This window comes from Rattus norvegicus, chromosome 18, assembly GCF_036323735.1.
Source record: "Rattus norvegicus strain BN/NHsdMcwi chromosome 18, GRCr8, whole genome shotgun sequence".
Lineage (NCBI taxonomy): Eukaryota > Metazoa > Chordata > Mammalia > Rodentia > Muridae > Rattus > Rattus norvegicus.
Window position 1 is genome coordinate 40,988,558 of NC_086036.1, and position 144,179 is coordinate 41,132,736.

At 41.8% G+C, this 144,179-nt stretch overlaps 2 protein-coding genes, 1 long non-coding RNA gene and 2 pseudogenes across 9 annotated transcripts; 4 read left to right on the top strand and 1 right to left on the bottom strand.

Annotated features, from left to right (window-relative positions):
• Positions 27,373-27,922, top strand: Rps27a-ps13 (ribosomal protein S27a, pseudogene 13; annotated as a pseudogene).
• On the top strand, positions 40,040-40,179 carry LOC120098392 (small nucleolar RNA SNORA17; annotated as a pseudogene).
• Positions 40,180-59,099: 18,920 nt separating this feature from the next.
• Positions 59,100-110,940, bottom strand: Trim36 (tripartite motif-containing 36). Of its 7 annotated transcripts, none has more exons than NM_001106147.1 (10): positions 110,841-110,940; positions 95,485-95,719; positions 87,273-87,598; positions 84,840-84,986; positions 77,338-77,433; positions 73,043-73,296; positions 72,720-72,844; positions 71,317-71,607; positions 61,250-61,547; positions 59,100-59,854 (listed from the first exon to the last, which is right to left on the bottom strand). In NM_001106147.1, the coding sequence occupies exons 1-10, from the start codon at positions 110,901-110,903 to the stop codon at positions 59,500-59,502; spliced, it is 2,190 nt and encodes a 729-aa protein (NP_001099617.1). In that variant the 5' UTR covers positions 110,904-110,940; the 3' UTR covers positions 59,100-59,499. The 7 variants fall into 7 exon arrangements, with proteins under 7 accessions (NP_001099617.1, XP_006254748.1, XP_038952628.1 ...); XM_006254686.5 differs by lacking the exon at positions 110,841-110,940 and adding an exon at positions 99,666-100,009 and having other exon boundaries at positions 59,396-59,854; XM_039096700.2 differs by lacking the exon at positions 110,841-110,940 and adding an exon at positions 99,666-100,002 and having other exon boundaries at positions 59,396-59,854; positions 61,368-61,547.
• On the top strand, positions 64,326-64,749 carry Rpl31l16 (ribosomal protein L31 like 16). The gene has a single exon (XM_039097414.2). The coding sequence runs from the start codon at positions 64,341-64,343 to the stop codon at positions 64,716-64,718; it is 378 nt and encodes a 125-aa protein (XP_038953342.2). The 5' UTR covers positions 64,326-64,340; the 3' UTR covers positions 64,719-64,749.
• On the top strand, positions 100,041-100,934 carry LOC120098337 (uncharacterized). Its single transcript, XR_005496529.2, has 2 exons — positions 100,041-100,447; positions 100,601-100,934. It is a non-coding gene; the product is annotated as an uncharacterized LOC120098337 (long non-coding RNA).
• Positions 110,941-144,179: the final 33,239 nt, after the last annotated feature.

Here is a 144,179-nt window from a genome sequence, read left to right on the forward strand (position 1 = left end):
TGAAGCGGCTTGAGACCCCATATGAACAACCATGACGAGCAACCAGAGCTTCCAGGGACTAAGCCACTACCCAAAGGCTATGCATGGACTGATCCTGGTCTCTGACCTCTTAGGTAGCAATGAATAGCCTAGTAAGAGCACCAGTGGAAGGGGAAGCCCTTGGTCCTGAACCTCCAGTGAATGTGACTGTTGGGGGGAGGGCGGTAATGGGGGAGGATGGGGAGGGGAACACCCAGAAAGAAGGGAAGGGGGAAGGCTTAGGGGGGTGTTGGCCCGGAAACTGGGAAAGAGATTAACATTCTAAATGTAAATGAGAAATACTCAAGTTATTAAAATATATATATATGTATGTATATATATATAGAGAGAAAGCTATTATATTAAAAATGGCATACTGTGCTTTGAATAAATGTAGAAAAAAAAAAGAAGCTCCAGTTGGGGTATAGGCTCAATTCCTGTGAATGAGCACAACACAAAATAATGACAGAAACCAAATCAATTCCCCTCAGACTCAGTGCTTACTGTTGACCTCACCATGTCCATTATTCTCCTTAGGGCTAGGATTAAGTCAGAGCATCTTTCCTCTAAGTATCCACCTACCTATAACAATATGACAAGCTTTTGGAATTTGGTCTCCACTTGTATGGCCATGACACACTGAATGAGCTTGATCTTGCTGAATTTAGCATCCATTTAGCCTCCTTTGTTTTCATCTCTTCCCTCTGTTCCCACTGCCTCTCATACTAGGGCATGGATTATTTACCTCTTAGCCCACTGCAATAACTTCTTTGACCCAAATGCAGGCTACACAGTGAATAGGCCATGAATTTCCTAAAGTACAGCTCCAATGACATTGCTTACCATCTCAGAAAGCTCCACCAAAGAACACAGTGGAGAACAGCAGTCAAAGTACATGATATCCTCAACTTCATTATCACCCTGTCTTCACAATGCTCAGTATGATTTCAGAATTGCTATGGCCTAGCATCACTATAGGTCTGCCACACTGCTCTTTTCCAAACAGAAGTATAAAATGCCTCCCCACCAGTATACATGACTGTGGTGGTTTGAATATGCTTGGTCCAGGTTAGTTAGTGGCACTTTTAGAAGGTGTGGCCTTGTTGGAGAAAGTATGTCACTGTGGGGGTGGGTTTTGAGACCCTCCTCCTAGCTGCCTGAGGACTGTTTGTTCCAACTTCCTTTGGATGAAGATGTAGAATTCTCAGCTCCTACAATACCATGCCTGCCTGGGCACTGCTGTGCTTCCTACCATGATGATAATGGACTGAAACTCTAAACTGTATGCCAGCCCAAATTAAATGTTGTCCTTTATAAGAGTTGTGTTGGTCATGGTGTCTAACTAAGACAATGGCAAAAGACAATTAGTATCTTGTCCCTTTAATCTATGGGTACAAGATTCTATTTGAACTAATGTAAATCTTCTGGAGATCTTGGAACTTTGGGATGGATAGAATGACTGGATTGGCCTTTAAATTGCCTCTTTTAAGGTAACACTGAGATTAGTGTAAGAGCAGATAGAGCAGAGACCATTTCACTGTGTCAGTCAAATCTCATCTCAAGTCCTTTTCCCTGACCTACACGGTAGAAGGACCAGTGACATTTGTCAACATCCCTTTAATATGGTTGGGACATTATGACTAGGTTCTAGAAAATAGGAAGTTTGTGGTAAATTAGGCATTTCCAACTCTCTCTTTTTAAAACATATTGCACAATTCTCAATTCCCCCTATCCCAGCTTCAGCCAAAAAAGTCACAAAATCATAGGCAGGCCCTCCAATCCTTGTACTAAATGGCTATAGAAATTCCCTTATTCATTTACTTTATTAAATACCCCTCCCTTCCCACCTTTTACTCTTGTTTGATGTATACAGCATTCATTTTATGTTAACTTGACACAAGCTAGAGTCATTTGGAAAGAGAGAAAGAAAATGCCTCAATTGAGATTGTCTATAGGTATAAACTATAAGATATTTTCTTGATTAATGATTGATGTAGGTAGACCCAGACCAGTGTGGTACAAAGTTGTATAAGAAAGCAAGATGTCTAAGTGTCTTGACCAAGCCCCTTCCCTCAAGCTCAGGAACCTGTGTAGAAGGGACAAAAAGATTATAAAAACCAGAAGTGGTAGATGACTCCAAGAAAAAAAATATCTTGCAGACACAACAGGGCTGATGCACATATGAACTCAAGGAACGTGAAGGTGCAAGGCTTGAACAGTTTTAAGCCAGATAAAATCTCAGAATAGAGAAGAAAACCTAGGCACAAAGCCCCATCCCTAACTAGGAAGCTATTTACCATGGATGTCTTATGAGAGAGGGGAAATAAGTTTTCTCAGTGGAGTGACACTGAGCATATTAACCATGCTCCAGGGCAGGCCCCATGATCAGGTGTAATTGTGTCCCATACTCTGTGCAGCCTGTGTTGCCTAGTTCACAGTGATCATAGCTGGAGACCTCATGAAGTATAAATTTCATGGGGTTTGTGTTGTTTTTGCTTTGATTTGTCAATTTTTTAACATTGGGATATTTGTTTCAATTTGTTTGGGTTGTTGTTGTTGTTGAAAGAAAGAAAGAAAGAATATGAGGTGGGCAGAGATGGGGAGGATCTGAGAAGCGTTAGGGAGGGGAAAGAATATGACCAAAATATATAAAAATTTTTCTGCTGATAAGAAATTAAAAAGAAGAAGAAACAAACAAAAGGAATAAAGCAGGCTGAGCAAGTCATGAGGCCCAAGACAGTAAACCAACACTCCTCTATAGTCTCTGCTTCAGTTCCTGCCCTGGATTCCTTTGATGATGAGCTGTGATGTGGAAGTGTAGGCAAAATAAACCCTTTCCTTCTCACATTGCATGTGGTCATGGCGTTTCTTCGCAGCAATTGAAACTCTGAGACACATATCATGCTTGAGAAATTCAACTTTGGATATCTGATATCAATTGGCATCCCAAAGTGTGTGTAACCTGGGCTGACTAGTTCACACTGAATGTAGCTGGAGACCTCACAAAGTATACTTCAAGCAAAAGGGAAAATGAGAAAAGGAAAAGTGAGAGGGGGGAAGAAGGAGGGATGGAGGATCGGCAGGTCCCCCACGGTCCAGACACCACCCGGAACTGAAGGGACTGATCAACAGTTCTATGCACCCAAATCCCTTGGTGGGGAGAGCTAAACCTTCAGAGGGGCAGACATGCCTGGGAAGCCAGAAGAGATTACACTCTGCCCACATTTCTGACTCCAGAGGAAAACACCTAATGCCATCTAGGACCAAGGTGCACGGGGGCTCCGGGAAAAGGCGGCGCAGGGCCTCCTGGTTGCCGCCCTCACAGAGAGTTAAAAAGCAGCCCCTCATAAGCAACTTGAGCCGTGGGACCACAGGTAAGACCAAGTTTTCTGCTCCAAGCAACCTGCCTGATGGACTCAGGACACAGGCCCACTGGAACAGCAGAAGACCAGTAGACAGGAAAGACTACATGCCTGAAAGCAGAACACTCTGCTCCCATAACTGGCTGAAAGAAAACAGAAAAACAGGTCTACAGCACTCCTGACACACAGGCCTAAAAGACCGTCTAGTCTACATGAGAAATAGAACAAAGTAACACCAGAGACAACCTAATGGCAAGAGGCAAGCGCAAGAACCCAAGCAACAGAAACCAAGACTACATGGCATCATTGGAGCCCAATTCTCCCACCAAAGCAAACACTGAATATCCAAAAACACCAGAAAAGCAAGAGCTAGATTTTAAATCACATTTGATCATGATGCTGGAGGACATCAAGAAAGACATGAAGAACGCCCTTAGAGAAACGCAGGAAAACATAAATAAACAAGTAGAAGCCTATAGAGAGGAATCACAAAAACCCTGAAAGAATTCCAGGAAAACACAATCTAACAGGTGAAGGAATTAAAAATGGAAATAGAAGCAATAAAGAAAGCACTAAGGGAAACAACCCTGGACATAGAAAACCAAAGGAAGAGACAAGGAGCCATAGATGCAAGCATCACCAACAGAATACAAGAGATAGAAGACAGAATCTCGGGAGGAGAAGATTCCATAGAAATCATCGACACAATGGTCAAAGATAATGTAAAATGGAAAAGGCTACTGGCCGAAAACATACAGGAAATGCAGGACTCAATGAGAAGATCAAACCTAAGGATAATAGGTATAGAAGAGAGTGAAGGCTCCCAGCTCAAAGGACCAGTAAATATCTTCAACAAAATCATGGAAGAAAACATCCCTAACCTAAAAAAGAGATGCCCATAAACATACAAGAAGCCTACAGAACTACAAATAGATTGGACCAGAAAAGAAACTCCTCACACCACATAATAGTCAAAACACCAAATGCACAAAATAAAGAAAGAATATTAAAAGCAGTAAGGGAAAAAGGTCAAGTAACATATAAAGGCAGACCTATCAGAATCACACCAGACTTCTCACCAGAGACGATGAAAGCCAGAAGATCCTGGACAAATGTCATACAGACCCTAAGAGAACACAAATGCCAGCCCAGGTTACTGTATCCAGGAAATCTCTCAATTAACATAGATGGAGAAACCAAGATATTCTATGAAAAAACCAAATTTACACAATATCTTTCTACAAATCCAGCGCTACAAAGGATAATAAACAGTAAAGCCCAACATAAGGAGACAAGCTACACCCTAGAAAAAGAAAGAAACTAATCGTCTTGACAACAAAACAAAAGAGAAGAAAAGCACACAAACATAATTTCACATCCAAATATGAATGTAACAGGAAGCAATAATCACTATTCTTAAATATCTCTCAACATCAATGGATTCAACTCCCCAATAAAAAGACATAGATTAACAAACTGGATATGCAATGAGGACCCTGCATTCTGCTACCTACAGGAAACACAACTCAGAGACAAAGACAGACACTACCTCAGAGTGAAAGACTGGAAAACAACATTCCAAGCAAATGGTCTGAAGAAGCAAGCTGGAGTAGCCATTCTAATATCGAATAAAATCGACTTTCAACTAAAAGTCATCAAAAAATATAAGGAAAGACACTTCATATTCATCAAAGGAAAAATCCACCAAGATGAACTCTCACCCCTAAATATCTATGCTCCAAATACAAGGGCACCTACATACATAAAAGAAACCTTACTAAAGCTCAAAGCACACACTGCACCTCGCACAATAATAGTAGGAGATTTCAACACCCCACTCTCATCAATGGACAGATCTTGGAAACAGAAATTAAACAGAGATACAGACAAATTAAGAGAAGTCATGAACCAAATGGACTTAACAGATATTTATAGAACATTCTATCCTAAAACAAAAGGATATACCTTCTTCTCACTACCTCATGGTACTTTCTCCAAAATTGACCATATAATCAGTCATAAAACAGGCCTCAACAGATACAGAAAGATAGAAATAATCGCATGCATCCTATCAGATCACCAAGGGCTAAAGCTGGTCTTCAATAACAATAAGGGAAGACTGGTACAACCGTTCTGGAAATCAGTCTGGAGGTTCCTCAGAAAATTGGACATTGAACTACCTGAGGACCCAGCTATACCTCTCTTGGGCATATACCCAAAAGATTCCCCAACATATAACAAAGACACATGCTCCACTATGTTCATAGCAGCCTTATGGATAATAGCCAGAAGCTGGAAAGAACCCAGCTGCCCTTCAACAGAGGAATGGATACAGAATATGTGGTACATCTATAAATGGAATATTACTCAGCTACCAAAAACAATTATTTTATGAAATTCATAGGCAAATGGATAGAACTGGAAAATATCATCCTGAGTGAAAAACACACATGGTATGCACTCATTGATAAGTGGCTATTAGCCCAAATGCTTGAATTATACTAGATGCACAGAACACATGAAACTCAAGAAGGATGACCAAAATGTGAATACTTCACTCCTTTAAAAGGGGAACAAGAATACCCTTGGCAGGGAATAGGGAAGCAAAGTTTAGAACACAAGCAGAAGGAACACCCATTCAGATCCTACCCCACATGTGGCCCATACATATACAGCCAGCAAACTAGATAAGATGGATGAAGCAAAGAAGTGCAGGTCAACAGGAACTGGATGTAGATCTCTCCTGAGAGACACAGCCAGAATACAGCAAATACATAGGCAATGCCAGCAGCAAACCACTGTACTGAGAATGGGACCCCCATTAAAGGAATCAGAGAAAGGACTGGAAGAGCTTGAAGGGGCTCGAGACCCCATATGAACAACAATGCCAACCAACCAGAGCTTCCAGGGACTAAGCCACTACCCAAAGACTATACATGGACTGACCCTGGGCTCCAACCTCATAAGTAACATTGAATAGCCTAGTAAGAGCACCAGTGGAAGGGGAAGCCCTTGGTCCTGCCAAGACTGAACACCCAGTGAACGTGATTGTTGCGGGGACTGTGGTAATGGGGGGAAGTTGGCCAGGGGAAGCCTATATAGAAGTGGAGGGAGAAGGTTTAGGGGTATGTTGGCCCAGAAACCGGGAAGGGGAATAACAATAGAAATGTAAATAAGAAATACTCAAGTTAATAAAGATAAAAAAAGAAAAAGAAAAAATAGGAGCAAGGAAGGAAAATAATGGGAGCAGAGAGAGTTTAGATAATGCAACTATGAAATACGCTGTGTGGTTTTAAAGTTCCTCTTAAAATTAAAAGCTCACGTTCACAAAACCAGCATAATTTACCTTAATCAAGAACAAAAAAAACCTAACCATTCTTGGCCAAAAATATGAAATTCCACCAAATATGAAAAGAAAGAGAAACATTTTTTCCTCCTAAGTATCTGAGAAGTAGGTATTTTGTTGACAATTTAAAGAGCAGGTGAAGCTGCTATTTTTAAGCAATTCAGATTTTGAAACTCCAAGGTTACAACTCAAAATTAAAAGACTCATTCATATACAACACTGTCTTGGATTTTTTGGTTCAAAGCTTAAAGTAATAAACCGCAGCTGGTTTGCTGTGATGAAGATTAAACTCAGGACCGCTGAGTTGTAAAACATCCAATCCGATCATGAAAGGTAGGAAATCTTATTAACCCCAAAGATGGATGCAACTCGAATCATCGCATCAATTTGTCCTCACAGAAAGGACATCATTAAACACCTTCAGGTAAACCCTGAAAGCGATGGAAGCACTATCTACTCTAGCTGAGATTGAAAATACACTGGACTAAATCTGAGTGGGTAGCTGTAATTGATGACAACATAAAACCCCTGTGCTTACACATGGATCGTGAAGATGTAGGTAAGGTGTTTGTTGTTGTTGCTGGGAATTGCAGCCCCATGGTGTGATGGTTTGTATATGCTTGGACCAGGGAGTGACACTGTAGGTGTGTCACTGTGGGTGTGAGCTATAAGACCCTCACCCTAGCTGCCTGGAAGCTAGTCTTCAACTAGAAGCCTTCACATGAAGATGTAGAACTCTCAGTTTTGCCTGCACCATGCCCTGCCTAGATGCTGCCCTGCTCCCACCTTGATGATGATGGACTGAAAATCTGAACCTGTAAGCCAGCCCCAATTAAATGTTGTCCTTATAAGAGATGCCTTGGTCATAGTGTCTGCTCACATCAGTAAAGACTGAAGACACATGAACTCCCAGAATTGTACAACTATTATTATCCATCAGTGAAGTTTTTCAGACTTTCAAGTGGCCAGACTTCACATAGGCAAAGACTGATCAAAACAATTACCATAGGGAACATGAAAGAAGCTAAGCAGGAAGAAAAAGGCATGCTAAAAAGGTAGAAACAGGGAGGGGGATTTCCCATGGTCATCAAGCAAACTGTTACCAACATCCCTCCAGGTAAACCTGGAAAAGAAGCAATAAAGTACTAAGGAAGGCCATGTGGAACCAGATGGATCTTAATTTCACCCAAGTCTACCATGCTATGAAATGTTACCACTTTGGGCTTTTGTACTACAAAGTCTGTGAGTAGGAAGACCTTAAACCCTGCCCATCCCTGTCTAATGCAAGATGCTTCATCAATTTTCCTGAAATGCTGAAATGTTTTCCTCCCAAGCTAGAAAGTGGCCATGGCAACACTATTAAGTTGGTGACATTTCATAGGAGTCAGGGTAAGATTGATGAAACCAGCTGAGTGGGTCTTGCTTTTCCCTCTGCTTTGTTTTGGTGGTTAGGGGAGCATGATTCTGAGATAACAAGTCAGTAAATACCAGGTAGGTCCATTTCCAGTGAGCTTCTCCACAGTATGATGGACCTTCACATTTCAAAGTAGACACTGGGCATGCTCATAAAGAGAGGATTCCAAGGTATGGTGCTAAACTCCTTTAATCCCATTACTCAGGAGCCAGAAGCAAGTAGAGAGCTGCAAATCCAAGGCCAGACTGAACTACATAGTCAGGGCTATGTAGTGAGCCCTTGACTCAGAAAAATAAATAAGTAAAATTTACATTTTCAAAAGGAGGATCACTAAAAAGAAGTGGGAAATTTCAGAACAAAATTCACTGGAAAGTGAACGTGCAAGATTGTCTCTAATAGAAGATTAGGAGAAAGGTGCTATCTTCATAGAAAAATACCAACAAGTTCTAGCTGCTAGTGATTCCCTGGGGTAACTCTTGTCCACTCATTGCCTCTTCTCACCCCACACACTCTCTACTAATACTCAGGTAACTCTCCTCCTTGCTTTGGGAAGGTTCAGCCCTTGTTAGTAGCAATGAGCCATTGGGAGATTCCAACTGTCTCTGTCTTACATCAGCTGAGGAGGGAACTTATTCCATCAGGGGGATTTTGAACACTCACCAGAGAGAAAGACATGGCAACACAGCTAAAAATGCTAACTTTACTTCCCTGGTGTCACATCAGCAAGAGACAGAGCAGTACAAAGTTCTAAGAAGGAAAGATGCATCCCCTACCCTTTATTTCCTACCACAAGGCTATCACTCCACCCACCCACCCACCCACCCACCCACTCACCCCTGTGGCCTTAGTCTGTCTGCTCCTCCTAACTCTTCTAAGGTCTACTTTAGACCCTTCTCTAAGATGATGCCTTGAAGCTTACCTTCCCTAATTAGTGTTTACTTCGTTTTGCTGGCTCGTTGCAATTATAATCCCTTGCTGACAGTAAGGGATCTCTAACCCTGATATCCAGGAGCACAGTATGTGTCTTTCACTCTATAATAAGGTCTCTGATCTACCTGGCCCTACCTTACTTATCTTGCCCTTGGGGTCATAAGAATACAAATATTATTCATTCAGGTTCCTATTCATTATCTTGATAAACTGAGCATCTCAATATAACTTTTTGTAATTCCAGGTAATAGGTAATTACTGTCCTACCTTTTATCACACCTCTTACAAAGTACTAAATAGTAACATTTGTAGAAACATGGTGTGCTATTGTTTCTCTTCTAATACAACCTTCTCTGTCATTACCATGGACAACCTCACCCAAGCACATTTCCCTATTATCTTTAGATGGGTGACTTCCAAGACTCTAGCACAGATATTTCCTCTTAATGCCAGCCCATATTTTCAGTTATTTATTTGACATGCCCCTGAGACACTCCCCTTCCCTCAGATTCCATAGGAACTACTCAGATGTCCGTTAGGTCAAGTAGATTATCAGGGGTGTTCTGGATAGTTAGGACCTATGAAGAAGTGAAGGTTGCAAAATGGAGATAAGAGAGAAGGGTGACCCTTCACACCGTCCCATTGAAGCAGTAGGGGACGCTTGACCCCCTAGATTCCCATACTTTGACTGTCAGCTGCTCCCAGGAGATATATCCTTAAAGGAGACAGCAGCCATTAGCTTAGAGCAATTCCTGTACTGTGACAGTTATCTTCCCCAGAAGGAGAGGTAAGTAGTAGTCTTACCTTCTTCTGATCAGAGGCCATCACCCTGCTAAGATGGTGACTGAATTCAACCAATGTTGGTTAAAGGAGGCTTTAGGCATAGCCATTGCTAGTATAATATGTACTTTTTTGGGGGGTTCCTGGTAGAGGGATGCTTTTATGAGAACAAGAGCTTCCAAACCTAAAGAGTGCAGCATTACAGAAATCAAAAGCGCACATTGCCCAAGAGGATCACTAGAAGTGATAATAGAACCACCTTCTGCTTCTACCCTTTGGTGGAAGGTTCTTATATTTTTCCTCCTGGAGACATGACGACCATTGATTTAGCCTGAAAGGGGATCCCCACCTGGCAAGATATAATCTCCAAGCTGGAGACATATATGCACTATTGAAAAGTCTCTCTCTTGCTATATTTGTCTATAGCTTCTAGGTGGCATGTTATATTAGATTTAGAAGTTTGGCACATGACTCCCCTGGTCATTAGCCTACTGTGACTTTGGGAGCTGTAAAATAGCTCTGGATGACAGAAACCTCAGAGCAATACATTCAAACTGGAATCACCATCATTTCCCCTCCTCATCCTTCTACTTGACAACTAGATTTTTCTATTTTGTATTAGGTATCCTAATGTGCTGTTCAAATGAGATGTTCCTAGAAAGACAGTGTCACCACCTATGGCTGCCCTGAAACTGCACCCTTCCTAGTACCTGGTTCTGATACCTCATAATATGCTACAGCATCCAGAAGTAACAATGTTATCCCCAGTTTCTCACACACACCCCACCACTACATATTTTAATTTGAATATCTGACCCTCTCCTATCCCCTCCAGTACTTCATACTTCCCTCTTATTTCCTCCCCCTTCTCTCTCTCCCCCAGGTCCTCCTCTCCCTCCGTCTCCCTCAATAATACTGTTGCCCCCTCAAGGCAAGTCTGAAGTATCCACACCCTAGTCTTCCTTCTTCCTAAGCTTCATATAGTCTGTGGGTTGAATCATGGGCTAATATCCACTTATCAGTGAGTAGATCCCATGTGTGTTCTTTTGTAACTGGGTCACCTCACTCAGGATGATCCACCCATTTGCCTGTGAATTTCGTGAAATCATTGTTTTTAATTGCTTAGCAATACTCCATTGTGTAAATGTACCACATTTTCTGTATCCATTCTTCTGTTGAGGGATATCTGGGTTGTTTCCAGCTTCTGGCTAATATAAATAAGACTGCTATGAACATAATGGAGCATGTGTCCTTGTTATATGTTGGAACATTTTTGGATATACACCCAGTAATAATATAACTGGGTCTTTAGATAGAACTATTTCCAATTTTCTAAGAAACAGCCAGATTGAAGGGTCCCAGACACCAAGAAAAAGAGAGGCTCCCAGGACCCAGCAAGGATGACTTTAGCCAAAATTTTCAGAGAAGGGAGAGATAGAACCTGTAGAGACTACCTCCAGCAGATAGGCACAGTCCGCAGTTAAGGAATGGGAGCACCCACTCATCTCAAAGTTTTTAACTCAGAAATGTTCCTTGTCCAAAGGAAGAAAAGGTACAAAAGTGGAGCAGAGACTGAAGGAAGGACCATCCAGAGACTGCCCTAGGGATCCATCTTGTCTGCAGACACCAAACGCTCACACTGTTGCTGTGGTCAAGAGGCACTTGCTGACAAGAACCTAGTGTAGCTGCCCCCTGGGAGGTCCAGCCTGCAACTAACCAATGCAGATGTGGCTGCTTGGAACCAACTATGAGACTGAGCTCAGGGATCCTGTTTTGGACAGATGCAGAAGGACTAGAGGAGCTGAGGGGGATTGCAACCCCATAGGAAGAACAACATTGGCTGACTGAACTACCCAGTGCTCCCAGAGACTAGATCATCAACCAAGGAGTGTACAGGGAGGGATCCATGACTCCAGATACATATTTAGCAGAGGATGGTCTTGTCTGACAGCAATGGGAAGGGAGGCCTTGGACCTGTGGAGGTTTGATGCCCCAGCAAAGGGTAGGTAGGTGGGGGAGCACCCTCAAGGAAGCAAAGGAGAGGGGAGAGAGGGTGGATATGGGATGTGGGGTTTGTGGAGGGGTAACCTGGAAGTGGTATATCATTTGAGATGTAAAGGAATGAAATGATTAACAAAACAAACAAAGCAAAAAACAATTCTACCTCAGAATGCATAGGCTCCAATACCCATTTAGAGGTAGCAAGTACATTTTGTAGATCAAGAAATGCAACACATTTTAAAAATAAACAAATGTTTCAAAACAAATGCAGCATGTATAACACTAGTGTGGACAAAATACCCAGAATCCCAAGGGAAGACATGAACTGTCCTTTGTATTCTGAATTCAGTTGGTAGAACTTTGGTAGGAAAATGAGCAATGAAGAAGTCTGGAGTTCAGAAGACTAGATGAAGCATTTTTTTTTGCTCCTGATATTTAACAACCCATATGTCTGTCTCATCATTCCAACACCTCATCTTGGATGTCTGAAAGATATCTTGAGACCAACTAGTCCTTAACCCCTCCTTGATCTTATCCCACAATCTAGTCCTTTTGAAAATTTTCTCAACCATGAAAATAGCATTCCTGCCTACTCAGTTGCTTTAGCCAAGAAATTGTCTTTGATTCTTATAAACCCACAAGCAAGTTCTTCTGATTTTCCTGTCTAGACACTCTAGAATTTATCCATCATTGTCCATTCCCAGTCACACCTCTGCCCATCCAATTCTCCTGTGACTCTGGGCATTTAGCCAGACAGCCAGAAAGAAACAACTACACACACACACACACACACACACACACACACACACACACACACACCCCTATCTATTTTCTCCCTAAATAGCCAGAGTAACCTTTTTAGAAAGATATCCCCACCTTGTCACTTTCTGTTTAACACAAGGCTAATCTGGTCTACAGAGAGAGTTCAAGGACAACCAGAATACACAGAAAAACCCTGTCTCAAGAAAAAGCAAAAGGAAGCATAATTCATACTCTGCTCCCATTGTGGAATCAGAGGGTGAACAAGTTCCTGAAGTGACTTTGGCCCACATCTTCCTATCAACCCTCCCAGGACTGCTTCCTTAATAAATAAATCTCTTGCACACAGATTCCTGTCTCAGGGACTGCTTCTGGGAACTGCAGTCCAGGACATAATCTCACCTTCCTGGGTAAAAGGAGGGAGAACTGGTATCTTGTTCAATGCCCCCAAAGAAGAAAGAGTTAATAAGATGTTGGTCCTTGGGTTTAGGATCTGGATTTAGGACATGGATTCTTCACCACATCTCATCCAGAGATTAAATAGATCTGGGATAAAAGAAGTCATCCTATCAGAAATTTTAAAAATATTTGCTCTTACTTTTTCTACTCAAGTGTCCTGAGCCACAGCTCATGCATTTGTGAAGCTTTCAAACTAACAAGTCTCGTGAGGCATTCATGGGGAAGCCTATGAGAGTATCTTAGCCATAAGATTTTGAAATTAGACTACTTTTTCTCTAAAACATAATCATCCTGGGATTTGTCAATCGTTATAAAACCATGGCAAAATAAATAAATAAATAAATCCTGACCACCACTAAGGTGACCACAGTACAGAGGCAGCTATACCATGAGAGCGAGTCAAGTGGGTGGCATGTCTCTACAATCATAGAGTCTCCACCATCATAGCACTACCACTGTTCCTTCCTCCTCCTGACCTATTAAAATTCAGAATGTGCTTATTGAACACATTCTGTCTCCCTCCCCTCCCCCTCTCTCTCTCCTCTCCCCTCTTCTTCTCTTCTCTTCTCTTCTCTGCCCAACCCCCATGGTAAGAACTGACACAGTCTTTGGCTTCATGTAATTACAGACACAAATAATCGAATAACAGAATAATCATCAACCACTCAATATGTCAAGAAGAAAAATGTACTTGATACTAGGGCATGAAAAAGGTGATCTTCCCTGTGGTGGATAGAATGAAGGAAGGCACCCCAGCAAGAACTACCAGAAGAAAGGCAGAAAGAAAGAGATGTGGTAAAAGAATGTGGCTGAAAGAACCATGGGAAGATGGTGATGCATTTGAAAGAGTAGAAACACCAGAAATAAAAGAAAGGTGAAAAGGCTGGATGAGAAAGCCACATGACTGGGTTACAGGTCTCCCAGGGCCAAAGACCACCAAGTGCTGCCTCTGCCCCTACATCCTGTTGAACTGGACCTTGCCGCTATAGAGGAGCATGGCTCACCCTTCCCTAGCAGGGCAGCTGGAGCTCTAAACTTATATCTCTCCTTCTGGATTTACCTTGGGCCCACTGGCCTCCACTGTGGTATCTTCTCACTCTTTCCTGTTATAACCAACACACAATAAGGGGTTCGGTGCTCTGTTGACAGAAATGATGGGAGTGAAGGGGGTGTACAGAGAGTCACATAATAAATGGTCAAACTGGACCCACTGTCTGGTCATAGCAATGAGTGGTCTACACCTAGAATCTGGGGACCATACCTCCTCCTCTCCTAGACTAATCACATAAACAGTTCCAAAAGGCACTTCTGCTCTGCAGGCAGATTTAGATTAGACTGCTTGCCAGAGATTTCCAAGCACTTGATTTCTATTTTATCTTAAACGCTCAAGTAGCATTTAGAGCAAGGCTGAATAACTGCTGCTTTGCCAATGATAATCCAAGTAAATGTGAAGGACCCTCGTTGCATGAGTGATGAGTACAAGGCTGAGGAAAAGTCAAGGGGAAGCTTCCAGATCATCCTCAGATATGAAAGAGACTTTGGGAGAAGAGAGGGCCTTGACTCTGAGCTCCCAGGAGTAATGTTATCTCTTCCTCTTTAGTCAGTTTGAAATCTTAATTGTGTTCCAGGGACAGAAATACTAAGGACTCCAGGGAAGCACATTACAGGAGTTACAGGAGTGGGAGCTGTGTGGCCTTTAGGTCCAGGGTCACATTCTCCCTGTCTCCAGGGAGGGCTTCATGGAAAGCTGGCTCTGGAAAGGAGCCCTCATTCTGCTGAATCCCACCAGCAAAGAGAGTTGACCCCAGACCACTGGGGGTGAAGGGCCAGGCCAATGAAGTCTGCTGGTTTACAGAAGTCTATACCTTCTCAAGAAGTGAAGGTCACAAAATGCACAAAACAGTCCACATCAAGATGTCACTTTGTCAAATTCTTTAGAAATTTAAAAGCAAAGCAAAATAAACTAAGAGAAGGCAGAAAGCTGTTGAGTGCCCAAATGAAAGGCTGAAGAGACTCCTTGTATATTCTTAAGAATTTTACAACAAGGTCGCTCTTTTTTTTCTATCAATAAAACAATTTCATAAAAGGGGATGGACTTGAAGTACCCTTACCTGCTGGAATGTTTACTGAGGCTTGCTCAAGACAGAACACGTACACTGCAGCTCACCCTTAGCCTTTAGTTGAGATAACTCAGCTTAGGGGTTTCCCAGAACTTGGGCAATGCAGCTTATTCTCTAAAGCAAGGGACAAACCATGGAAGAGAAAAGTCATTTTCCAAATCACTACTTCCAGAAGGCTCTGCTTGACAACTAGATTGGAATTTGCATTCTCCCAGACAGAATGCTCTCTTGAAGTACAGTGGACTCTGAGGAAAGTACCTATGTAAAACTATAGAACAGCGTCTTTGGAGGTTTAAGTAAATCAGGCCATGAAACAAAAATAAATTATATATGTTCTCTTCCCCATACTGCTTGAGCTTAACCAAAGACATGCTCTCAGGAGAGGGAAACCGGAATGCATTTATATTTTCTTGTCTTGACAATAAGGGATATTATGGAAGAGGAGAAGCAATGGTCAGGGAGCAATGACCAGATAAAGGTATCAGAACAAACTTAGAGGAGGAAAAGGAACCCTGCTTACCTTATGCAAGGCTTCCAAGCTTGGACTAGACATTGTGGGGGTTCAACAGTAGCATGAAAAGCCAGGCTCTGGTTTGTCACATTAACAGTGCATTTCTCAAGCTCTTCTTCATATACCAGGTATTAGTTAAAGCATGTTATCTTCATGTTGTCATCCAGTTCTTCCAGTGACCTTACAGGACCTGTCATTCACTTCTCCCAGTGACCTTACAGGACCCTTTCATTAGTCTCATGATGCAACTGAGGAAACAGCACCGAAACGGTCAATTACATTGCCAAGGTCATACGGGTATAAAGAGCAGAACTCCAAACTCAAAATGACCAGCCACCAGATATAATGCCTTTTGTCTCTGTTCACCAGGTCATCAAGGACTTGGATCATCTCTTGTTCATCTCTCCTGTCTAGTCATCCCAGCAGAAGGTCACTAAACATCCTGATCTGGAAAGACGCTACTTGATTCGCTCAGATTCATATCTAGTTTATAGTTCTCATGAGAACACATGCTTTCTCTATCAGAAGAGCAGGCAGACCCAGGTCAAATGGTCCCAGATTGTTTGATGGGAAATAAAGAAAAGAATCACCAGGTAGGATTATTTTTAGCTACCAAAGTCACCAGGAGGTAGCACTTTTAAAGGCCAAGGCAAAGGCTGAAGCACCTTAAAACTTAGGGGGATAGGGAATTGGTGTTATTTACCCTCATGGCAGGACTGTCTAAATCAAGAAAGGCACCTGAAAAAAAACATGGCCAATTACTGCCAGCACTGTGTCCTTCAGGTAAATGAATGAGTCAGAAGCACAAAGAGCCTGAAGATTAGGGGAGACACAACAGTGCTATGGTAGTAGAGGGCCCAGCCTAGCAAGGGTCCAACATGCACTGCATGAAAGAGTTATGGAATAAGCAGGCTCTGGATGCATCATGCTCAAACCAACTCCATTGTTGCCTATTTGAATTCTTTTGATCATACATCAGGAATTCCAACTGAGTTTCTAAATGGGGATTGGGCCCTAAAAAAATACTTTTAGAAAAAAAAAAGAGAAAGACTAAAGTATGACCCAAACTTCAGGCCTTTGAGAAAAACATGGTGTGGAGGCCATTCTTGAGAAACTTTCCCCCAAACCCCCCACTTTCCTACACTCTCCACATTTGCCTAAGATAGTTCCGACTGACATATTTGTTCTAAAATATGGATGTGTGACCCTCTTTCTGCACCTCCTGATCCCAGGCATCCAGGGACCTGGGCATGTTCCTTTTTTATCAAGTATCATGGGTCCTTTAAGGAAGAGCTAAAGAAACACAACTATACCACAGGCCTGTCTCACAATGTCCACTTTAACACAAGACACAATGACATGATAACTTTAAAAAAAAATGGTTTAATGGTTTCAGGGTTTTTTTAAGTTAAGATAAAATAGAGGAAAAACAATCTTCAAGAGACTAGATTAAATTAATAGAGACCACTTAGCAGTTATTTTCAAAAGCCAAATGACTTTAAATAAAACAACCAGCGCAGCAGATGCTAAAGGTTTGTTCCCTTGAGGCAAGCATGCTAATAAATGTGCTGATAGACAAGACACATTTGGAATTCAAATAAAGGTAAAAGGGCAACCTCTCTAGAGACCTGGCTCTATTCTTAAGAGAGTGCTCTCTTAGGAACTCAGCAGCTAAAATTAGGAAGAGTTGCTTTGCCCTCTAAGAGCATCCTCAAAAAAGATCTTAAGTCCAGTCTACCTTGCCAGGCTCTCACTAGATGGAAGCTAAGAGACTCTTGGTGTTTATTGGCTGGCCTGCAGGAGGCTGGATGGGGCAAGTGTGAGAGTGTGGACTTTAATGGAGCTGTCCAAAGCCACTAATTCTGTTGCCTTTAAACTCGGCCTGATTTCATCATCTATAAAGCAGGTACTGATGAGATCCCACTCTCAAGGTTGTCTTATGCTGAGGATAAACACAGCACACCTCTGCACATAGTCAGTGCCCATAAGATGTAAACTGTCTGAGCTAAAATCACTACAGTCAGGGGTAGGGTTGGGGGACTGTGAGGAGAGCCTGAGCTACATATCGAGCTCATGGCCAATCTGACCTAAACAATAAGACATAATCTTAACAAAAAATATGTGTGTGTGTCCCTTAAGATAGGGAGCATGGATTTCCTATGTTTTACTTATGCTGAAATGCTAAATATTTAGAATTATATGTGATGTATTTCCTGTGACTGTGTTCTACAGTCTCTGTCAGCCAGCTCCATTTCCCTTTGGTTAACCAATATCAGGTCTTTCTTCCCTGGACCCAGCAAATAGAAGTATCACTACCATATTCAGCACTCACTGACTTACTCACCAATGATATTTCAAATCCCATCCAGTCACCTTGGTCTGGTACTCTCCTCCAGAGTGTGTTTTCACAACACCACAGTTTCCTCTCCACACTAAATTGCAACATTGTAACTTTATTGCCCTCAGAGGATGCTCTGAATTCTTTCCTCACTCAGTACCCGCGGTAGTGCTTTTCCACCCTGCAGGTGGGCAGCCTTCTTTCTGGGAAAGAAGACTAGATTCCTAACCCACTGACCTAGTTTGCTAGTGTCTCAGGATCAAGTTACCTACTCCTTGCTCTCCCAGGACTTTAAGACTTAAGACAATTTAAATTGATGTGTGTCTCCTACCTTATTTGTACCACCCAGGGCCCGAGAATCTCCATGGAGGTCGGCCTTCCCCTGAGCAAAAAGCTCAAAAAACTGAACCCTTTCATAATGGTTTTTGAATTTTCCCTGTGAAGCTGGGGTTGATTATGTGGGGGTGGGGTTGTTTCCTTGTTTCACATAGGGTCTTGCTTTTACTGACTTGGAATTTGCTGAACAGGCTGCCAAACACCAGCTTTGTCACCAGAAGGTAAACTGAGGCAGGCAGTCACTGGGGGAATCAATGCTTAGAGACATTAACAGGGGTGGATCCAGATTCCTACAGGGGCTGCTGCCAATGGCAGGCAGCGATTAGAGAAGTTAACCAGCAGACTTTTCTCTGGGGGACAAAGTTTTCATCTACTTCTTAGATTAAGAAGGTTGTGAGGGCACACATCTCTGACGCCAAAGGAAAACACCAACGCCATCTGGAACCCTGGTGCACAGAGGCTCCCGGAAAGGGCAGAGCAGATCTTCCTGGTTGCTGCCGCCTCGGAGAGCTCGTAGGCAGCACGCCACGAGCAAACTTGAGCCTCGGGACCATAGGTAAGACCAACTTTTCTGCTGCAAGTGACCTGCCTGGTGAACACCAGACACAGGCCCACAGGAACAGCTGAAGGCCTGTAGATAGGAAAAACTACACGCCCGAAAGCAGAACACTCTGTCCCCATAACTGGCTGAAAGAAAACAGGAAAACAGGTCTACAGCACTCCTGACACACATGCTTATAGGACAGTCTAGCCACTGTCAGAAATAGCAGAACAAAGTAACAACAGAGACAATCTGATGGCGAGAGGCAAATGCAGCAACCCAAGCAACAGAAACCAAGACTGGTTTGGTGGCATCATCGGAGCTCAATTCTCCCACCAAGGCAAACACTGAATGTCCAAACACACCAGAAAAGCAAGATCTAGATTTAAAATCACATTTGATCATGATGCTGGAGGACATCAAGAAAGACATGAAGAACTCCCTTAGAGAAATACAGGAAAACGTAAATAAACAAGTAGAAGCCAATAGACAGGACTCACAAAAATCACTCAAAGAATTGCAGGAAAATACAGTCAAACAGGTAAAGGAATTAAAAATGGAAATAGAAGCAATAAAGAAAGCACAAAGGGAAAAAACCCTGGACATAGAAAACCAAAGGAAGAGACAAGGAGACGCAGATACAAGCATCATCAACAGAATACAAGAGATAGAAGAGAGAATCTCAGGAGCAGAAGATTCCATCAAAATCATCAACACAACAGTCAAAGATAATGTAAAATGGGAAAAACTACTGGTCCAAAACATACAAGAAATCCAGGACTCAATGAGATGATCAAACCTAAGGATAATAGGTATAGAAGAGAGTGAAGTCTCCAAGCTCAAAGGACCAGTAAATATCTTCAAAAAAACATAAGAGAAAACTACCCTAACCTAAAGAAAGAAATGACCATAAACATACAAGAAGCCTACAGAACTCCAAAGAGATTGGACCAGAAAAGAAACTCCTCCTGTCGCATAATAGTCAAAACACCAAGTGCACAAAACAAAGAAAGAATATTAAAAGCAGTAAGGGAAAAAGGTCAAGTAATATATAAAGGCAGACCTATCAGAATCACACCAGATTTCTCACCAGAGACTATAAAATCCAGAAGATCCTGGACAGATATCATACAGACACTAAGAGAACACAAATGCCAGCCAAAGTTACTGTATCCAGGAAATCTCTCGATTAACATAGATATTCCATGACGAAACCAAATTTACACAATATCTTTCTACAAATCCAGCACTACAAAGGATAATAAATGGTAAAGCCCAACATAAGGAGGCAAGCTACACCCTAGAAAAAGAAAGAAACTAATTGTCTTGGCAACAAAACAAAGAGAAGAAAAGCACACAAACATAGCCTCACATCCAAATATAACAGGAAGCAATAATCACTATTCCTTAATATCTCTCAACATCAATTTTCTCAACTCCCCAATAAAAAGACATAGTTTAACAAACTGGATATGCAATGAGAACCCTGCATTCTGCTGCCTACAGGATACACACCTCAGAGACAAAGACAGACACTACCTTAGAGTGAAAGGCTGGAAAAAAACTTTCCAAGGAAATGGTCTGAAGAAGCAAGCTGGAGTAGCCATTCTAATATCTAATAAAATTGATTTTCAACTAAAAGTCATCAGAAAAGATAAGGAAGGACACTTCACATTCATCAAAGGAAAAATCCACCAAGATGAACTCTCAATCCTAAATATCTTTGCTCCAAATACAAGGGCACCTACATACATAAAAGAAACCTTATTAAAGCTCAAAGCACACATTGCACCTCACACAATAATGGTAGGAGATTTCAACACCACACTCTCATCAATGGACAGATCATGGAAACAGAAATTAAACAGAGACATAGACAGACTAAGAAAAATCATGAACCAAATGGACTTAACAGATATTTATAGAACATTCTATCCTAAAACAAAAGGATGTAACTTCTTCTCACCACCTCATGGTACTTTCTCCAAAACTGACCATAAAATTGGTCATAAAACAGGCCTCAACAGATACAGAAAGATAGAAATAATCCCATGTGTCCTATCAGACCACCACGGGCTAAAGCTGGTCTTAAACAACAAGGGGAGAATGCCCACATATACAAAGAAGTTAAATAATGCTCTACTCAATGATAACCTGGTCAAGGAAGAAATAAAGAAAGAAATTAAAGACTTCTTAGAATTTAAAGAAAATAAAGGTACAATATACCCAAACTTATGGGACACAATGAAAGCTGTGCTAAGAGGAAAACTCATAGCTCTAAGTGCCTACAGAAAGAAACAGGAGAGAGCATATGTCACCAGCTTGACAGCACACCTAAAAGCTCTAGACAAAAAGAAGCAAATACACACAGGAGGAGTAGAAGGAAGGAAATAATCAAACTCAGAGCTGGAATCAACCAAGTAGAAACAAAAAGGACCATAGAAAGAGTCAACAGAACCAAAAGTTGGTTCTTTCAGAAAATCAAAAAGACCGATAAACCCTTAGCAAGACTAGTGAGAGGACACAGAGAGTGTGTCCAAATTGACAAAATCAGAAATGAAAAGGGAGACATGGGGTTGGGGATTTAGCTCAGTGGTAGAGCGCTTACCTAGGAAGCGCAAGGCCCTGGGTTCAGTCCCCAGCTCCGAAAAAAAGAACCAAAAAAAAAAAAAAAGAAAAAAGAAAAAGAAAAGGGAGACATAACTACAGAATCAGAGGAAATTCAAAAAATCATCAGATCCTACTACAAAAGGCTATATTCAACAAAACTTGAAAATCTGCAGGAAATGGACAATTTCTTAGAGAGATACCAGGTACCAAAGTTAAATCAGGAAAAGATAAATAATTTAAACAATCCCATAACTCCTAACGAAATAGAAGCAGTCATTAAAGATCTCCCAACAAAAAAGAGCCCAGGTCCAGATGGGTTCAGTGCAGAATTCTATCATACCTTTGTAGAAGACCTCATACCAATACTATCCAAAAAATTCCACAAAATTGAAACAGACAGAGCACTACCGAATTCCTTCTATGAAGCCACAATTACTCTTATACCTAAACCACACAAAGACCTAACAAAGAAAGATAACTTCAGACCAATTTCCCTCATGAATATAGACACAAAAAAACTCAAGAAAATTCTGGCAATCCGAATCCAAGAGCACATCAAAACAATCAGCCACCATGATCAAGTAGGGTTCATCCCAGGCTTGCAGGGATGGTTTAATATACGGAAAACCATCAACGTGATCCATTATATAAATAAACTGAAAGAACAAAACCATATGATCATTTTATTAGATGCTGAGAAAGCATTTGACAAAATTCAACACCCCTTCATGATAAAAGTCATGGAAAGAATAGGAATTCAAGGCACATAACCAAACATAGTAAAAGCCATATAGAGCAAACCAGTAGATAATATTAAATTAAATGGACACAAACTTAAAGCAATCCCACTAAAATAAGGGACTAGACAAGGCTGACCACCCTACTTATTCAATATAGTTCTTGAAGTTCTAGCCAGAGCAATCAGACAACAAAAGGAGATCAAAGGGATACAGATCGGAAAAGAAGAAGTCAAAATATCATTATTTGCAGATGATATGAAAGTATATTTAAGCAATCGGAAAAGTTTCACCAGAGAACTACTAAAGCGGATAAACAACTTCAGCAAAGTGGCTGGGTATAAAATTAACTCAAATAAATCAGTAGCCTTCCTCTACACAAAAGAGAAACAAGCCAAGAAAGAAATTAGGGAAACGACATCCTTCATAATAGCCCCCAATAATATAAAATACCTCGGTGTGACTTTAACCAAGCAAGTAAAAGATCTGTACAATAAGAACTTCAAGACTCTGAAGAAAGAAACTGAAGAAGACCTCAGAAGATGGAAAGATCTCCCATGCTCATGGATTGGCAGGATTAACATAGTAAAAATGGACATTTTACCAAAAGCGATCTACAGATTCAATACAATCCCCATCAAAATACCAATCCAATTCTTCAGAGAGTTAGACAGAACAATTTGCAAATTCATCTGGAATAACAAAAAACCCAGGATAGCTAAAACTATCCTCAACAATAAAAGGACTTCTGGGTGAATCACTCTCCCTGAACTCAAGCAGTATTCCAGAGCAATAGTGATAAAAAACTGCATGGTATTGGTACAGAGACAGACACATAGACCAGTGGAATAGAATTGAAGACCCAGAAATGAACCCACATACCTATGGGCACTTGATTTTTGACGAAGGAGCCAAAACCATCCAATGGAAAAAAGATAACCTTTTCAACAAATGGTGCTGGTTCAACTGGAGGTCAGCATGTAGAAGAATGCAGATCGATCCATGCTTATCACCCTGTACAAAGCTTAACTCCAAGTGGATCAAGGACCTCCACATCAAACCAGATACAATCAAACTAATAGAAGAAATGGTGGGGAAGCATCTTAAACTCATGGGCAGTGGAGAAAATGTCCTGAACAAAACACAAATGTCTTATGCTCTAAGATCAAGAATCGACAAATGGGATCTCATAAAACTGCAAAGCTTCTGTAAGACAAAGGACACTGTGGTTAGGACAAAACGGCAACCAACAGATTGGGAAAAGATCTTTACCAATCCTACAACTGACAGAGGGCTCGTATCCAAAATATACAAAGAACTCAATAAGTTAGACTGCAGGGAGACAAATAACCCTATTTAAAAATGGGGTTCAGAGCTAAACAAAGAATTCACAGCTGAGGAATGCCTAATGGCTGAGAAACACCTAAAGAAATGTTCAACATCTTTAGTCATAAGGGAAATGCAAATGAAAACAACCCTGAGATTTCACCTCACACCAGTGAGAATGGCTAAGATCAAAAACTCAGGTGACAGGAAATGCTGGCGAGGATGTGGAGAAAGAGGAAAACTCCTCCATTGTTGGTGGGATTGCAGACTGCTACAACCATTCTGGAAATCAGTCTGGAGGTTCCTCAGAAAATTGGACATTGAACTACCTGAGGACCCAGCTATACCTCTTCTGGGGCATATACCCAAAAGATGCCCCAACATATGACAAAGACACATGCTCCACTATGTTCATAGCAGCCTTATTTATAAGAGCCAGAAGCTGGAAAGAACCCAGATGCCTTTCAACAGAGGAATGGTTACAGAAAATGTGGTACATCTACACAGTGGAATATTACTCAGCTATCAAAAACAACGACTTTATGAAATTCGTAGGCAAATGGCTGGAACTGGAAAATATCATCCTGAGTGAGCTAACCCAATCACAGAAAGACATACATGGTATGCACTTATTGATAAGTGGCTATTAGCCCAAATGCTTGAATTACACTAGATGCACAGAACACATGAAACCCAGAAGGATGACTAAAATGTGAATGCTTCACTCCTTCTTTAAAAGGGGAACAAGAAAACCCTCGGCAGGGAATAGGGAGGCAAAGTTTAGAACCCAGGCAGAAGGAACACCCATTCAGAGCCTACCCCACATGTGGCCGATACATATACAGCCACCCAATTAGATAAGATGGATGAAGCAAAGAAGTGCAGGCCAACAGGAACTGGATGTAGATCTCTCCTGAGAGACAAAGCCAGAATACAGCAAATACATAGGCAGATGCCAGCAGCAAACCACTGTACTGAGAATGGTACCCCCGTTGAAGGAATCTTAGAAAGGACTGAAAGAGCTTGAAGGGGCTTGAGACCCCATATGAATAACAATGCCAACCAACCAGAGCTTGGAGGCCTAAGCCACTACCCAAAGACTATACATGGACTGACCCTGAGCTCCAACCTCATAAGTAGCAATGAATAGCCTAGTAAGAGCACCGGTGGAAGGGGAAGCCCTTGGTCCTGCCAAGACTGAACCCCCAGTGAACGTGATTGTTGGAGGGAGGGCAGTAATGGGGGAGGATGGGGAGGGGAACACCCATTGAGAAGGGGATGGGGAAGGGTTAGGGGGATGTTGGCCCGGAAACCGGGAAGGGGAATAACAATCAAAATGTAAATAAGAAATACTCAAGTTAATAAAGATGGAAAAAAAAAAGAAAGAAAGATACGTGAACCCTCTTCTCTATGCGGCTCTCAGGTCAAGCATCCTTTTCTCTCACTTTTTCTCCCCATGCCCTGCAACTCTCTTGCCCCATCAAAAGACACATCTTGTGTCATTTCTATCCACAAAGGATGCAGAGTCCCTGAGAACAGAAGGATGTTCATGAGGAAGAAGAATAAACTGTCCTATGTGAATGTCGACAGCCACAAACTTCAGTTTTCCAGGCTGCAGAATCATATAATTTTAATTCTACCCTGATCAGGACAGAAAGTACAAGATGAACACAGCTAAAATCAAAGAACCATTTCAGTCCAAACGAGAAATTCCATGAGTGTTCAGAATCAGACAGCATTCAATGTGGCTTTTCTGACCCTCTGTCTGAAGAGGAAATAAAATCTGTCAGGGGAAGTGAGATTGAATCAGCCCTCCCTGAGAGAAAAGAGACAGTTACAGACTAATGCATACCTTCAATGCCAGAGCATAGTAGAACTGGAAAGCAATTGCCAAATGTTTGTATACAGATAAGGAAGAAAGCCCAAAGCCAAACACAAGTTACACCACTGCTTTCAGAAGCTTTCTTGGGAAAATAACATTAGACAGAAATCTCACAGCCACCTAAGGAAGGATGCAGGCAGTTCTGACAATCCACTTCCTGCTGCTGGGCTTTGGTTGGCTTCATTATGCTGATGTGACTGTCATGCTCTGGTGTCTGCAAAGAAGGCAGACCCTGGTGCTTATTGCAAATGCCCTTCCTGCTCTCTTTAGAAATAAAAATTAAAAAACAAAAACTAAGCTCAGAAACAAAACACCTCTCCTCTCCATACCTTGAGAGTGCCTCACACACAGGACCGGGTTCCACCTCTTCTAAAGAGGAAGAATGGAGTTATAGTTACCTGCTTCTGCCTCACAGAATTGTTACAAGATATTTGATTAACACATGTAAAACAACTCAATCTAACATCTGGCATGTAGAAAATCCTCAATAATATTACCAACAATTATTGTTTTAAATAAATGGATAACAAGGCTTATGGTCGAAATTCTAGATTCTTTTTGAGATAGCATACCACACTGTGTAGCCCATTCTACTCACTAAGCAGCTCTAATATGGCCTTGAACTCATAATCATCACTCCAGCCTCAGCCCAAGGTTCATAGATGTGTGCCACCATGTCCAGAGTCTAGAAACTTTGACATTTTCATGGAAAGTATAAGGTTTCCTAAAATTGTCTGTCCAAAAAATGTTCAGAATCATTGAACTTACAAGCTCTTGATTTATGGTCATATATCCAACGTGCTAATTTGGCAACTGGGGTTCTTATTAATATATTTATTATTAGATACTGTAGGCTATTACAAATGGAGTTGTCAGGGAAGGAAGGACTTAGAGAATACAGGATCCCACACTGAGGGTGCTATACTCCTTGCTGAAGAAGTTCTCACTTCTGTATGCCAAAAATCTTAATAGACATTCTGTCAGTCACACAGCCTCAAAGATGCCAAAATATACTCGTCTCACTGGATGAGTATAAGCTGGCGTTATTTTTCCTGAGTAGATCCATATTTGGCCAAAGACATCTAAATACATAGGAAATGAAATAAGTATTTTTATAAAGTTTTCCATTGCAGTCATGGTGACAGAGGGTAAGAAAGGGTAGTCAGAGACAGAAAACACCAGAGCCACAGACAAAGTCCTCTTAGACTGCAGGGAAATCTATGCCAGAGGTCAGAACAGTCAGTCAGGAATGATCTAGTTCATCAAAAATTTGACATTTGGGTTTTTGATCCAAAGAACAAAGGAAATGTTGCCCTCATAAATCCTATCTAGCTTTCACTTACATCAAACCAGCAGTTGCTTGCTTGCTTTCCAAACCATGAACTTGATGTGAAGTGACATTTTCAGGGAAGCGGTTCAATATGGTCACTTTTTGTAAGTAAATAGGCAATGTAAAAATATGTATCTTTAACTGAGAGAGCTGGCCTTTGTATAAACAAATAACACCACTGACATATATTGAATGATATGGTTTTAAGAATTGTTGTTCAGGCCTTTTTTTAATCCCAGCGTTCTAGAGGCAGAGGCAGGCAGATCTCTGTGAGTTAGAGGCCAGCCTGAACTACACAGAGAGAGTTCTGGGAGAGGCCAGTGCTACAGAGTGAGAGACCCTGTCTCAGGAAAACAAAGAAACAAATAGACAAGAACAACAAAAAGAATTACTGTTCAAGAGTTGGCTGTGGTGGTACGTGCCTATAATCCTTGTACTTGGGAGGTAGAGGCAGGAGGATAGGCAGATCAGGAGTTCAAGTCCATCCACAGCCATGTAGAAAGTTAAAGACTCCCTTGAAATGCATAAAATTTTGTCAAAAATTCAAAAACAAAGATTCCTGTTTAAGAAAACTTGGATCCCTTTTTTCCCCTGATCCACCATTATGGGTAGCACCACCACGATGCAGATTTTTGTGAAGACCCTTATGGGGAAGACCATCATGCTCGAGATTGAGCCCTCGGACACTATAGAAAATGTAAAAGCCAAGATCCAGAATGAGGAAGGAATTCCTCCTGATCAGCAGAGGTTGGACTTTTATGGTAAGCAGCTGGAAGATGGCCATACTTTGTCTGATTACAGCATTCAAAAGGAGTCCACGCTCCATCTCGTGCTGAGACATCGTGGTGGTGCTAAGAAAAGGAAGAAGTCTTATACCACCCTCAAGAAGAGTAAACATAGGAGGAAGAAGGTTAAGTTGGCTGTGCTGAAACACTATAAGGTAGATGAAAATGGCAAAATCAGCTGACTTCATCGGGAATGTCCTTCTAATGAATGTGGTGCTGGGGTTTTCATGGGTAGCCACTTTGACGGGCATTACTGTGGCAAGCGTTATCTGACTTACTGCTTCAACAAACCGGAAGACAAATAATTGTGTATGAGTTAATAAGAAGAAGGAACTGAAAAAAAAAAGGAAACTTGGATTCACCTTCATATTTTTATGTTTGTGCATCCCTAGTGTCAAAGCTCATAATGACGCCAGGAGGACCTTGCAGCTGTAATGATGGTCTCTTCTGTGGAGCAGTGCTGAGGGTAAAACATGCCATCTCAGCCTCACATGTTATTTTATCATAATATTCTATCAGCAAAGTTCCAACACAAGATTTAGAGGGGGAAACAAGGGTCCCCCATCATTTGTACCCTTAACCAGCTGATCGTCATTGTCTGCTCCTAGTCGAAAGGTATCAATAAGTTGAAGCAAAAGAATCTCATTAAAGGAATGAGATTTTTATAAAAGCAGAATTTCTATATGTAATGGCCTAAGGGTTGGCCATGACACAAAAGGAATTCTGTCCCCTGGGCCATGACAGCTTTCCACAGCTCATACTGGTATGTGGGCAGGAGAGGTGACACTATGCTTCTCTAAATGGAAGGTATGGGAAGAAAGCCAAGAAGAGAGTACTGTCTCTTTTCCTTGTATCTGATCTCCCTGATGCAGCTTTCTTGTTTGATTTTAAAGCATATCTAGAAATGATTTGAATGTATTTCTCGGTTTTCTTCCTAAATAAAGCTAGATGTACCTGGGATAGGACACATATTGCAACTATTGGAATGGAAATAAAATAGCAATTATCAAAGGATGTACACACACAACTGTACACAGTAAGCCATGTACTTCCCTTGTCACCTTTAAGCTATTCTGCCCTTGGGACATTTGTATTCATCCATTTTGACTATGTACCTGCCTGCCATGTCCCCAAAATGGACTCGGAATATTTCCACCTACCACAAACAAAAATGCATCCTGCTGTATTTGTGTTGCAAGCACTTACCCCCTTAAGATAAGCAAGACACTCTGAGTATTATTTTTCTATATGTCCCTATAGATTAAACTATAACTCTAGATGTACCTATAGCTACCTGTCCCATTATCATTATGAGATGCCTCCTAAGTATAATATTTATTCATGAAGATTATTTCTTTTGTGACCAAAGATAATGTCTGTGAGATGTCTTTCTATGACGGTTTGAATAGGAATGCCCCCGACAGACTCATGCGTTTGAATGCCTGGCCCATAGGTAGTGGCACTATTAGAAGGTGTAGCCTTATTGGAGGAAAAATACAGGCAGACTTGGAGGTCTTATACACTGAAGGTACTTCCAGTTTAACATATACAGTCTTCTGCTGTCTATGGATCAGTGAATTGAGTTATAGAACTCTCAGCTCCTCCAGAACCATGTATGCCTGCCCATGGTCATGACTCCTGCCATGACAACATGGACTAAGCCTTTGAAACTGTAAGCCAGCCCCAATTAAATGTTTTTATTTATAAGAGTAGCTGTGATTGGTGTCTTCACAGCAATAAAATCCTAAGATACTTTCTTTTGTATTTTCCCTCATCGTTAACTGAGTAGTTTCCTAGCAGTTATATTTGGCAAGCAACTATTTGATTACAGGGACAAGAGTTCTTTTTATTTAATGTTGACACCACTCCTTGGTCTAAATGTGATAGCCACAATTGGAAGATGAGCATCCAAGGCTCAGAAGTGTTTGTGTTGAGATCACAGTTCTTAGAGGTGCCAGGGTTGAATCTCAAACCTAAATGTCTGCCTCCAAAGTCTACACCCATAGGCTCGTCAATACACAGAGATGCCAAGCACAGACTTACAGGTCCAAGGCTGAGCAGGTTGTCTAGCAGCTGGTTCCTGTGACAACATGAGGTGCACTCTGCTTCTCAGATGTATCTCTGTGACTGATTACCTACTTTTATTGGTGTCCTGAGCTAACTTTGATCTCTTTGCTTCTAACCTTAACTGCTACTTGCTGTTTGTCAGTAGTGCTGATGTATCCTAAATCCTGGCTTCTTACTGGGGTTCACTCAACCTTTCCATGGTTAAGTGCTGGTTACTATGAAACCTCTGCCATGCCAGAAGAGCTAATGAATTTTCATAGTTAAGGAATGTGATTGTGTCTGTGTCATACATAGATAAATACACTTTGCCACTTTTAAAAGGAAAGAAAACTAACTCAAAATAACTCTTCATTTAGCCTGAGGCAAGTCTACAGGGAAAGTCTTTGCTTTCATCAAAGACTTCCTTGAAGCCTCACCTCTCTTAGGGGATGCAGCCCTACCAGATATAAACTGACTTCCTTAATCCTCAGAGTTGGTCATGATATTTTTCCCAGGCCTCTCTTGCCACCTACTGGCAAAACATGGGAGCAAGAATCCAGGATTAGGGCACAGGAAAAGAGTAAGAGTACTGAAGCAAGGCCACTGTCCACTGCTAACTGTTAAGGTCCAAAGCTCAGGTAGACCACACATTGCAGAAAGGCTGAGAGTGGGCAGAGGAACAGGCTCTTGTGTCTAAGCCACCAACAGCTTCTATGTCTCCTTAAAAATATATGAACAAGGTAGCCTTCATGCCTGAGACTGACAGAAGAGCTTCAACTATAGGGAGAATACTCTCTGGAAACCTGATATGCAGCATGGTGGCTATGGTTGGTGACACCATATAGGTCTACTCAGAACATGCTAAGAACAGATTCCATGTGTCCACAACATGGGTAGATTGATTTTCTTGTTGCTGTGATAAGCAATTCAAGGGGGACAGGCTGAGTTTAACTTGTAGTCAGAGGGTACAGTCCATCGTGGCAGAGAAGTTACAACACCAGGAACCTGAGCCAATCGATGGTTACATTAATTTGTAGTTAAAAAACAAAGAGTGGTGACACCAGTGATACACATCTACCTTTCGTGTGTGTGTGTGTGTGTGTGTGTGTGTGTGTGTGTGTGTGTGTGTGTGTGCAGTCCAGACTCCTAGGCCTTGGGACAGTACCACCCACACTGAGAGCAAGCCATCCTCAATCAACTGAATCTAGATAACAACTCCTGGGCATGCCCAGAGGTTTGTCTTCTAGGAGACTCTGGATTCTATGAAATTGACAGTCAAGGCTAGCCAATACAGTGACTGTGCCAATTATTCAATTCTAGTAATTTTTTTCCAAAATCTATCAAGACATCACACTATGCACTTCACTCAATATTTTTTTCCCTAATCACAACAATAACACTGGAGAAAACATAAGTCTGGGTTTAGAGCTGGAGAGGTGGCTCAAGTGAGTTAAAAGCACCAGTTGTTCTTCCAAAGGACTCATGTTTGATTAACAGCACTTGCATGGAGGCTCACAACTGTCTATCTAACTCTACTCCCATGAAATCTGATGCCTTCTTCTAGCCCCCACAGGCACCCAGCACTTACAAAGTGTACAGATATATATGTAGGCAAATCACCCATATACATAAACAAAATGCTTAAATGAACCTGGTGTGGTACAGTGTGTAAATCTAACCTTCAGGAGACTGAGGCAGGAGGCTCACAAGTTTGAGACCTGCCTGGTCGACTCAATAAGACCTTGTCAAAGGGGAAAGAAATGAAAGGTGAGAGCAGAGGAAAAAGGAGAAAAGGGAAAAAGAGTTAAAAACCTAGAATGCATTAAAGGAAAGAAACTGCACAGGAAATAATATCAAAGAAACCACAAAAATGTTACCTCCCCCACCCCGCCAAAAGAAAACAAAAAAAAAAAAAAAAAAAAAACTTCCTAAAGGCACCAAGGAAGAATGTCGCTGTCACCACAAATGCAAGAAGATCTGAGACCCAGCCCCAGGGGTAGAGCACTTGTGTAGCATGAGGAAAGCCTGGTATTAATTCCCAGCAGTTGGAGGAAAATCTTAAAGTTAAGAATCTACAGTGCCACCACTGTAACTGTGGACAAGGGCCACAGTGCTCCAGCTTCCCACTCCTTCCCAGAAACTCTGTGAGTCCAACTGAATGAGTGCCAGCAGCACACTGATGCAGTCACTAAGCCCTACTGACAGTAAGACTGAAACATTTTCCTAAAAACCGTGGTGCCCTAATTGACAGGCATGCAGCTATGCTTTCAATGTCATCTTACCTCCTGTCTCCGTGAGGGTTTCTGTTGCTGCAGTAAAACATCATGAACACAAAAGCAAACAGGGGAGGAAAAGGTTTATTCATTCGGTTTATGCTTCCACCTCACAGTCCCTGACCAAAGGAAGTCAGGACAGGAACTCAAGCAAAGCTGGAACCTGGAGGCAGGAGCTGATGCAGAGGTCATGGAGGGGTGCTGCTTAGTGGCTTGTTCCTCTATGGCTTGCTCGGCCTGCTTTCTTATAGAACTCAGGACCACCAGTCCAGGGATGGCACCACCCACAATGGGCTGGACCCTTCCCCGTCAATCACAAAGAATGCCCTACAGGCTTGTCTGCAGCCTGATCTTCTGGAGGCCTTTTCTTAACTGAGGTACCTTCCTCTCAGATGACTTTACCTTCTCTCAAGTTGACATAAAACTATCTAACACAATTGATCCCTTGTCAATTTAGCACACCAACACATCACCATGAAGCTGCAACTTTTCCTTCCCTACTTATTCCCAAAATCTCACATTAAAAATATAAATAACCACCGGCGGATCCCGGACCACAGCAGCTCTCTGCTCCCAAACCCCGTGGGAGAGAGACCTCACCGCCTGATCAAGTGGGCACTCCTGAGGCTGCAGAGCGGAGGAGACCACCAACACTGCCCACCCCTGCCCACATCCCTGGCCCAAGAGGCAACTGTATAAGGCCTCTGGGTTCCCATAGGGGAGGGCCCGGGAGCGGCAGGACCCCTGCGTCTGAGACACTGCCGGAACCTGAAGGAAACAGACCGGATAAACAGTTCTCTGCACCCAAATCCCATGGGAGGGAGAGCTGAACCTTCAGACAGGCAGACACGCCTGGGAAACAAGAAGAGACTGCACTCTGTGCACATCCAGGCGCCAGAGGAAAACACCAAACGCCATCTGGAACCCTGGTGCACGGAGGCTCCTGGAAAGAGCGGCGCAGATCTTCCCGGTTGCTGCCACAGCGGAGAGGACTTAGGCAGTACCCCACGAGCAAACTTGAGCCTTGGAACCACAGGTAGGACCAACTTTTACCCTGCAAGAAACCTGCCTGGTGAACTCAAGACACAGGCCCACAGGAACAGCTGAAGACTTGTAGAGAGGAAAAACTACACGCCCGAAAGCAGAACACTCTGTCCCCATAACTGGCTGAAAGAAAACAGGAAAACAGGTCTACAGCACTCCTGACACACAGGTTATAGGACAGTCTAGCCACTGTCAGAAATAGCAGAACAAAGTAACACTAGAGATAATCTGATGGCGAGAGGCAAGCGCAGGAACCCAAGCAACAGAAACCAAGACTACATGGCATCATTGGAGCCCAATTCTCCCACCAAAGCAAACACGGAATATCCAAACACACCAGAAAAGCAAGACCTAGTTTCAAAATCATATTTGATCATGATGCTGGAGGACTTCAAGAAAGACATAAAGAACTCCCTTAGAGAACAAGTAGAAGCCTACAGAGAGGAATCGCAAAAATCCCTGAAAGAATTCCAGGAAAACACAATCAAACAGTTGAAGGAATTAAAAATGGAAATAGAAGCAATCAAGAAAGAACACATGGAAACAACCCTGGACATAGAAAATCAAAAGAAAAGACAAGGAGCTGTAGATACAAGCTTCACCAACAGAATTCAAGAGATGGAAGAGAGAATCTCAGGAGCAGAAGATTCCATAGAAATCATTGACTCAACTGTCAAAGATAATGTAAAGCAGAAAAAGCTACTGGTCCAAAACATACAGGAAATCCAGGACTCAATGAGAAGATCAAACCTAAGGATAATAGGTATTGAAGAGAGTGAAGACTCCCAGCTCAAAGGACCAGTAAATATCTTCAACAAAATCATAGAAGAAAACTTCCCTAACCTAAAAAAAGAGATACCCATAGGCATACAAGAAGCCTACAGAACTCCAAATAGATTGGACCAGAAAAGAAACACCTCCCGTCACATAATTGTCAAAACACCAAATGCACAAAATAAAGAAAGAATATTAAAAGCAGTAAGGGAAAAAGGTCAAGTAACATATAAAGGCAGACCTATCAGAATCACACCAGACTTTTCGCCAGAAACTATGAAGGCCAGAAGATCCTGGACAGATGTCATACAGACCCTAAGAGAACACAAATGCCAGCCCAGGTTACTGTATCCTGCAAAACTCTCAATTAACATAGATGGAGAAACCAAGATATTCCATGACAAAACCAAATTTACACAATATCTTTCTACAAGTCCAGCACTACAAAGGATAATAAAGGGTAAAGCCCAACATAAGGAGGCAAGCTATACCCTAGAAGCAAGAAACTAATCATCTTGGCAACAAAACAAAGAGAATGAAAGCACACAAACATAACCTCACTTCCAAATATGAATATAACGGGAAGCAATAATCACTATTCCTTAATATCTCTCAATATCAATGGCCTCAACTCCCCAATAAAAAGACATAGATTAACAAACTGGATACGCAACGAGGACCCTGCATTCTGCTGCCTACAGGAAACACACCTCAGAGACAAAGACAGACATTACCTCAGAGTGAAAGGCTGGAAAACAATTTTCCAAGCAAATGGTCAGAAGAAGCAAGCTGGAGTAGCCATTCTAATATCAAATAAAATCAATTTTCAACTAAAAGTCATCAAAAAAGATAAGGAAGGACACTTCATATTCATCAAAGGAAAAATCCACCAAGATGAACTCTCAATCCTAAATATCTATGCCCCAAATAAAAGGGCACCTACATATGTAAAAGAAACCTTACTAAAGCTCAAAACACACATTGCACCTCACACAATAATAGTGGGAGATTTCAACACCCCACTCTCATCAATGGACAGATCATGGAAACAGAAATTAAACAGAGATGTAGACAGACTAAGAGAAGTCATGAGCCAAATGGACTTAACGGATATTTATAGAACATTCTATCCTAAAGCAAAAGGATATACCTTCTTCTCAGCTCCTCATGGTACTTTCTCCAAAATTGACCATATAATTGGTCAAAAAACGGGCCTCAACAGGTACAGAAAGATAGAAATAATCCCATGCGTGCTATCGGACCACCACGGCCTAAAACTGGTCTTCAATAACAATAAGGGAAGAATGCCCACATATACGTGGAAATTGAACAATGCTCTACTCAATGATAACCTGGTCAAGGAAGAAATAAAGAAAGAAATTAAAAACTTTTTAGAATTTAATGAAAATGAAGGTACAACATACCCAAACTTATGGGACACAATGAAAGCTGTGCTAAGAGGAAAACTCATAGCGCTGAGTGCCTGCAGAAAGAAACAGGAAAGAGCATATGTCAGCAGCTTGACAGCACACCTAAAAGCTCTAGAACAAAAAGAAGCAAATACACCCAGGAGGAGTAGAAGGCAAGAAATAATCAAACTCAGAGCTGAAATCAACCAAGTAGAAACAAAAAGGACCATAGAAAGAATCAACAGAACCAAAAGTTGGTTCTTTGAGAAAATCAACAAGATAGATAAACCCTTAGCCAGACTAACGAGAGGACACAGAGAGTGCGTCCAAATTAACAAAATCAGAAATGAAAAGGGAGACATAACTACAGATTCAGAGGAAATTCAAAAAATCATCAGATCTTACTATAAAAACCTATATTCAACAAAACTTGAAAATCTTCAGGAAATGGACAATTTCCTAGACAGATACCAGGTATCGAAGTTAAATCAGGAACAGATAAACCAGTTAAACAACCCCATAACTCCTAAGGAAATAGAAGCAGTCATTAAAGGTCTCCCAACCAAAAAGAGCCCAGGTCCAGACGGGTTTAGTGCAGAATTCTATCAAACCTTCATAGAAGACCTTATACCAATATTATCCAAACTATTCCACAAAATTGAAACAGATGGAGCCCTACCGAATTCCTTCTATGAAGCCACAATTACTCTTATACCTAAACCACACAAAGACCCAACAAAGAAAGAGAACTTCAGACCAATTTCCCTTATGAATATCGACGCAAAAATACTCAATAAAATTCTGGCAAACCGAATTCAAGAGCACATCAAAACAATCATCCACCATGATCAAGTAGGCTTCATCCCAGGCATGCAGGGATGGTTTAATATAAGGAAAACCATCAACGTGATCCATCATATAAACAAACTGAAAGAACAGAACCACATGATCATTTCATTAGATGCTGAGAAAGCATTTGACAAAATTCAACACCCCTTCATGATAAAAGTCCTGGAAAGAATAGGTATTCAAGGCCCATACCTAAACATAGTAAAAGCCATATACAGCAAACCAGTTGCTAACATTAAACTAAATGGAGAGAAACTTGAAGCAATCCCACTAAAATCAGGGACTAGACAAGGCTGCCCACTCTCTCCCTACTTATTCAATATAGTTCTTGAAGTTCTAGCCAGAGCAATCAGACAACAAAAGGAGATCAAGGGGATACAGATCGGAAAAGAAGAGGTCAAAATATCACTATTTGCAGACGACATGATAGTATATTTAAGTGATCCCAAAAGTTCCACCAGAGAACTACTAAAGCTGATAAACAACTTCAGCAAAGTGGCTGGGTATAAAATTAACTCAAATAAATCAGTTGCCTTCCTCTATACAAAAGAGAAACAAGCCGAGAAAGAAATTAGGGAAACGACACCCTTCATAATAGACCCAAATAATATAAAGTACCTCGGTGTGACTTTAACCAAGCAAGTAAAAGATCTGTACAATAAGAACTTCAAGACACTGAGGAATGAAATTGAAGAAGACCTCAGAAGATGGAAAGATCTCCCATGCTCATGGATTGGCAGGATTAATTTAGTAAAAATGGACATTTTACCAAAAGCAATCTACAGATTCAATGCAATCCCCATCAAAATACCAATCCAATTCTTCAAAGAGTTAGACAGAACAATTTGCAAATTCATCTGGAATAACAAAAAACCCAGGATAGCTAAAGCTATCCTCAACAATAAGAGGACTTCAGGGGGAATCACTATCCCTGAACTCAAGCAGTATTACAGAGCAATAGTGATAAAAACTGCATGGTATTGGTACAGAGACAGACAGATAGACCAATGGAATAGAATTGAAGACCCAGAAATGAACCCACACACCTATGGTCACTTGATTTTTGACAAAGGAGCCAAAACCATCCAATGGAAAAAAGATAGCATTTTCAGCAAATGGTTCTGGTTCAACTGGAGGGCAACATGTAGAAGAATGCAGATCGATCCATGCTTATCACCCTGTACAAAGCTTAAGTCCAAGTGGATCAAGGACCTCCACATCAAACCAGACACACTCAAACTAATAGAAGAAAAACTAGGGAAGCATCTGGAACACATGGGCACTGGAAAAAATTTCCTGAACAAAACACCAATGGCTTATGCTCTAAGATCAAGAATCGACAAATGGGATCTCATAAAACTGCAAAGCTTCTGTAAGGCAAAGGACACTGTGGTTAGGACAAAACGACAACCAACAGATTGGGAAAAGATCTTTACCAATCCTATAACAGATAGAGGCCTTATATCCAAAATATACAAAGAACTCAAGAAGTTAGACCGCAGGGAAACAAATAACCCTATTAAAAAATGGGGTTCAGAGCTGAACAAAGAATTCACAGCTGAGGAATGCCGAATGGCTGAGAAACACCTAAAGAAATGTTCAACATCTTTAGTCATAAGGGAAATGCAAATCAAAACAACCCTGAGATTTCACCTCACACCAGTGAGAATGGCTAAGATCAAAAACTCAGGTGACAGCAGATGCTGGCGAGGATGTGGAGAAAGAGGAACACTCCTCCATTTTTGGTGGGATTGCAGACTGGTAAAACCATTCTGGAAATCAGTCTGGAGGTTCCTCAGAAAATTGGACATTGAACTACCTGAGGATCCAGCCATACCTCTCTTGGGCATATACCCAAAAGATGCCTCAACATATAAAAGAGACACGTGCTCCACTATGTTCATCGCAGCCTTATTTATAATAGCCAGAAACTGGAAAGAACCCAGATGCCCTTCAACAGAGGAATGGATACAGAAAATGTGGTACATCTACACAATGGAATATTACTCAGCTATCAAAAACAACGAGTTTATGAAATTCGTAGGCAAATGGTTGGAACTGGAAAATATCATCCTGAGTGAGCTAACCCACTCACAGAAAGACATACATGGTATGCACTCATTGATAAGTGGCTATTAGCCCAAATGCTTGAATTACCCTAGATCCCTAGAACAAAGGAAACTCAAGACGGATGATCAAAATGTGAATGCTTCACTCCTTCTTTAAATGAGGAAAAAGAATACCCTTGGCAGGGAAGGGAGAGGCAAAGATTAAAACAGAGACTGAAGGAACACCCATTCAGAGCCTGCCCCACAGGTGGCCCATACATATACAGCCACCCAATTAGACAAGATGGATGAAGCAAAGAAGTGCAGACCGACAGGAGCCGGATGTAGATCGCTCCTGAGAGACACAGCCAGAATACAGCAAATACAGAGGCGAATGTCAGCAGCAAACCACTGAACTGAGAATAGGTCCCCCGTTGAAGGAATCAGAGAAAGAACTGGAAGAGCTTGAAGGTGCTCGAGACCCCAAAAGTACAACAATGTCAAGCAACCAGAGCTTCCAGGGACTAAGCCACTACCTAAAGACTATACATGGACTGACCCTGGACTCTGTCCCCATAGGTAGCAATGAATATCCTAGTAAGAGCACCAGTGGAAGGGGAAGCCCTGGGTCCTGCTAAGACTGAACCCCCAGTGAACTAGACTATGGGGGGAGGGTGGCAATGGGGGGAGGTTTGGGAGGGGAACACCCACAAGGAAGGGGAGGGGGGAGGGTGATGTCTGTTCGGAAACCGGGAAAGGGAATAACACTTGAAATGTATATAAGAAATACTCAAGATAATAAAAAAAAATAAATAAAATAAAAAAAATATATATATAAATAACCTTTAAAACACCACCGTCTTATAAATTAAACCATTTTATGATACCCAATCTCTTTAAAACTCCAAAATCTTTTTTAAAAGTTCAAAGTCTTTCAGTAGTGGGCTCCTATAAAAATCAAAATAAACAAATACTTTCTTCAAAAGGGAAGAACCAGGGCACAGTCACAATATAAACAGAATTTATCCAAACTCCATCAATGTAAATAACTAAGTGTCCAGGTATCTGAGATTTACTCCCCATCTCCTGTGCTCCTAAAAGAGCCTTGGGTCACTTCTCCAGCTTCATCTTCTGCAACACACAGCTGATCTTCTAAGCTCAAGCTGGCTCCCTGGGGGTCATCGCATAGTTCTGGCATCTCCAAAATGCTGGGGTCTCTGCTGAAACTAGACTGCACTCTCACCAATAGCCTGTCTTCAATTTCTCTGCATGATCCCTTCAATCCAGAGCCTTCAACTGCTACTGGCCTGCACCTTCATCCATGGCCTCTCCTGGCCTCTTACCTTATTAAGCCCCAGCTGTTCTCCATGACCTTCAAAACTAGTATCACCTGGGTGACTCTTAAACTACCAAGTTCAGCTACCAGTGTGAGGGACAACCTTGGCCATCTCTGGAACACAGCTTCTGTGTACTCTCAGAAAACTCTTCTCAGAAGATTTCACTTCAATGGTATTGGTCCCTTCTTTTTTTATTGGATATTTTATTTATTTACATTTCAAATGTTATCCCCTTTCCGTTTCCCCTCCACAAACCCCATATCCCATCCCCCTCCCTCTACTTCTATGAGGGTGCTCCCTTAATCACCACTAATTTCTTAGCTCCAGCTAACCAACAACAACGGCTTCTATAACACAAAGATTCCACATCAATAGTGCTGGTCTCTTGTTAATTATGGCTGACTCTTCAGTCCCAGCTAACCAGACTCTGGGATATCAACAGCACAAGAAGTCCCAAAGAGGCACAAGAGAAAAGTAAACAAAGAGGCTTAATAGCAAACCCTTTACTTGCTCCCAGAACACCAGCAGCCAGGCTTACACAGAACTATGAGCTCAAACAGCCTAGTAACCACTCACCATCATTGCTGTTGTGACTATAGGGTAAGCATAGAGAGCATAGAGAGGATGCTGGGAAGTAGGAAGACAGGGAAAGACAAGCTTTATCCTCAAGTTTTATTGCAGAAGTCTGAAGATAAGTTGCAGATGTGGCTGCTGTATCACACATGAGTCAGTAGGTGGCAGAGAGAAAAGAGGTTATGTCTACACTCAGTGTTCTGACCTGAGAACATCTATCTGAATGTAGTAGCCTGACATTTCCTGAAAAAAGTGACCCTGAGACCACCACCAGTCAGACACCAAGCAGGCCCAGATGGGCTCCAGGACAGGGAGCAAGCCAGAAGAGACTAGAAAACCCCTCTTGGGGGTTGGGGATTTAGCTCAGTGGTAGAGCGCTTGCCTAGCAAGCTCAAGGCCCTGGGGTTCAGGCCCCAGCTCCGAAAAAAAAAGAAAAAAAGAAGAAAAGAAAAGAAAACCCCTCCTGGCACCTTGGCCCAGGCAGTAGAGAGCCTAAGACAACCACCCTGGCATAGGGCTACTCAGGCAGACCTGTCAAGGAGCTAGCCTGAGACGACCACCAGACCAGCACCACGGAGCCTGGACAGTGGGCTAGCCTGAGATGAACACCAGTTGGGTGCTGGGCAGGCCTAGTGGGGCAGACTATGCCCAAGATGACCCCTGAGTGATGCCATCATGCATGAGTAGGGCATAGCACTCCTGAGATGACCCCAGACTCTCAGAGACCCTAGGTGCCACTCAGAGGAGCAAATGCAAGTTAGTAGTGGAGAAACAGAAGAGAAAGAAACAGAGGAATATGGGTACAATGAAGAGAGGTAGAACTGAAGACTCAAGGGTAGTGAGGAATAGCCTAATGTGATGCCACCAGGGACCATGGTGGGGTCATGGCCTCTGCTGCCACTGGGGGCCATGTCTGAGTCCATGACCATGTAGCAGCAAGCGAGTGAGGGAGGGGCCTCTGTGCATAAGCGTTCTCCTTTCTCTGCTTTCTGGGCAGCAAGAGGGACCATCCCTTCCACACCATGATGGGCTGTACGCCTCTGAACTATGAGCCAGAATAAGCCTTAGATTGTCCATTATCAGGTATTTGGGTAGAAAAGGAATAAATTCAAAGAAAATTCTAAGGCATGGCCTAGGCTGATCTTTCAAGGGATCTCACCAAGACAAAACCCAGCCGCCCCTAGAAGAAACCCATCAACAATAGCCTGGACATGCCACTTCCCTGTCTCCATTTCTACTCTTTCCCAGCACTTTCTGGAATCGCCTTCCATGTTAACTTCTTTTAATTAAAACCTTGACTAAAGTCTCTGTTAGAAGGAACCTGAGCTAAGATAAACAGATTCTATTAGGTCCTGCACCAAGGGTTCAGCTAAGGTGAGTGACATTTACATGCTTTAAGTTCTCACTTTTATACCCAGCATGGCTCCCCTTTCAGCAGCTTCAAACTCTGCTAGTGCCAAAGTAAGAGTCTTGGGTACTGCCCGGCTCCCAAAGAAAAGGATGGGACAACCCAGATGATTCCACAGAGAATGTACAGCTTTCAGGCTGGAGAAGACAGGCCTGTTTGTGCAGGCCTCACAAAGTTGGAGGAAAGGCTTGAGTTATACATGTCAGGTTGCTTGGCATCAAAAGTCATTCCGCTGGGAATCACATGGCCTCCATCACAGGAAGTGCTCCTTTTCAGTTGGGGAAAACTATGTAGGGTACGTCAGAGGCAAAGTCATATGTGAACAAAATTACTGAATTCACCACATAGAAACTTAGCACAGTTGAGGTATAAAATATATCCTAAACAGGAAATCAAAAGTTAAGCAATAAGCTGGAAAAAATTGCAATATATGTGGCAAGGGTTAAAGAACTTAGTGAATCAGGGCAGGAGGCAGATGCCAAATAATCTTTATTCATAACCTTCATCAGCAGAGCTGCTGTGAAAGGAGTTGTCAGCTCACAGCAGATATTTGAAACTGTGCTGACTAAAGAGGAAAATTTAAATGCTCTGCTTGTAACGAGAAGTCAGCATTTATCAATGGCTGTGCAACTAGTGGAGATTATAGAGAAATCCAGGAAGACCTGCCCTCCCACCTCCACCCTCTTCACCTCCCACACTTGCCCCTGTAGGCATGGTTTCTCACTGAATGAAGAGAAGGAAGGGAAATGTCAGTGAGGCTGAGTTAGCAAGTATAAGCTATAAAACAACTTTCAGCCAGTCACCTGGGCCTTCCTAAAAGTTAACAAAGACCCAGCAAGCTACAGAGAAAACAGGATAATCGTTCAATAGTAGTCCTAGTTCAATAAGGTTAATTCTTACGATTCCAGGCAGAAGTGGGCTTCAGTTCTTTGGTTAGTGCCCTCCCCCTGGCTTTCTTTTGGGTGGGTTGCTTAGATGTAAAAACAAAAGGAAATCTGAAATAACTTTTGATACATTAAAAAGCACAAATTATGTACCTTTTACCAAGAACAAAGGAAGTCTTGTACAGACAGGCCTCAACTGAAACTCTGCCTTTAGTTTACTCAGACCTCAAAGGCCTTTGGTCTCTTTTTCCTATCTCTAGACCTCTTTTTAATATTATTAAATTTATTTATTTATTCATTTTACATCCCAATATCAGCCCCCACTCCTACCAGTACCCCGTCATGAAGCTTCACCCTCCATTTCTCCCTCCCCTTCTCCTTTGCAAAGGAGGAACCACCCCAGTATCAACCCACATACTATCCCCCCCCCCCTCTCCCTACCTCACTCAGGCACATCAAGTCACTGAGAAACTACACGCATCCTCTCCTACTGAGGCTAAACAAGGCAGCCCCGTTAGGGGAATGGTATCCTCAGGCAGGCAGGCGACAAATTCAGGGACAGTCCCGGCTTCTGTTGTTGTAGGACTCAAATGAAGACCAGGCTGCACCTCTTCTATACATGTGCAGCGGGCCTAGGTCTAGCCTATGCTCACTCCTTAGTTGGTGGTCAGTCTCTGGGAGCCCCCAAGTGTTCAGGTTAGTTGATTCTGTTAAAGTCAGTTATCCTCTTTGGGTGTCTCAATCGTTCCCCCCAACTCTTCCGTAAGACTCCACAAGCTCCATCTAATGCCTGGCTGTGGGTCTCTGTATCTTTCTCCATCTGCTATTGGGTGGAGCCTCTCAGGGAACAGTTATGCTAGGCTACTGTCTGCAAACATAACAGAGTATCATTAATAGTGTCTGAGATTGGTTCTTGCCCGTGGAATGGCTCTCAATTTGGGGCAGTCATTGGTTGGCCATTTCCTCCATCTCTGCTCTGTCTTTGTCCCTGCAGATCTTGTATGCAGGACACATTTTGGGTTGAAGGTTTTGTGGGTGGGTTGCTGTCTTTTTCCCTCCACTGGGAGTTCTTCCTGGCTATAAGAAATGCCACTTCAGGATCCATATCTCCTGTTAGGAGTCTCAGCTACAGTTACCCCGATAGACACTCTGTAGCCTTCCCCCATCCTAGTTCTCTGGAACTTCCTAGAGATTGCCCCTTAAATTTATGGGACACTATGAAAGCAGTCGCTAAGGTCTTTGGTTTCTAAAACAAACAGAAGCAAGAATTTCTTTCCAAGTTTTTTAGAGCTATTCCTACCAGGCAGGATGTGTTTGGAGCCCCAACAAGATGAATTGAGACTAGCGTGGGGACCCTAAAAGGAGCCAATAGGTGGAGGGGCCACATAGCATTTCTATCCTTTCAAGTGGCATCAAATCAGTGGCTCCTCTGCTCCCAACCCCGTGGATGTGTGAACAGCTGAGGAGAACTCAGTCTGCCTTCTAGAGTAGGTGGTGTTGCTCCTGGCCTGGAAGAAAGACACCTGAGGAGTCTGGCTGAGAACGGACAGTCACAGAGATTTCCTCCCACTCACTGCCCCAGCCTTCAGACCTTTTGCAAAATTTTACAACAAAGACACTTCCCACAACGTTGTTCTACTACTACAGAAGAAGAGGAAGAGGAGGAGGAGGGAAGGAGGGGAGGAGGGGAGGAAGAGAAACAGGCATGCCAGCCCCACCATACTTCCCACCCAACTGGTCTTCCAGATTCACCACAGGTAGCCTGTACCCCTTTCTATATTCCACCTCAGCAATAGACATACACATTTTTCTGAGGAAAATAATTTTATTATTAGGTAAAACCCTAAGTGTTTAGCACCTTGGGAAGGAAAGAGCTTCAAACAAAGCTCTGAGCACAGCCTAGATGTCCATCAACAGATAATGAGGAAAATGTGGAGCATAGATACAATGGAAATTTATTCAGACATAAGGAACAGAGAAATTATGGCATTTGTAGGTTCCAGTGACCCAGACTCAGAAAGACAAATACGATGTTTCTCATATGAACCTCTACTGCATTCTCATTTTATATATGTGGGTGTTGGATCGTGGAGTGAAAGGGGTGGCCATGAGAAGTTCGGAAGTAGTAGTAGGTGGAGCACATGCGACATGAAAGCAGAACAGAGACTCCTGGGGGGCTGGGGGGAACAGATGGGAGGTGCAGGAGGGAGGAGGGGAGAGTTGTCTGGAGAATTTCCACCCTGATAGTGGCACTTCACAGCCTTTTCCACACCCCTCAAGAGGTCACAGTGACAAGCCAAGCTTCACTCTGAAGACCCAGAGAGTGTATTTAGGATCGCTAACCAAGCATAGATCTGGCAGGAACATAGGTGATCCCCAGACAGCCCCATTGACAGTCTGCACCCAGCCTGTAGACTCCATGTTTTCAAAAACATGATGCAAACATGGCAAAATGGTGTACATATCGACTGACTGGAGTGACTGGTTACTCCCTCAAGAACCAGTGACCCTCCAGCCCCCTTCCTCTGTGAAGAGCATCAGGAAACAGCAAGAAATGCTGCAGTGATGTTCAGCAAGGAGGCAGGCACTGCTACACTCATGAATATGGGGACTCTTTGGTTCCTGGGGATAGCACTACACAATGAGAATCCACAGGGACAAAAAGAAGTGAGATCATGAAATCCATTATGTTGTGTGCTGATTTAAAAATAAAACAACTAAAAATTATGAAAAAGGTGCATGAGGTAAGAAAGTAGACTGTGCAAAACTCATAATTCTGACCAGAGTATTTCATGTTCATCAACACAGTCATGATTGAAGGCCTCGCATGTCAAGAATATACTTGACAGATAAGTGAAAGCTGTTATGCCTACCTTCTCTTTCTATAGAAGTCAAGTTAGATCACATTGGCCAATATTTTTTTTCTTTTTAGAAGCAGTTAATAAGGTTGTCTTTGTTTAAATGTTTATATCATATGTGTGTCAACCATCAGTGATTAAAAATAAAATTTGATAACCTATGCTAGGAGGTAGATTACTTTGTCTTTGTATGTTTTTATGTGATTATACTATAGAATCTTTATTATACAAAGAAAGAAAGGTCACGTAGTCCAGAGGTGGAAGGGAAAAGTTGTATGTCAGACATTCAATTAAAAAATACTTTTCTAGACACAGCCAGAATACAGCAAATACAGAGGCGAATGCCAGCAGCAAACCACTGAACTGAGAATAGGTCCCCTATTGAAGGAATCAGAGAAAGAACTGGAAGAGCTTGAAGGGGCTCGAGACCCCAAAAGTACAACAATGCCAAGCAATCAGAGCTTCCAGGGACTAAGCCACTACCTAAAGACTATACATGGACTGACCCTGGACTCTGACCCCATAGGTAGCAATGAATATCCTAGTAAGAGCACCAGTGGAAGGGGAAGCCCTGGGTCCTGCTAAGACTGAACCCCCAGTGAACTAGTCTATGGGGGGAGGGCGGCAATGGGGGGAGGGTTGGGAGGGGAACACCCATAAGGAAGGGGAGGGGGGAGGGGGATGTTTGCCCGGAAACCGGGAAAGGGAATAACACTCGAAATGTATATAAGAAATACTCAAGTTAATAAAAAAAAAATAAAAAAAAATACTTTTCTAATTTTATAGTATAATAATACAAGTAATTGGTTATAACTTGTTTTCTTGGACATATATATTAAAACTTAAACTCTAACTAAAACAGCCTCCCTACTTTCAATATGGTTGTACTGTAACAGAGGTCTAAAACAAGTGTCTATCGGGGTTGGGGATTTAGCTCAGTGGTAGAGCGCTTGCTTAGCAAGCGCAAGGCCCTGGGTTCGGTCCCCAGCTCCGAAAAAAAGAAAAAAAAAGAAAAAAACAAGTGTCTATCTCTGAGTGAAGAAAGTAGTCAGAATTGCACATGTTCAAGAAATGGTAGGAGAACAGGAAATAGAAACAAATAGGCAGAACTCCTCAAGGGTGTAATCCAGGAGTGAGAAGTAGAAGGGGATTAAAGAAGAAAATATGGGCTGGAGAGATGACTCCGCAGTTAGGAACACTGACTGCTCTTCCAAAGGTCCTGAGTTCAATTCCCAGCAACCACAAGGTGGCTCACAACCATCTGTAATGGGACCTGATGCTCTCTTGTCTCTGAAGACAGTGACAGTGTACTCATATACATAAACTAAATAAATCTTAGAAAATAAAAAGAAAATATAAGGCAAAGGAGTAATGGATGGGGAAAGGTTATCAGAATGATGCAGGGAAACTCTCAGGGTCCTTGGCTATCATCGCTTCCAGAGATTTCCACAAAGCATGTATATGAGTTGGGACTTAGAGAAAAGGAGAAAAACATTCTGATAGACGTGTAACTCCAGACTCCTCCAGAACCAGCTTCCCTTATACTTGATCTCATGTAAGAGAGAGAGAGAAAGAGAGAGAGAGAGAGAGAGAGAGAGAGAGAGAGAGAGAGAGATTGACCAAGCCTGTGCTTTAATCAGCACCACTGGATTTTACTTGTTACCACTGTCTTTGCAATTGGTGTCTAGTGTGTTTGCTTGTTTTTTTAATAAAAATCTTTCAGAACTGCCCAGTGATGTTAGACATTAAGTCCAACTATGTTTGATTCGTATTGCAGCCTCAGCAACAAGTACCTATGGGTGACTGTGCCTCAGCTGGTACATAGAGGTGAGGAGGGAGTCCATTACCAGAACACCTAAGACCCAAATAGATTCCTCAAAACAGACATTTCTGATACTTAACAGTAGGAAATATATCTGCTATTTATAGACTCTCAAGCCCAAATGTACTATTGTTGGACTCAAAGGCAACTTTTGTTTTTTCTCTTGATAACTGGAATGACACACTTAGTCATAGTGTATAGACTATGCACTATGCATAGAATATATTTAAGAAGAGAAAGAAGTGCATAGAATAGATTTAAGAAGGGGTTGGGGATTTAGCTCAGTGGTAGAGCACTTGCCTAGGAAGCGCAAGGCCCTGGGTTCGGTCCCCAGCTCCGAAAAAAAGAACAAAAAAAAAAAAAAAAGAAAAAAAGATTTAAGAAGAGAAAGAAGAGGGAGGGGTTTCTTCTGGTGTTCACCTTCCCAAGCCTCCTGACTACTCAGTTCCCACAGCTCTTGGCTTACACCAGAAGTGGACAGCAATGGGTGGCTGCTGTCTCCAGGAGCATCCTGTGGATGGTGCTCTGCCCCAAAGGCAGAGCAATTCACTCTGCGTTCTTTCTCCATCTCTGAGTAGGCTGGGCTGGGCACCCTCCAGGAGAGTTGACTTTCAGTGAAGAGACCTGCCTGGTTGGGAGAGTGGGTTAGTGGGCATTTCTTTGAAAGTTGCTCCTTCCTTGCTCTTTCTTCCTCTTTCTCACTCTTCCCCCACTCCCCCAAACCCCCCCCCCCGGGCAGTGATTGTTCTTTCAAATGCTGTTCCTTAAAGTTGTCTTTACCTCCTAGTAACCAGACCTCTGCTACTTCCTGGTAATAGTTAACACTTTAACCTTTCCTTTCCAGCTGACTGCTCTTTACTTCCTGGTTGGACGAATGAGTACTTCAGAGAGGCAATTTGAACACACTTTCTCTCCCTGATAACAAAACCTTAAAAAGCCTTTGACCTGGCATTAAGGACAGATGTGTGAATTTGCTAAATTTAAAAGCCAAGATTAGGATCCACGAAAGACAATAGGCTTTACCTCCTAGTGGCAAAACCCACAAAATAAAATCAACAGCCATTTACTCCACAAAAGAAACCTCTGTGGGCTTCTCTGAGAGACCTGTCACTCAGAAGTTGCCGCACTTCCACTTCATAGGTAAAGTCACAGTCCAACGCTGTAGTCAAAAAGGTAATTGGTTATTTGTGGCCATGATTTTATCTAACATTCGAGTAATCTCACGGGCTCATTTTAGAACCCACAAGTCAGTCAGGGCAAAAGGCGGGGTCTTTGGTACCAATATTAAAAACCCAATCTTACTCAGTTTTGATTTTGAGTTGCTCTCAGCTAGACCACGTTTCAGCACTAGGGGGCAATATCCTCATTCAGATCGTACTCTCCACTGACAGAAGTAGTTCTTACTCGCAATTCTTCCCAATGAGAAGATTAACCCAGTAAAAGGAAGAAATTATATATCATCCAGAATTCACTTAGGAGCTGGAGAGGAATACTCTCCACTGGTTTTCATTTTTATTTTTGAAGTTGCAATGTGAACGATTCTTTAAAGAAAGCCCAAGCCTCCCACCAGTCTCTCTTGTCTTCCCCTTGTCAACTAGTCACCAGAAAACTCTCCACTTTTTTGTTCAAGAGTGGGTTTCAGATTTAGGAAGTAGTTTATGGGTACAGTGAAGCATGCCTTCTAGTCCCAGCACAGAAAGGGAAAAACTGGAAAGAAAAAAGCAAATGAATTTTATCCCAACATTGTAAATTGCCAAGTGAGGAGCCCTATCCCTGGTAGTTCTGCACATGGTCGATCACAGACTGGTTCTATAGCATGAAGGAAAAATGTCCTAATTCACTTTCTGCTGCCTTGGAACAAGAGCAGTTTCGGAGAGGATATGGCTTACTTGGCTTTCAGATTGCAGTCGATCATGGAGGGGAAAGTAAGAACAGGAAGTTAAGGCAGGATTGAAACAAAGACCATGAGGATCACTTCTTACTGTTCTGCTCTGTGGCCTATGCTCAGAGACCTTTCAAAATACAGCCCAGGCCCAGCAGCTAGGAATGGCATCACCCACAATGGGCTGGGCATTCCCATATTAATTAGCAATAAAATACTCCAGTGACCTGCCAATCTGATGCAGGCAATTCTTCAGTTGAGACTTCCTCACGTTAATAACCAAGCTTAGTTATCACAAAGAGAGGGCTTGGCTAGTTAAACTTCAGTGGAGAACAAAATCCTGGTTTGCCAGTGTTAGGTAATATATGATCTCATTTTATCAGAGTAGTCTGGTCAATACAGGTCAGAACATGTTGTGCTCTTAGTTGGAAAAAAAATTCAGAGTCCTCAGCTCACCCATCAGGATACCCTGCCCCAGCACACCTGTTTGCTAACCCTCAATGTATATAACTCTCAATGTATATAAACCAAAGATACAGTTTTGAAGACGGAGAACCTGACCATAGAATGGTACTTACATCCAGCAGTAATTATATCCAGAAATGAAGATTCCTCAACACATTGCTTTATCGCATGAGTTTGTAATAAAGCAGAATAATACGAAAAGTTAGAGTTCTCCAACAGAATGAACTGAGGCTCTATTTGCGCCTAAGTCCCTGAGCTGATTGCCAGCATACAGTCTGTCTTCTGAGTGCTGGATTCCATATCACAGCAGTAACACTTGTCACTTGCCAACACCAAGGCTCGGCACTTGATTTACTACACAGCAGCAGCAGCAGCTCTGTACAGTGACATGAGTCCATCTCTCTCTCAGTGCTATCTGTCCAGTCAGTCTCTGGTAGGAGGAAGGTGGTTTTTTTTTTTCAACATATAAATTTTTTATTGTCCCCAAAGAGCCCAAATTGTCCTTGTGACCAGGATCTTGTTTCTGGAGCCAGGAAACTGAGGTCTCACTCATCAGCCTGCTGCACAGTTTCCTTCTCAGACACATAGATGCCCTCCAAAAACTTTCTGATATCCTTGTTTTTAATCATTGTGGTTTGCTGAGTCAGAGCCACTGAATTTGAAACAAGTTCAATATCATTTCCTTCAAGGATTAATTCATCCTTTTGGGCTTGAGAGATAGAACAAGCAACACCTGTCCTCATCCGAATCCTGCGAATGTATTTACCACCCTAAGAAATTTTGAATTTCAACCAAAGACCCATTCTCCTGAATAATGACGTTGATAGGGAAGGGAGCATACACAGACTTCATCTTGTAATGGAAGCCCAGTGATCATATCACCCTTGATCATATTCTGAATATGACTGCAGATGGTTCTAACAGTGGCCAGTTCCTTTCTGTTACCCCACCATTTGTCAACACAGAGCCTTTTCTTTTTCTTTCCAAGAAAACTCAGCTCCACACTAATGTGATTGAAGTCCCTCCGCAGAGTTCCCCTGGGACCCTTCACTATGACTGTGGGCCCCTTTAGAGTGAGTGATGTTGACATTTTCTGTAATGTCAACAGTCTGATTGCTGAGAATGGTCTTCATTCTTGAAGTAGATGGTGCCAGAAGGTGTCTTTTACCATTCACACAAATGCACCCAAAGTATGCTGTCAGGAAAAAAATCCCCTATAACAGCATATCTTATTTAGTCACTGCATCTGTCTGAGGTGACTCCTATGGGTCTCATTCTACAGTTCTGCTCCCTGTGCTACACAGTGTATGTGAGAAAGGGGGAAGCTATACCCACAGCTCTGTTCACAGCCAATACCAAGAGATCCTGACACAAACCTGCTAAAAGCTCTGAGGTCAATGCTTCAGTTTCCTTTCCTGTTGCTGTGATAAAATACTCCAGCAAAAGCAACTTAGTGGAGAATGGATCTGTTTGGCTGGCAATCGCAGGTCATGGCCCATCCTAGCTAGGAAGTCATGGAAGAGGATCAAGAGAAACAAGCACATTACACCCACAATCAAGGGCAGAGAGCAATTGATTATTGTGCAGTCTGCTTACTGTTCAGCTTCCCCTTCCTTTACACAGTCCAGAAGCTCTGCCCAGGGAATGGTCCCACCCACAATTAAGGCTGATCTTCACACACCAGTAACATAATCAAGACAATACCTCCCAGACCCTCTCAGAAGCTAACCTCAATCTAGGTAATCCCACACAGGTGGGCCCAAAGGCTAACCTCCTGGTGACAATCAACTCCCACCACCCAGTGACCAGTATATCACAAGGAGTTGCCATGTCACTTTTCCAAAGTCCCCACATGTGCCTTCCTCTCCAAAGTAAGTGTATAAAAGGAGACATGCAAGTAGAAGTCTACTGCACTGGCTATTGTATGGTGCAAAATAACAGCCACATAAAAGCACATAAGTATATACCGCCAAGGATAAAGTGAAGACTCTTACCTTGTCCACCCAGTTTAGCTACCCTTACCCCAGAAGACAGGCCACCTCACCCATAGGGCCTGCACAGCTACATCTTCCTCACTCTTCTGAGAGGTAACCCTGTCCTGAATTTTATGCTAATACTCTTTAAAAATATTTGTATTCTCACATATAATTGCGGTTCATTGCCCCCTATACATAAGTATTTCTTGGCTTCCTTCTTTATTCTAGGCCTGATGGACTCTATGTTATCTCTCAGTTGGGACCATGAACTTTCTAATACAAGGATTCAGAGTTATGAAAGCATGAAATTTCCTGAAATAGCACCTATGGGGAGAATTACTGGGTCATTAGCTATGCTAATTTTCAAATTACTAAATTACAGACTATTTTCCCAAAATGGTTGTAGTAATTCACACTGCTGAGGTGGAGTTGCTTCTTCTGACTGGTACAGACATTTTATTTAGCTTCTATCAAAGTTGTAAACATAAGATGCCCTATGGAATAAGAAATACATAATCCACATTTCCATTATCAAATATGAGTTCCCATATTTGGGACCATTTTGTTTCTAAATACATTTTGTTCAAATTACATCCTTGCAAATTCTTAGCAACCTCAGACCTCATTGTTGTTATATCTTCTCTGCCTGTCTCTCTGTCTCTCTCTGTCTTTGTCTATCTTCTCTCTGAACTTGTGTTGGTATTTGAAATTTTCTTCTGTGATATTGCCTATTGTGAATGTTCCTATTCATTTTTAAGGTGTGCAAGATATATTTCATAATGTTCCTATTCCTTACACCTCAGCAGTGACATAGTTCTTGTACTCATCCACTTAAATGTGCTAGCAGGGCTCAAAGGCTCTGAGTACCGATATGAGAAGCGGTTCTTTGTAGTCCTTTCAAGAATGTGTTGAAATGTATGGGACTTCATGTGTTGACTCGTAGTCCCCAAAAATATGTCATTCTAACCTCCAGAGATGGTGACATATTTGGGAATCCAAGAAAAAAGTTCATGGGGCTCTAATCACTGACAGCTGTCCACACGGAAGGGGGCACTTGAACACAAGAACACACAAAGAACACAATGAAGACACCTGAAGAAAATGCCCACTCGGACACAACTACGGAACACCTGGGTCTGCCAGAGGGTAGTGGTGCAAGGAACTGTTTTTCCCTACAGATTTCAGAGCATGAGAACCTGCTGCTCAAGGGATTTCTATTGTTCTAAGTCATTGAGTTTGTTAATCACAACCACCCTGGGAAAGTAAGATAGGAATCTGAAACTTTAGGAAGGATGAGGAAGGAAGCAATTGCTGGCAGAGTTGGGAGGAGATGGGTATGAATGCACCTCTACCGTCCCCTTCCTTGGACACAGTGATGACAATTCTGAAACCAGGCAGCAAAACATGGCAAAAGTTGGAGAGAGAGGTCCACTCTAGCTGCACGAGCCATGTGCACCACAGTGTTGGTACAATCTAGAAGGATTTTTACCAGGAACCACTGCAAGAAAGGTTGAGGAAAGTAGAGGAAGCAGACAAGCAAACCCGACCCCAAGGACAGATCAGACGTTTCAGTGACCAGTTCAAGACACAGAGTTACTATAATTTGTTTATAAATGTTGTGTCACTGTCCTGGTATTTGCTGAGCACCTACATATGTTAACTTTAATGGCAGACAAGCTACCGAGAAAATGTACCTCAAAAGGCAGCTCTGGGGTCACTGTCACTAAAAGCAAGGCAATAATCAAGGACTGATCTTTTCTCATCCAAGAAAATGGTGTGGCTCCAAAATAAAACTGTTAAGAGTCAAGGAGTACAGTTCCACATGCACAGGGTGACTTCAGTCTCCCATACCAAACCAAACAAACCAAACATGTTCAATTACCAGGAAAAAAATGCTTTTTTTTTTTAACCTCAAGCATATTCTGCATTAACACAACTCTTAACCACCAGAAGACAAAAGGAAAAACAAGTACTTCCTCAATCTAACGAGATCAAAGGAGATGCTCAGGTTTCAGGGGACCAGGGATTAAATTCCATCTGGTGAGAGAAATACAAACTCCAGGGCTTCTAAAGAAACTTCTAGGCTGAAGGTATAACTCAGTAGTGTGTCATTTGAGAAGCCCTGGCTTTATGCCAGGCACTGCAGAAACCACCTGTGATAGATGACCCATACCATATGGGAGCTAGAGGCAGCAGGATCAGGGGCTGAGTCTTCCTTGACTACACAACAAGGCTGAGATCAGACTGGAATACTGGAGACTTTGTCCCTAGCTAGGGCCTGAAACATTGAGTGATGGTTCGTATATGCTCAACCCAGGGAGTGGCACTATTAGAAGATATGGCCCTGTTGGAGTGGGTGTGTCACTGTAGTTCTTAGCTTTAAGACTCTCATTCTAGCTACCTAGAAGTCAGTATTCTGTTAGCAGCCTCAGCTCCTCCTGCACCATGCCTTCCTGGACACTGCCATGCTCCTGCCTTGATGATAATGACAGAACCTCAGAACCTGTAAGTCAACCCTAACTAAATGTTGTCGTTATATAGTTGCCTTGGTCGTGTTATCTGTTTACAGCAGTAAAATCCTAACTAAGACACACTGGTAACTTTGTGAAATGTATTTCCATTTTTTGAAGGTGGGAAGAGTCAAGATTTATTACGAACTCATATTTCTCTCAGATTACTTTATATAATCCACAAGAACTCTGCAAGTTGATGGGGTTTTTTTATTCCATTTTACAGATGCAAAAAAGGGGTGTTCTGAGAGGATTCACAGCTTCCAGGAAGTTACTCCTTAGTGAAGAACAAAGGTATAGTTTGAGCACAAATGTCTCCACACTGTTCTTTCCACATACAGGCATCTGTAGGCAATGGACCTCAAAGCATGCCAAATAAGAACCCAGCTAGCACTGAGCCAATAATGCAAATGACATTGACAAGAGAACTCACCATTAAAGCCATGATTCTTCATGTCTTATCACACTTTCAGAAAGGAAATGGCAGACTGTTGACAGATTGCTGGCACAATTTGATGAGCCACGGAAGATACAGAAAGGAGGCTCTATCGATATCTCTTCAGCCATTGGTCCTACTTTTTAAGATTTTTAATAGCTCTTCTTTCTCAATGAATTGCCTGGTTGAGAAGGGCAAAGATCTAGAACCTGGAACCCAGATGTTTCATTTTAAGTTGCTCTGAAGACATTCAAAAGGTGTGGGGTTCAGAAAGGTCAGTGCAGCAGACAGTAAACTGTAGAATCACTGGCATATAAGTGCTTACATGAAGTCATGGGCAAAGAGGGCCTGCAAGGTTAGGATGTGATATGAGAGGTAGGGCTCAATAATATTAACAGCATTAGTCAATTAATACTCAGACTCCTCAATAAACTCCCAAAGCAAACCCAGATGGTCTAAGATGACTCAGACATCTCTCCTACAAGGTCATCTGAGAAAAAGATGATAATCTATACTCTCCAGTCTTTCTCATCTGTTTAAGAGAGACTTGTTCATAATCTCTTGGTAAAGGACTGCTAGGCTAGCTTCACTTCAGGGGATGTGAGAATATTCACCATGCTTTGTTACAATGCTCCCACTCCTCTGCTAGTGCTAATTAGATCCCTCAGATGTTTAACCCTAGTCAACAATCAACCCAATGCCAGTTAGCCTCATGTCTTTATTTACAGGGAATCCAGATAGGAAAGACAGAAATGTTACTGGGAAAAACACACACACACACACACACACACACACACACACACACAGGGACATAAAAACATGAGAAAAATTGAGAGAATTGGCCCAAAGAATCACTAAATGTGAACCTCATTAGTTTTCATATCTCACAATAACAAAAATCATTAACTGGATCTAGATAAGTGTATTTCACTTCTAACATAGAATGAGATAATTGAACTTTACCATTTATCTCTATTAACCATACTCTTTGGACTATGTTCAAGGTAATGTTTTTCTTTCATTTCATTTCATTTTGTAGACAGGGTTTCTCTGTGTAGCCCTGCCTATCCTAGAACTCCCTCTGCAGACCAGGCTGACCTCAAACTCAGAGATCTCCCTGCCTGGACTTAACAGCATGCACCACCACACCTGCTTCTCAAGGTAAATTTACACCACCCCAAATAAGACTATATAGCGGGAAAATGGAGATATGAAAGTAAGTTTGGGAAAGGGGGAGGAAGAGGAGACATGTACAGGAATGGGAGCTAGCCAAGCAGAGCTTGCCTGTCCGGGTTGGTGTGCTGCTGCTGTGTACTCAAATGCTCTATACTGGCCCCCAGGATCTCGTAGCCCCCAGTGAGGAGCATCTCATCCCTGAAGTCATCCAAGAAAAAAATACCATTATCTACACTCTCTAGTCTTCCTTATCTGTTTAAAAAAGACTTGATCGTTAAATAAAGCATCCTCATGTACTAGCTTGTATCTTTTAAACCTTGCTTCCCAAGTTAGCCCTGATTGGTTAATAAAGATGTCTAAATCCTGGTCTGGGCAGAAGAGAGGGAGTAGAGTGAGGTTCCCAAGCTTGGGGTCTCAGGCAGGAACATAAGAAAGGGAGAGGAGGAAGAGAAAGAAGTTGCCCTCCTTATCAGGCCAGTTGGAGACACTACCAAATCCTGTATGCAGTCTACGACTTTAACTGGACACCTACTTCAGCAGCTTGTAATTTCAGCCAGGTGACCAGACCAGGTGGGCATTTTTCCTGATCTAATTCATACCTGGTTGGTGTCAGTAATAAGTGGCTATTGAGAATTTCTGTCTCCTGTGATAGGTAGAAACTCAACCAAGGCAGCATTCCCTGCCTTGAAGACTTCATTGAAGTCTGTTGTCAGGGCTGGGGAGAGAAGAAAGTCCATATATCCTATCTTGGAGACTTTTCTAGTTCCATAAAGGGTCTTTGAAAGCATAAAACAACTTTAGTTCTCAAGCTGCATATCAACCAAGCTTTGAAGGATGTGCCTAAGGATTCTGGTGATTGTGGTCTGGGTTGAATTAAAAACTAGTAATATAAGAAAATTATTGGAGGAATTACAGAAATGAAAGATAATGAAGACTCTACACACATTTGAAAATTCTGAGCTGGAGATATTGCTCAGTGGTAGTGTGCTTGTCTGGCTTGTGTAAGTTCATGGCTTCAATGCCCAGCACCATGATGTGGGGTAGAAGGGTGGGTGTGGGGGTAGTGTGCGGGTGGCTTTAAGGAGTTTATAATTTAGGGTAAAGGAAGAGTACAATAATAAGCCAACAATAAAGTCAGATCTGGGGACACTGCCACAAGTGTACATGCATCTCCAGGAATGACGAAAGCGCTACAGGGATTAATTCTGCATATTGAAGACAATGGAATTCCTTGCTCAGATCTAACAATCCCATCCATTTGAGAACTGTTCATCTAGACGGAATACACTGAGTAGCTGTGTTTTGGAGAAGAGAATGACTCCTCTGTGCAGGTATAGAAGAGAGGCTGCCAGCATGGATTAGGCTTCAGCGAAAATGTTTTAGGCTTCAGTGAAAACTTAGGAAATGCAACTGAAAGGAGGGTTTCCTTCAAGTTGACCTCATGATATTTACAAGGAAGGCTGAAATTAGCTCGGCAAGTCGTGTTGAGTTGCCGTGGGCTTTGAGCAAAGATTTGATTTCCCCCCCAGTGCATCTAATACATGAGAGAGTTGGGACTTCCCAAATTCAATGCAGGGACTACAGGGCACCTTGCTGTTTAAAACAAGGGCTCAGCTCAGGTCTCCCACTACAGGTGTTTGCTTGGCTTTGCCTCTTCCCCACAAACTAGAGTTAGTTATTTACAAAATATATCTACAATCGGCTAAAAGATTTGTTGGGTGAGATTAATAATTTCAAACGCTTATCTGCAGAGTGCACATTCTAGGCTTTATGCTAATTTAGAGATCTAAGTTTGAAATCCAGATTTTTATACTGTGAAAGAAGAGAACCTACTCTCCATGGCTTGTCCTCTGACTTATACACACAGATACACACACACACACACACACACACACACACACACACTCACACACACGTAAGCACTCCTGGTAAAATGTAATGTACTGTGGACCAGAAATGACAATATAAGAAGACAATTGAAATTGATTAGTTTCATCATACGAGAATTAAACAAATGCTCAAAATAATTATGCATTAAATTAACATATGAGGTTAAGGGTGAGTACCACTCCCCCAGGAATCTCTGGATCCATACCACACATGCTGGGTAGCTCATAACTGCCTCTAACTCTGGCTCCAAGGCATCTGATACTTCGGTCTCCGTAGCCATTCACATTCATGTGTATGTACACAGTCATATATATGTAACTAAAATTAAGCCTTTTCTAATTAAAAAAATTAGCATGTGCCATGAAACAGTGTTTTCTTTCAGTTTTCCACAAAGCAGAGTAAAAATCCCTGGAGTGCAGATTTGAATGACTACACTTAGCTTCCCTTTATTTATTTTTTTATTTTAAAAAAGTGGAATTCCACTAAGCAATTTCTATACAGTGATACAGTGTTCGAACAGCTCGCTTCTCTGACTCCAGTTAAAGCTTTATATTTTAAAATGTCTACAGGACATGTGCTTACATGAATATTGAGTGTCACACTAACCCACACGTGCGGCGACTTTAGCAGCATTATTGCACAATGACCCCAGGTAACACTGCACATTCTCTCTGTTTCCTATGTCATAAAGTGCTAGATATAAGTGGGAGAGGAAGGGCAATCACTAAACACAAATCCTCCAGATATTTCTACACAAGCGTAGGGATGCGTACCAGTCAGTGCTGGGTCAGATGCAGTGTGATTAGCCCAACAGGCTTCCATTAAAAAGAATCAATCAAATAAACAGCTTTGGTTATTCTACCAAAATGCTACCATTCCATTGCATGATCAGTGCTGAACACATGTAAGTCTTAGTGTCTGGACATTTTAACTTTTAAAAAGGCAATTCAAATAATTGGAAAGTAACCTTGCAGAAATTAACATCTAGTGTAGAAAAGGTGTAAAAACTGACTAGACACATCCTTGTGATGTTTAGCTATTATGTCTAAGGAATTTTGTATTTTACTGATTCACACTACAAATGCTTATGACCACACAATGAGCCCACAAACAGTGCCATCCAAGTGGACAGTAGTAACATGTAACATGTCTGGCATTCAACAACGCTGAAAATGGACAGCAAACTTCTCAAATCTGTAAACAAAAGCCAGAAAACCCTGATGTATAACATATGTACCAAAATCATAAAGTTCACAAGACACAAAAAGATAGGTGTTCACTATCAGTCCATCTTCCCTAGTATTTCTGAAAAATAATTCTTTGCTATAAATGAGTATTTTCTAAAATAAGAAAATTTGAAAATAAAATTTCCTGAAAAAGAATTCTATTGTAGTGGAAAGTCGCATGGGTTCAAGAACCCTGTGTTTCTTATATGAAACGATGCTTGCTACATGTACAGGACAATGGGCACTACAGCAAAGACACTCTTAGAGATATTCTTACCAATACAGTCTGTGGTCTATAGAGGGAAAAAGCAGTATTCGTTTGCCAGGCAATATACACTCAGTAGTTACACACTTTAAAATACATAATTTTCTACTTAAATATACTACCATTTTATGGCCTTCATCATTTTACCTATCTGTAAATTTATTTTCCTATTAACATCAAATGCAAGACACATGGCTTAGTACTAATTTCTATCGATAAACATTTAAAAATATCTTCTCTTTGGACATGAACATGATACACAATGAAAAGGAAAGAAGAAAACAAGCACAAAGAACTTTGTAAATACTTTGTATCCCACTGCAACCCCCAAACAAAGGGACAGGAATAATACCACCATCAGCTGACTTACATCAATTAGAGTCCTTGTCCCCAAAGAGAAGGACTTCCATTGTAGAGTTATCTATCCTGGACCAGTTAAGACAAGTCTCTACTCCCACCATTTGTAAAAGGTAAGACCATTATGACATGAAAAAAGTTGTGAATCATACACTAGCTGGGTATGGTGGTGCCTGCCTATAATCCCAGCCCCTAAGGAGGCTATAACAGAACAGAGTTTGAAGCTGGCCTGGACTACACACTGAGACTGTGTGTGTCAAAGCAGAACAAAACAAAACAAAGAATCACACAGTACAAACAGGTGTGGTGACAGAGACGTAAATGATATGTAATTAGTTACGAAGACTCTAACACCACGGCATGGCTTTGTTCACAGTTCTGATCCTCGTCCTGTGGGGTGTCCAAGCTACACATCCTCTTCATATTCCAGATACTTCGCGGTGATGGTTTCCTCAAGCTGGATCCCGCCACTGCCCATTAACGCAAAAGCGGGGTACATTGTGTGTGAACAGTCCACCTGGCGCTCATATAGGCATTTCATGTGGTCCATATCATAGAAGCTCACTTTGCCTTTATCACAGTCAAGGAAAATCCCTATACTTGTTGGCATGGGGAGAACTCTGTTTTCGGGTTCATTAGAAGAAGTAGGTGACTTGGGTATAAAAAATTTCTTCATGCCTATAGTAACTAATGTAAACGGTTGTGAAGAATCAAAATAGGCGTCCTCACTTCCGCTGTCATGCCCACTGTCTTGCTCATATCTACAATACAATAAACACAGCAACTTATCTCCAAGCCACAGTCTCATAGGGTCTTCAACACACTCAAAAAATAGTGCACACTGATCTATTGTTAACGTACACACAAATGTTCCATGAACACACCTAAAGCATAAACTATACATTGTCATTTAGAGTTGTCCTATGTGCACAATGTCAAATGTCTCATAGTAGCATCCATGCTTACCTAAATTTAGATACAAATAGGAACTTAAAAATTTATTTCCATTGGGAAAAAATCAGAGCAGAGGATGGTGAGGGGCTTAATTTGAGATTAAATATGTATGGTACACAATGCTATGTCATAAACTACAAAGAACTACGTTCTTATCCATGGAAGTAACAGGCCAAGGTAAATAACCAGGCACTCAAAAGAGCACGAGATAAGAGCGTGGTTCATTCTCCTCTGGAAAACCCTATTTCCTGATTGTGATTCCCACATCAAGAAAGAATAGTGAAAATGTTTTTCCTTTTGTGACACATGAAAAGTCACAGAAAAATCTGATACACAAGCCTTCCCCATATATACCTTGCCTTTTTATATACCTTGTCTTTTTATATATCTTGAATCGTAGTACATCAATAATTTTAATCTTCTTTTTAGCTTCTCCTATTTCTCATGCTGTCAACTTTTATATGTCAACACAAATATTTTATTGAAGGCATACCACTGTTTTACCACTGGTCAAACATTTACCATTTACAGTATTTACACTAAGCATGCCATTGTGTTTAATTAGTCCCTTACCTAGGATAGGTCATTATATGTCATCACTAATCTGCAAAAAAAGTCCATCCTATCATCCATGGCCTCTCACCACATGTTACACATTCATGTTTGTCCATTCAGATTGAATGCTAAAAAAACCCACCTATTCATCTTATCCCCATTTAAGAGAAACTAAACTACACAATCTGCATTATTCAATATCTTAAGAAATTTACCTGCTAAAGAAACAGGTCTAACAAGAAGGCCTGGTGGGAAAGTTTAGAGAAGCTGTGTAAATAAACTAGATAATAACCATGAAACGGGCAGTTAACAGTGTTTCACTGGAGGGGGGTTTTGACATACACTTTAGGAACTATGGGGAACTTTCAAAATTTAAGCTGTGAAGCTGTGTCATAAGCAAGAGGGACTCAAAACAGACTAGCTTCCTCATAGCAGCAAAACTAAATGTTAATTATTCTGTGAATAAATACAAGACACCCTGACTCCTTTCCAAAGACAGGCACACGACAGAGCCAATCACCCAGATCTAAGAAGCGTGTGTTCCAAATGTAATGAACAGTCCTGGCCTGTGTTCAGAGTGATCTTGGGCAAAGCTGATATTTACTTTTAAAGTAGTTGTCAAGTTCTCCATCAAGGGAAAAACATACCTTGGACTAGCTGCGTCCCGGGGAGAGCGCAGCCACTCTTGCAGTTTGTCACTGGAAGCAACTCCCACTTTCACCAGGTATGAATACGGTTCCACACGGCAGGCCCAGAAGTGTTTACCTTTCGTGATTCCGACATCCCCGATGATGTAGTCTAAGCTTGTGTAATGGCCCACTTGGATGCGTTCCGCAGCGAGGAGGACATTAAATCCAGCTCTGCTTTCTACCCGGTCTCTCTTCAGGTTCAGCAAGAGATGCTCAGTATTGTAGCCACACTTTTCATCAAACAGGAAACTGAAAACTGAACGGAGGCCAAGATTATTCTTAATGCAATCTGAATGGCGCCTACCGGAATTTCCATACTTTAAGGCTGAATCTTATAGTTTAGATGCAGGGATGCTGTCATACTATGCCAGACAGCTAAGACAATCAAAAAGGACAACTCCGATGAGGTAGTACATTCTAGAATGTTCTCTATACCTGAAGATCTTCAGAAATAACCAAAGCAGTAGAAAATGTTCTATATATCATGAATATTTATGAGTATTTACCTTGGGGTCAGCAGTGTTAACTACTATATAGAGAGCATACTTGGCTAATCATTCATTTCTTTTTTTTATTTGTAATATTTTTATTTGTATTACTTTTTTTTTCCTCCATCGTTATTAAATTGGGTATTTCTTATTTACATTTCAATTGTTATTCCCTTTCCCAGTTTCCAGGCCAACAACCCCCTAACCCCTCCCACTCCCCTTCTATATGGGTGTTCCCCTCCCCACCCTCCCCCCATTACCGCCCTCCCCCAAAGGTAGATTATTTTATTATTTTTAATTATTGGAGGGGGAATGTGCACATGCATGCAGGTACCCAGGAGGTCAGGAACTTTGGATCCCCAGGAGATTAAGAGGAGGTATAGATTTATAAATATTCTGGTTTCTTCATTTGAAAATTGGTAAGCTTTTTCCCTTATCATCACAACATACTGTGAAAACACTATGGGTTTCTAGTTTGGAGAGGTTTACATCCAGCACAAATACTAACAGAGGATTAATCTCTACATTTCCTCATTTACAGGATGGAGCTAACTCAACTATTTCAAACACAACACTTGTAGCCAGCGCATGCACAGCAAAAATATCCACCAACAAAATAACCGATAAAGTATGGGAGCCATACAGGGAGGTGTTACCAAACCTTAGGAAAGGAAATCCTGACACATAGCACAACACAGACAACACAAAATAGGCCATATGCAAAATGATAGCTACTGCAAACTCCACTCTTGTAAGGTACCCAGATAGTCTAATCCTCAGAAAGAAAGAAGAGAGACTCTACCAGTGTCTATGGGGAGAGGGCTGAAGGGTTGTTAATTGGATACAGACATTTCAGGTGAGATTTATATTTTTTTCCCTGAAGATGTGAATAGTTCCAGCTTTACATTCGCTGTCCAATCTTTCCATCACTAAACTGTATGCCTACAATGATACGTCTACCTTTATTACATGACATTTAAAAAAAATAGCTGCCAGCAAGCTAAACCCGGCCCCATATACAGCAGATCCTTCTTGTTGGTGGTGGCTAGTGTCCTGGCATAGTTATTCTTGATTCATTTCCATCTCTAGTACCTCCTACTTTGAACAGTAAGTTTAAATGGGCCCACTACTAAAATGGCTTCTTTCAGAGAGGAAGATAAAACTCTTAGCATGCCTTCTCCTCCCCATATAACTGCTGCTAAAATCAGCAGCCTTGTTCAGAACTGTCTTTCTGCTTTCAGAGACCAGAAATTTAAAAACAGCATATGGCATTAAATGTCTACTGGATACTTGAAAATTCACCCTCTTTATTGGTGTGAATAAAGCTCAAAAGAAATAATTCCAGCCAACCCTACATATCTGTGGTAGTTTAATAGATTTGCCCCCCATAGACTCCTGTGTTTGAATGCTTGGCCCATAAGGAGTAGTACTATTAGGTGTGGTCTTACTGCTGAAGGATGTGTGTCTCTGTGAATGTGGGCTTTGAGGTGTTATGTTTAAGTTACACCCTGTGTGGTACACAGTCTCTCATTACTGCCTTTAGAACAAAATGTAGAACTCTCAGCTCTATCTCCAGCACCATGTCTGTCTGGATGCTGCCATGCTTCCCACCATGATGATAATGGACTGAATCTCTGAACCAGTAAGCCAACCCCAACCAATTCAATGTTGTCCTTTATAAGGGTGGTAATGCCTCCCTGCACCCAAATCCCGTGGGAGGGAGAGCTAAACCTTCAGAGGGTCAGACACACCTGGAAAGCCAGAAGTGACTACACTCTACCCACATTTCCGACTCCAGAGAAAAACACCTAACGCCATCTGGGACCCCTGTGCACAGAGGCCCGGGGAAAAGGCGGGACAAGCCCTTCTGATTGCCACCCTAAACAGAGAGCTCAAGAGCAGCCCCCCCACCCACCCAGGAGCAACTTCAGCCCCGGAAACAGAGGTAAGAACAACTTTTCTGCTCCAAGTGACCTGCCTGATGGACTCAGGATACACGCCCACAGGAACAGCTAAAGACCAGTAGACAGGAAGGACTACCCGCCAGAAAGCAGAACACTCTGTTCCCATAACTGGCTGAAAGAAAACAGGAAAACAGGTCTACAGCACTCCTAACACACAGGCCTATAAGACGGTCTATTCACTATCAGAAAGAGCAGAACAAGGTAACACCAGAGACAATCTGATGGCTAGAGGCAAGCGCAGGAACCCAAGCAACAGAAACCAAGACTACATGGCATCATCGGAGCCCAATTCTCCCACCAAAGCAAACACTAAATATCCAAACACACCAGAAAAACAAGATCTTGATTTTTAAATCACTTTTGTTCATGATGCTGGAGGACTTCAAGAAAGACATGAAGAACTCCCTAAGAGAAACACAGGAAAACATAAATAAACAAGTAGAAGCCTATAGAGAGGAATCACAAAAATCCCTGAAAGAATTCCAGGGAAACACAATCAAACAGTTGAAGGAATTAAAAATGGAAATAGAGTACGGCTACTCGACTTTCCATCCCACAATCCCTCGAGCCCTTCCTTTCCAACTTGGACCCGGCAAAATGGCTCCCGCAAAGAAGGGTGGCAAGAAGAAGAAGGGCCATTCTGCCATCAACGAGTTGGTGACCCGAGAATACACCATCAACATTCACAAGCGCATCCATGGAGTGGCCTTCAGGAAGCGTGATCCTTGGGCAGTCAAAGAAATTCAGAAATTTGCCATGAAGGAGATGGGGACTCCAGATGTGCACACAGACAACAAGCTCAATAAAGCCGTCTGGGCCAAAGGAATAAGGAATGTTCCCTACCGAATCCGAGTACGTTTGTCCAAAAAGCGTAATGAGGATGAAGATTCACCAAACAAGCTCTACACACTGGTAACATACGTGCCTGTTACCACATTCAAAAATCTACAGACGGTCAATGTGGATGAGAACTAACTGCTGAATGTCAAATAAAGTTACAGAACTGCCAAAATATAAAAAATAAAATAAATAAAATAAATAAAAATGGAAATAGAAGCAATGAAGAAAGAATACAGGGAAACAACCCTGGATATAGAAACCAAAGGAAGAGACAAGGAGCCGTAGATACAAGCATCACCAACAGAATAAAAGAGATAGAAGAGAGAATCTCAGGAGCATAAGATTCCATAGAAATCATCGACACAACTGTCAAAGATAATGTAAAGCGGAAAAAGCTATTGGTCCAAAACATACAGGAAATCCAGGACTCAATGAGAAGATCAAACCTAAGGATAATAGATATAGAAGAGAGTGAAGACACCCAGCTCAAAGGACCAGTAAATATCTTCAAAAAACCATAGAAGAAAACTTCCCTAACCTAAAGAAAGAGATGCCCATAAACATACAAGAAACCTACAGAACTCCAAATAGATTGGACCAGAAAAGAAACTCCTCCCATCACATAATAGTCAAAACACCAAATGCACAAAATAAAGAAAGAATATTAAAAGCAGTAAGGGAAAAAGGTCAAGTAACATATAAAGGCAGACCTAGCAGAATCACACCAGACTTCTCGCCAGAGACTATGAAAGCCAGAAGATCCTGCACAGATGTCATACAGACCCTAAGAGAACATAAATGCCAGCCCAGGATACTGTTTCCTGTAAAATTCTCAATTAACATAAATGGAGAAACCAAGATATTCCATGATAAAACTAAATTTACACAATACCTTTCTACAAATCCGGCAATACAAAGGATAATAAATGGTAAAGCCCAACAAAAGGAGGCAAGCTATACCCTAGAAAAAGCAAGAAACTAATCGTCTTGGCAACAAAACAAAGAGAAGAAAAGCACACAAACATAACCTCACATCCAAATATGAATACAACAGGAAGCAATAATCACTATTCCTTAATATCTCTCAACATCAATGGTCTCAACTCCCCAATAAAAAAACATAGATTAACAAACTGGATATGCAATGAGGACCCTGCATTCTGCTGCCTACAAGAAACACACCTCAGAGACAAAGACAGACACTACCTCAGAGTGAAAGGCTGGAAAACAATTTTCCAAGAAAATGGTCTGAAGAAGCAAGCTGGAGTAGCCATTCTAATACTGAATAAAATCAAGTTTCAACTAAAAGTCATCAAAAAAAATAAAGCAGGACACTTCATATTCATTAAAGGAAAAACCCACCAAGATGAACTCTCAATCCTAAATATCTATGCTCCAAATACAAGGGCACCTACATACATAAAAGAAACCTTACTAAAGCTCAAAATATGCATTGCACCTCACACAATAATAGGAGATTTCAACACAACACTCTCATCAATGGACAGATCATGGAAACAGAAAATAAACAGAGACGTAGACAGATTAACAGAAGTCATGAACCAAATGGACTTAACAATATTTATAAAACATTCTATCCTAAAGCAAAAGGATATACATTCTTCTCAGCACCTCATGGTACTTTCTCCAAAATTGACCATATAATTGGTCAAAAAACAGGCCTCAACAGATACAGAAAGATAGAAATAATCCTATGCATCCTATCAGACCACCACGGGCTAAAGCTGGTCTTCAAATAACAATAAGGGAAGAATGCCCACATATACATGGATGTTGAACAATGCTCTACTCCATGATAACCTGGTCAAAGAAGAAATAAAGAAAGAAATTAAAGACTTCTTAGAACTTAAGGAAAATAAAGGTACAACATACCCAAAATTATGGGACACAATGAAAGCTGTGCTAAGAGAAAAACTCATAGCTCTAAGCGCCTGCAGAAAGAAACAGGAGAGAGCATATGTCACCGGCTTGACAGCACACCTAAAAGCTCTAGACAAAAAGAAGTAAATACACCCAGGAGGAGTAGAAGGAAGGAAATAATCAAACTCAGAGCTGAAATCAACCAAGTAGGAACAAAAAGGACCATAGAAAGAGTCAACAAAACCAAAAGTGGGTTCTTTCAGAAAATCAAAAAGACAGATAAACCCTTAGCAAGAGAATGAGAGGACACAGAGAGTGTGTCCAAGTTAACAAAATCAGAAATGAAAAGGGAGATATAACTACAGATTCAGAGGAAATTCAAAAAATCATCAGATCCTACTACAAAAGTCTATATTCAACAAAACTTGAAAATCTGCAGGAAATGGACAATTTCTTCGACAGATACCAGGTACCAAAGTTAAATCAGAAACAGATAAGCCATTTAAACAACCCCATAACTCCTAATGAAATAGAAGCAGTCATTAAAGGTCTCCCAACCAAAAAGAGCCCAGGTCTAGATGGGTTCAGAGCAGAATTCTATCAGACCTCCATAGAAGACCTCATACCAATATTATCCAAACTATTCCACAAAATTGAAACAGATGGAGCGCTACCGAATTCCTTTATGAAGCCACAATTACTCTTAAACCTAAACCACACAAAGACGAACAAAGAAAAAGAACTTCAGACCAATTTTCCTCATGAATATCGACACAAAAATACTCAATAAAATTCTGGCAAACCGAACCCAAGAGCACATCAAACCAATCATCCACCATGGTCAAGTAGGCTTCTTCCCAGGCATGCAGGGATGGTTTAATATACGGAAAACCATCAACGTGATCCATTATATAAACAAACTGAAAGAACAAAACCACATGATCATTTCATTAGATGCTGAGAAAGCATTTGACAAAATTCAACACCCCTTCATGATAAAAGTCCTGGAAAGAATAGGAATTCAAGGCCCATACCTAAACATAGTAAAAGCCATATACAGCAAACCAGTTGCTAACATTAAACTAAATGGAGAGAAACTTGAAGCAATCCCACTAAAATCAGGGACTAGACAAGGCTGCCCACTCTCTCCCTACTTATTCAATACAGTTCTTGAAGTTCTATCCAGAGCAATCAGACAACAAAAGGAGATCAAGGGGATACAGATTGGAAAAGAAGAAGCCAAAATATCACTATTTGCAGATGATATGATAGTATATTTAAGTGATCTCAAGAGTTCCACCAGAGAAGTACTAAAGCTGATAAACAACTTCAGCAAAGTGGCTGGGTATAAAATTAACTCAAATAAATCAGTAGCCTTCCTCTACACAAAAGAGAAACAAGCCGAGAAAGAAATTAGGGAAATGACACCCTTCATAATAGACCCAAATAATATAAAGTACCTCGGTGTGACTTTAACCAAGCAAGTAAAAGATCTGTACAATAAGAACTTCAAGACTCTGAAGAAATTGAAGAAGACCTCAGAAGATGGAAAGATCTCCCATGCTCAGGGATTGGCAGGATTAATATAGTAAAAATGGCCATTTTACCAAAAGAGATCTACAGATTCAATGCAATCCCCATCAAAATGCCAATCCAATTCTTCAGAGAGTTAGACAGAACAATTTGCAAATTCATCTGGAATAACAAAAAACCCAGGATAGCTAAAACTATCCTCAACAATAAAAGGACTTCAGGGGGTATCACCATCCCTGAACTCAAGCAGTATTACAGAGCAATAGTGATAAAAACTACATGGTATTGGTACAAAGACAGACAGATAGACAAATGGAATAGGATTGAAGACCCAGAAACGAACCCACATACCTATGGTCACTTGATTTTTGACAAAGGAGCCAAAACCATCCAATGGAAAAAAGATAGCATTTTGAGCAAATGGTGCTGGTTCAACTGGAGGTCAACATGTAGAAGAATGAAAATCGATCCATGCTTATCACCCTGTACAAAGCTTAAGTCCAAGTGGATCAAGGACCTCCACATCAAACCAGATACACTCAAATTAACAGAAGAAAAAGTGGAGAACCATCTCGAACACATGGGCACTGGAGAAAATTTCCTGAACAAAACACCAATGGCTTATGCTCTAAGATCAAGAATCGACAAATGGAATCTCATAAAACTCCAAAGTTTCTGTAAGGCAAAGGACACTGTTGTTAGGACAAAACGACAACCAACAGATTGGGAAAAGATCTTTACCAATCCTACAACTGATAGAGGCCTTATATCCAAAATATACAAAGAACTCAAAAAGTTAGACCACAGGGAGACAAATAACCCTATTTAAAAATGGGATTCAGAGCTAAACAATGAATTCACAGCTGAAGAATGTCGAATAGCTGAGAAACATCTAAAGAAATGTTCAACACCTTTAGTCATAAGGGAAATGCAAATCAAAACAAACCTGAGATTTCACCTCACACCAGTGAGAATGGCTAAGATCAAAAACTCAGGTGACAGCAAATGCTAGCGAGGATGTGGAGAAAGAGGAACACTCCTCCATTGTTGGTGGGATTGCAGACTGGTACAACCATTCTGGAAATCAGTCTGGAGGTTCCTCAGAAAATTGGACATTGAACTACCTGAGCTATTCCTCTCTTGGGCATATACCCAAAAGATGCCCCAACATATAAAAAAGACACGTGCTCCACTATGTTCATAGCAGCCTTATTTATAAGAGCCAGAAGCTGGAAAGAACCTAGATACCCTTCAACAGAGGAATAGATGCAGAAAATGTGGTACATCTACACAATGGAATATTACTCAGCTCTCAAAAACAATGACTTTATGAAATTCATAGGCAAATGCATGGAACTGGAAAACATCATCCTGAGTGAGCTAACCCAATCACAGAAAGACATACATGGTATGCACTCATTGATAAGTGGCTATTACCCCAAATGCTTGAATTACCCTAGATGCACAGAACACATGAAACTCAAGACGGATGATCAAAATGCAAATGCCTCATTCCTTCTTAAAAGGGGAACAAGAATACCCTTGGGAGGAAATAGGAAGGCAATGTTTAGAACAGAGGCAGAAGGAACACCCACTCGGAGCCTGCCCCATATGTGGCCCATACATATACAGCCACCAAACTAGATAAGATGGATGAAGCAAAGAAGTGCAGACTGAGAGGAACCGGATGTAGATCTCTCCTGAGAGACACAGCCAGAATACAGCAAATACATAGGCAAATGCCATCATTAAACCACTGAACTAAGAACTGGACCCCCACTGAAGGAATTAGAGAAAGGACTGAAAGAGCTTGAAGGGGCTTGAGACCTCATATGAACAACAATGCCAAGCAACCAGAGCTTCCAGGGACTAAGCCACTACCCACAGACTATACATGGACTGACCCTGAGCTCCAACCTCATTAGTAACAATGAATAGCATAGTAAGAACACCAGTGGAAGGGGAAGCCCTTGGTCCTGCCAAGGCTAAACCCCCAGTGAAAGTGATTGTTGGGGGGAGGGCAGTAATGGGGGAGAATGGGGAGGAGAACATCCATAGAGAAGGGTAGGGGGAGAGGTTAGGGGGATGTTGGCCCAGAAACTGGGAAAGGGAATAACAATCAAAATGTAAATAAGAAACAAGCAAGTTAATAAAGAGAAAAAGAAGAAAGAGTTGGTAATGGTCATGGTGTCTCTTCACAGCAATGAAACTGTTAAGATAATATCTGTTATAAAATATTTTAGGCCACAATATTCCTGAGAAGCACACACACAAGTTCATACATACATACATACATACATACATACATACATACATGCATACATACACACACACACGCACGCACACACACACACCATTTTTAAGTATTTGGACAAAAAGGGAAATACCGAATTCATAAAATATGGGTACATAAGACAAAAAAACAGGGGAGATGCCTAAAAAACCAAATGAGTTTGTCTGAGGCAGTGATGGGCAGGGCAAAATGCTTCCCACTACCATAAGTCAGGACAACTTTAGCTCTAAGCATCCCCCTTCTATAAAGATACTGCAATAGACACCAACTAACCTGTATGTCCTTCCTATCCAGTAAAGTTCTTCAACCTAATAAATAATAAGTAATGTCAGCATAACCTGGAAAGAGAGTAATATGGTAATATGGAACAAGAAGCTATCTGTGTAGAGGAAAGCTTGCAGTGTGGTACTAAAACATGCTTTCTACCCTTGTGTGCAATGAAGCACACTGGGAGAGAGAACCTAGGCAAATCAGACAAATCATGCCAATGAATTTAAAAAGTAACTATCAAGATCCTGTACTTTAGACATTACCATCAACTGACTTTTAAAAACATCCTAGAACCATGCTATCATTGTATTGTCTTGGTTCTTTGTGCTGAGATATGATTGCCTTATGATTTTTCCCTTGGATGGCGTAGTACACTCAACATGTATGCATACCAGGCTGGTCTCCAATTCAGAGATCTGCCTGCCCCAGTCTCCTAAGTGCGGGTATTAAAGGCATGTTCCCCAAAGTTCATCCAGTCATACTATCCTAATCATTTAAAATAGCATTCATGTCATTCTGATGCCAATTTAGCCCCAGTCATTAACATGTCTTTTTTTTTTTTTGGTCTGATATCAAATTCTAATAGTCTATGAGGTGATATTTGTTGACTCAAGCCATTTCTAAATCTCACCCAAGTGTGGAATCTACTTGTCTAGACTCTTTCAAAAGCAAAAGGCTGGTTTTAATGTAGGTCTACTTATGGAGATACTCTACACTTCCGGGCCTCTTCCACTCCAGTTCCTGTATTCCCAGTACCTGGAGCTGGAGGAGTATGCAGAACCAGTTCTCGACTGCAGGGACTGCAGATAGAACCCCTGTAAGCTCTCACTCGGAACGCATAGGGACTGTTGCTTTCAAGATTGGAGACAACTTTACTTGTGCCATGAACTTCTATCTCATTCCAGGATATCATTTCTTCGTCTCTATTAATCTTGCGGTATTCGAGAACATAGCTGTCGGCTTTGTCCTTTTCTGGATGGTGCCAGTCTATCAGGGCATTATTATACACTTTACTCTGTTCCTCGTTGATCTCAGGAATGTCTATGCCTGAGAGAATTATGACAGAGAACACGATATTCAGACAGTATTGCCTTCAGCGAAAATAAAGTACTAGCAGTTTCTATAATGTCCAAGAAATTCTGAATTTATAATATGTATAAGAAGATAGTAAATCTCATGCATAAGATAAGGTAAATCTGTAATTATAACTGAACTGGAAAAAACTAAGTGGTATAATTATTAATTAATAATTAATTAATTAATTCTGAAACACTGGAAATTCTTTTTTTTAAAGATTTATTTATATTATTTATACAAGGTACACTATAGCTGTCTTCAGACATATCAGAAGAGGGCATTGGATGCCATTAAAAATGCTTATGAGTCACCAGGTGGTTGCTGGGAACTGAACTCAGGACCCCTGGAAGAGCAGCCAGGGTCCTTAACCACTAAGCCATATCTCCAGTCCAAATGCATCTTTTTTTATATAGGTTTTTAAAATCTTATGTTTGGGGGTTAAGTATGTGAAGGTGAGTACAGGTACCCTCCTAGACCAGAAGATATCAGAGCCCCTGGAGCTGGCACTATGGTGGTTGTGATGCACCTGATATGGGAGCTGGGACTCAAACTCTGGTCCTCAGCAAGAGTTAACCACTGAGCATCTGTCTAGCATCAGTCTGTGCTGCTTCAACTTCACATGAAGAGAAACCTGAGCAAGGCAAATGTATTAAGACGTAAGAGTGGAAAGAAGCCCTCCTTGTGATGTGGTAGCCTGTGAGGGTGTTTTCAAAAGGCATCTGTTGAAATCAGGACCCTCCTGATTGTGACAGCAGTCCTCAGAAGACTAATTTAATTCCCTTCTGGAAACTCTGTCTTCAGAAAGGAATTAAATTAAGCTGAGACCTCACAGCAGACCCTAATTCAATATGGCTGGAAATCAGAATATACTTTAAACCAGATTCCATGTACTAACAGTATCATAAGCTCATAATTTAAAAATAATAAGTGATGCTGTGTATGCAATGTTTCAAAAGCCAGGAGTACCATTTTGTATATAAAAATGCAGGTGTAAAAACCAGTCTAAAGTTCCAGGATAAATGATCGTGAGCGATTTATGCACACACACAGCCAGAGATGGAAGCATGGCCTTCACTACTTACCACTAGAGAAAAAGGACAATTCTCCAAGCACCTCTGTTTGTTTCGAAATGTTAACAACATAGTCTTCAAAAGAAGCCTGGGCTGCAGGTCTAAAGCTCTTCAGGGATTCTGTAGCTTTCTGTATTCTGTGGGCAGACATATGTCAGATAAAAGTCATTCTTTGAAAAGGCAGGTCACGCTAAACACTGGCAATGTGGCTGTCCAAAGAAATGGACACTGCATTTGGAACCCAGGATGCAACAGAGCCAGACTGCTCCTTCACCCACCACCAGGAACTACTCAGCAGGTTGAGGTTTTCTAAAGCTAAGGAGCCAAGCAAGTACCTGAGATGGAGCTGCTTTGCTGTCTGCACAAAGCAAGACTGATCCGTCTCCTTCAGCACTTCCTGAGCATATCCCACAAGCCCGTTATTCTCTAGAAGGCCTTGGTACTCTTCCATTTGAGTGTGAAATTTATCTAGTCTTAGTTTCTTAGAGGCATCTATGGCTTTCAGAACAGACGACTTCCTGTCTTCCAGGATTTCAAAGAGCTTCTCAAAATGTGCCAGCGCTTCTTCCTTCGCCCTCTCTCCATTGCACTAGTGTAAACCACACAAGCGTTACCTCTCCATTGCATGAGTATAGAACACAAGCATTATCTTAGCTATAAACCCATTCAAAGGCTTCTCATGACACCCTACATAATATCAACAAAACAAGGTCAGATGTTGTAAAGAAAAATTTTCATCTGCTCCCAAAAATCTTCAAAGCAGTATCTTGGGGTGAGGAACTTAAAAAAAAAAAAAACACAACTGTTCGATTCTGTTTCTATTTGCTTTGTGAGGTCAGAACTTTGTACTGTTAAAGTCCGGCAATAGGCAAATGATTCGATCAAATGAGAAGCAATTTTCAGTGATAAAATTAGTTAAGGGCAGAACTGAACTGATTTAACCACAAATACAGCAAAAGCCCAATTCTTGAGAGTTTGCAACTCATCTCAAATTCAGGAATATTTCTAAATACAGGAAGCTATTCTAAAGTTAAATTATACCATAGAACTTTTAAAAGCAACACTCTCAATATTCTATATTAAGGTCTTTAAAATAAATTTTCTTTAATCCTTACCCAGCCACATGCTTGTAGGAAAAGCTGAAACTGAGCCTGAGCTCAGGGTTCAGTGCCAACCACTCTCCCACTCCCACGCAAAATACATGGATAACAGAAATTATTCAGATTTTTACGAGGATGACTAAAGATTATGTACATGAAAAGCACAACACTGTGTCACACTCTAAACACTCTTATCACTGCATATTTATTTCTTCTGTTTCACAAAGCAACCAATCTGCAATCTATACCATAAACATGATGATTTGGGGTTTTGTTTGCATAACCCTGGTGGCCTCAATCTCAATCCTGCTGCCTCACCCTCCCTAGTGCTGGGATTTCACATATGTGTCACATTTGTTATAAAATCAGAGCTCAGACTGACTTCGAAAGAATCCAGTGAGTTCTCAGAGTGCTCACCACAACACAAGTAATAGCAAAGTCTTCAGGAATAGGCACTGCTAGGACACTGCTGGACACTGCAGAATTTCCAGCAGCCTCTGGGAAAGGATCGCTGTTCAGATTACTTTCTCCATTGCTAACCACATCAGTTCAAGTTTTCAGTTTGGTGGATTATTTTAATGTAACATGTATTATTGGGTTTTATTATGATATTTTTGTATTTACTAATATACTTTGTTCTAGTTCAGTTTTTAAAGGAAAAGGTCAGAGAACAGGAAGATTCAAAGATTTTCCACAGTAAACTAGAAATTCGCATAGATTAAAATTATAATTGCAGATACAGAAAGTGTCTCATCATCACTGAGGAAGTGTTAAGGATGGAGACAAACATGGCATTAATTTCCTTTGGGGTATGGGGGCTGTTAAGACAGGGTTCTCTGTGTAGCCTATAGACCAGGCTGTTCTTGAACTCAGAGATTCTCCTGCCTCTGCCTCCCAATTGCTAAGATTAAAGGCATGTGCCACCTCCCAGCTTAATTTGCATTTTTCTTTCTTCCTTTCTTTTCACTGTTTCTTCAACAGTGACGGTGATACAGACCAAAATCAAGACCTACATGTCCTGTACATGTCATGTAAATTTTCTACCACTAAGAAACATCCTCTGCCCCCTGTTCCTTAACCATCTCACTTCCTACTGGGAAAAAATATTTCAAGAAATAACAATCTTGAGCTAGCCTAGATCTTTTATTTTAATTATAAGTTTAAAAGTGATCAAGAGGAAAAGAAAAAAGAAAACAAAAACTCCATTCCACATATCAAAGTCTATGAAAGGTACTTAAACTGTCAAATAACCCAACCTTACTCTTACTGTATTTTTAAAATGCTATTTTTTATTATTAAATTATTTGTTTTTATTAATTTTTTATATTTTATTTACTGTATTTGTATATACACACACACACACATACTCATCTGAGAATTGATTCTTTCCCTTGATCCCTTGACTATATAGGCTCCAGAGATTACCCTTAGGTAAATCAAGTTTAGCAGCAAGTCCCTTTACCTTATAGGTCATCCAGCCTGTACCCACCCCTTTTTTAGAGAGTCTTATGTAATCCTTTAATTTCTATGTTGCCAAGGCTGGCCTTGAACTTGTATAACCTTTTTGTTTCTATCTCCCAAGGGCTAGAATGACAGGTATAAACCACCATGCCAGTTTAATTTCTGCATAGTATTATTCTGTAGGGAATAATACTATGGTTTCTGCCCCTAGAATAGAGCCAGCAGGATATGGGCCTCCATGAGTATTGATGGTTGCTATGAGCATAAAGCTTATTTGTATAATAGTATATACATTTTCATGTTCCTCCCTCAAGGAATGTCCTCTCTGCCAAGGTTAATGACACCATGATAATCAGAGTCAGCATGAATTTGGGAGGTATGAGCATATCTGTGTCTCAAAAAAAAAAAATGGTAGAACACTGTGACCTCTGGGATAGCCCTTTAGGCTGTGGGAAAGAACATTGAAAACATGAGTTCAAAAATACTAATTTCTCAACTGTGCAAAATATAAGGATGCAATATGAATTGTATAAGGAGCTTCACAGATCTAAAGGAACAGAGGCAGCTGCACTATGAACCAGCTTATCAGAAAGATACAAATCCAAGCAGATACAAAAGCAGACAGATTCCTGAGTTCGAGGTCAGCCTGGGACAGAGGGAGTTTAGGTCCAGGTAATTTCAGGGCATGGTCACCCAGCTATCTTATTTTCTGTGCTTGTGTTTGCTGTCACTTTCTAAGAATCAAGGGGCTGAGGTCACGGGATGCTGATTCATGGGATAATCAAAAGGGAACCCGGGGAATGACTGAGTTTATATATAAATAAAAGAATTGGCTTTTTATCTGAAAGAGATGAGCTATCCAGAGAGTTTTTAGAATTAAAAAGCATGTCTTGAGCAGAGAGCTGTCTGGAGATCTCTAGAGAGATCAGAACAGAAAGAGAGCAATCTGAAACAGAACGAGCAGAAAATGGGCTATCAGTTTGTAATCAGATTTGACTTCAAGTCATTTGTTTCACCACTCCTAGACATCTCTTCCTCAAAACCCCTCTCCAAGCTTAGGCTGGTCCTTGGCAATTTTCTCTACTTTAATTGAAGTAGAAAATACAAAGAGAAAAATGTGTATGTAAGCATAAAGGCAGGGACTCTATACATACTGACTAGCAGAACATTCAGATAAAAGCACATTAGTGTATACCAGCAGTCACCCTCATAACCTCTGCAGTGCTGATTCTCCCTCCTCAAGGACAACTTTATGAAATTTTTAAATATAATCTAATCTCATTGCTTGACTACTTAAAAAGTAGTTAATATAAATGAATGTTTTGCCTGCATATGTCTGTGTACCATGTAGATGCCTGAAACTAGAGCTATAGATGATTGTGAACCACCATGTGGTGTTGGAAATTGAACCCAGGTCCTCTAGAAGAGCAACCAGTGCTCCCAACCATTGATACTTTCTATAAATGTCATCACAGCATCATCCCTTTCATACAATGTATGGCAGGATATACCTAGACTATATATTATTACCTTCAATAGTTTCATCACTACTTGCACACTACTGTTAATGGACATTTGAGCTGTTTCCACCTTGTGGCCAATGCAAACAAGGCAAGCATGAACACTCATCTTCATGAACGTAAGCAAGCTAGAACATGTATTCAGCAGAACCTGGAATTTTCAACAACCCTATCACATACTTTAACCTTTCAAAAACTATCTGTTCATGTTCACATGCAGGTCAGCGTTGAAAGTTAATCTTTCCCTACGACTCCTGAACACTGATCACCCAGGAGTCTACTCTGCATGTGTTTCAAAAGTTCCAGGGAAGCAGAGGTATAAGGTCCCACAGTTCCCGGCTCAGAGAACACATTTAGGATGTTATGAACAAATAAGACAAGGTCTGGATGAGTGAATGAAAAGGTTCTCTGGGGGTGGGGATTTAGCTCAGTGGTAGAGCGCTTGCCTAGGAAGCGCAAGGCCCTGGGTTCGGTCCCCAGCTCCGAAAAAAAGAACCAAAAAAAAAAAAAAAAAAAAAAAAAAGGTTCTCTGACCAGCTTGTAACTTACCTCTGTTTCTTTCATTAACAAGTTTAGTTCAGAAATTTGACTCTTCACCTGGCTTTCCTTACCAATAAGGAAATCAATGTCTTTTGAAAGTTTCTCCTGTGGAAACACACAGAACAGAAGTACAAGCGTAAGTCAACAAAGACTTAATGCAACTTTGTAAATTACATGGTACCCTTCCTTCCTGATGAAGAATCAGCAAAACCAACTGTGGTGATTAACTCAAGGTAAATATTTACTGGCCTTAGCACATAGGGTCAAGGTCAACTGAAAGGTTAAATGAGGGCTGGGGGTTGGGGGGAAGCAACAGTCAAAAATTCCAAATGTGCAAGTAGAACTTTTCATTATCTCTCTCAGAATTCTTATTTCTAAGGCTTCCAAGCACACTGAAGGTCAAATAGTACCGCAGCTCAAATAGTAGAGCCTTCCTTCATATTTTACAATTTACACACACACACACACACACACACACACACACAAGCACACAACATACCAGGAAAAACACCAAAGATCAATCCAAAATAATCCCAGCTCATCCCAGCCTTGCTATTCATTCACTATAAATTGGTGAAAACACTGACTTTCAACTAATTTGTAAATTAGCTACTCTGAACACTATAATTTCTCAGAGAAATTACATTGCAGGTTTTGGTGTTATCTCTAGTTTGATCTAAAAGAAATGTTTTGCAATGAATCTGAAATGTTTTTAAAAGCAAAAACCACTTAAGAGCACTTGGTAAGACTACCAAGTGTCAACGGAAAACTGTATTACGTCTAAATGAAAATGAGAAAGGCCAGGAAGTAACTCCCAGGACCCAGGTGGTGATGCTCAGGATGAATGCTCTCTGGGATGCTCACTGCTGAACACCTAAAATGTAAAATGAGGGCAAGAAGAAAGACAACCCCTTGGGTAAGAATTCAAGAAGTAAGTTTCTAATCTATTTCATCTTCCCCTTTACACTAGAGAATGAAAGAGGATGTGTGCAGAAATAGACATGATTGGCTCTGCAGGACCCATGTCAGTCTCAGAGGGACACCCAGCAACCAGATACACAGAAGCCCTCTGGGAGTGCTCACTGGAGAAAGAGGAAGTGGCCGACAGGAAAGGAACAAGACTTCTGGACACAAAAGACAGAATGGTTTGGGGAATCTAGCTTAGGGATAGAGCAGTCCCCAGCACGTACAAAGTCTTAGTTCAATCTCCAGTGCCCACATTGACCAATCGTAAGAACCAGACATGGCTGTACAAGCCTGTAATCCTTAAGAGAGACAGAGAGACAGAGGCAGACACAGACACAAGGACACAGAGAAAAATAATGGGGCCTTACAGAATAATGCTACAAAGAGACAGAAAATCTTCCATTGTGACCTAGCATTTTATCCATCCAAGGAACCCAAAGTTCATGAGGTACAAATACCACAGTCAATAGCTGAACCAGAAGCCTACTCATAATTAAGTAACATAACTACCCTCCAGGGTTAGGGAGTATTTCACATCACACTGCAAGCCAAATGACAAGCCTAGCACTGTCCCTTATGAGCACATACTGGGACCACACGCATGAGCACAGCCTCTGTTTTTTCTTAACTACGGTAACAGAACTCCATCTGCCCCACCTCCCATTGTCCACTCTTTGTATGCTCAAAGCAGTTAGACACGGTCATTGGCCCCAAACCCCCAAAAATGAGGATGGCATCTGAGAGAAGGGAAGGAGAGACTAGGAGTTAAGACTTCCTGGTAGGCAGACATAGGGAGTAGGACGTGGCTAGGTAATAAAGGTGGCAAATCTCAAAGATGGCCAGCCTCCTCTCCAATTTTCTGACTTGAGACAAACCCTGGCAGCTTTGTCTCACACCAGTAGGAGTCCTGCTGGTAGACATGTTCACAAGATCAGATCAGAGCACACACACCACAGCAACAGCACCAAAGCCTCTTTCGTGCGAATAGTCTAGCATGGCCCCTGCACTCGGCATGAGCAACTTTAAAGGTGATATTGGCTTCAAATTGACTGGCCCTAAATGCAGTACAGGGGTAAACTCTTCAGAGGCTTCCCTCAGGAAGAGACTGGATTATTTGTGAGGGAGAAACTTTTCAAGTCCTCCTCTACTTTGCAAAGGCTCTTTGTCTCTCTATGTGTCTACAGCATGTGTGCATGTGTGTATTTCTTCATTCACAATAAATGAATGCCCTTCTTTACTGCTAAAAAATATAACTTATTGTTGTGAATCCATGACTCCTAAGGGTTTGCCATGCAACAATTTCCTCCAAATTTAAACAGTTTTGCCCATCACAAGGAGACTTCTCAAGACTCATGAAGTAGACCAATCTCACAAATCTCAGAGAGTTCCCGAAAATTACAAGATTAACCAGATCATCCTTCCCAAGGAGTTACACAGTCCATACTCTCCTACCAGCCAAGCTGCCTGCAACCCCAACCCGGGGATCAGGGACACAGCTGCCTATGAGCCACCTGTGCTTCCATAAGTAACCGCTCCCATAAGTAACCACAATAAAAAGCTCATTAATTTGCAAAACTGGATTTTTCAAGATTGTTCTAGTCTGTCATCAATTCAGTGCCTATCTGAAGTGAGAAGATACTTATTCACATCGTTCCAAGAAAACCACACAAAAAAGCTAAGACCCTGTGTAGTAGGACTAGGTTAGTCTCTATAGTTGTCCCAAAGGTCCTGTGAGAGGCTAATTCCAAGCCAAGTTTGAGAACTGTTTTTCCCCTTTATATATTACATCCCCAATAATAGACACCAATTAAACACTAGTAAACAAAACAAAGGAAAAGTCATTCAACAACAGCCAATCTGTTCGTGCAATCAGTCTAGGAGAGGAATACATATTTTGCACGACCATTGCACTTGGAATGTTTAAAGTTAATATCAGCCTTGCTTCATCTCTAGAGATGCTCAGGAAAACTTTGGAAGTGTACTACTTGAAAAGGAACCCACAATGCACCTATTCAAGCTACTGTCTTGCATTATTTTTTCCCTTGAGGCAATACAATAGCTAAAAGATACAACTTAAGGGAAGGGCAATTTGTGTTGGTTTCATTTGAAAGGACACAAGTCCATCATAGCAGGTAAGGGCACAGTAGCCAGGGCTGTGGCAGCAGAAAGATGACATGGCTATTCATGTTGTACTGATACACATGAAGAGTTCAGCTAGAATCCACATGGGATATAATCGTAAGGCCCCACATCTCCTCCAGCCCAGCCTCACCTCCTAAAGGTTCCATAGCCTTCCAAAATGGGAATCAATGTTCAAACACAAGAACCTACGGGGGCATTTTATAGTCAAATGTTAACCACCACCATGTTAGGAAAGCCCAACAGTACCAGCACTTATGACAGCAACAAGTGCCAACCTACATCAACAACTCTGATAACATTCACCACAAACATCTCACACACCTAAAATATGAATGCCACACCAACCTCTCCCTGCACAGTGGGGCCCGCTCACAGGAATATTCGAATTTTCTGCTTCTCTGAAAATAGAAATTTGTGTAAAATTATTAACAACTTGTCTAAAATCAAAGTGCTTTTGATAAGAGCACACAGAAAAGGAGTAAGACTCGTCCTTAGAAATTCGTGAAAATAAGAGATGGAAAACAGAAATCCCTCAGGAAATGTTCTTTAATGGAATGCTCGCCAACTTCTGCAGATGGTTACAGAGAGAACAGTTTAAAGTAAGATAAACCACAACAAAGCTTGATGAGAAACCTGTACAGTGATGTGAGAGGCTAAGAAAGCTCTGCAAAAGCCCCAACTGCGACAGTGGAGAGGCTCGGTGACTGAGGTGGGGCCAGACCAGGAGAGACAATGAACGGCCATCATTTCAGGACACACCAGAAATCAAAAAGCCTAGGGGGCCAAATGGTGAGAGGAAATAGTCAACAGGAATCCCCGTGGAGACTCTTTCTGGGGTCCCTGTTCTGGAAGACCAAGGGCAGGCAGTCATGGGGAAGAGGGACTCTACTTTAAGCTCGTGTGTGTGTGTTTCTGTCAATGTTAACAGAAGCCAAGCGAGCCACAGGAGGGAAAATAACCTAGCCTCAGCTAACAAAACTGCTAGCAGTGATCATTCTCTATTAACTGGTTAAGCCAGTTTCTCCAAAAGCGCAAGCAGTTTCCAGAATTGAAAACACATCTTCACCACCTGACACACACTACGACACAGATAAGAAATCCAGTGTTTACCTCAGCAGATTCAACAAACAGCACATATGAGACAAATGTAAGCTTACCCTTCCACGATGTTCATTTCTCTAATTCAACACCCAACTGGCCGAAAATAAGTGATACTGTGTCTTTGCATCGTGTAACCAGTCCCCCTCAGCTTAAACCTAAAGCCAAGTGGAAAGGAGACCTGCTACTCTTAGCAGACAACAAATCTAGACAATTAGTGTCTTATTAAAGAATATGTAAATTGGTAAGTGTAAATTGATAAGAATATTGTTCTGAAAGTCTGAAAGAAATTAACGTGCAGTAAAAGATAGCTGTGTTACTATGTGTACATTTTTCATCAAGTTTCCTGACATTTCTCTCCTAATGTCCTTGATTTCTAAAATGATAGCTTTCTTTTTTTGTTAGTTAATGATTCAAGAGGCAGCTGGCTTCCGGGTAAGAGATGGCCACTAAGAACACAAAGGCATGAATGACTACACAGATAAGATTCAGTCCAACCTCACAACCTCCAGTGGAGAGAAGCCCTGAGGTGGAAGTGATCATTAGTTGCCAATCACTTAATCAAATGTGCCTATCAATGAGGCTTCTATAAAAAGAGAAGGTTCAGGACTTCCATATATCAGCGCCAGCAGCACTAATGGAGGTTCTCATAGAGTCACAACCAGAGGGCGTGGCAGCTCTTCCCTCCCACATTCCTCTCCCTGTGCAACTCTTCATCAGCACCTGTAGTAATATCCTGTCGATAAACTGCTGTTTGTGCTCTCCTGAGTTTCGTGAGCCTCTCAAATAAAATAATTAGACCCAAGGAGGGCGAGTAACTGAACCTTCTTTTTACAGCCATGTGATAAAAGGCATTTAAAACAAACAAACAAACAAACAAACAACAGACCACATGGAGTGTGCAGCTAACACGTAGAGTGGGGCAGAGGCACCAACAGCCCTGCAAACTGAGCCCTTCACTGGTAGGGTCCAACAGCACATCCAGGTACAATGTCAGGACTAAATTGAATTAGAGGGTCCCCCAGCTAGACCCTCTATCTTCTAGACAATCTTCTGCTGTAGAACCCATTCCTTACTTGTTCTCACCATGTGAGGTCACAGAAGCCTTTGTGCCCAGGTGTTGTGGTAGCACACACCTGTAAATCACACCTTAGGAAGTAGAGGTAGAAGTATCATGGCAAATTTGAGGCTAGCCTGGTTTACATAGCAAGACCCTGTCTCAAAAAAAAAAAAAAAAAGGAAGGCTTGTGAGGTGAAAGAAACAGGGAGTGCTTTACCAACACCATAGCTCTACTAGTGGCAAGGACTTAGTACATTCAATAAAAACTAGGGCAGATTACATGAAATCTAAGCTTTTATAAGTGTGATATATTTTAGGTTGTGTCGTGTGAAGTTGGCCAACTGCAGATGCATGACAAGGGACAAAACAATTCTGGCTTCCCACTTGAAACAACCGAGCACACCAGGAATCTCTCGTTATGCATCAGATCTCAGAGAGACATTTTCCTAGACAACGGAAAACCAGAAAAGCTGGCTATCCTAGCTTGTTGTCTGCAGTTTCTAGGGATTTAGGCAAAGTACTCAAAACAGACAGCATCTCCCTGAAGTAGGAGTTGAGAAAGCCAGAGTTTCTAAAGCCTAAAACCAGAGACGAGAGAAAAGGGAAAACCAGCACAAAGGTATACAAGATTGAATACCAGTCAGCCATGCCTGAGGTCAAGGAAAGTTCCAGAAAGGATTAAAGTTTGCACATGCTCCCCAGCATCCAGGACTCTGACCCCAAGAAAGAAGACCTTCTAATCATTGGGAATGAAGGATCATCAAAAAGCAAAGCTGAAAACATGGTGTGATTAATAATACCTGAAAGCTAATCAAAATGTCCACCTGACTGGTTTTATGTTAACTTGGTACAAGCTAGAGTCATCTAGGAAGAGAGAGCCTCAGTTGAGAAAATGCCTCCCTCTCTCTGTCTGTGGGCAGTTTTCTGGAATCATGAATCGCAATTGCTGGGGGAGGGCACAGCACACTGTGGGTGGAGCCGCCCTTGGGCAGGAAGGCCTGGGTGGTAAGAAAACAGGCTGAGCAAGCCATGGAGAGCAACCCAGTGAGTGAGCAATGTCCCTCCACGGCTTATGCTCCAGTTCCTGCCTCCGGGTTCCTCTCTGGCTTTAGTTCCTGGACTGAGTCCTTCAGTGACAGACTGTTGTCTGGAAGAGTAAGAGGAAATAGCAGCTTTCCTCACCAAGTTGCTTTTAGCCATAATGTTTTACACAGCAATAGAAGCCCTAACTAAGACACCAAGCAAGCAAAGGAACAGAGAAATAAAAGCTACAATGGCCAAACCTGTCCATGACACAAACATATGACACTATGCATGTATATGGCTACATCTAGGACAATCTGTACACATACTGCTAAACAAAGGGAACAATTAAAATAAAAGGGAAGCTTAAGGATGAATTGGTTCCTTTAAAACTACACTTTACAGCAAAAACAATGAAATAGAAAAAAGCACCATACTGCCCACTCTGCTACTGACCATCAGATTTGAAAATTTTCAGAAGCCTTCTACCTCTGCACCCAGAGAATCAGTAATGAACCCAGCTCACAGAGGATCCTAACAGGGTCCCACTCCTTTCTCCCTCACACTTCAGAACTAGCTTTAACACACTAAAAAAAAACTAAAAATGTTATGACAGATATCTTTAAAATAATTTCTATATAATTTTTATAATTGCATTACATATTTATATGTGATTATATAATTATATGTAATTTATGTATAATATATTCACATTTATATTGTATAATTTATTTTATATGAATATGTAAGCATAAGAATTATATATGCTATGTAATATATAAACATAAATTTAATCATTCAAATATTTATATATTTAATTATATGAGTATATATTAAATAACTGTATTTTTATATATTAAGTTTTACTTTATACTGTTAACTCTATTCAGTGAAACAGAGCACATTACAACTCATGATTTTATACATATAAACTGAGTCATGAAATCACCAGGTATCAAAACCTACTTCCCGTGCAGGAGAGATGGCTCAGTAGTTAAGAGCACTGGCTGCTCTTCTATAGGAACTGGGATTGATTCCCAGTACCCACAGTGAGGGTGATAACCCTCTGAAACTCCAGTCCCATGGATCCAGTGCCCTCTTCTGACCCTCTGCAAACACTGCACACACATGGTACACAGACATACTTGCAGGTAAAACACCTATAAAGGTGAAATAACATAAAATAAAAACGTAAACCCACTTCTAAAATAACAAGTCATACCTTTAATGTTTTGTAGGCACTGCTCATGGTGGTTACCCGGTGATTGGAATGATTCCCACCCAACTTACAGAGGTGGCAAACCGGTCTCCTGCACAGTTCACAGTACATGTTTATTCTCTCTGTCTCATGTTCTGGGCACATTAAAATCTATTGAACAAAAACAAATGGACAGTTAAAGATCTAGGCTTCAAGTAATCTAGCATGTCCCCCAATACAATGATTTGTTATATAAAATACAGCTGTATACGTGAATAAAAATACACACACAGAGAGAAAAAAATGTCACATGAAGACTCTAGAATTACCGTTTTTTACATTTGAGGGTTCAAACAGTTAAAACACAGATGTTACTTCTCCTAAATTTGGCAAAAACATTCATGCCAATAGGACTCAAGTACAGTGCAGGCTTAAACAAGCTAGAAGGGCCTCTAACCACTGGGATTTGGCACACATCTTAATGAGCATCCCTATGAGGTATCAGAAGACCTTGAGAGGATCAATGGCCTGACTCTCCATACAAGCCTGTTGTTAAGAGGGCCCTGGAAGGTTTGTGATCTAAGAGTCCAGCAGGCTGGACACATAAGCCACACAGACCCTGCCGGGCAGCAGTTCCCTGACTCAAGGAAACAGCAACATTTGTACTTACTCAATGAAATATCATTATAGATGCATTTGAAATTATACATAAAATATTGTTTCCATAAAACACTGTTTCCATAAAATACTGTTTCCATCCAGAAACAAGTATTTACATAGCATGTTAATGAAATTAAAGTTCATTATTTCAAGAGACTACATGTCAGGCAACTATAACTGGTCCAACAAATTAAAAAAATAGAAGACCAATATGCAAATGCTACTACCATTACAGCCTCGGGGACAAAACTGGAACAAACAATGCCTCAGAATGCCCAAGTTCCAAATTCTCAAAAGCATATGGTTTGTTTGTTTGTTTGTTTGTTTGTTTGTTTGTTTTATTGTTAGTTTGGGGGTTTTTTGTTTGTTTGTTAAAATAGGGTTTCTCTGCTCTAGCCATCCTAGAACTCACTTTATATCAGGCTGGCATTGAACTCACAGAATTCCACCTGTTCCTGCTTCCTGAGTGCTGGGGTTAAAAGCATGCACCACCACATCCAGTGTATATGCTTTTTAAAGTAGGAAAACAGAATTTCCACAGTAAGAGGTTTAGTGCATTCAGTTACAGGTGAACACTCTCTAAGAGACAGCTTTTACTGACTAACATAAATGTCTGCCAAGGACTACTTTTCTTAATATAGACTATCCATACACCTTTGGTTTACTCATCCGGATTTCAGGGTAGCAAATAAAAATTTATAACTAATTTACATTCCAAATTCTATGACATACTTACTTATAAAAATCTAGCCCATGTGTCCTTCCATGATTGAACAGTACTAATGTGATCTTCTTAATGGAACACTAAAACTTTTGAAGTCATACATATTTAAAGCTCAATGATCTTGAGGAGTTACGGTGAGAAATATCATAGTAGGGAATTCAAAGTTATTTAATAAACCTGTTACCAAACTAACAGTTTTGACAAAATGTCCTTCCAAATGTGGGTACAAAGAAATATCTTTGCTTTAATCTTTCAGGCTACATTATATAAGAAATATTGGGTTGGAGAGACAACTCAGTGGTTAAGAACACTGACTGCTCTTCCAGAGGTCCTGAGCTCAAATCCCAGCAACCGTATGGTGGCTCAAAACCATCTATAATGGGCTCAGATGCCCTCTTTTGGTGTGTGTGAAGAGAGAGACAGTGTACTTATATATATAATAAATAAATCTTTTTAAAAAAGAAATATTCAGTGAATACTTTTGAAATCTCTGTTTTAAGATTTTACTTTAAATTATTTGTATGTATCTGTGTGGGATATGGAAATATTAGTGCAGTACCCAAAGAGGACTGGATCTCTTGGAGCTGCAATTACAGTTGGCTGTGAGGAAACCATGTGGGTGCTGGGAACCAAACCTGGATCCTCTGTTAAAGTCAGTAGGCAATCTTTACCACTGATCCATCTCTCTGGCTCCAAAAGAGTTTTTGCAATTTATACAGAAAATTATTATAAATTAAAGACTGTATTCTTAAGAATACTATTATATTTCATACGAGTTACTAAGTTGTAAAAAAGAACAACTTTTAAAGCATTGTTTCAATTACACAAATCAGAACATCTTGGAGAGGTACAAAAATTGTTTTACTCCTCAGAGATCATAGGACATGAAGTTCTTATGAGCATTGGTAACCAATTATCCAGAATACTTGAGAAATGCAAATTTGACCTAACAGATTATAAAACCACTATGTCTCAAGCTTTAAAGTTGTAATTATCAGAATGTTACCCAATCAAATCTTCCTGTCTCTAGACTCCTGGAGATCTTTTCCATCACATTTGGTACCCTAACTTACCTTGGGTCTGAAATTAGTGGTGGGGCCCACATACTCATGCTGGGCTTTTACCGTGCCCCAGGGATGATAAATTTTGAAGCATTCGTTGCAGTAGCTTGCACTACAATCCATGCAGCTCTTTGTAGATTCCTGGGGTGGTGGTTTACAAAGGTCACACATAATGGCTGTGGCTGCCCTAGCAGCCTGCCGGTACCTCTCGACAATCGTTTCCAAAGTGAAATTTCGAAACAGACCACTGACTCCTCGCTCTCCAAGATCCACATCATGCTCGCAGCCAGGACAAGGAAACATGGTTGGTCTGGGGGTCAGTGAATTACGCTTCCAGCCTGTGTAATTAGTAAGTCTTCATTCAGTTACATCGTACGTGATTGATAGGAAGAAAAGTCAGGTTTTAGAAAGACATGTCTCTGCAATAACAAACGTTCCAAGTGGCTCCATCTACATTCCAAAAATGCTTTTCAAAACAAATATTTTCACTTGGTATATAAGAAAATTTCAAGTTATTAAAAGTTATCTTAGAAAAAGAAAAAATAATCTACAATAAATTGCACATAAAGCACATAAACTCATATTAAGCCAAACACAGACACGAAGACAAAACATATACTTCATAGATTTAGGAGTTTATATAATTAAGATTTCTTTTTTTATATAATTAAGATTTCTAGTTAAGGTGCTGGAGAGAGGGCTCAGTGGTTAAGAGCACTGACTGCTCTTTCAGAGGTCCTGAGTTCAATTCCCAGCAACCATATGGTGGCTCACAACCATCTGCAATGGGATCCGATGCCTTCTTCTGATATGTCTGAAGATTGTGATGACTTGTATATGCTTGGGCCAAAGAGTGGCACTATTAGGAAGTGTGCGGCCTTGTTGGAGTAGGTGTGTCACTGTAGGTGTGCCTAGTAGCCCCTCTGTCAGGGTTAAACTAGCATTTGAGGCTAGCAACCTTCTACAGAACATTATTATGCTCCTTTATCGACTCTGGAAAGGCATGATCTGGGAACCCCTCCTGGTCATAATTCTATGATCCCTTGAGGGGGGTCTGTGATGGTTTATATATACTTGGTCCAGGGAATGGCACTATTAGAAGGTGTGGCACTGTTGGAGTAGGTGTGTCACCGTAGGTGTGGGCTATAAGACCCTCACCATAGCTGCCTTCAGATGAAGATGTAGGACTCTCAGCTTTGCCTGCACCATGCCTGCCTGGATGCTGCCCTGCTCCCACCTTGATGATGATGGACTGAAGCTCTGAACCTGTAAACCAGCCCCAATTAAATGTTGTCTTTTATAAGACTTGCCTTGGTCATAGTGTCTGTTCACCCAGTAAAACCCTAAGGTAAGTGTACTCACATACATTAAATATATATATGTAAATAAATAAATGGTTTTAGTTAATTTTATATATCATACCCAAAATCATTGAGGGAATACCATCTTAGTTGACTGGGAAGAAATGGGGCAGATGAAAGAGAAGGACCTTAATCTGGGCCTACAAATAAGCATACTAAGTGCAATCCCAGAGACTATTTGGAACTGCAAAATTGCTAAATACACATACTGTGTATTTCTGGTTAGTCTGAACTCTCACATACACAATGGAATGGGTGGTCATATATTTTAAGAACCATCTCAGTAGAATGTTTCCCACTGTAGCAGTGTTTTATCTGGGAAAATTTGGTGGTAAAGACAGAAGGGATTGACTGCAATCCACAGAAGAATGATTAATAGCTTTAACAGGGACCAATCGTTCAGTATCTTCTTAGGGCCTAAAACAAAGAATCATTAAGATTACTAAACTCAGTGCCAAGAAGCATTACATGTAATTTAATATTATAGAAAATATAATAAGACTTTAAACATTAAGGTTTTTTTATTCAATATTATCATCCTGATTTTAGAAACCAAATTATGACAGATCTTACCTGCTGGTTCACAGAAATGCAAAGCAGTCCATTTAATATAGGTGGATGCATACTTACTCAAAACTTTCTTAGAGTATGAAATCTTGGTTGCCCACAATAGAACTTCCATAACACACAAACCAAGCAACTTCTTAACAACTCGAGCCTTCTTTCATACTACCATGTTCAACATCAAAAATTAATGGGTAAATTCAGTATGCTCTACTTGGCAAAGATCTTTAAATAGCTATGTTAATATTACTCTTGAGATGACTGTCATCTAAAAATAATGTCTTAAAAATGCGTGGTATGACATCACAATAGGTAACACTTAGCAGACAGCCCAAAGGGTTGTTTATATTAATGACTTTATAGCATGCAAAGTGTCATTGAATTCCAAAAGCAGCTAATATGACAAGCATGCACAGTATCCTTAATATCCCCATTTAATGACATTCTAACCTTAACATTTTAAAACATGAATCATATAAAAATAAACTTTCCACACAAACTTGAAAATTCTATTTTAAATATATCCCTGTAGTAGTTTTCAAAACATGCAATACAGTCCAAGATGTTTCACACCACAGCAGGCATGTAATGAAATAAGTGCCAGGCTAATTAAAAGAAAACAAAATAAAACACACACATACACATGCCAATGAAAATTTTTTTTGTGAAAATAGGAAGCCAAACAATTCCATAAGTCAAATAATGCAGTGGTCAAGTTTAAACAGATGGAAATTCATGTTAGTTAGATCCTTCTACACATTAACTAGATGCTAGAAATTTAAAATCTCAACAGTGCATGTGAAAAGCAATGGTCTAGTATAGTTCATGACGGTTGTGACCAATCAAGTAATGATAGGAAACAAAATCATGAAAATCAAATCATGCTTTAACATGAAATCTGGTAACACCCAAATTTTGTTTGTTTTCATGTTTAGAAATGTTTTTTTTAATATTGCATTCCTCTTCTGTCTATCTGTTACCTTTTTATGGCAAAAATAAAAGTTTTTATAAAATATTACACTGGACCTCTTCAATGAGGGAAAATGTTGGATCTAAGGCCTGAATAATTTCCAGGTATTAGGTATTCTGGCTGTTTCTCTAAACAGATCCTCAAGTGTCCCTAAGAATGCTAATAAGCTTTCATTGTATCTGTCATATATTTTTACTGTTGTTTTCAGGGAATATTATATTCAGAGAAACAAAGAACGTGTGACAGCTCCAAGGATATCCTGGAAGGTAAACCTCATGAAAAATAAAAAACAAAAAACAAAAAAACAAACACTGCACAAAAAGATAAATGTAATAAAGTCAACTTTCAATAGCTGTGCCATTTGAAGAGCCATGAAGCCAAATGGACGTCAAAATTTAAATTTAACGTAATTACATTTGGTATCGGTAGCCATAGTTCAAACTGTCAAGAGTACTTGAGGCTAGTGGATACCACAGCATGTAGAGAAGCATTGAATGTTTCCTTTTTTAAATTCTATTTACACAGTATAAAATATGGGAACCAGGGACTAACCAGATGATGATGGGAAGGCTAGGACGTCCTGAAGACAGAACACCAGCCACACAACTGTGGGAGACCGCATCTGTAAGTTAGGCAGATGCTCTCAATTCATGTGGCTTTGCTTCAAAGGTGTAGTAAGACACGATTTTAAGATAGTTAAAGAATTTTCAAAATGGTTGATAGCCACCAAAGGAGCCAGATGTCAGTTTTTGCTTTATCACTCAACTGTTAGGGAGAAAAATAAAATATTTAAGAACTAATGCAAGAGCATCAACTGTGTGCAGCTCACTTCAGACTGCTGCCATTGCATCTTCTCCCATACTCTGGTGGTAACAACTCCTGTTTTCATGGCTCGCCCGACTGGTGTGTGCCACCAGTTGGACTTCTCAGAAGGTGAGAGAAACAGAAAAGGGTAACATTTCTCAACCAAAGAGTATCACCAGAATTTGACCAAAAAAATAGTCAATTTTACTTTAAGAAGTCAACTAGCAGGGGTTGGGGATTTAGCTCAGTGGTAGAGCGCTTGCCTAGCAAGCACAAGGCCCTGGGTTCGGTCCCCAGCTCCGAAAAAAAAGAAAAGAAAAAAAAAAAAAAGAAGTCAACTAGCGAGGTGGGGGGAGCTGTGTGTACATGACCCACAAGTGGGTAAGACTTCCATATTAAATTTCTGATGGCAAACACTCTCAAACGTTGGCAACAGCAACAACAAAAAAGATAATATGCATAAAACAATGGAGAGACTATAAAATTGACAACTTCAAACAAAACTTTAATATCTGTTTAACCTTCCCAACATAGCTTGTTACATTTCATTAGTCTATGGAAATGTAAGATTTTTTCAGGAACCAGATACTAAAAGACAAAACCACATTGTGTATATGGACAAAAGGAAAGTGGGGATCATTTTGACATAAACCCCTTAAAAACATTAGAAATTTTGTCCTGTTTGACCTGTTTGTCAATGTCATTCCAATTTGTTTACTTTCTATGTAATTTTGAAGACTTGACCACTGGTGTTAGAGAAACTCTAGCTACACAAAAGAATTTAAGTCTAACACCACTCTGTCTGCAGCCACAAAAGCAATAAAGCGGTTTTTTTTCTACCTCTCCACCCCAAAGATCTCCGCTGTGGTGCTGTGGACAATGAACAGAAAGCCGGATTTAAAACTCCATCCCAAAGAGAATGCTCACAACTTGTTAACAAAAGAGAAGGCAGTGACTGTGTCCCTCACAGAACACAATTATTGGATCAACAATAAATGTGTGTGTTTCCTGACACAGGATGTTTACGAAGGCAGCTATATAAAACAGTCAAGTGATCTTACAGAATTCGGCTGCACCACTCTCAGGCAACACTTGATAGATGCTTTGTCCTACAAACTTGTGTCTTTAAACAACCTCATATCTGGCCACTAAGTAAATTCAAGTATCTTTTGTTTGCTTGCTTTTTTTGAGCTAAAACGCTAACTTACAAAAGGATAAAGGAAAATACAAAATGGAGGGAAAGATTACACACATATAATCAGAAATATAAGACAATACAGCTTTTCCGTTTATACACCTGGATGGGTAATTGACATATATACAGAAACCTTATGCTCTCAAAGTACCCTTTTGTTAAGAAGTCGATTAAATATGTATAACATTATCCCAATGGAATACATGAGCCACAGCACAACGTAAGCTCTCTAGTAGCCACAATAAAAGTTAAGAAACAAGCTTAGTTCTAGTATTATTTGACCCACTATACCCATTATATACAACCTCAGAATGCAATAAGATAAAAAGCATTAAATCTGTCTTTGTTATCAGAAGTCTCAGAAATCTAGTAAGCATTTTATATGTACAGCAGGAACTATTATATTTAATCAAAATGTCCTATTTCAAGCACTCCACAGCTAGTGTATACTACACTGGATAGCTTAGGGTCTAATCCTTTAGTAAAACTAATGGTAAAAACTAATTTTTAGAAATATATTCTTTCCACATCCATTGCTAAGAACAGGGCTTCTGGCTTCCTTTTCAAGTGTGTCCTATCATGTCTATTCATAAACAAAAGGTATTATTATATCTGTAACACAATGGCCTTTGGCCCTTTAAAACTGCTGACAGAAGACAGTCCTGACATTTGTGACCACTGATTCACAAAGCAAACCTTTGGATGTGACTGCCACATTTCAGACAGTCTCATGTTCCAAGCCCATCACCTCTCTAAGATTTATTTTTATTTATGTGTATGTTGAAAGGGCACCTGCAAGAAGAAGGTGCCAGATCCCCTGGAGTCAAAGCTACAGGTGGTTGTGAGTCACCTGACACGGTGCTAGGAACCATTCAGTAGTCATCCTTCTCCAACTTAAACACTCTCGGCACCTGCAACCACCAAAAACCTTTTAAGCACTTTCAACTCTCTGCTCAGGACATGATCTGCCTGCACAGTGATCTTACAGAAGGGGGAGGGGCATATTTTAGTCACTTCGCACCTAATCTGGACAGTGGGTGTATGGTGGAATGGAACTCTTACTCTGAAAACAAAAAGTGGTTAACCCTATTACACTGCAGTCATGGTGGCACACACTTTGTGTGATTCTAATACCAAAAGGGTGTTATTCAGTATCCGCTCAATAATTGTTCACTAGAGTGCTATGGTAAGCTTGCAAAGGCACGGATAATTCTAACTTCTTATGAACCACACATGAGAGTCAGTCAAATCTAGGTATTAAAGCACAGAACTTCATGAGAGATGTATGTGAGCACAACCTAATCATATGTAGGAAGAAAACGTGTATGATCACAACTAAGGAAAAAGATCCCACCAATCGTCAGTACTGAATAGCAATACACAAGAAGTAAATTTTCCTCCACCCACCAAGGGGATTCCCAACTGGCCAGTGATGACCCACTGAACATCAAGTTTTATCTGATAAAGATAACTTCAACTCATTATCGTCTTCCTGTCCCTCAGGATCCCAGATTCATAGCAAAGAGCAAAACATAAACATCAAGACCTCACAGTGAACACAACAGTCTTCTTTGTCCTCCATCTCTCTCAAACACAATTTGCCCAATCGACTTCCATGGTATATCCATTTATATGTGCAAACTATCTCCTAAATAATGAATGACTGGCATTCAAAGAAACTGCATGGGACTAGAGAGATGATAGCCCAGGGGGATGCAGATTTGACTCCCAGCATCCACATGGTAGCTCACAAGCATCTGTAACTCTAGTCCTAAGGAATACAACACTCTCTTCTTACCTCAGATGCCAGGTACACATGCATAACATGCAGGCAAAGCACTATACATATAAAATCAAGTAAATCTTCATATTATATACATGTTTTCAATATAACATATGATATATATTATATATAAAACATATATCCATATAACATGTATATATAACTCATAAAAGTACTCTTGTTCACTCTGATGGAGTAGATACATGGATACAAATACTGAACAAGGAACTTATCCACTGCATAAGGCAAGGCAAAGGTGATACTCTTTAAATGCAGCTTAGAAAGAGATACTTTTCTGAAAAATAGAGGGAAAATTCACAAGATTCAAAAGTTGTCCCTGTCCTACCAATGGGAGGAACTGAGTAGAATAGACCAAAAATGTAAAGATGAAACTTCCAAGTACAAACTGTTCAGAGCAGAAGCTCTGCAGCCTGGAACTTCTGCACACTTAGACACACGCTCCTTAGTGTAAAGACCATGCTTAATGTGAGGCTGCGGTCACCACTAACTTGAAAAAAATTCCAGCAGCTTTTGTAATTTTAAATTAATTTTACTCTATATCACCTCTACAACTGTTCAGAGACAACACCATCATGACAGAAAGCAAGGTAAATGTTGGCCTGTGATACAGGTACAAACTATATGCTATGTGCCATTAAAACTACATCTATAAATTACTGCAGAACTCTAGTACTCATGATGGTCAAACCCTTATTTTGGGGAGTAGGCAGATACCATGTGCCCCAAGGTGGCCTTGACATCATAGATCCTCCTCCCATGTGCTGGAACTACAGGTGTGTGCCACCATACCCTGCCAAAACACTTACTTTAAAAAAAAAAAATCGGGTTGGGGATTTAGCTCAGTGGTAGAGTGCTTGCCTAGCAAGCGCAAGGCCCTGGGTTCGGTCCCCAGCTCCGAAAAAAAAAGAAAAAAAAAAAAAAATCATGCCGGTAAGGAGACTATGATTCTCAAGTTGAATATCACATTTGATTTGCTTTAAAAGTTTTCTAAGGGTTGGAAAGATGGCTTGGCAGTTAAGAATACTGGCTGCTATTCTAAAGGACCTTGGTTTGATTCCCAGCACCTACATTATGGCTTACAACCAACTGTAACTTCAGTCCCAGGGGATCTGATGCCATCTTCTAGTCTGAGAGGATATTGCAGGCACATGGTACACAGACATACACTGAAACACACACATAAAATAAAAATAAGTTTTCTAGAAGTAAACTAGTACTCCCATCCTTAATTCTGCAGTATTTATTTGCACAGTAACTTTATTGATGCTTCTCTAAATATTTCATTATTCCACCATTACTGATCACTTAAAATAAAGACAGTTATAAGCAGTTTAGCACACAGTTAGTATTCAATATCCTTCTTAAGTGCCTATCAAAACACACAAGTTCATTCTGACATTTTAAGTGGGGGCTACAATTATAACTTGTTCACTTGGAAAATCATAACAAAACACCATCTCCCTTCCAGTTATAACTGAACCTCTATCAGTAAGCTCTCCCTGCCCCACCCAGCTTCTCCCACATACCTGGTCTGTTAATCTTGTCGATTTTATCCATGCTGGGGGAGGTGAGCCGGAGCCGAGGGCTGCTCTGATTAGAGCTGTCTGACGCCACATCGTTGAATGAGTCATCAAGAGACAGTAAGAGTTCTTTCACACATTTATGACAGACGCTGTGCTGGCAGGGAAGGATCAGCGGGTGTGTAAACAGCTCCTTGCATGCTGGGCAAATAAGCTCCTTTTCGATATTCTTGATAGTCACCTTAAGACGGAAACCAACACCAGGTCAAAACTCTCGTGGGCAGCGTGTCAGCATGCTCATGCATCCTGTGTAAGCGCATGTGCTTGCCTTTCCAAGATAGAATTCAGAAACAGACCTAAAAATGTGAACTTCCCAGCCAGGAAGGCAGTGGTGGCCATACCACAGAGGCAAGCAGATCTCTGTGGGTTCAAGGCCAGCCTGGTCTACAAAGCCAGTTCCAGAATAGCCAGGTCTCCACAGAGAAACCCTGTCTTGGAAAAAAAAAACCCTACAACTATGAAATTCCTTTAATATACATGGCACGGAATTAAGAACTAATGATATAAAGACAAAAGAACATAAAATATTAGAAAAAAGGTTAGAATAAAAATATTAGAGGACCACACCCTATCAAAAATCACAGGCTGTTCACATCATTAGGGACAAGTCCCTGATTTAGGACTTCACAGAGATTCTAAAAGTGATAATTTTCAACAAAAAAAATAATAATTTCACCATGACACTAACCATTCTTAATTCATTAACTGTATGACTGTCAAATACGAAGAGCTGGCAATAAATAAATAACACCCAGGCTAAACCAGTGTGTTCAGGAATCCTATTTACAAGCTGAGGATCAGCAATTTTCTACGTTAAATTTGACCATTTTCGTATGTTTTATGAAAATGCCACTAGAGTGCTTGATTTTATATTGCAATATTGAAGCACAGTTGTGATAAAAGCACATCATAAATATTACAGATGGAGAGAGGACTCAAAGACACCACCCTAAGAGCGTCTTCCTTCGAGCCTATACCTATTCATTATTTCACCACCTTGAGTAGGAAACACTTTAGGGTCACAACTAAAAAGGTTGTGACTCCATACTGTTTTCCCATCCATCACCTATACAGGTTTTGGGGAAAGTGCTGGGAAGGTGGGAGGAACAGCACTTAAGTTTCAAATTCTATAGATTACTGTTGGCCTCCCTGAAGTTTGAATGACAAGACAACATTTTGAAAATTTCAATCTTATACAATCATTTCATCTATAGGAAATATACAGAAAAATTTTGGTGTGATTTTTTTTGGGGGGATGGGGAAGGTGTTCAAGACCGTTTTCCTGTGTAGCCCTGACTGTCCTGGAACTAGTGCTGTAAACTAGGCTAGCCTCGAACCTCACCTGGATATGTATTACCAGTGCTGGGTTAAAAAGTGCTCAGAATGCAGATCGATCCATGCTCATCACCCTGTACAAAGCTTAAGTCCAAGTGGATCAAGGACCTCCACATCAAACCAGATACACTCAAATTAATAGAAGAAAAAGTGGAGAACCATCTCAAACACATGGGCACTGGAGAAAATTTCCTGAACAAAACACAAATGCCTTATGCTCTAAGATCAAGAATCGACAAATGGAATCTCATAAAACTCCAAAGTTTCTATACGGCAAAGGACACTGTTGTTAGGACAAAACAACAACCAACAGATTGGGAAAAGATCTTTACCAATCCTACAACTGATAGAGGGCTTATATCCAAAATGTACAAAGAACTCAAGAAGTTAGACCGCAGGGAGACAAATAACCCTATTAAAAATTGGGGTTCAGAGCTAAACAATGAATTCACAGCTGAGGAATGCCAAATGGCTGAGAAACACCTAAAGAAATGTTCAACATCTTTAGTCATAAGGGAAATGCAAATCAAAAAAAACCCTGAGATTTCACCTCACACCAGTGAGAATGGCTAAGATCAAAAACTCAGGTAACAGCAAATGCTGGCAAGGATATGGAGAAAGAGGAACACTCCCCCATTGTTGGTGGGATTGCAGACTGGTACAACCATTCTGGAAATCAGTCTGGAGGTTCCTCAGAAAATTGGACATTGAACTACCTGAGGACCCAGCTATACCTCTCTTGGGCATATACCCAAAAGATGCCCCAACATATAACAAAGACACATGCTCCACTATGTTCATAGCAGCCTTATTTATAAGAGCCAGAAGCTGGAAAGAACCCAGATGCCTTTCAACAAAGGAATGGTTACAGAAAATGTGGTACATCTACACAATGGAATATAATTCAGCAATCAAAAACAATGACTTCATGAAATTCATAGGCAAATGGATGGAACTGGAAAATATCATCCTGAGTGAGGTAACCCAATCACAGAAAAACACACATGGTATGCACTTATTGATAAGTGGCTATTAGCCCAAATGCTTGAATTACACTAGATGCACAGAACACATGAAACTCAAGAAGGATGACTAAAATGTGAATGCTTCACTCCTTCTTTAAAAGGGGAACAAGAAAACCCTCGGCAGGGAATAGGGAGGCAAAGTTTAGAACCCAGGCAGAAGGAACACCCATTCAGAGCCTACCCCACATGTGGCCCATACATATACAGCCACCCAATTAGATAAGATGGATGAAGCAAAGAAGTGCAGGCCAACAGGAACTGGATGTAGATCTCTCCTGAGAGACACAGCCAGAATACAGCAAATACAGAGGCGAATGCCAGCAGCAAACCACTGTACTGAGAATGGTACCCCCGTTGAAGGAATCTTAGAAAGGACTGAAAGAGCTTGAAGGGGCTTGAGACCCCATATGAATAACAATGCCAACCAACCAGAGCTTGGAGGCCTAAGCCACTACCCAAAGACTATACATGGACTGACCCTGAGCTCCAACCTCATAAGTAGCAATGAATAGCCTAGTAAGAGCACCAGTGGAAGGGGAAGCCCTTGGTCCTGCCAAGACTGAACCCCCAGTGAACGTGATTGTTGGGGGGTGGCGGTAATGGGGGGAGGATGGGGAGGGGAACACCCATAGAGAAGGAGAGGGGGAGGGTTTAGGGGGATGTTGGCCCGGAAACCCGGAAGGGGAATAACAATCGAAATGTAAATAAGAAATACTCAAGTTAATAAAGATGAAAAAAAAAAGTATACAAAAAATTCCGAAAAAAAAAAGAAATTAAAAAAGTGCTCAGAAAGTAAAAATTAATTCACTCGTTTTGATGAAATAAGCGTGTGCTAATCTATTTCCCCACCGGTGACACACGGGGCTTTAGTAAATCCTGATAATCACACCAAGAACAACTGACTTCATCACTGCCAACAGATCTTTAATACAGTGTCTCTTGAGGAATCACAACTATTTAAAAAGGCTCAAGGCATACTACGATTTCAACAAACCTGGAAATAAGACGGTCACACCTAAACTCACACCAAATACTGGATAGTCATATTTTATCTCATTTCACGAAGTATCACACTAATTTAAAGGAAAAAAGAAAAGATAGATCCTGACTTCCCAAAATAGAATCTTGTCCCGTTTTACATATAACTAATACCATCGGTAAAGCTCCACCTTCTATAGGAATATCTAAAACTCATTTCCATTTTTCTTGTGCCTAAATCATTTGACTACGATGGATATAAAGTCATTCTTCAAGGAAAAATCAATATTTATTTATATGCTTTGAGTTAAAATCAATGTGATGTGATAGCTCAGTCAAGCGACTGCAAAGGGGTGGGTCAGGAAACTTCAGGAGACGTGGCTACTCAACCACTGCAAAGAAAAGGCTTGAGCCGCACAGCCGCAGGGGCCCTGACCCCGCCCAGAGAGCAGGAGACAAGGCTACAAGCCGGTGGCAGGAGCAGCCTGGGACCAGGAGGTACTCCAGCGCCCCTCGGGGCTCCAGACAAAGGGCAGCACGCTGGGGCACGCGCCCTACTCTTAAGCGCACAAGACACCCCAAAGCGACTACTTCTGCAGACAGAATCCCACGAAAGAGCCTGCCCTTCCGTCCTCAGAGTGGCCAGGTGCACAGAACCCCGGCCAGCGTTTCTCTCCTTCCCGCTGGACCACTGGACCCCATGCCCCTCTCGATCCTCAGGAGAGCAGGAAAAGGCTTCGCCGGACGGTGGGACCGGCCGGGACAGAACAACCAAGAGTAGGCGCGTACCTGAGAGTCTGAAGCATCCCCCTCCATCGCAGCCCTCCGCCGGGTGACATCAACCACCGAGTCTTTACAGGCGCAGCGGGCCCCAGCAGGGTCGTGTGGGCGAGTCCCCGCGGCGATTCGGGAGCCTCGGGTCAGACCGGAGGGCAAGCTGGTCCGCCAGATCCGGCCAGCGGGCCACGCGGCGAGGGACTGGCCGGCGCAGGCGAAAGCACGGGCGCGGAGAGTGCGGTTGCTCCCTGCGAGGGCCCAGGGAGCGGCGAATGACGCCCCGCTGCCGGCTGCGGCGGCGGCTCGCGCGGACTGCAGCTGGACTAGCAGCCAGGCGGAGACTAGGGCGGTGGCGTGGGGCGGGGCCGGGAGGGGGGAGGGGCTGTCGCCCGGGCAACAGCGCGGCCGCACAAAGGAGGAGGGACTAATTGAGGCGTGGTCGGTGGGGAGGTGGGGCTCGGGAGGGGCGGGTGCTGGCTCTTAGCTGCCCACCACTCGTGCTCTCCCTAGGGCACCAGTAGTCTAAATCCTCCAGGTCCGGATGACAGCTCCCGGGCCGTAAGTGGATACATCCTAGCTCTGTGGCGCTTTGGTCCATTTCACTTTTTCTGTGGGCGTTCGCAAAGTGCGCGCCAAAGCCCGGAGACTAGTGACGCTACCAGGCTCTGAACTGAAGTAGGGATCCCAGCAAGTGCGCCTCAGGGAGCATTAGGAGCAGTACTACCGGGCCAAAGCGAGATCCCGCCCACTCCTGCCGCCACCCCTAAGCAGGCTGGCCTAGGGGAAGTTCTCGGGTGGGTCCCCCAGTCTGCTTTTAACCTACTCTTCCTGCCTTTTCTTCTTTTTTCTTTTTTCTTTTTTTTTCTTTTTTTCTTTTTTTTCCTCCCCGAAGTCGCATTCCCTGGTCACTGAGCACTTAAAGTACACTCCGGTTTTCGCTCAACCAGGGATTGGCGCCTCACGCCACACAGGAGCCCAGTGTTACTGGGACAGCCCGAGGAGCAGGGATTCCTTCCTTGGGTGCTGGCCAAGGATTCAAGTCAAGATACTGCGGCAAAGCCCCCACCCTAGCTCAGCCCACAACCACCTTACGGTTTCTCAACCGAAGACCCTGGACTGGGTCCAGAAATGCTCCGGCAGCCACACCAAGCTTGCACCGGACAAGGGTCCTAAGACGGGCGCGTTTCATCTGCTTCCTCAGCACCGGCAGAACAAATCAAGGGAGGCTGCCACAGTCGGGGGCAAATAACTACTAAGTAATTAAAGCCACTGCTTTCATGATGGCTAGTTTCGTCTGTAGGTATTAGATCGAAAGAACCTTTGTCCTACCTCCAAGGCCAAGGAACACGGAGCTGCCGAGCTACATCTCCATTAGGTTTGGAAACGCATCCTACTTTTAATTTCCTGCTTTGAAGAAAGCTATCTCCTGCGGCAAATCCCATATCTTCTCACAGCTCTGACACCAGCAGTAACCTCTTCGTCAACCAGGCAGTTAAATGACCATAACAGTCTAGAATTGAGAGTAGTGGGACTATAGTGTCTACTAGAGTACCCTCAATCTAGGTCGGGGGTGGGGCGAGGGGTCGGCGAGGCATGACTGAGCTAGTCCGATCCAGATAGGCAGCAGCACATGCTAGATCCTGTGAGCTTCCATGTATCTGGAGCATGTGTCCTAAGCAACAGGGAAAAAAGAGCAACAAACCTCTACGCCCCGAAACATGTACCTAAATAGACTTCTTGAAAGTCTTGACTTTCAAAAAGTATGTCTATTTCTGTTTCTAAAAAAGTATAAGTCTATTCTTGTTTCTAACATTGGCTTTTGTACTAAAGGTACATTAGTACGCTTAGATAGGCCTTTGAGCCGACGGTAGAGCAAAAGAAATTAGGTTTCATTAGCACAAATTGAGGACAAGACTTTTATAAACAACACCTGGGTGAAAATAAAATTCGAGGGTTTTCCATTTATACAAAGCAAACTTCACTGAGATATTTCACACCTGGCCATCAAACTTCTGTTATACAACTTCACAAAATGTGGGATTCTAGGCACTTTCAAACACTTTTTTATGACAGTATGAATTGCTATAGCTTTCTTGAAAGGAAATTTATCAATTCCTATTTTTAAAATCGCAATACAATAAGCTTTGTGAATGATTTGAGGCTAAGAATGGTCCTATTTCAATACTTGTCATGTATATACAAAACAATACAAAAATCTTACTTGCATTTATAATGACTAAATACTTTCCATAATGTACATCTATGCTACAAAATACTTTGGAGCAGAGCTATTTGATGAAAAGAGGGGACCTAGGAGTAGGAGAGCTGGGGGTTGGAGGGAGTACTGTAAATACTGTCACAGGGACATGACATGGCGACTGTACCTATGAACTCAAAGTAGCTATGGTTTCCTTCCCAAGATCTAGTCAGCAAGAGCAGTGAGCATTCCCACAGGCAGAACTAGCTGGGACTCAGTGGGTTAGTAGCAAAAACTGAGGACACAATGGAGGTAAGAGGACATGTTGGGGTGCCTGGGAGGATGGAAGATGCAAGTTGGAGAAGCATACGGCAAGATTCACTGCTTAAATATATAAAATAGCCAAAAAATGCATATAATATTTTAAATATTAAAGATGTCTAAAATACAGTGAGGTTTTATTAAATTAGATCTACCAAGCATTTATAGAGCAGAATTTTTATCCTCAGCACTGTATTGTTGCTACTCTGGTGTGTGTGTGTGTGTGTGTGTGTGTGTGTGTGTGTGTGTGTGTGTGCAGGTATGTGTTCAAATAGGTAAATAATAAAAATGAATAATGAATATGAATACAAACAAGTATTATATATTAAATAAAATGAACGAAATAGCACAAAACAGGTCAGGAGAGATAATAGGATTAGTCAGGTGTGTGAGACTTAATTTCCACTCACACAGTATTGCTGGATTTTTTTTTTTTTCAGTATATGCTTGTTTCAATTCCAAAGCGTTTTTGTTGAGAATCCTATTGCTCTAGAAACTACTAAAAGCAGGAAGGGAGTGATATTAATGGCAAGTCTGAAGTCTGATGCTGGAAACCATGGGCTCCCCACTTCCCCTTACAGTCAGCATCCTCTTTGGCTGCTAGGCTCCCATCAGCTTCCCATTCTTGGCACTCAGACCTCCACGTCTCCACTTAAAAGGTACCAAGACCCTTCCTGGGTCCTGAATAAAATTCCCTGGTTGGTTCTGTTCCTCATGTTTGTAAGTTTGCTTTGAGGTAAGCATATCAGCAGGTTGGTCTCAAGGACATGATCATTTTGCCTCAGCTTCTTAAATGCTGGGATTACAAATGTGTACTACCACGTCTGACTTGCATGGGTTGCTTATTATTTGTGGATTGTTTTTATTTCTTCTTTACCCAGGTCATCTTGGTTTTTTTGTTTTGTTTTGTTTTTTGTTTTTTCAGATCCTGTTCTTTCTCACCCTCACAATTAACCCCGCTGCCTACCTGGGATGCCCCTCTGCCTGCCTATCCTGCAGAGACAGTCTAACACAGTGGTTCTCAACCTGTGGGTCACAACCCCTTTAGAGGTTGAACAACCCTTTCAAAGAGATCAACTAAAACCATCAGAAAACACCGATACTTGCATTATGACTCATAGCAGTGGCAAAATTAAAGTTATGAAGTAGCAATGAAAATAATTTTATGGCTGAGGGTCACCACAACATTGAAGAACTGTATTAAACATGCTTAGGAAAGTTGAGAACCAATGGTGTTTAATGGGTATTTTAGAATGACTTGCTTGAGATAGACTACTGTTGTGGTGGCTCTGTGTGCATAGGGGCAGAATAAGCTATGTGCTACAGCTCAGCACCTTGTTCTTGGTATGTAAGGGACAGAAGGTTGGATATACATGAGTTCATGCTTCAGTGTGTGTGTTGGGAGGCAGGAGTTAAAGGAGAGGTGGTGAACTTGCGATGACACAAAATGAGTCTGAAAATACAGAGGGCTGGGAGCACCTAGATTTCTATACATGCTGGGAACTTTTTGAAGGCTGTAAATAAAGTGGCAAGATGGCTTGGTGGTTAAGAACATGGTTTGCTCTTCTAGAGGACCAGGGGTCCATACCCAACACCTGCATGGAGGCTCACAGCATCTCTAATCTAATGCTCTCTTCTCACCTCTGCAGGCACCAGGCACACACATGGCACACAGACATAGATGCAGACAAAAAGGCAAGGATTTCTTAATCATCCCACTTTGTACTTTATAAGATGCCCTTTCTCTTCCCCCAGTTTGACCTAACCTACCCTACCAGTCCCGATAGTTTCTCTTAACATGTGAGCCAAAATGCAGCACATGGAAGCTTGGTCTATGCCTGCCATCTCCCTCAAGCCTATAGACCTTCAGAATCCTTGGTTCCCCTTTCCCTCTCCCTCTCCCTCTTCCTCCCCTTCTCGTGTGTGTGTGTGTGTGTGTGTGTGTGTGTGTGTGTGTGTGTGTGTGTGTGTGTGTCTGTGTGTGTCTGTGTGTGTTCGGTAGTGAAGATTAAACCCAGAGCTGACTTAGGCTAAGAAAACGGTCTATCATAGTTGAATCTCCAGCCTACTTACTTGCTCTGCCACAGAGCTGTGAGCTATGTCACATGCACCTAGTTCATGAAATCCAAAAGGTTAACAACCCATTAGCACTACTCACTCAGCTTATCTGGTCTCTTTTTATATTGGCTCCTGGCCACCAGAAAGAGATGAGATTCTTAACTGGGTTGGGTCCTAGTGACCACAGTGAGGTTTTTCAGTGAGCACCCTGAACACCAGGCTTTACCTCCAGTCTAAAGCAGACAGAGTGCCATTCTGCTATGTCCTAAACAAAAGGCAGAAGCAAGGTAATGTGACTACAGACCTCAGCTTTTCAACATCCGTAGAAGAAAACGCAGACAGCCCCTAGACTTAAGGGAAACAACGAGGCTAAACATGATGGAAACTACAGGTTTTACAGTAGTTGGGCACATTGCAACCCACACCACCAGGTATCAGAAGTCCACAGTGAAAGGCAGTACATTGAACTGTCTACAAGTTATACCCAAACCTGGAACAGGGCATGTTCCCCAGTCATACACTGTTGCTATGGGAACAAAGTCAGGAGAGAGGCATCCAGAGAGCACCTGGCCAGGTCCTACTCATCTTTCCAGCTGTCACTTCAGACTACTAACTGTGAGAAGGAGAAGGAACAAAACCTAAAAAGAAGAACCAGTGTGCGTGAAGGGTAACCAAGAGTAAAGAAGAAATGAAAGGTATCTAAAAGTATACACAATAACAAATCCCCAAAAGCCAAGCATGGTAGCGCATGCCTGTAATCCCAGCATTCAGGAAGCTGAAGCAGAAAGATAATAGATTTGAGGCCAGCTTTGGCTACGTGCTTGCTTCAAAGCAAACAATGTGGTAACCACCCCCCAGGGGATTCATTATGGTCTAATTTTCATTGACCATCTCCCCTAACTCAGACCCCATTTGTACTTAGAGTTTATGATGCTCAGCTTAACTAAATTAAGCAGTAATGTTTGATGATTGGAAGCCTTGTTCCAAAACCACTTTAGCTTTTATGTCTTAAGATAAAACCCTGTAGGCACTGAACACAGTAGCACCCAGCCAACAGTTCCACATTGGGAAGATGTGAAGAGGTGTAGGTCTGCCCTGGCAGGAGTTTCTGATTAGTATCAGAAGTACAGCCTACATGGTCAGTGGGCAACAGGCTCTTGGGCAAGCTGAGGTGAATAACATTGGTATACATGGGTTGTCTACTTCCCCTTTGACCACATCCTATTATTCTCCTTAGGACTGCTGGCATAAACACACCCAATTAAAATAGGATGATATATAACATTTTTAGTATATGTCTCAAATATTGTACATATTTGCATTAAGTTGTTTTTTATATGAGTTTCAAATTTAATTTCATAGCTCATATTTGCATATGTGTGTGTGCACATGTGTGCATGTGGAGGCTAGAGGACAATCCTGGGTGTCATTCTTTAAAATGTCATCTATCCTTTTAAGTATTTTCATTTTTTGCATTTATTGAGATGGGGTACATGCATGTGCTTGTTCACACATGCACACACACACACACACACACGCACACACAAACATGGTACACATGTGGAAGACAGAAGACAACGAGTCAATTCTCTTGTTTCTAATGTGTGGGTCCTGGGGATCCAAATTAAGTTGCCAAGTTTGGCAGCAAGTGCCATCTCTCAGCCCTTTGCAATTTTGTTTTTTAAATTTAAGCAGGTTCTCTCATTGGCCTCGAACTCTCTAATAGGTTAGGCAAGGGTGGCTGGCTAGTGGGCCCATGTGATCTGCCTATCTCCATTTTCTCAGTGCTGAGATTACAAGTAGGTGCCATCGTGATCAGCTCTTTTTAGTATGGGTTCTGGGGAACCTAAGACAGATTGTTCCTTGCAAGCACTCCACAGACTAAGCTATCTCTGCAGTTGTATATCAAGTCTTCTTTAAAAACATTACTTTGTAGGAACCAGTTCTCTCCTTATACCCGTAGGTTTTGGAAGCAAGTGCCTTTACCCACTGAGCCACTCCTCCAGCCTTATATTAGGTGTTTTATCTAAACATCCAACATTGTCTTGTTAGTGATCACATGGTTACAATATAAAGTGTCTCAAGACCTGCTCCAGTTGCTGGAATACATAGCTTATCTGTTGAAGGTCTATTGTGTATCAATAATGTTCCCAGGAAGCTTGTATAGGATATTTCTTTAATCTGTGCATCAGTCCTGTACAATGGGTATAATTCTCTATAGAGGGGATATGCACCAGTCAGTACGCTTCCCTCCCTCCACCTCAGCTTAACTAATGTGCTACTTATCAGCCAGAATGCAAACCTGGATGACACTCCACCCTTCCTACTGCACTGCCCACGGGTCAGCATAAAGTACGTAATTAGTCATTCATGAAGATACCCACTTACCCTTCTATATGATACTTGGAGATACTATCTTCAAATTACTTCTACAACAGTGTAATAAAGAAAGATAAGTTGTTTGTGAAACTAGCTATTTTTAAACAACACTACAAATCAGTCTTCTTTTCTTTTCCCACGGCACATATATTTGATTTAACCCTAACATACAAAACAAAGAAGAAAAGGAAAAGATAGAAAGTAGTCACTTTAAGGTGAGCCAAACCTCACCATTATTACCCCAGTTTGGGTTTCAGTTGTTGGAACAACTACCTGTTCAGCCATCTGAAACCCAGCCTTCAGTGGGATTTTTGTTTCTGTTCCAGATGTTAACACTTTACATTGCTCGGTTTGTGGATTTTCTAAACCTAATTCTTTTATCATTTTAAGGGCATTCTTGTTTCAAAGTCAGTTGTGTATTTGTAAAATTCTTGAGTATTGAAGCTGGAGAGGAGGCACGGTGGATTAAGACCATTAAGGCTCTCTTTCAGAACTACATGGGGGCTCACAGCACCCAGGACTCCAGTTCCAAGGGATTGGATGCCCTCTTCTGGCCTCTTCAGACAACAGGCACCTGAGAGGTGCACAAACATATATATATATAAGCAAATAGACACAGATGAAAGTAAAAATTAAAGGACTTTAAAGTTCTTGAGTCTTTGGTACCTCACAGTGTTCAAAGCTCCAACAGTGGTCAAATGATGGTATCATTGCCTGTTCATCCAAATGAAATGTAATCTCTCCAAACTGCCTTTCATTTTGCTGAAACTATTGTGCTCCTAGGATGTACCTGAGAGGCAACCGTTAAAGAAGAATCATTATCTAGGTATTCATACTGAGGTATGTTTCCTCAGTATATCCTACAAGCACAGGATAGATGAAGAAATGTTCTAAACTTAAATATTCCATCCCTCACACTTCTTTCTTCCAGTCCAGAAGAGTGCATGATGATCTAAAGGGAAGATATGTATGAAGATGATTTTTAAAAAATTAATGAGGAAACCCTTTCAAGAGACCAAAAGCATTTGAGAACACTGCTTTGAGTACCTCTAGATCTTGACCATAGATTTTAAAACTCTGTTTTTGTCCAAAATCTCTTCTGCTGCAAAAGACACAAAAAAACTTTCAGAAATGGCAAAAGTTTTACTGGCAGTGAAATGCAAAAGGAAGCATTTACATTGCTTTTTAGGGCTCTTGGAGAGTTAGCCTATGTCTTAGCAACTGTGTCCTCTAGGGTATTGTCTGGTGCGCAGAAAGACTACAGTGCTGGAGCTTGCTATGTACTTTAAATATTAAAGCAAGCTCCACACAAGCATTATAAGCTTCTCAGGTTAGAATGTAGGTTTTAGATTACCCTAAGATTAAAAGCTTGCTCACCTCCCCAGGCAGGGAATATGCTGAGATGGATTAATTTGAAGAAGACAAGCATCCTGATGTTGCTGGACAGAGGGATGGAAGTGGAAATGAACTCCCATCATTTCTTCTGTGAAATCCCAAAAGTCTGAGTATTTTGAAATGAACAGAGATTCATGTGTTCTAAGACTTCTTAAAGCACATGTTGTATTATCTTTTGGGGTGCTGGGAACTAAATCCATGGCCTAGTATATGCCAGTGAAATGTTGCACCACCAAGCTACATCTATAGCCTCCAAATGCTGTGAATTTTAAATTAGCAGTTTTGTTTTAGCAGTTCTAGAGATCAAACCCGAGGCCTGGTGCATGCTCCCTCAGTATTCCAGCGGCCAGCAACATTGCTGGCATTTAAATGAGTTCATGCACAGAACTTGAGAAGTGCTGCAATTGTGAGACAGCACTCAAGGGAAAATAGTGATCAACTCACAAATTGAACTTGGAAGGAAGCAGGAGAAGGCTGGCTGACTACCAGCCACCCCTCTGCCTCTCATGATTAGACTAGCCTCCCACTGTTCACTATGTAAACCCAAGCTGTCAAGTGAACCCCAAATCCAAAAAAAAAAAAACCCTCAGTCTTAAAAGTCTGCTATTCCATGGCTAACATAAGTGCTTAGAGCATTTATAATCACACACAGCACAGGTCTTATATGGAATTGGAAATTTACAAGCAGGGAGGTGGTGACGCATGCCTTTAATCCTAGCACTTCAGGAGGCAGAGGCAGGCAGATCTCTGAGCCTGAGGCCAGCCTGGTCTACTGAATGAGTACCAGGACATCAGGGCTACACAGAGAAGCCTTGTTTAGAAAAACCAAAACATAGATAAGGGACACATGAGTTGAAATAAATAGTTAAGTGATTACTGCCACTTGCTCCAGTTCCCAAAAGATAAGGAGGAACTGCCCACTTTCCAACCTCAAAGATTTCCATGGATGTTTGGCCCTTCTAGCTGTATAGGTCTGGGGAGAGTGCTCCTGGCAACCACTGGCCCACTGCTGGAGCTGGAAGAAGGCAGTCTGAGTAGTCAAGGAAGAGAGGCAGAGGAATCGAGTTCAGGACACCAGGTGCATCTGTTTAAAGTTTCTATTACAAGAAGCATATTGTAACAAACACACCATGGTTCTGAGAGTTTCCTGGATTTATGTGCCTTAGTTTATTCTAAGAAGTTTCCAGAATTCACCAAGGTTTGCTTTCTCTAGTGTTTAGGGGAAATTCATCTGTCTACTTCATAGTCATCAGAGAGTTGGCAACATGCCCATCCTTGGCCTGGATACCCCGCCATCCCCCATCCCCCATCCCCCATCCCCACCCCCTCCAAGGACTAATTTCCCAAAGTTTCTCAATTTGGATGTAGTTGAAGAACAGCACAGCCAACTAATACAGCTCTGGCTTATGTTGAAGAACATCTGAGCACAGACAATTTACATACGGATCATCCTAATTCTCAGCCCATCAAGAGTCATCCATTTACGTTGAAATTCACAGAAGGCATCTTCTGCCCAACCTACTCCTGGCTCCTAAACAGATGCTCTCTTTTCAACCACTGTCCCAGCACTCCAGAGTTCCACCTCTGACCCAGGGTCCTCTTCCCTGGCAGCAACCCTTGCTTCTGGACTTCTCTAGGGGAAATCCATTTGGAGGAAGGTGTAGGCCGGTACACTTTGTAGGTCCAGAAGGCACAGCAGGCTGTCTGTTTGGAACCATCAAATGCTTGAATGTTCTGGCCAGGGTGACTCCATACGTGCTCAGATGACACACAAACTTTCTGGATGGAGTCCCAGGTACATGGGAAGGTGGAACGAAAGTCCACCACTTGTGCTTCTGGTCCAGGCTATGAATGTGCACTTTCAAATTGTTACTGAATATTCTATCACAGATCAATGTATTCCGCGGCTACAGAATAGGAGAATCCAGAGAGGACTAGTCGCCCTGGTACTCAGGTTGGGAGTCACAGGTCTGGTCTAAAGTTAAATTACTCCACGCTGCGTGCCAGCTATGCGTATTGGATTGGAGTATGGGATTGAAGTTTTAAGGGCTCACATCACGGAGTTACAATCCTCCTTTCTGATGGTAACGCGTAGAGTCTGGTGGTTCCTTTTTTTTTTTCTCCAAGCCCCAGGTGCAGTGAACATACATAGCCACAGTTAAGCACAGTTTCTTCCAACCCAGACCAGCAAAGCCCTGCTCAGTATTTCCAGACATGCCCCGCCTATAGACCACTTCGCGGCATCTCTGGGCAGTTTCTCAGACGCTCCCTGAGGTCCAGCTTCTCGGAAGCCTTTCTACTCAGGCAAAGCCACACTACCAACGTCCCGAGCCACTCCCAGCTTGTGCCCTAAAGATTTCAGAAGAGGTATGGGGCTGGTATTTCACCAGTCCACAGCTCCCTCCACCCTACTACCAAAGGAAGCCGCCCAGGAAGCAGAGCGAGCGCTGTCCCTGTCCCACACAGCAAGAGGGTGCTTATGGACCCGGAGCCGCCTCAGGGCCTCTGAGCTAACGGATTGGCAGACCCTCCCTCTACACCCGGAGCCTGTCACCCATTCCAAATTTCCGTGCTGTCGGCCAGCCCTTCGGTTCCCATCCTCTCCCGCCAGGCTCGCGCACCGCTGCCCTCAACTAGCTCAGAGTCCCCTTTCTTTGACATAAAGAAAAGGCGGCCACGATGCATTGTGTACAGCTGGGATCCGCTAGTACGGAGCACAGACCCAGATTCCAGCTTGTGTCCCCCCAGCACGGGACCGCTCCGATGCCGCAGCCCACCCTCAGGTCGTGAGTGCCCAGCCGGGACCTCGGACGCAGCCCCACCGCAAAGATGCTTACCTTGCCCTTGGCAAGCAATTCCATAATGTAGCCAAATTCACTCATCTCCCCTGACTCCGACATGGTCAAGACCCTTTATGAACTATGGACCAGCCAGACCGGCTCATCGAATGTGGTCCTTTCTCCGCCTTTCTCTCTGTTCAGCTTGAGTTTGCCCAGCCCTCCTCCAGAGGCACGGTTAAAAGTGGAGAAGGGAAAGACAAGGGCGGGGCTGGGTGGGATGCAGGCCCAGGAGGACCCGGGCAGCCTTGTCCAGCCTCCGGGGTCCTGGCTGCATCAGGTTGGCCAGAGCCAGCTAACGGAACAAATAAGGGCGGCAGGCAAGCTTGTGTCCAGCCCTCCCGGGTGGTGCTTGGATGAGGCCACGCCTCCTCGGGGGTCGTGTTCCCCCAGTGGTCCAAACGCGCCTGCACACAAAGCGGGGCTCCTGGCAGGCGAGCACCCAGCTCCGACAGATCCAGGCACTTGATCTGATGCGGGGTAGACTGGCGCTCCTGGGCTCCAAGAGCCAGGACAGGGGGGAAAAAATCTCCATTGCGTGGAGGGAGGTGTGAGGGCAGAGGAAAATGAATGCAGAGGAGACACAACAAAGAGCCTGGCTTCTAGAGGGGGAAAAAAAGTGAAGGCCCAGGAAATGGCAACGCTGCATCTCAAGTCAGCCTTCCTGAAATCCAATAGGTAACAAAGACCAAGACCGGGGCTTCTGAGATGAGAACAGACACAGGAATTGTGTTGTAAACACTCGAAGTGTGTAGGGTTCGATAAGATCTCAATATCCTCCAGATGCTCAACTTTCCCTTAACAAAAGAGAGAAAGAACGGGAAAGCAGTTGTGCCAGCAAGGTTCCTGGACTCTCACCTTTAGTTACAACACACTCTTCTAATTGTTCCTTTTCGGTGCAGCTTCCCAGGATGAATACTTCATTTTTATAACTGTTTCTCTAAGAGGTTTGCGGCTGGAGTGGCCACACCTATTACTCTTTGCTTCACAATCAACTCCTCTGCTCCAGGCTTTTTCTTAGTCATAGGACTTGAGTTGTTTATTTATTTACAACTGACGGCGATAATTAGATTGGACACGAGCCCAACTGGACAAGAGCACCTCCTTAGGAAATCACTTTTCTGAAGAAGGGTGGCAGGATTTGTCCTGGGCTGGCTATTCGGGCAGGCAGGGAGCTGTGTGGAAACGGTCTGATTTATACAGTTAACCTTGAAGGTCCTCAGTAAGCCGTAGAAGTGTTCCTTCTTTGGGCATAGTTTGCAATTTCTCCTCTGTGACAGAGACATCCAAAAGTCTGCATCTCCTCCTCCCTCACCTGCTTCCCCCTTAGCTCTCCTAACGCTGCCCTAATTGCTGAGTAACTGTCCTCTGCTCTCCCAGATCAGTGCTGCTTCTTGTCTGGTAACTGATAGTCTCTCTCAATGGTAGCAAGAGTGAGTTGCTGATGTTCAGGCAGGGCCTTGGAAACAAACACCACGGCAGGGTTTCCAGAGTGCAGTCCAGCAGTGTCATCTTCTCCAGTTGTTCTAGGATCTTGTACTCACTCTTTGCTTCCATAGGGAAAACTCATAGATGTCCAAAAAGAAAAGAAAAGAAAAAAAAAGCCAGTATTATCCATGAATGGATTCCCTTCTGGTGTTAGCAATTCATAATGGATAGAGATTTCATTCTAGAAATCAAAGTTTCTTACACCCAAAATGGAATCTGATGCATGAAAGAAAGAAAGAAAGAAACAAACAACCACTATGTGAAAGGTTAGCAACTAATATATGTCTCCAATGGAATGAGGGAGGGGGGCGAAAAGTACACATGCCCCATGTTAGGGCTTCAGAGCCTTCACCACAACCTCTCCAGAAGCCTCAGCTCACATCCCCTTTGGGAGAACTGAGTCCCATGTTTACTCCTAGCTGGAGAGAAGGGTGGGAAGGTGACCATCTTACTCTAGGCATCGACATTCGAAACAAGAGCTAAGGTTCGTTAGTGAGGAAGAGGAGGAGGCAGACAGATACCTGGGAGGAAAGTGTTTCTACTACGACTTGGATTTTAAGTCCATTCAACTTCCCAAGATCCACTTTCCACTTCTGTCCAAGGACTGGCTCGAACTAAATGTTTTCTAACTGTTCTTAGGGCCAGAATCTCTGGTTTGAGGATCCCTTGGACACTAGGAATTTGACCATGCTCAAGTAACTGTATGGACAACCCAAAATGGACTTTATTCTTTCTTTTCCTTCTTTTTTGGGGGTAAGGGGATGGGAAGAGAGGATATGGGGAAGGGAGCAGACATGGGAGGACAAGGAAGTGATCAAGTTGTGAGATTCCCAAAAACAGAAAAAAGAAAGCCTTGTCTTTTTTAAAAACACCTTTACTGAAGCAACATTTACATACCATGACATCCAGTGTATTCTAAGAATACATGTTTGTGATTTGTTTTTTATCTCCTGGATGAAGAGTTGGTTTACATTTAGATAGGATCTGACTATGTGATCCAAGTTGCCCTTGGACTCAGTTTCTCCTTCCTCCACCTCCCAGGTGCTGGCATTGTGGGTGTACTACATACAGTGCCTGTCTCACTAATTTATTTTTTGTTTTTAAATTATGGAGCCTTAGACTCTCTCTCTCTCATTCCATGCCTTGAGATTTTCCTCATTGCCTTGTAGCTTTCAGTGTTTGTGTTTTACAAGTCTCTTATTTGTGTATAGCTAGGAATTTTATTCTGGTTAGTATTGCTGTATCCCTGAGTGGCACACAGCAAGAACTGTCAAAAACAGCTCCTTTCCTACCTCAGCCTGCAGCCACTATGAGGTTCTGCCACAGGAGCCATCCACGGTGGTGGCAACTCCTCTCCAGCCTCCCGAAGCAGCTCAGCAGTGATGGTGCCTCAGCAAAGCTGCCTGCAGCCAGGAAGGTCTTTCTATACTAACCCATAGGCCTGGTGAAGGGAAAGAGGATGGGGGTGTGTGGGGGAAAAAAAAGCAGCCAATCTATAAGCAGGAGAACCCATGAATCCCTGAGCTTCTCACAAAATCACACCAGTTCCTGAGCACAAAATCCCACCAATCCGTGAACAAGAAAGCACACCAATTCCTGAGCTTCCTAAACTCAGGACTTGAAATCCCACCAATCCTCAATCTGGGAATCTGTACTCTGGGAAACACTTCCCCCTAAGAAACCCTTAATGAGCCCTGTCCTTTGTTTACTTCCCTGTTGTCCACTTTAGGAAGCAGAGACAGCTAACCCTCCTGTCATCCCTCCACACCTTGGACCCTTCCAATAAATCAATCTCTTATGAGATTTGCTCTGTCGTTCATTAGAAGCCAAGTGGCAATGGAGAGAAGAGAAGAAGTGGAGCAGGGCTGAGGCTCCTGAGCTCCTCAGAACAGCTGGGGATCCCCTCCCCTGGGAGCTGAAGCACCTCTGCTGAGGCTGCTTCCTCTCAGAGCTGTGTGGTTCCTGTGCACCCATGTCTCAGAATACCCTTCCACTGGGACACTGACCCACCTCAGAGCTGTATGGTTCCTGGGCGTCTGAGTTCCAGGACACCTTTCCATCCAAGCAGGGAAGCCAACAATTGTTAGGAATGAAGGTTATCTCTTGTGGTTTCTTTTTTATTACTATTTTAGTAGGTATAAACAAATAATTTTTGTATAATAAAGTTACATCCTGTAATGGTACAAAATTCATTCAGTTCTGCTAGAATGAGTTTGTAAATTTTTATATCATCTATAGTTCATGTATTTTTTTCCTTTCTAATCATGCCTTTAACTTACCTTTCTTGCCATATTGCTACTGATTAATATTTTCAATAAAATAATAAATGTTGCAAGAATGTCAAACCTTTCCTTATTCCCAAAATCGAGCAAAAAATGTTCAGTCTCTCCTTTTTATGTATTGATTACTTTCATTTTCATGTACTGATTACTTAAGCTACTTCATAAAATTTTGTATTGTACTTTTGTCATTTAGTTAATAAAATTTTTCAGTTGTCATTTATGGCCTATCTATAAACGAGTTGCCTAATTTTCAAATTATACCAAATATTTTATATTTCCCATATACTTGTATTGGTTTCTTGTATAATGACTACTCTTAAATAATTTGTTTTTATTTTTTAAGATTTATTTATTTCATTTAATGTGTATAAATAGTTTGTCAATTTGTAGATATGTGTTACCTCATGCATGGTGCATGCCTGGTATCCACAGAAGTCACAAGGAGGCATTGGATTTGCTGGAACTAGAGTTATGAATGGTTGTGAACTACCATGGAGGTGCTGGGAATTGAACTCAGGTCTCTGCAAGACCAACAAATGATCTTAATCCCTGAACATTTCTCTATCCCAATTTTAAAATATGTGGAGGTCATTTTGTGATCCAGCACGAAAGTTGGCAATTTTTCTTAAAAAGTAAGATACTTTTAAATACTTTAGATTTGCAGCCAAATAGTCTGTGTCACTACTCAGCTCTGATGTTATGGAATAAACAAACAAACAAACAAACAAAAACAGTTGACAATGAACAAACAAATCAGTGTAACCTGTTCCAACAACATTCACAACTAGACATGCTAGCTAATCTTATTTTCAATTTGACTGGATTTAGGATACACACCTCTGAATGAGTTTGTGATGTATTTTCAGTGAGGTTTAACTGAGCAAGAATGATCCACCCTAAAGACGGATGGTACTATCCCATGGGCTAGAAACTTGGTAGCATTAGCCATACGGTGCTCTCTTAGCTGGCATAAAAGATTCAATGAGAGGTTTGTGGAGACCTGCACCAAGTTTCTGGGGAAAAAAACAAGGCCAAACAATATATGGTAGGTTCACATTCCCTGCAAGGATGCAGTGCCTTGGTAAGGCATTGTGTGAAACTTGAAGGTGAGACCTAAGTTGCAATGATGATCCCAGGATATTGTAGATACCAACATTGTGAGCCAAACATGCAAACCACGTCTCTAGCCTCAAAGACAGTTTTCTAGGAGTCAAGTATGAGAGAATGTGGCCTGAGAACTGGAATTGTGGTTGTTCCTCTGTAGAAGTAGTTACACAGTAGTTATGTTAACAATTACAGAATAAAAGAAAGTTATAAATCAATACATACCAAACACATAAAGAGGGACTGGAGACAGGTAGGATTGCAAGAAAGTGGTGAAAATTATTGTAGTTTTTAGTGTAATCTGGTGGCATTCTTGGTCCTTGGTTTAGTAGAAGTGGGTGGTCAGCTAAAAATACACTCCAAAAGTTTTATCTAATAGTCAAAAGGAGATTAAATCAGACATGAGGGAGGACATGTGGCTATTATGGGAAATAAAAATTGCCCCAGATAATGTTGCTCTGGATCTGAAATGCTCTAATCCTTCACAGGTATAAGGTCCTCATCAGTCACTCAGTCTGTAGATCTTCAACAGCTCGTTGATGATGTTGTTGTCCTGGGCACTTTAGCTTACAGTCTCTGGGAAGCCTTCATCTTGAATAGTTAAGAATGGAAATGCTGGGCAGTGTACAATTAGAGTCCATGCTGCCAAACTCTCCTTCCAAATAGTTGTTTCATCTGCTCAAAACTAAAAAAGAAAAAGAAAAAAATTGACAGCACCCACTTCCCCACACTCTTATGAGAACTGGAATCCTCAGTTCCTTAATTTCTTATACCTCCAGTCACGTGGTCCAAAGAGGTTACATGAAACTTTACAGCCACAGAACAAAAGACAGTCATAAATTAATACATTTACCAAGTGCATTGCTGGAGACATTGGGTGGATCCGGCAGAGCAGGGAGTGCCTTCTATAGGATTCTGATAGCGTCTTGAAATGTTCTTAGCTCTAAGATGGGAGCCAGATGGTCTGCTAAAAATGACACATTTTAAAAGGCTTACCTAGTACTCACAAAGATACTGGGTCAGAGGTTGGTAGAAAAATGGCTACTAAAGGGGCACAAGACAAATTGGACTCTGATCTGCTAAATTCCATCTCTCTGTGTTAGATTCCTAAATCTCACTCTGTCTGCAAGGTCTTCAGCACAGACGTGATTTCAGAGGACCTTGTATCACATAGGAAAGAAGACATGCCTAGAATTTTCTTCTTTATCAATACTGTGGGCTTTAAATTTTAATTGCATAAAATGCTACCTGGAAGAAAAGCCAAAGATCTGTCTCTGTGTGTCTCTCTTAAGTAGCTTTCCAAACAACATTTACCATAAATTCTTACAATTTCCTCTAATCAAACCAGTGTGACCAACTATCTATATTAGTCCATCAGCACCTTACCCCACCTTAGCAAAGGAAGGCTGGCAATCACAAGTGAACCAAAACCAGAGTTTTCTTTCCAATTTCTTTTTTCTCCTGCAGTAAAAAGCACACTGCTTCCTTCACAGATTCTTATCGTCGGGAGTTTATAGAGCACAATCTTTGGCCCAGAGATGGCAGCAAGTGCCTTGGAAGACTTTGTGTGAGGACAAGGAATCGATCCTCACCCTCAGCTTTCCACAATGGTGGAAGTGGAACAATGTGCCCACGTCCTCAGTTCACCACTAGCTTCAAGGAGGAAGCTGTTCCTAGGACAAGCAAGACTTTGCATAGAAGGAAGTTTAGTACAGCAAGACCCATCTTGGGAGACAGTGGCCTAAGACATGCTTCTAAACTTATGACCTCCAGGACCTGGATCCCAGTATGACAATCTTCACCACAAACTCATCCACCAAACGTAAACAACTACCTACTGAGGACTATGAAAGGTTCTGATAGTGGAGATTCCAAAGTGAATTAGGAGAGAAGAGCCTCAAAGTAGGAATGTCCCTTTAGCACTCTGCTCATGTTTTGGAAGCTATATGTAGCCTTGCATTGGGCTGAGGTAATATGATCTCTGCAGGTCAGGCAGAACCTTTTCTCCTTCAGGCCACAGGGTGAAATGATACACCATTTCATTCCCGGGAGATGAGATATACAAAGACATCATCAGTTGTCATTAGATATGGCAAGGCTGTATCAGATAACAGTGATCCTGTCTAGCTCTCCACCCTGGCCCCACCCTGGGGCAGGATTTTTTGGGAGATGTCAGCTTCTGTAGGTACATGAAGGTGGGCCTCAATAGGAAATAACCTCTGATCGATACGACTGCAGCAACAGCATAAATAATTTAGCCACAGGCTCTGTTTTTAGTTTCTTTGATCTGCTTCACTCATCAGGCCTAGTTGTGTTACCGACACAAAAGTTTGCTTCTTTCAAGGCTGGGAGACCTGATGACAGTACCTTGGTCATCTTCTTGGGTCAAAGGTCCACTTTGCGTTCCTCTATCTCCAATGTGGTTAAGCTTAAGTGTTTTGTTTGTATGCACCGTTCTAAAGCAGCTGGGCATGTCTGCTTTAGGGTTCCTTCAAGCGCTGAGAATTCTTTAAAAAGCAGTGGATCTCAACCTTCCTAATGCTGCGACCCTTTTATACAGTTCCTCACATTGTGGTGACCGTAAAATTGTTCCATTGCTACTTTATAACTGTAATTTTGCTACTCTTACGAACAGTAATATAAATATCTGACACGCAAAATATCTGGTATGCAACCTGTGAAAAGGTCATTTGATCAACAAAGGGGTCATGGCCCACAGATTGAGAACCACTAGATAGCCTGACTTGGGAAGTTGTTTGCTTGGTAAACTAAGGGAAGCGAGGAAGAGGACTAGAAGAGGGTTAACCCCCAGGCTCTCAGGTCTACATCCGTACTGCTTTTACTGGTCAGTGAGTGAGGAGAAGGGACATATTAGGAGGTCTGAAACAGTGAAAGGTCAATTACTGAATATAGAAAAATGATAAATCATGATGACTGCTCTCTTTTTCCATTGAAGAAGTGCTTGCTGATAGGAGCCTGATGTAGCTGTCTCTGGAGAGGCTAGAGCCTGGCAAATACAAAGGCGGATGCTCACAGCCAAACATTGAACTGAGAACGGGGTTCTCAATTAGGGAGTTAGGGAAAGGACTGAAGGAGCTGAAGGGGTTTGCATGGCTCCAGCTGCATATGTAGCAGAGGATGGCCTTATCTGGCATCATGGGTGGAGAGGTCCTTGGTCCTGCAAAGGCTTGATGCCCCAGCGTAGGGGAAAGCCAGGGCAGGGAGGTAGGAGTGGGTAGGTGGGTGGGGGAGCACCCTCATAGAAACAGGGGGAGGGGTAGTGGGTGGGGGTTTGTAGAGGGAAAACCAGGAAAGAGGATAACATTTGAAATATAAATAAAGAAAATATCCAATTAAAAGATTCCCTTCATGTTACATCAGGCATCGCCAATAAAGGGCATGACACATCTCTCCATTAAATGGAAATTCAGAATATTAATAACATCACCATGGGCCACTCATTTATTGATTAAACCAAGTATTTGGTAAGCCTTAAGCACTGTTGTTTCTTTATAGAGCAGGGAAATGTCTGGGACGAAATTCACTTAATGCTAAGAAAGAGCATCACAGTATAAAAATTGCATTAACTTTGAAGAACAGGAAGGACAGCCTTTGCCCAGACATATTCTCACCCATTGCTAACTTATAACTGGTCATGCGCCCCAGGTCAGGAGTACGGTGCTGTGTGTGTGTGTGTGTGTGTGTGTGTGTGTGTGTGTGTGTGTGTGTATGTGTCTATCTGTATATAGTATGTATGTATGTATGTATGTATGTATGTATGTATGTTTTTAAAGCCATTCTTCTCTGAATAATACCAAGGGATGTAAAAGTAAAAGCACATTGAGAATCGTTATTGAGTGATGTGTCTTCTACCTCCTAAAAAAGCTACAATTACTCAGATTGGAGACATGGCTCAGGCAGTGCTATGAACATTGGCTGCTCTTCCAGAAGACTCGGGTTCCATTCCTACAACCTACATGGTGAACTCTGTAACTCTAGTTCCAGGGGGTCAGGTGCCCTCTTCTGACCTCTGTGGGTACCACCTGTGTATGCAGACAAAGCACCTATCCACACAAACTAAAACTTAATTTTAAGAAATTAACTGTACTCCCTTGACACAGAGCACTCTCCTCCCTGGATTTCACTGCTCTTGATGCCTTCTCATGGACTCTGCTTTACCAGAATATACTGTCTCTTATGGACTAAGCCATTTATCTGTCTGTGCCCACAATGCCACAGCAACTGCACTGCTCTCCAGCTGGACGAACTGCTGCAGCCCCAAGTACTCTGGGCTCCTCCCTCAGCCATGGGTGTGAGGGGTAAACTCTGCAGATGATGCCACCCTCTGCATGGCCTGCCAGACATCAGAAGATAATCAGTCAGACACTGAGCGCGATTCACAGCTTCCTAACCACAGCCCTGGCTTTGAATTGGAAGCTATAGCTCTTCATTTACTGACACATGCACAGCTTTGAATTCTATCCAGGGAAATGTCCATACATTTTCCGCTTCTACTAAGTCTACTGCAGTTTTCTTCCTGAGGCATTTCCAGAACACAGGGGCATAAGTTATGAATATTTCCTTGGAGAAGCTATAGTGCTACCTTAGCATAAGTGAGACTATTTTAGAGCTGCACCAGCCTGTTGGGAGAACTCCATGTTTCAGAAAGGTATTTGCAGTATGGTGTTTACACTCAAAAAGGGATTTTTGTTGATATTTCCCTGGTAACATGCAAACATTCATAATATATATGTCTTGCTCCACAGAATTCATATTTATTCGACATATTTGCAATCCATATTATCCCAAGGGGATTTTAAGTCTCCTTTCTGAATGTACTGTGAAGACATATTTGGCTAAGGTGTATTAAAGGGAGCGTACCACACATTCAGCCACAGAGGTACTCATTCAGTAGCCAACTTTTAAACATTTCTTATAAGTTAGCCCATTGTTTTGCTAATAATGAAACAAAAATAACTATAAAGGATAATGTATTCAACACTTACTAAGTCCAAAGAAAGTTCTATTCAAGGGCTAAATGAAAGTTATCAAATTTATAACTGAGGTCAAGAGAAATTAGTTGACTTCAGTTAGGAAAACTTCTAAATATCAAACTCAAATATTCCCTTTCTTTCCCTAAAATACAAACCATGGGCTTAGTGTTGATTGTTTCTTCTTGGAAAAAACAAACAAACAAACAAACAAACAAAAAACAAACAGAAAAAAACAACAACCTGATAATAATTCCTCAGGAGGAAAATCTTCCAATTAAAATTTCAGAATAGGGCTGGAGAGATGGCTTATCAGTTAAGAGCACTGACTTGCTCTTCCAGAGGTTCTGAGTTCAATTCCCAGCAACCACATGGTGGCTCACAACCATCTGTAATGGGATCTAATGTCTTCTTCTGGTGTGTCTGAGGACAGCTACAGTGTACTCACATAAATAAAAATAAATACATCTTTAAAAAAATTTTTAAAAAATAAAATTTCAGAATAAAAAAGGGAAATTGCCAGTTTTCTTTCATCTTGATTGTAAGTCTCAGAATACTGCTTAAATACTGTGAGGTTAAAGAATTCCCTTAACCCTAAATAACAGCTGTCTAAGCCAAGCCTGGCTGTCTTCGGCTGATTCTAATTCTTTAATGGTCCCACCCACCTTACCTGCATTTTCCAGATGGAAACCAGAGATGGGTGTGCGGCTTTGGCCTCGGCTGCCATGAACAGCACAGTCCCAGTCTGACAACTGTCACTTATGATACATGGCTCTTCTTTCCTTGTCACAGAATCCAAAGAAATGTTAGCAACACACAACAAAAATACAGATAGATTTGGTAGCCTTCTTTGCAGAAGGGCTTGCCCATGGATGGCAAGAGACATTGCTGCTAAGTGGCTTCTGGAAAAAGCACAATGTATTGCCATACTGAACTGCTGAGGAGAACCTGAGGCTAAAAGCTACTCACTGAGATGACCCCAGAAGAGAGGACCCGAGGGGCAAAACCGTGGAGCCACTACTGTAACTGTTAATTACCCACCTCCTACTTCTTTCCCTCAAGAATTTATTTAAACCATGTTTAGTACAGCTAAACAAAGATCCTAACGAGAGAGTTACCTAACAGCCATTTAACTGATAAAAATATTATTGGGGGCTTATCACCTAAGAGCACTTGTTGCTCCCGTACAGGACCTGGACTTGATTCTCTGCTCCCACATGTTGGTTCATAACTACCTCTAACTCCAGTTCCAAGGGATCTGACTCCTTTTGACATCTTCAGACACCAGACACCAGCCATATGGTATACATACATATATACAAAACACTCATAAGCATATATAAAGCAATCTAAATAACTTAAAACATGTGTTGGGGGGAGCAGAGAGACAGAGTTTGGAAGCAGTCAGAGGAATCTGTGGGCACCAGTATTCCTACCATGTAGATTCTGTGGATCAAAGCTTATTAGCAAGTGCCTTTTACTTGCTGAACTATCTTGGAGCCCCCACACCCTGGTTTGTCTTTTAATAACATATTAGAACTCTGTATCTCACTCTACTCTTTTTAATTTGTATGATAGTAACCCAAAGATTATTACAAGGGTTGAGCTAATGCATGTGAAGACTTCAGAATGCCAGCCAGCATGACTGAGGACTTGGTGAATCCTCTCTGCTGCTGCTGCTGCTACTGCTCACACCTGGATCAGCCAGGACGTAGTAGTTGCAGTGTAAGTTGATTGGCATACAAGGAGGAAAAAATCTCTGCCGTGGTGTCTTATCACCATCACTAGCGTAACAGAGCTGGGCACAGAGCTTAGCACATGAGATTTCTCAGCTAAGAGTCCCACGCAGACTGGGAGGCTGTGTCACACCTGAGTGCTCTCATTCCTACCAGAGTTTCTGAGAGGGGAAGTGTTGTGTTGGTTTGAGTGGCAGGTCATAACGACTGCCCATATGCTCCATCACTGGAGTCCATGTTCACTAGACCAATCAAGGCTGGGTTTCAAGACGCTAGACCGCTTACCTGCTGTTGGGCTGTGATTCCAACTTCAAAGCATGTGGGAGAGAAAAATCAATGGCTCTAAGTTTTACATGTGCAGTAAAAGGACAGTTATTTTCCAAGACCAGCATTTTGGAGACTGAACCAACCATGCTGACAAGCACTCTACCACTGATTGAGCTATATACCCAAACTTACATATATTCCTGTCTCAGGCTTACAGATATATTAGACCTGGCTAAATCCGAAACGTTTCTGCACATAGTTTGTTTAGAGGCCTTATGAGCCTTTGGGTTTGGACTGTAGTATGCCTCCAAGTACACTCTAGAGCCATTTTCCACAGGCACAGTGACAGTGACTAGTAAATGTTGACACTCTGGGCAGGGCACCCAACGCTTACTTGTATCGTCCCATTTGATCCTTCAGAATTCCACAGGGCAGGCTCTGACAAATTTGCCCTTCTGTGAGGGTCAGAGTCAATAGAGTACTGGAGAGATGAAACAGGGGCTGTCACCTGGCTGGCCAGTCTCACACAGCTCCCACTGCCTTGGCTTGTATTTGTAAATACAAATACACCCCACTTAATGCCTTTGTGTTTCAAGCTGCACTGGGGCTGAATGTGCTTCAGTGCCAAGTGCCTTGAATTGTGGTCACACTTCTTTCACCAGTACTCCTCCTTCCTTTCAGCCGTCTCACATGATTACCCTCCGCTAGTCAGTTCCTTGCACTGTTTTGACTTCTATGTGGAGGCTTGTTGCTTTGATGGGACCTTCCTTCATTTCTGTTCCCTTTCAAGTCCCAGGGAGTCTTTGCCCCAGGAGTCCAAGGTTAGCCCTCTAGGGGGCTTAGTTCTAAGGAATTGCTTGCTGCTATCCAGTTGGGTGAGACCAACCTCCTCTGATTAACAAAAGATAATGGTGTTTTTCCTTGACCCTACCAGGCACTGCCAATACAATTACAGCTCTTGTGGAGATGAGGGCTGGATAAGAGGAACTTTTAAAAGTGTGTGTGTGTGTGTGTGTGTGTGTGTGTGTGTGTGTGTGTGTGTATACGCATGTGCATGCATGCGCATGCCAGAGGGGTGGGGTGTCCTTTCCTCTTGCCATTTTCTTCCGCAAAGGTTTAATTCCTGTCTAACTGTGATAGAAACATCAGGCAAATCCTAGGAACATGCCACAAAACACACAACTATCCTTAAAACTGCCAGTCATTAAGGACAAGCAAATCCTCAGAATTGTCACAGCCAAGAAGACATGACGAGATGTAGCATGGCATCCTGGAAGATGTGCTTGAAACAGCCAGCCACTGAGAAAACCCTAAGGAAATCTGTATATAGTTAACCACCATGCAGCAACAGTGATTCATTAGCTGTAATAATAAACCAAACGAAACCAAGATGCTCATAGTAGGAAACTAATGCAGGTTTTACGAATCTACTGCAGTTGCAGCTTTCTAAGTCCAAGTGCCCTAAAAAAGGTTCTGGCCTTTTTTCATGCTCAGTATGAAGTCTGTGAGCCTTCTGGGCTGGCTGCTGTGGTATTCTAGTCTTCATGGAGACATTGAATCTCTGCCCTCACCTCTGCAATGCATTGGCCACTTTACAGACAAGAACACACTGGCTTTTATTGTTCCTGCTGATCCAGGTGGCAATGAGTTTATGATTCCCATGTTACACAGTCCTGTGATCTCAATGGGAAATTGCTTGCTAAAGGTCACTAAATGGGCACATTGCTGGGTGTGATTGTTTACCACGCCCAGTGCCTTTAGAGGTTGGATAGGAAAGCCTCTTAGATTAATTCAATTCCACACAATTAAAAAATGTTAACTTGAACTTCTTCTGCATTGTAAGAGCTAGAGATTTGAAAGAGAAATGGACTGTTTCCTGTTCAAGTCCACCTGGTGCAGGAGGAGGGTGATAGCTATGAACCAACTGGAGTTCAAGAAGCAAAACACCACTAAGGGGTATGGTAAGGGTGTGGAGTGTGTATGGGTGGCACTTCACTAGAGTAGAGAGAGTTACTCAGCCCCAGAGCAAAGTCTGAGTCTGAAGTACCTAATAATTCTCCCTAGGGGAAAAAGGCTTAGTTAATTCTAAAAGGGCTCTGAAGCTTCTGGGTTTTCAGAGCTTCAAGACTTTTTGAAAGTTACTTGGTACCAGTAGGGGGACTACACTAAGGCCAGTTTTCTTGTCAGGGCATTCATCTTACATTCAGTGGTCCAGTTTTTGTGAGAACATGAAAGGGCTTTGATATACAAGAGTAGCAAACTCACGATCCAAGTAATTTGGCTAACTCTTGTGCCTCTGAAGTATGAATGGTGAAGAGAGGTTTGTGCAGGATTTTCCAGGCTGTAAAACATGTTGCCTCCCCTAAAATAGTAGACATGGTCCTGCATTTTCTCCTGATGGCCCTGATGGCCTTAGGACTGATTACCAAATGAAGTCGGCAAATGAAGAGAGGAATGGTCTTTCTCATATCCTTTGATATTAAGACAAGGCATGATCCCCCTGATCCCTTTCTTCTTTTTCTTCTTTATGTATGAGTCAGATCTGGAAGACTCTTTTTTTTTTTTTTTTTTGACTCCTTCGCTCTCTGTGAGATTTAGGAAGTCATATTCTCTTTAGCTCTTAGTCCTAGGCACTGGATAATGTCCATTTTGTCAATAAGAGGATTTTCTTTCTTTGATGTTAGGTCATCACATTAGAAAAGCAAATTTCCAACATGAAGGCTCCAAGTCAGTTGTCTGTTCCTTGTGAATCCACTCTACAATGATTAGAGTTAATCTCCCATTTCCTGAGTCATTTTCTGAGGAATGGAAAATAGGCCTCATCCCCCTTTGCTTCTCCCCTTCTCTCCAAGGCAGGTACACATCACATAGCCCAAGTTAGTTGATATCCATCCCATCACAGACACTTTTGTCAGCACCAGAAACTACCTGCTGCCCTTTATTTAGCATCTGTGTGGCCACGCAGGCTTTGAGTTGTTGGTAAATTATTTAACTAGTTGTTGAACAAGAGAAAATTTTGTTATTTTGAGACAAGGTCTTGATATGCAGCTTTGGCTAGCATGAATATATGTAGGACTAGACAGAGGTCCCCCTGCCTCTTCCTCCCAAGTGCTATGACTATACATCCAGCCTAAAATTTACATGTGTATTTTTTTTCCTGCTTGTATTCCTGCACATTACTTGTGTGTGATAACTCCAACACCAAAAGAGGGCATCAGATCCCTTAGAACTGGAGTTATAGACCATTGTGAACCACCAGGCATGTGTTGGGAGCTGAACTTGAGTCCTACAAAAGAGCAGCCAGTGCTCCTAACTGATGAGCCAGCTCTCAAGCCCAGGGAAATTGGTTTTTAATATTTTTTATTCAGACTCCTTAACATGGTAGGCTGACCCCAGCAGATAAAGACTTAAAAGGTAGTATGTGGAAGATCAATAAAACAAATGAAAGCATACACTGACAATTTGGGGAAAGTGGAACACTTATTCATTTCTAGTGAGTGCAAACTGGTACAACCACTGTAGGGACCAGTGTAGTAGTTCCGTAGGAAGTTGAAAATAGATCTACTTGAAGATCATCTATACCACTCTGGGCATTGTACTAGGGTTCTCTAGAGAAACAGAACTTATACAATGAATTCCTCTATAGATAGGTAGGTAGGTAGGTAGGTAGGTAGGTAGGTAGGTAGGTATGTATGTATGTAACTGGGTTGATGAATGGGTAGGTAAGTAGGTGGGTAGATAGATCAGAATTTGTTAGAATGACTTGCAGGCTGTCATCCAGCTAAGCCATCAATGACTGGCTATAAATTGAAAGTCCAAGAATCCTGTAGCTGCTCAATCCAAGAGGCTGGATGTCTCAGCTGGTCTTTCAGTAGATGCTGATGCCAGTAGGCTCTAATGCCAGTGAAGGAATGGACTTGCAAGCATGGTGAGAGCAAGCAGGCATGCTTCCTTCTTCAATGTCCTTATATAGCATCCAGAAGGTGTTGCCCAGATTAATGGTGTCCTACCTCAAGATCTGGATCAAAGATATGTATCTTCCCATCTCAAAGGTCCAGATTAGTATATTCTCCACTTCAAACTAAGTAAAACCTTTCTCATAGGTGTGCCCTACATTTCTGGGTTGTATTTCATTCCAGATATAGTCTAGTTGGCAACTAAGAATAGCCATCATAGGCATATACACAAAAAATTCTGCATCCTACTATAGAGACACTTGCTCACCTTGTTCATTGCTGCTCTATTTATAATAGCCAGAGGCTATTGGTCACTCTCTACAACCTGATGGTAGGGCCCTGTTGCTGAGGCCCGCACTTATGTCATCAAACATGGAGAAGTTCAGCTGGTACCTAACTAGAAGCCTCACCCCCTACTGACTAGTGTTCATATTAGAAGGTACCCTGCATGCATGTTACTGAAGGAGAAAGACAATCATTAGTATCACCCATCTACTAACCCTGTGACCTACAACAGTGATCTACACCTGTAAGGTATACTGGTCCAATAGTGGAGTAAATATTATGGGAGTAACTACACACTGTTTTGTTAATGTTGGATTTAAGGCCCACTCCATGAGATGTGGCCAAGAATTTGTGACTAGATTGATCATCAGCCTAGACTCTAGGCCCTAGAAAAAACTCACACTATTATTCTGCTAAAGAAACATACCAAAAAATGACCCCTGATGACATATTGCTATATGCACAGAGTGGAACATCACTCATCTCTCTTCAAAAATGCCTTTTCTTGCAGTAGATGGGAATTAACAAAGAGACTGACAACAAGACAATGTGTATGTATATGGAGGCACCAGGGTGGAGTCAGAGACTTTGAAGCACTCAGTCCTAAACGGAACATCTCCCCTCAAAGCTGAAGGAAGAGGAGGTAGAAAGATTGTGAGCTAGAGGTGATGGATGAGGAGTTCAAAGAAATACTATCCTCCAGATATAATAGGATTGATGCACATGTGAACTCAGACACTGTGGCAGCACACACAAGACCTCCGCAGATTCGAGCCACTTGATAGCCCAGCACTGAGAGGGGAAGCACTGATTAGAGTTCAGTCCTAATCAAGAAGCTATTTGCAGTTGATTTCAGCTGGCAAAGGGAAAGCCAGTTTTCTCCAATGGAATATCACCACTGGGTATATCCATGGCAGGTCACATACCCAAGAGTAGTCGGCTAACACAAAATGAACTCCGTAGTTTTGTTGGTTAGGGGCGGGGGCATTCTGCTTGTTTTGGCTTTTAGTGTGTGTGGGTCTTATTGCCTTTTGTCTGCTTTAATATCCATTTCTGTATGCACATGTGTGTGTTTAAGAGAGAGGGAAAACTGGGGATGTAGATACTAGGTGTGGCCTTGTTGGAGAAGGTGTGTCACTGGGGGTGGGCTTTGAGGTTTCAAAAATCCAAACTAGGCCAGTATTGTTTTTCTGCTTCTTCCTCTTCCTCCTCCCCTTGCCACCCTTCTCCCTCAATGCCTACTGTTCTCAGATTAGGATGTAAGCTCTCAGCTACTGTTCTAGCACACCTGCATGACTGCTGACATGCTCTCTGCCATGATGGTTAAGAACCAACTCGATGAAACTGTAAGCAAGTCCCCAATTAAATGTTTTAATAAGTTACATTAATCATGATATGGTCTCCCTTCACAGAAATAGAACAGTGATTTAGACAATCATGTTTTTAAAAGGTTCCCAAGGGCTGAAGGTATAGGGTAGTTGACAGAACATTTGCCTAGCATTCATGAAGCCCAGGTTCATGATCAGTTGCTAGCATCACAAACTAGGATGTGAGGATTCACACTTGTAATCCCATCACTTGAGAAGTGGAAACAAGAGGATCAGAAAATCAAGATCATCCCCAGGGTGCCTAGCAAGTTTGAGGTCAGCCTTTGATACATAAAGCCTTCAGTTGAGAATTTCTGCCTTATGTTCAGACATAAAATAATTGATGAGACACAGCATTAAAAAAAAAACAGAGAAAAAGACATTTGTTTTCTGCCCATCTCTCAGCCATCCCTCACTCCCAACTTTATCATAGAACTCTGGGGGAAAACATACACCAGCTATGTACTCTATACAGACCAGTAACAGTTAATGGAGAGCTTCCATTACCCTATTATATATTTATAAGCACAGAAGAAGCATTATTGTCTCCCATAAATACTGTATTAAACATTCAGAAGCTAGAATCCAGTCTGCACTCCCATGACTTGCATAAAACCTCATTTTAATAAACTGGAGTGAGATTTCCAAGTAACAGGGACTCTAAAGTTATGCTGATACATGCTTGTGTGCAAAGGAAAACCATAGCAACTAGGATCAGTGCTGTATCTCATTCTATGATGTTTACACCTTTCTAAATATGTTTGAAAAGACTTAACAGTGCTTCCAGAAACTCACCTGTCTACCTACATCTGCTACACCTGCCATTTAGAATTCCTTAAAAGATTTAGTTGACAGTTTTATACATGTATGCATATTTTGGCTACTCCCCACTCTCATATTTTCCTCTTAATCTTACTACCCCTCCCACTCCTTACCTGCCCTTTTTCCAGATTCATGACATTAGATTTGGTTTTGTGGACCATTTAGTTATTATCCAGGTCTACCTGTGTGACTATTGGGTTGGATCCTGGTAGGGTTACAAACAAGAACTAAAGGCAGCAACTCCCCCTCTCCCTGCCTATCCATAGCAAATGGTTCAGCAATAAGAGACAGGATCTCCTGAGCCTTCTTCCATCCATGTCCAGCTGTGTGATGGGGGCATATTTTTGCAGGCCCTGGAAATATCTGGATTTGTGGTTGTGTACTGCTGAGATATTTTGTAGCCTTTCTTCCTATCTCCTAGATTGTGCTTTCTTTTCACCCCCTTCAGCAGCATTCCAAGATTTATAGTGGGTAGTAAAAATGTCTTGTATTATTCTCAGCACACTATATAGTCAAAGGTCTCTGCATTCATGGCAGAGGCTTCCCTAAGACTAAGAGTGGTTGTCTATGAGTTAAAACATATTTAGAGAGCAGCTCAACACCATGCCAATTTAGCTAAATAACAGAAGAGGACCTAGGATCTCAACCTTCATGGACTTTTGAGTCCATGAAGAATATATCACCAGGTTTAGATTCTCTGATATGGACCTCAAATACAATCTGTGAGAGATCTTCGAATCTCCCAGTCTTGTGTATTCAGCCTAGCTTCTGTAGAGACCCAAAGCTATAAAGAGCACAGATGGAAAATGATGCCTCACATGATGGGAATAGTAGAATGTAGGTAATATGGGAAGTAGCGACAGGGGACTCTAGGAGTAGTCTTGAAGTCATTGCATTGGGTTTAGAACTTTAAGCTGTCAGTCTCCCCCAAGGCTGTGGAGGCTATTCTTCTCCAGTCCTGCAGTTTCTGATGAGAACTCTGCTGCCACATACCTCTGCTCTGTGCATAACTATTTTTTCTAATCACTGACCTTAAGCAGTTTGTTTCTTGAAGTCATAGATTTACACTTTAAAAAAAATCAAATTTGGAAACATCTTAGCATTTCAGGTTTTTTGAATGCTTTCTAAGCCTTTCAAACTCCAAGTCATGACATTAAGATCCTGAACACTGCCCCATGTCCATGGATGGCATTTTCATTTTCAAAATTATTTCTCTTTGCATTTCATCTTGCATAAGCATCTATTACTGTCTTCAAGCTCACCAACCTGTACTGTCTTACTGACAATACTGTCTCATCTCACTTCTTCCTATGTAAAAGCTGAGTCCACATTTTCCATGTCTGTATTCAACATGGTTAATCTTTTTTCCACTCATTTTGAACATAAGCATTATAAGAACATAACTGTTAGGTCTGGTGATGGTGGTCCATGCCTTTATTTCCAGCACTCAGGAGACAGAGGCAAGCAGATCTTAGTTTGAGGCCAGCCTGGTCTACAAATTGAATTCTAGGACAGCCAGGGCTACACAAAGAGAAACCTTGTCTCCAAGGAAGAAAAAGGAAAGTAACTGTTTATGACCTCATCTTCTTATACTTTGACCTATGAACTCAACCCATTTTGATCTCTTAGAAACCTCTGCCTTCTTCCTGAGTCTCTTCTCTGTGTGATGGCTTAGGAAGTCTCAAAGGAGCAAAACAGGAAATTGCTCATCTCATTTTTCTTTTATTGTCTCACAGGGTTCACTTCCCATTGCCTGATATTTAATGTCTTGATAGCCGAGCCCATAGACTCACTAAAGTTTTAATGTTTTTTTGAGAAAATTAAATCCAGTCTTCACTATTCTGTCTTGGGTAAAGGTGGAGATTACACTGTACTCTTTTAAAAAGTGAAGCTCTTGAGAGAGGTAGAGGCAGCTATTCTTAGCTATTTGCAATTTATTAATATCAAAAGCACCCTATTTAAATTAAATCAGAATCTAACAAAGTTTGAGTTTGCTATCTGGCCCTTGACCTGTGCTCTCTGTAACAGTAGTTACTAGACGAGCTGGGTCTAAGCTTTGTATTCTTAAATAAGTTGTACAGGCACGATGCCTATCTAAGAGTGACAATATTAACTTCAAATTTTGTATCAATATAAGAAATTTATATCAATGAAAAGTTTAATTTTATACCAATATATAAGTTCTGTATCAATGTAAAAAAACCATAACTCCAATTTTGCGTCAAGTATAAGATTTCTACCAATTATGATTATCGCTAACCAATGTTTTGTTTAAGAATACACTTTAGTAATCTATCCCACCTATTTCCTTCCTGTTCAAAATTATGACCATTCCCAAATTATCCCTTAAGATGATAACCTATCTATGAATTGTAAAACAATCATTATCAGACACCCAAACCCAGGGAATAGAGCTGATGACTCCCTATAGCTTCTTCTTGTTGAATAGGGGCAACAAAAAGTTCTTTAAAGGGGTGGGAAGGGGTAGGAAAATTAGAGAAATTGGTTAGACTTTAAGAAAGCTAGCTTTAGCATCTGTTATATAGTCTCTGTATGTTTAGAAGGCTTAGGGCTTAACAGTGGTTCTGATTGGATCCATCTGAACGGTTGGATGAGGCAAGGTGACCTGGAATCAGCAGCAATCCCCAGAGCTGTTTGAGGCAGCAACCAACCGGAAGCAGGGAGCCAAGCAGGTCAGTTCAGCATCTCTGAGGATGAATCTCGCCAAAGCTGTACGTTCTGTAATACATGAATCTTACTAGTCAAAGAGATCTCAGAAATCCTATGACTAGACCACATTCAAAGATTCCAAAAAATTGTCCTGGCAAGGGTTTTTAAATCTTTCCTAAAGTATTTTTTCATTTAATCTCCCTAACCTCTCTTCCGTGGAGCTTAATATCTGTATATTTAAGACATTTGAACAACTGCCACTATATTCTTTTTTACCTTAAAAACAATTAAATTAAAATTTATTTATCCCTACCTTTTGATTATTTGCTTGTATACATCTTATCTCTTTGTACAATAGGGGATCTCAGCATCACTGAGTTGAGGCTCTCCCTATGTTTCTTTTTCAAGTTTCTTCTGTATTAGTCACGTAACTCAATCTACTCCACTCATGGAGAAACCAATTCTCCCCTCTTCCTAGACTTTTATCATAGTGTGTGTGTGTGTAATTCATCTGAGAATTCTAATTTAACAGTGCTACCTGCTCCCACCCCAAGCTCCAGGAACCTTGTGCTACCAGCCCCCACCCAGGTTCTCTCCCATCTTCGGTCCACAGATGAAACACACACACACACACACACACACACACACACACACACACACACACACACACACACACACACACACAGACACACACACACATAATTAGTCTATTGCTGGGCACTATTAATCTCCCGCAGCTAGCATGCCCTTCCAAAAACTCTTTGCTCATCACCTCTCAACCTGCCCTAGCTTTAGTTGCTTAGCCATCTTCAGTCCCAGCACAACAGCCCAACTTCCTGCCTCAAGAAGTGGCTTGTGGCCACTCCGCCCACCTGAGATTTCACATGTCTGGTTCCTTTCTCTCCTGTGTCTCTCAGCTTGCCTGAGGGTCCTAGAAGTCCTACCTACCCTTCCACCCAGCAACTGGCCCAATTATCAATTCCACCCCTACACCTCAACTTTTCTGTCCAATAAGACAAACAAACACCTCTTCTCCCAGACATAAATTCATAAACCCATAACAATCATGTAAATTACAAAGTTTGACAGACAATCAGCATATAGTCAGTCCATCTTGTTCTCCAGCTGACCTACAATGAACCACTGCAGACTAAAAGAGCAAACAAGTACTGCCACCATCACCGATACTGACCTAGTGTCAGGCACTCTGCAGCTGGAGCTGAGATCAAGTTGCAAAATGACAAGGAACCAAGCTACCAGTCTCCCAGTACCACAGAGCAGTGACTTGCTAGCAGATGATTTTTCTCATGGTATGTGAAGTCTCAGTGTGAAGGCAAGCATGACTTTCTTAGGAAGCAATTTGGCAAGAGCTACCAGACTATGAAATGGACAAGCATTTGTCCCAACAACTCCACATCTATAAACTTAGCGTAAAGAAACATACAAATAGGCAGTGATGTAGTTTTAGGAATCTTATATCAACACATTTGTAACTGAAAATCAAGGCACTAATGATAACTTAGGCAATACTCAACAATCATTAAAATACACTTATTAAGAGGTTTGTATCACTGAGTTACAAAACATTACAGGATAGCATCTTGGCATATAGTGTAACATGCAAAGGTTCAAGACAGATAAAGCTATGCATGTAAGAACTTGGGCATATGTGAATAGTTACAGAGAACACCCAATCAATGTCCTCAGCTAAAGGCTCTTTCTCACTGAATTCAGATGTTGCCTTATTGTATTCTAATGTACTACTGGGACTATTTCTAACACTTCATTTCCTTTGTTTTATTGGACTAGTTGTCAATACCAAACCTTTAGTTCATTTATCAATATATTATGACTGCCATTGTGTCTTTTTGACACTTGTGTAGTATCACACTATATAAATGTAACAAACAGCATCTTCTCCTATGACTTATAAATACACCAGAAGATCCTTGAGATACAACATCATACATTTATAGATATGGACTTGCCTAAGCAAAGCGTGTATTATTTAATTCTGATAGCTTTTGCCAAGATATTCAAGTGTCCAGTGGGGCTGGTTTCTTCTCACTTTTTGTTTTAATGCCTATTATAATATGCTCTCTTCAATGAGAACTAGAATATTGTTTATTGCAGTGGTAGTAAATTTAGAAACTAACCCAAGAAGCAAACTGCTTTGATGTTATCTTCCTAGTAACATCCTAGTAATAAGGTACATCCTTGTTTGAGTCTATTTTGTCTCCTAGGAGTTTTCTTTTTCCAAAACTAGATTTTCTCATGTAAGTTTTTAAGACATGTCTTGCTGAGTTCATACATGAGTCTTTCTGTTTCAGTAATCACAAAGAGTTTGCAGTTTGTCTTCTAAACTGTTTAGGTTTATGCAGATAGATAGATATGAAGTCTTTTTTTAACTAAACATTTTCTATTGAATTATATTTATAATACAGAACAGTAAGCAAAGCATGATTGACTGAACAGCTTGGTAAATACTTATAAAATGTTGAATGCACCCATGTAACCAGCACCTAAATCAAAAACAAACACTACCAGCACCAGAGAGTCTGTGTGTTCTCTTCTATGGCAAAGAAGCCAGGTAAAACCCAGTGTACTCCACATGGCTGCACTTGTACACATTGTACACAAACAGGTGGCCCTAGGTGGTGATCGAGCCAGTTCTAATAGCACTTACTTGGGCAGAGGAAGGAGTGGCTGAAAGGGAGATTTCTGACAACACTTAGCCCAATCTGAAACTGTGGAAATGAAGGCCTATGCCAAGGTATGCTAAGTCCTACTGCTACCTGCATGTTAACTACTGCAGCTACTTAGTTTCTTTTATGGTTTGGTTTTTCAAGTAGATGATCCTATTTGCCAAGCCTGAACTCTTCCTGATTCATGTCTTTGCTCTAACTTCCTTGTGAAAAGTTTTAGCATGGTGTTAGGTAGTAAAGCACAGCCTGTTTTGTCAGAAAGGCTCTTTGGTTTCAATTTTAAGAATCCTGCCTCTAGGGTTAGGGTTAGGGTTAGGGTAAGGGGTTAGGGGTTAGGGTGAGGGTTAGGTTTAAGGGTAAGGGTTAGGGGTAGGGGTAGGGTTAAGGGTTAGGGTTAAGATTAGGGTTAGGGTTAGGGTGAGGGTTAGGTTTAAGGGTTAGGGTTAAGGTTAGGGGTTAGGGTTAGGGTTAAAGTTAGGGTTAAGGGTAAGGGTAAGGGTTAGGGTTAAGGGTCAGGGTTACGGTTAGGGCTAACGATAGGGTTAGGGTTACGGTTAAGGTTAGGGTTAGGGTTAGGAGTAGGGGTAGGAATAGGGTTAAGGATTAGGGTTAGGGTTAGGGTTAGGGTTAGGGTTAGGGTTTGGGTGAGGGTGAGGTTTAAGGGTAAGGGTTAGGGTTAGGGTAAGGGTAAGGGTAAGGATTAGGGTTAGGGTTAGGGGTAAAGGTAACGGTTAGGTTTAGGTGTAGGGATAGGGTTAGGTTTATGTCAACTACGGGGCAGAGGGTACCTGGAAAAGAATGGGAGACAAGGGATACGAAGAAGGATGCCAAAACAAGAGTCTGATCAAGGCGACAATTTTATTTTTTCCCAAGGCTGAATTTATACCTTAACATGGGTAACAGAGAGATGGGGGGAAGTGGGAAACATTTACACAGACTAAGGACACAGTATTTGTGTGGTGAGCTGTTTGTTGTCAACAGGATGTTTGTTTTTCAGAAAGGTCACAGGTCATCACATTGGATATCTTGATGTCAGAAGTATTTCTCAGCAAGGTCAGAACTTTATCATATTATTCATCCTGACCACCAGATTTGTATTAGTCTTCTGCAGCTGGCTGGGGATTTTACATGAACCTAGTCATACTTAATTCTAACCATAATAACAACATCAACAATGGAGGGTTTCAAGGGCATCGCTCCCAACATCTCCCCCTTACTTATAGTCAAATCAAAAGGTGACCAAATGGCTGTGCTGTCCTGGAATGAGCCCATCAGGAACTGCGTCTGTCTTAGGTTGGAGTAATATTTGTCACATGGCCAAGAGAATCTTGTGGCCAGGGTCTGTCATGGGATAAGGCAGCAGCTAATGGCAGTCCTCCTGTCTTAGGCCCTTTATTCATGACTCTTACCTGTCATTGACTGTCCAGCTCAGCACGCAGGGGTGATGATTTGTTGATGTTTCAGCAAAGACATCAGGACAGCAGGCTGAAAAGAATGTTGGCCTCATTTGGCTGAAGGACAAAAATGTCCTTGCCTGGGCTGGGAGGAGATGTGTAGGTGAGCTTGGCCATCATCAAAGCATCCTCCATAGCTAGCCTATGGTAATATACCTGAATAGATTTTGCTGCTATATTATCTACCTGTTGTTTAATAAAGCTGGTTAAATGATTAAATGACCAAGGCCAAAGGATATAAGCAAAAGAAGGCCTACTAGGGATCCCAACAGGAAAGGAAGCAGGGTGGACAACCAAGGGAAGGCGGAGAACCAATTTTGATATCAGCTCTCAGCTTTTTCTCTTCCTCATTTTCTCTTTTCCAAGCCTTCTCTGACTTTTTTCATGCTCTCTTTAACCATATTCTAAGACACACAAAATATCCAAGCACTGCCTTTCTCTCACAAACCAGAATTCACTGTGATTGCTCAAAGTTGGGAAATTAAAGGTAAAAAGCCAATCAGAAAGAAGTACACTTGTTAGCATATACAGCTTATGTAAAAGGGGGGGGGGCAGACAATTGTTCTTTTTGATTAACCTCTGACTCTTAAAGACAGTGTGAGTCAAAACTAAAATAGTCAGATATACTTAAAACTCTGCTCCATTTTAGATAGATGTGGAAGTTTAAAAATTGAATGAATTTATATGATTGTAAATGTTTACTGTGAAATATCACAGAAGGGATGCCACCAGGCAGAGAATTACAATTTTAACTGATAACAAACATCTTAAATAATTTAGAGAAACATCAGCATTGAATTATAACCATCAGGGAAAAAAGAATAAATACATAAATAGGTATCCCGTGCATGTTATGTAAGAAATAAGCAAACTCCAACTTAGTACAGTACAGTGTCAATGACTGAAAGTTAAATGATATGTTGATACATAGGAGGAAAAGATAACATGTTGACTGCCGTTGTTGAAATTCCCAAAATAATTCCAACAGACAATTCAATTTGGGTTCCTGCAACAATAACTGCATTATCCAAAAAGCCAGATCCTACAAAAGGTATCGCATTGTGGAAGAATACATATCTCAGCTGTCCTGGAGTGGGTGGTAGAGCTTCCAATTTTTCTTGTGTGATGGCAATGGACTTGAAGCAGTGCAGTTGTTTGAGCAAGCAGCTCCTCTCAGTGGAGTGCAGGCTGTAAATGAAGTTGCGTGTACCTTGCGCCATGTTCAGTGCCTCCATGGGCTCCTTCTTGGGGTCAGTGCCCAGAAGCCAGGAGTAGGAATGCACAGGCTCTTTCAACAATTTTATGGTAAATATAATCCCTGTATCGGCACCTGATTGAAACATTCTAAGACCCCAAGTATATCCACATGTCCAATCCTGGTTTGATCCGTGGAGTTAAATTTAATATTTAGTGGGATGCACCATCCCCTTGTTTTAGAATTAGAACCTTCACAATGAGAATCTGAGACACGCATATTAGTAGGACGGGAGATATTATAAGTCAAACAACACAGTGTATTGGGTGATAAAATTCTTGAGAACACAGGAAAGGGTCCAGGCAAGAAAGCTAGTGAGTGGCCCAGTGAAAGCAAAAATAAGTGCAAGCTTTTTGTCTGTGAAACAGAAAGGTGAGCAGAAGGGCAGCTGAAGTCTGTTATGGGCTGTCTCTCTGAACTTAGATTCTCCTTAAGGAGTACCTCCTTTTAGTGTAGCTGAGTGTCTCTGCCTCTCAAGAGACCCAGCCTCCAAAGTTCTTACTGGAAGCCTAGTAAGAACTAATAACAAAAGGATGGAGAGATGGTTAGGACCTGGGTGCTAGATGCCAAGCGGCTGACAAAAGAATTGTATGGTTTGTCTGCTTTAGGGGGAAAGTTTCTTCCAAGCTCTCATATACGCCTGGCAACCTTGGGTCAAGGGACCAGGAGAAAATAGCATCTGAGTATTGAAGGGGGGCTTGCCCAGGGGGGTGTGATCCAATTGAAGCCTCGGGTATCAGAGAACAAGCTATAGTTAAAGATAACTGGTTATAAGGACTCTTTCTGCTGCCATTCCTGAGGCAGGGGTCACAATTGAGTTGGGCTTTCTGCCTTTTACATCCAATAAAGATATTGTTAACACTGGAATACTGACCTTTAATAGAAGCATAGCCCTCCCCTGGAATTAGAAGCCTCTGAATTCCAGAACTTCAGTAGCAGTCCTTCACCAAGCTGTCTCACTGGGTTAAGGGCCATGGAAAAGAAAACATTGATCCTGACCTTGGCCACAGTCTCCAGTTGGAGTAGCTGAAGAGCCGGTGCCCAGACTTCCTCCTCTCATCATCCTAGAGTAAAGCCTGTCTGTCTGGCAAAACAAGGTTCCTCACTGTCTGCTGCAGACACTTTCTGAAACTACTTTAGGGGCTCTCCTGCCCCCTAACCTGGGGCACTTTGACCACAGGGGCAGGAACTGACTGTTGCAGGGATAGTATCACAGGCATGACTCTGTATGTCATACAGACTTTGTATGTCAATGATGACTAACGGGGAAGGTGACTTAATGCTGGAGATAACTCCTCTCTTGGAATAGGTCCAGCAGATAAGGCAGGCTCCCTTAAAGAACTTCTCTTAATGAACGCTCTCCTTCTTTGAGCAAGTGTTGAAGGTCTGGCCACTGAAGGCAGCGACTGGAATTTTTTTCAGGGCCAAAAGTCTCAGAATAGTCTTTAAAATCATCACTAATTCTCTACTATCTTTTTGCTGTCAAAGCGTCAGCCCCGGCTGGCGGTCCCTTTGCCTTGAGACTCTCATGCCCACTCAGCCTGAACTGTGCCACTGCCCATACGCAGCCTGTAGCTTGCTTGCTAGCAGCCCACGCACCTGCCACCCTTAGCCCCACACTTCCTCACTCTGTGCTGTCCCTTTCTTGTGAATGTCTAAACAACAGGGAGATCCTTTCTTCAGGATCCAAGGCAAAGCTTTCAGGTTCTTGTGAATGCCTGCTTCAGAAAGGGTCACTTGCTAATCTGGAGTCCTTCATACACATGTGTGATGAACTGTTAACAGCAGCTAGACTGGACAAGGGAAGCAAAGGGAGGGGCATCTCTCCTTGGGGTGGAGGCTCAAAAGAGAAAGACAAAACTCCCTGGCAGAAAAGAATTTCTCTCAAGCAAATCATTCCCAAGTTAAGCACCAAGAGGACCAAGTAAAATTCTTCGACAAATGAAACAGTTCCATGATTTCAAACACAGTCGTCAGTCCATGATTTTAAACGCAGTTGTCAGTCCATGATTTCAAACACAGTTGTCAGTCCAAGTCCAAAAACGTAACAAAAGCCAAAAAGACATAATACCACGAAAACAAACTAGACAAACAAGACCAAGACAAGGCATCCTATAAGTGATTTCCACAGATGCCTGACACCTCAGTATCTGGCCCAAACTGCAGCTTAACTTTAGCTGCTTCCAGGATGAGACGAACCATCTGATTCCACCTCCCAATGGGATTCTAGAGTGTCCTCTAGATTCCTTTCTCCTCCTAGAGCATCCTTTAGGGCCTGTGGCCTGTGACAACTAGCACATCTGCCTGTCGCAGCACATCACGGGACCTACAGCAACCACCAAGGGGACTCGAACCCCTCTCCAGAGGGGACTCAAACCCCCCTCTGAAGGGACTCGAACCCTTCAGATATCAGACACGGACAACACAAGACAACATGGAATAAAGACAAGACAACATGACACAGACACAAAACAGAAAGTAACACAGAACACAAAACAAAGATTTGCTTGAGCTTACCTCCGATCTCCTCCCCAATTGTGGTTTGGGGGGAGCTCAGTTCCCAACTAATTCACCAAAATGTTGTAAGACCCCATAGTAGCCTCAGGAGCACCACCCACAGAGCACAGATTGACAAAGTGACGGCTGCAATAGCATGAGGGTATAAGGTTTTTAATCCACGTATGTGGGGTTGCTCATCCATGCAGGGAGAGGCAACCTCAAACCCAAAAAGTACACAACTTTTATTCATTACTAGGGCAGACTTCAGCAACAGGGTTAGCTGGCCCATAAAACAATCACTAAGTCTGAACTATCTTTTGTATTAATTGTTCCAACCTGGAGGAACTATGGAAAAATATTTCCTATAAAATCTAAGAATTTCTTTAAATCTTTTTTCTTAACTGTATTCCTCGTGTCCTGAGAGACTCACTGAGTCCTGTCACAAAAGGTACCTGTAGAATGCTTGTCCCATCACTCACCACTGAGATCTGCATCATCTGGGGAGAAACACACAACAAGCCTCTGAACCAAGGTTGGGCAGTCCATGGTTGCCAGAAGCCGGGGAGAGCAACAGCTCCAAAGGGGGAGCAAAGGCTCTGAGTGGGTAGCAAAAGCTCCAAGGAGGAGCAAAGGCTCTGACGAAGAAGGAAGACAGGCCTGTTGATTCATGGGGGATGACGTTCTCCTTCAGGAGACCTCAGAACAGCTGCACGCTATGTGTCATTTGTCAACCACAGGGCAGAGGGTACCTGGAAGAGAATGGGGGACAAGGGACACGAAGAAGGGCACGAAAAGAAGAGTCTGATTAAGGCAGCAATTTTATTTTTTCCTAAGGCTGAATTTATACCATAACATGGGGAACAGAGAGAGGGGGAAAGTGGGAAACATTTACACAGGCCAAGGACACAGTATTTGTGTGGTGAGCTGATGTCAACAGGATGTTGCTTTTTCAGAAAGGTTACAGGTCATCACACTGGGAATCTTGACGTCAGATGTATTTCTCAACAAGGTCAGAACTTTATCATATTATTCATCCTGACCACCAGATTTAATACAGGTCTTCTGCAGCTGGCAGGGAATTTTACATGAACCTGATCATACTTAATTCTAACCATAATAATAACATCAATAATGGAGGGTTTGAAGGGCATCGCTCCCAACAGGTTTAGGGTTAGGGGTAGGGTTAGGGATAAGGGAAAGGGGAAGGATAAGGGCTAGGGTTCAGGGTTAGGGTTAGGATTAAGGGCAGGGACAAGGACAAGGACAAGGACAAGGACAAGGACAAGGACAAGGACAAGGGTTAGGGTTAGGGTTAGGGTTAGGGTTCAGGTTCGGATTAGGGGTTAGGGGTTAGGGTTAAGGATTAGGGTTAGGGTTAGGTTTAGGGTTAAGGGAAAGGGTAGGGGTTAGGGGTTAGGGTTAAGATTAGGGTAAGAGTAATGGTAAGGGTTAGGGATTAGGGGTTAGGGTTATGGTTATGGTTAACATTAGGGTTAAGGGTTAGGATTTTGTTAGGGTTAGTGTTAGGGTTAGGGGTAGGATTATTGTTATGGTTATGGTTAGTGTTTAGGGTTAAGTTTAGGGTTAGGGTTAGGGGTTAATGTTAGGGTTAGGGTTAAGGTTTAGTGTTAGTGTTAGAGTCAGGGTTATGTTTAGGGTTAACGGTAAGGATAATGATTAGGATTAGGGTCAGGGTTAGGGTTAAGGTTAGGGTTATGGTAAGGTTAAGGGTAAAGTTAAGGGTTAGGATTAGGATTTGGATTAGGTTGAGTATTTGGGTTAGTGTTAGGGTTAAGTGTAAGCGTAAGGGTAAGTGTAAGAGTAAGCGTTAAGGCTTGGGTTTAGGGTTAGGGGTAGGGTTAAGGATAAGTGTAAGTGTAAGGGTTAGGGTTAGGTTTGGATTAGGGTTTGGGTTAGGGTTAGGCGTTAGGGTTAGTGATAGAGTTAGGGTAAGGGTTAGGGTTAGTGGTAGGGGTAGTGTTAAAGGTTAGGCTTAGGCTTAGGGTTAGGGTCAGGCTTAGGTTTAGTGTTAGCGTTAGTGTTAAGGGTTAGGGTTAGGGTTATGGTTAGGTATAGTGTTAGGGTTAGTGTTAAGGGTAAGGGTAAGGGTTAGGGTTGGGGTTAATGTTAGGGTTAAGGTTTAGTGTTAGTGTTAGAGTCAGGGTTAAGGTTAGGGTTAACGTAAGGATAATGATTAGGATTAGGGTCAGGGTTAGGGTTAAGAGTAAGGATAAGGGTTAGGTTTAGGGTTAGGGTTAAGATTAGGGTTATGGTAAGGTTAAGGGTAAAGTTAGGGTTAGGGTTAGGGTTAATGATAGAGTTAGGGTAAGGGTAAGGGTTAGGGTTAGGGTTAGTGGTAGGGGTAGGGTTATGGTTAATGTTTAGGGTTATGGTTAGGTATAGGGTTAGGGTTGGGTTAGGTTTAGGTTTAGGGTTAGGGTTAGTGGTAGGGGTAGGGTTAGGGTTAATGGTTAGGGTTATAGTTAGGCATAGTGTTATATTTAGGGTTAGAGTTAGGCTTAGGATTAGGTTTAGGGTTACGGGTAAGGGTTAGTGTTACGCTTAGGGTTAGGGTTAGGTTTAGGGTTGGGTTAGGGTTATGGTTACGTATAGTGTTATATTTAGGGTTAGAGTTAGGCTTAGGTTTAGGGTTACGGGTAAGGGTTAGTGTTACGGTTAGGGTTAGGGTTAGCTTTACCATTACATTTAGGATTAAGGATTAGTTTTAGGGTTAGGGTTAGGGTTATGGTTAATGTTAGGGTTAAGGGTTAGGATTTTGTTAGGGTTAGTGGTAGGGTTATTGTTATGGTTATGGTTAGTGTTTAGGGTTAGGGGTTAATGTTAGGGTTAGGGTTAAGGTTTAGTGTTAGTGTTAGGGTCAGGGTTATGTTTAGGGTTAAGGTTAGGGTTAAGGGTTAAGGGTTAGGGTTAGGGTGTGGGCTAGGGTTAGGGTTAGGGTTGGGTTAGGGTTAGGCGTTAGAGTTAGGGTTAGATTTACCATTATATTTAGGATTAAGGATTAGTTTTAGGGTTAGGGTTATGGTTAACGTTAGGGTTAAGGGTTAGGATTTTGTTAGGGTTAGTGGTAGGGTTATTGTTATGGTTATGGTTAGTGTTTAGGGTTAAATTTAGGGTTAGGGGTTAATGTTAGGGTTAGGGTTAAGGTTTAGTGTTAGTGTTAGGGTCAGGGTTATGTTTAGGGTTAAGGGTTAGGGTTAGGGTTAGGGTTAGGGCTAGGGTTAGGGTTAGGGTTGGGTTAGGGTTAGGCGTTAGGGTTAGGGTTAGGGTTAGGGTTAGGGTTAGGGGTTAGGGTTAGGGTTAGGGTTAGGGCAAGGGTTAGGGTTACGGGTTAATGTTAGGGTTAGGGTTAAGGTTCAGTGTTAGAGTCAGGGTTATGTTTAGGGTCAGGGTTAGGGTTAAGAGTAAGAGTAAGTTTAAGGATAAGGGTTAGGTTATGGTAAGGTTAAGGGTAAAGTTAAGGGTTAGGATTAGGATTTGGATTAGGTTGAGTATTTGGGTTAGTGTTAGGGTTAAGTGTAAGCGTAAGGGTAAGTGTAAGAGTAAGGGTAAGGCTTGGGTTTAGGGTTAGGGTTAAGGATAAGTGTACGTGTAAGTGTAAGGGTTAGGGTTAGGTTTAGGGTTGGGTTACGGTTAGGGTTAGTGGTAGGGTTAGGGTTAATGGTTAGGGTTGGGTTAGGGTTAGGGTTAGGGTTAGGTTTAGGGTTAGGGTTGGGTTAGGGTTAGGCGATAGGGTTAGTGATAGAGTTAGGGTTAGGGTTAAGGTTATGATTAGGGTTAGCGGTAGGGTTTAGTTTTAGGGTTAGGGTTAGGGTTAAAGGCAAGTGTTAGTGTTAGGGTCAGGGTTAGGGTTAGTATTAAGGGTTAGGGTTAAGGTTAGGGTTAGGTTTAGGGTTAAAGGTAAGTGTTAGGGTTAGGGTTAGGGTTAAAGGTTAACACTTGTTAGGGTTAGCGTTAGGGTTAAGTTTAGGGTTAAGGATAAAGGTAAGGGTATGGGTAAGCGTAAGGGTTACAGTAGGGTTAAGTTTAGAGTTAGGATTAGGGTAAGGTTTAGGGTTAGTGTTAGGGTTTGCATTAGGGTTAGGTTTAAGGGTTAAGGTAAGATGTAGGGATAGGGTTAGGGTTAGCGTTAGGGTGAGGGTGAGGATTAGGTTTAAGGGTAAGGGTTAGGGTAAGGGTTAGGGTAAGGGTTAGGGTTAGGGTTAGGGTAAAGGTAGGGTTATGGTTAGTGTTAGGGTTAAGGGTAAGGGTTAGGGTTAAGGTTAGGCTTAGGGTTAGGTGTTAGTATTAGGGCTAGTGATAGAGTTCAGGTTAGCGTTAGGGTATGGGGTAGGAGTAGCGGTAGGGGTTGTGTTAAAGATTAGACTTAGGCTTAGGGTCACGCTTAGGTTTAGGTTTAGGGTTAGGGTTAGGGATAGTGTTAGGGTTAGGGTTAGAGTT

Coding starts and splice junctions, on each gene's coding strand:
- Trim36 (NM_001106147.1), bottom strand. CDS start 110,903: ATGTCGGAGTCAGGGGAGATGAGTGAATTTGGCTACATTATGGAATTG. Junction 72,845..73,042: donor GCAAAGCAGCTCCATCTCAG/GTACTTGCTTGG, acceptor GTCTGCCCACAG/AATACAGAAAGCTACAGAAT. Junction 59,855..61,249: donor CGGGACGCAGCTAGTCCAAG/GTATGTTTTTCC, acceptor ATTGTATTGTAG/ATATGAGCAAGACAGTGGGC.
- Rpl31l16 (XM_039097414.2), top strand. CDS start 64,341: ATGGCTCCCGCAAAGAAGGGTGGCAAGAAGAAGAAGGGCCATTCTGCC.